This window comes from Strongylocentrotus purpuratus, unplaced genomic scaffold, assembly GCF_000002235.5.
Source record: "Strongylocentrotus purpuratus isolate Spur 01 unplaced genomic scaffold, Spur_5.0 spur5_scaffold_5, whole genome shotgun sequence".
In the NCBI taxonomy this organism is placed as follows: Eukaryota; Metazoa; Echinodermata; class Echinoidea; order Camarodonta; family Strongylocentrotidae; genus Strongylocentrotus; species Strongylocentrotus purpuratus.
Window position 1 is genome coordinate 35,411,957 of NW_022145611.1, and position 144,179 is coordinate 35,556,135.

General features: G+C 36.6%; 5 protein-coding genes across 7 annotated transcripts; 3 read left to right on the forward strand and 2 right to left on the reverse strand.

The window, feature by feature from the left end:
- The first annotated feature begins 790 nt into the window (after positions 1-790).
- LOC594205 (serine/arginine-rich splicing factor 6) lies at positions 791-16,710 on the forward strand. 3 transcript variants are annotated; one of them, XM_793653.5, is made up of 9 exons: positions 791-924; positions 2,026-2,154; positions 2,893-2,963; positions 3,165-3,242; positions 11,298-11,381; positions 12,333-12,402; positions 14,159-14,232; positions 14,735-14,857; positions 15,166-16,710. In XM_793653.5, the coding sequence occupies exons 2-9, from the start codon at positions 2,029-2,031 to the stop codon at positions 15,473-15,475; spliced, it is 936 nt and encodes a 311-aa protein (XP_798746.3). In that variant the 5' UTR covers positions 791-924; positions 2,026-2,028; the 3' UTR covers positions 15,476-16,710. The 3 variants fall into 3 exon arrangements, with proteins under 3 accessions (XP_798746.3, XP_003727843.1, XP_030855309.1); XM_003727795.3 differs by having other exon boundaries at positions 3,165-3,215; XM_030999449.1 differs by lacking the exon at positions 11,298-11,381 and having other exon boundaries at positions 3,165-3,215.
- A 4,041-nt stretch (positions 16,711-20,751) lies between these two features.
- On the reverse strand, positions 20,752-24,174 carry LOC754356 (small nuclear ribonucleoprotein Sm D2). Its single transcript, XM_001178435.4, has 3 exons — positions 24,043-24,174; positions 22,241-22,417; positions 20,752-21,728 (listed from the first exon to the last, which is right to left on the reverse strand). The coding sequence occupies exons 1-3, from the start codon at positions 24,045-24,047 to the stop codon at positions 21,554-21,556; spliced, it is 357 nt and encodes a 118-aa protein (XP_001178435.1). The 5' UTR covers positions 24,048-24,174; the 3' UTR covers positions 20,752-21,553.
- An 8,185-nt stretch (positions 24,175-32,359) lies between these two features.
- On the forward strand, positions 32,360-38,362 carry LOC580876 (peptidyl-prolyl cis-trans isomerase FKBP2). Its single transcript, XM_030999370.1, has 5 exons — positions 32,360-32,470; positions 35,016-35,187; positions 36,003-36,115; positions 37,132-37,214; positions 37,720-38,362. Exons 2-5 carry the CDS (start codon positions 35,023-35,025, stop codon positions 37,785-37,787), a joined length of 429 nt encoding a protein of 142 aa, XP_030855230.1. The 5' UTR covers positions 32,360-32,470; positions 35,016-35,022; the 3' UTR covers positions 37,788-38,362.
- A 2,545-nt stretch (positions 38,363-40,907) lies between these two features.
- On the forward strand, positions 40,908-44,302 carry LOC580808. The gene is made up of 2 exons (XM_795015.5): positions 40,908-41,511; positions 42,192-44,302. The coding sequence occupies exons 1-2, from the start codon at positions 41,021-41,023 to the stop codon at positions 42,238-42,240; spliced, it is 540 nt and encodes a 179-aa protein (XP_800108.3). The 5' UTR covers positions 40,908-41,020; the 3' UTR covers positions 42,241-44,302.
- A 1,755-nt stretch (positions 44,303-46,057) lies between these two features.
- Positions 46,058-101,900, reverse strand: LOC756224 (fasciculation and elongation protein zeta-2). The gene is made up of 8 exons (XM_011685007.2): positions 101,423-101,900; positions 77,997-78,105; positions 73,435-73,605; positions 73,042-73,168; positions 56,152-56,441; positions 54,582-54,654; positions 50,965-51,030; positions 46,058-50,554 (listed from the first exon to the last, which is right to left on the reverse strand). The coding sequence occupies exons 1-8, from the start codon at positions 101,725-101,727 to the stop codon at positions 50,493-50,495; spliced, it is 1,203 nt and encodes a 400-aa protein (XP_011683309.2). The 5' UTR covers positions 101,728-101,900; the 3' UTR covers positions 46,058-50,492.
- Positions 101,901-144,179: the final 42,279 nt, after the last annotated feature.

Here is a 144,179-nt window from a genome sequence, read left to right on the forward strand (position 1 = left end):
TGACTCAGCACAAATTTTCTTTTTAATTAAAAAAATGTCATTAGCACAGATTTTTTTTAAAAATGGAAGAAATTGGATGCCAATTTTATCTCACTTAGCCTACTTTTCATTTGACATTGGCCAGTCTCCCGCATCGCAATAACTTCATAAGTACTAAAATTCTCTGTCTCTCGCTCTCTTACTAGTCTTCCAACTCTCTCTCTCCCCCTCTCTCCCTAAAAACTCCATCCCCTCTCTCTCTCTCTCTCTCTCTCCACCCTCTATCTCTGTCTATCTCATCGAGAGGGCCTGCGGTCCTGAAATGCGATATTAAAGAACGAATTATTATTGTTATTATCATTATTATCTCTCTTTTTTTTAACGTACGTGTAAAAGAAGAATTGTAAATAAGCTTTTTTTATAGCTTATACGGGACATCATATGTCATTGTCATTTATCATTAACATTTGAAAAAAAATCTTCATTTTATTATGTCATTTTAATCTTAGAGTTCATGTTACATCATAATAATTAAAAAATATCAAATTTACAAAAATCAAATCAAACAGTCTCTCTTCTCTTTTCTCCCTCTCCTGTTCCTGTTTTGTATCACTTTTCTCTTTCTGTCCCCCTCTCTTTTCCCTCTTGTTCCTGTTTACCTTCTTGGCCACTGAAGGAGGCGGCGGCCGATTACCCCCCCCCCCCCCCCCCAGCCCTGCATGATCCACGACTGTGGATTTACCGGCGCGTCCCACGTGTGTACGTACATGTTTTCTTAGTTCTTTTTCTACGCATGCGCAAACCGCTTTTCAGTTCGCGTTCCAATCGAAAAAGGATCGTACCAAGCGGAAAAAGCTTACCGCGTGTGTTCCGCCATTTTGTGACGAGTTTAATCTACGTGAGTCTGAGAGAGGAGAGTTTACACCGTGTTCTGTTCCTCTATTTGTAAGTCTTAACATGTAAATCACATCTCATTTCATGTAATTTTGTTTTAAGAAGTATTTCACTCATCGATTAACCGTTTTTCAATCTGATGTTATGTAAAAATCGAAGTTTTTACGACTGCTGAGTGTGAGTGTGATGAGAATGAACGAGTATGAACGTGCGCGTGTACTAGTTGCGTTCCGCTAGATTTTGTTTTTTGGCTCGGATTGACACCAGTCCCAACAGTATATTTAAACAAGTTTGCATGTTTTATTTCATGAATCTCTAACATAAGTATTAGACAATATTATTAATGAAAAATGTACATTCTGGTGTGTGTTATTTAACATATTTTCAGTGAAATCCAACGGCAAACGTAAACGCTAACAATTGTTTTTTGTGTGATGTGATGAAGCTTGAATTTTGAAAGGGGGGGGGGGGGGGGGGGTACTACCTGTCCGGACGCTGAACAAAAATACAGCTGTCTCTTTTGCGTTTGGCCATAGGTCTAGGCCTTCATTGTAGAAAAGTATCCATTGATTTAGCACTAAAATGATTCAATTCAAACTGAGACTAGTATAATTCAGTTTCTCCTTCCTATTTTTCTGCTAGTGTTTTAAACAAATGAGGGCGCTAGTTCAGAAGTCTTTGACCCGTAACTCCAGCGTGGAGATACCCAACTAAAACATAGGTCTACGCCAAATGAAGTAAATATTCATCAAATGTCCAAATAAAGGTCATGATTTAAAAGTTGGATATAGATCTACAATTGATGTTGGGGTGCAGACGCGCGCGTGTGTTCAGTTAGCGAAAGCCAGAGTTTATTGGGTCAAAAATGGATACGAAAGTACACTAGCGCCACTTTAATTTTTGCAGACAGTGGAGTGTCATTGCTAGACATTATTAAAAAAAAATTTACAACTGAATTATGGTCTTTTTTCTGTGAAGGGGGATGATATAAATCACAATATTAGGATGTTTAGATTTATTAAGATCTTAGATTTTAGATAAGCAATAAACTGATCTTGCTGATGTGTTCATTTTATTTTTGGTCAATGCAATATATAAATTGTGTGTGCTATCCAGTTAACCTCGCTTTCATGATTTCCTTTGCCCTTCTAGATAATGTCAAGTGGAAGAGTCTATGTTGGAAGGTTGAGCTACCAAGCTCGAGAGAGAGATGTGGAAAGGTTTTTCAGAGGTTTTGGTAGAATACGTGAGATCAATCTAAAAAATGGCTTTGGGTTTGTGGTGAGTATAGCACTTTAGTACCAGTAATTTTTTCAACACTTATTAGTATGACTTATTAAAAGAAGAATAATAATTATAGGATCATTAAGTTGATTATTTTGATAAATAGGAAATGCTTTTACAATTGTTTTCATATATTTTTTTTCTTTCTGGACGACATATGATGTTACTCTTTTGTTCCTTCAGGACCCTTAATGAAAATTATTCCTTTCTTGTTTCAAATTCTCTTCCCTTCTCTGATATAAAAAAAGATCGGGGAAAATACACAAAAATCGACTTGACAAAACAAACTTAAAAATTTATAAATGATAGTAATGAAAGAAATAAAACTTGAAAGAACAGAACACTGACTTGTAAATCAAGCAATAAACACTTCATACTTTAAAACATGCACTTGGAAAACGTTGAAATGTAAATCTTACAAATTAAACACAAGTCATCTCGGTCCCGCCAAAGTTCACATATGGTTGACTTGATTCTTAAGTACATGTAGCTCCTCCTACTAAGACATATTTACAAAGTTTTGAAATTCTCTTCAAATTTTGAGTGTTTTTTTTCTCTCTCTGATTTTTGATTGGGTACAATAAGTCTTCCGGTTGTTTGTTTCAGAAGAAAGAAGTAGTCATTTTTAGTCCAAACAATTCTGAGGGAGGGATTGCTGTCTGTAGCATGTAAAGGGTTCATGAATTCAGTAAAAGAAAGTGAGATGAGTTTATCTGTCCTTTATTTCATTCGCAGGAATTTGAAGACTACAGAGATGCTGATGATGCTGTGTATGAACTGAATGGCAAAGAACTAGTTGGCGAAAGGTATGAAATCCATCACATAGAATTGATCTTTGTTTTGCTCTTCATGTTTCTATAGGGCCATATTTTATGCAACAAAAAAACAACATTGTAAAATAAGCTCTTTCAGTATATAAATCTATACTTCAATGATGTGTATTACATATATAACAAGTATACAGAACTGCCCAAGTATTTAATTTTTTTAATTTTTGCTCTTTGCAGGGTGATTATTGAACATGCGAGAGGACCAGCCAGAGGTCGTGATGAATACAGGTATGGATACCGAAGAAGGGGAGACAAGTGAGTATTCTTATGCTTGCTGTCTTCTTGCCTTGCCTTCGCTCTTCAATTTTATATTTTATTTTTTTAAGTCGAAACACAGATCTTAAATGGGTCTTCATCAGAATTAAATTAAGGTGCGCAATATTTGCCTTGAGGGGTTAAAATAATCATTAAGTTAAAAAAAAACTGCACCTCAGAGAGTCAATTAACACATTTAGTTTGTGATCTCAAAGTCAAACCTGCATTGACTAAGCCTTTATTAAATTTAATTATTTAGCTATTATTAGTACACTTCTTGTTGTTAAAGGTAAAAGACAGGTGAAGACACTATGTTAGATGACATTTTTACAACAATATCTAGAAAAAAATGATGAGTAAATAAAGATAGCCATGTGGGAAAAAAAATTTAGTTAAATATTTTGATTTGGTTAATTTCAGTTAGAAACATCTTGTCAGACATTTTACATTGCTTCCCCCATGTGTAAGGCAATATATATGCAAATGATAGCGTACCTCTAAGAATTAAAGAATTTATTGTAAATTCCAATGTAATTGAATATAATGGTTGAAGTCTCAGTGGCGCAAAGTGCTGTTAGGAAAAGCAAGATATGCGGTCATGGATCAAATAGCTCAACCTCTTTGGCTTCCTGTAAGTGTTTCAATTGATTTATTCAGTCAACTCTAGATCAAACATTCTTTTAATGAAATTCACTTCTCTCTGTAGTACAGTCAAAATATGAAAAAACCTAGAACTAATTGCAACAGAAATGATTCCACTTGCATATAATCTGGAATAGCCATAAAAACAACATACTCAAAGTTGACAAAAATTGAAGTGGTGGATCAGTGCCTAATTTGCATAAATTCAAAATGGCCGCCATGTCAGACCCTGGTAGACACACAAAACCTATTTTAGCCTATATCTCTAGATCTGATACACATAGAAAGCTAAACAAAGTGTCTTTACCCATGCTTGGGGGATCAAGAAACATGATAATAGCATTATCAGCAGCTAACAACTACTTCTTGACTCTTAATTTGCATAAATTTGCATATAATTAACCCTTTTTAAAGTCAAAATGGCTGCCATGTTGCATGTTTAAAACTATTTCTCATCTGATACTTATAGAAAGTTGATTTTAGTGCCCTTATCCATGTTTAGGGGGTCAAGGAACATAATTATAGCATTATCAGCAGCTTAGAACTACTCCTTGACTCTTAATTTGCATAAATATGCATATAAATAACCCTTTTTACAGTCAAAATGGCTGCCATGTTGCATGTTTAAAACTATTTCTCATCTGATACTTATAGAAAGTTGATTTTAGTGCCCTTATCCATGTTTAAGGGGTCAAGGAACATGATTATAGCATTATCAGCAGCTTACAACTACTCCTTGACTCTTAATTTGCATAAATTTGCATAAAATTAACCCTTTTTAAAGTCAAAATGGCTGCCATGTTGCATGTTTATAACTATTTCTCATCAAATACTTATAGAAAGTTGATTATAGTGCCCTTATCCATGTTGAGGAGGTCAAGGAACATGATTATAGCATTATCAGCAGCTTATAACTACTCCTTGACTCTTAATTTGCATAAATTTGCATATAATTAACCCTTTTTAAAGTCAAAATGGCTGCCATGTTGCATGTTTAAAACTATTTCTCATCAAATACTTATAGAAAGTTGATTATAGTGCCCTTATCCATGTTGAGGAGGTCAAGGAACATGATTATAGCATTATCAGCAGCTTATAACTACTCCTTGACTCTTAATTTGCATAAATTTGCATATAATTAACCCCTTTTAAATTCTAAATGGCTACCATTTTTTCATGTTTAAAACTATTTCTCATCTGATACTTATAGAAAGTTGATTTTAGTGCCCTTATCCATGTTTAAGGGGTCAAGGAACAAGATTATAGCATTATCAGCAGCTTATAACTACTCCTTGACTCTTAATTTGCATAAATTTGCATATAATTAACCCCTTTTAAATTCTAAATGGCTACCATTTTTTCATGTTTAAAACTATTTCTCATCTGATACTTATAGAAAGTTGATTTTAGTGCCCTTATCCATGTTTAAGGGGTCAAGGAACATAGTTATAGCATTATCAGCAGCTTAGAACTACTCCTTGACTCTTAATTTGCATAAATTTGCATATAATTAACCCCTTTTAAATTCTAAATGGCTACCATTTTTTCATGTTTAAAACTATTTCTCATCTGATACTTATAGAAAGTTGATTTTAGTGCCCTTATCCATGTTTAAGGGGTCAAGGAACATAGTTATAGCATTATCAGCAGCTTAGAACTACTCCTTGACTCTTAATTTGCATAAATTTGCATATAATTAACCCCTTTTAAATTCTAAATGGCTACCATTTTTTCATGTTTAAAACTATTTCTCATCTGATACTTATAGAAAGTTGATTTTAGTGCCCTTATCCATGTTTAAGGGGTCAAGGAACATGATTATAGCATTATCAGCAGCTTATAACTACTCCTTGACTCTTAATTTGCATAAATTTGCATATAATTAACCCCTTTTAAATTCTAAATGGCTACCATTTTTTCATGTTTAAAACTATATCTCTAGATCTGATACACATAGAAAGCTAAACGAAGTGTCTTTACTGATGTTTAGGGGGTCAAGAAACATGATTATAGCATTATCAGCAGGTTAGAACTACTCCTTGACTCTTAATTTGTATAAAAATAATTAACCCTTTTTTTAAAAGGTCAAATTGGCTGCGATATGTTGCATGTTTAAAACTATTTCTCATCCGATACTTATAGAACGTTAATTTTGGTGCCCTTATTCATGTTTAGGGGTCAAGGAAAATAGCTCGTTAGAACTTAGGAATGTTTTTGTCTAACATTTTATAACCATAGTTACAGTTAAACAGGAACAAACCACCGTTCTTTTAAAGATAAAATTGAAGAATTTGAAACCATCCTTGTTTATCGGCTTCTTTTATTCTTTGAATCCAACACAATTGTTGTGCTCTGGCAGATAACTGGTCCATTCCAAATAAATAATCCAGTGGTTGCAAAAACAATTTTCATTTTGTCGAGAAACAGCAACAGGGCCAGACGGAATCTCTGCCAGAATGTTGAAGGAAACCGCCGATTAGATCTCCCCTGCGATCACCCTGCTTTTCCAAGCCTCCCTTCATCAAGGATGCGTTCCATCAATGTGGAAGAAGGCACTTGTAGTTCCCATCTACCAGAAGGGCTGCAATTAGTCATCCCCGGTTAACTACAGGCCGATTTCACTGACTGCGATCTTATGCAAGCTGTGTGAGCATGTTGTTCACTGTGCAGTTATCCACCACCTCATACATCATGACATTCTATCTGACAATCAGCATGGCTTTCGGAAGCGCCGTTCTTGTGAGACACAACTGATCCTCACCATCCACGACCTTGCTAGAGGACTGGAAGACAAGGGTCAGTATGATGTAATCCTACTAGACTTTGCTAAGGCCTTTGACAAGGTCTCTCTCAAACGACTCCTTCTCAAAGCCAAACATTGTGGTATACACGGCCTATTACTCTTCAGTGGATCGAGAACTTCCTGACTGGCCGTACCCAACAAGTCATACTGGAGGAATCAGCTCTGAAGCCAAAGTCACATATGGCGTACCCCAGGGTAGCGTCCTGGGTCCATTGTTATTTTTGATCTACATCAATGACCTACAAGATTGCATTAGGCATTCAACCACACGCCTTTATGCTGACGACTGTCTGCTCTACAAACCAATCAGATCGACCCAGGACTGTGACAAACTGCAAGAACATCTAGACAGGCTCCAGGACTGGGAGAAGACGTGGAAGATGGAATTCCATCCCTCCAAGTGCCAGGTCTTGCGAGTGACCAACAAGAAGAAGCCACTCCTTGGCTTATACACCATCCATGGTCATCAGCTGGAGCAGGTCAACTCAGCCAAGTACCTCGGGGTCCACATTGATCAGAAGCTGAAATTCAATGCCCATGTAGATGCCGAAGTCAAGAAAGCAAACTCTGTATGTGCCTTCCTGCGCCGTAACTTTCGACACTGCAACCAAAAGATCAAGGAGGCTACGTATGTCACATACACTAGACCCATAGTGGAGTATGCTGCAACAGCGTGGGATCCACACACCCAAAGAAACATCAACAAAGGTCGAAATTGTTCAACGCAGGAGTGCGCGGTACGTCTTTGGCGACTACGATCGTACCAGCAGTGTTACATCTATGACGAACAAACTAAAATGGCCCTCGCTAGTTAGAAGACGTCTGCAAAGCCGTCTTGCAATGCTGTATCGCATCCGCTTTGGTCTTGTTGACGTTGAATGGCAACAAAACCCTAAGGCAGCAACATCTGTAACAAGAGGTCACGGATCCCGCTTCAGAGCGACACTGTGTACTAGCCAAGCCTACATCAGCTCCTTCTTCCCCAGAACTACCAAGGACTGGAACAACCTTCCAATAGATCCAGCCTGCTCACTCTCCCTTGAGGCATTTAAGTCCTCACTGGGAAAGAAGCACCCCTAACTGCCCCCACGGGATTAAAAGATTTTACTCGCACCCTGTACATATATGCACAAGGATCCTGGCCAGCAGGCTCACATAGGCTCCTCACATACACACACAGTGCGCAATCTTCAAGGCCTTGAAGCAGCACTTTTCTTGGAAGAAATATAAATGTAAATGGTAGATACTTTTGCAAAATGGTTGAGACATTAAGAAGCACAACTTCTAATTCTTATCTTTATCCACAGGTTGCCAGATAATCAAACATAAACATTTGCACCTTACATCCAATGATTGATAAATGCATCATATTCTAATATGGATGCTCATTTGTTCTCATGATTTTCTTTCTACTTTGCAAATTAGTGTCATCAAGTTGTATTTGGTATAAATGCATAGGTCCTTATTTTAATCAGAAAGCATTCCTAGCAAACTGTTAAGAACCATTCTAATTTTCTGAACACCAGGTGAGCCTTGTCATTTTGCTTAAGTTTAAAACAAAGTTTTGGAATGTTGATGATATTTGAAAAAGAACCCCGGTAAAACAGCAGGAAAAGTAGAACGATAACTATTTTTCTCAGAAATGATGTTTATCTTATAGTAATTTATGTGATCTTATCCTAGTTTATGGCAACTGGGTATGGAGGTCCCAATACTAACGGTTCCTTAACCATAGAAACAGGGAATCTGCTCAGTTCCATTAAAAAAAAAAAAATTCTCAGAACAAAAAAATAAAGAATTAATTACGCTCTGTGGAAACCTATTTAAGTTTAATGAACCTAATAATATAAATTGTATGCAATTATGCAAATATATGTAAATATGTAACTATTTATACATTATATGCAAACCATTTGTAAATATAATGTAGATTCGGTGATAGTTTAATTTGCTAATAATTCTATCATCAAGTTATATTACCATAAGGACTTGGGTAAGACACCAAGTAAATGTTCTCAATAATAGACATTAGCTATGAGTCAGATTATTCAGAGTTCTGGTGCTTCTTTGCCATTTTCTTGCCTTTTAACTGAATGTTAAATTTTCAATGTTTTATGTTATTTAAATATCTTAATAAATGCAATTTTTTTCTGTGTTCAATGCAATAATGTAATAATTGTTAATTAATCTATAAATACAGTTATTGTTAGTATTATTGATCTTATTATTTGAATATTATTCAAATTGTAATAGTCTATTCAGTGTAGCTGCAGTTTTTACTTAACAACAGTATTCCAAAGTTTATTCTGAAATCTCATCATTTAGGCGAAATATGATATATAGCTTACTAGGTTTTTTAATATTCGCAATTACACTATAGAATTTTTATTTATCCAATAATTCTAAGTAAGCCTATTGTAATATTGTAACTATGAAATCAGTATAACTGCAATTTTTTAATTAGTAATGATATTCAAAAAAATCATTTGTGTAATATACCCTATTAGTAAGCTGTGGAATATGGAATTTGCAACTTGAAATGACACAGTGATTCTCATATCATTGTGTATGTTTTTGCTTAAAATCCATCACGCCTTATGACTGAAGCTTATTTTTATATTTTTACATTGACGAATAATCAAAATTGAATTGAAGTAAATGGTACAGTCAAGTTTGTTAACCAAAGAAAATGGTTAAAACACCAAACTTTAAGGAGAATTCCACCCTGATTATAAGTTGGTTTTAACAGAAGCAAACAAATTAAAGAAACAGATCAGTGAAGGTTTGAGCAAAATACAAGAAGAAATATTTAAGAAAATTATGAATGTTTGAAGTTGTAATCAAGCAAACATAAATTGGCAACACCGTGACGTATATTGTGAGCTACTCTAAAGAAAATATTAAATCATGCATGCACCTTAATTATATAATCATTGTTCATATGTTCCTTGACCCCTAAACATGAATAGGGGCACTAAAATAAACTTCTTATACATGTAAGTATCAGATGAGAAATAGTTTTAAACATGCAACATGGCAGCCATTTTGACATTTAAAAGGGTTAATTATATGCAAATTTATGCAAATTAGGAGTCAAGGAGTAGTGGTAAGCTGCTTATAATGCTGTTATCATGTTCCTTGACCCCAAAAACATTGGTAAAGACACTTCGTTTATCGTTCTATGTGTATCAGATCTAGAGATATAGTTCTAAACATGAACAAATGGCAGCCATTTAGAATTTAAAAGGGGTTAATTATATGCAAATTTATGCAGATTAGGAGTCAAGGAGTAGTTCTAAGCTGCTGATAATGCTATAATTATGTTCCTTGACCCCCTAAACATGGATAAGGGCACTAAAATCAACTTTCTATAAGTATCAGATGAGAAATAGTTTCAAACATGCAACATGGCAGCCATTTTGACTTTAAAAAGGGTTAATTATATGCAAATTTATGCAAATTAAGAGTCAAGGAGTAATTGTAAGCTGCTTATAATGCTATAATCATGTTCCTTGACCCCCAAAACATTGGTAAAGACACTACGTTTAGCTTTCTATGTGTCTCAGATCTAGAGATATAGTTTTAAACATGAAAAAATGGCAGCCATTTAGAATTTAAAAGGGGTTAATTATATGCAAATTTATGCAAATTAGGAGTCAAGGAGTAGTTCTAAGCTGCTGATAATGCTATAATTATGTTCCTTGACCCCCTAAACATGGAAAAGCGCACTAAAATCAACTTTCTATGACTATCAGATGAGAAATAGTTTCAAACATGCAACATGGCAGCCATTTTGACTTTAAAAAGGGTTAATTTTATGCAAATTTATGCAAATAAAGAGTCAAGGAGTAATTGTAAGCTGCTTATAATGCTATAATCATGTTCCTTGACCCCAAAAACATTGGTAAAGACACTACGTTTAGCTTTCTATGTGTATCAGATCTAGAGATATAGGCTAAAATAGGTTTTGTGTGTCTACCAAGGTCTGACATGGCGGCCATTTTGAATTTATGCAAATTAGGCACTGATCCACCACTTCAATTTTTGTCAACTTTGAGTATGTTGTTTTTATGGCTATTCCAGATTATATGCAAGTGGAATCGTTTCTGTTGCAATTAGTTCTAGGTTGACCCCTTTTTTTTCATATCTTTACTGTACTACTGGAAACAAAAGTGATTGTGGCCATGTTGCACTATTCAAGTCTCTATTTCTTAGATAATTCTTATATATTTTTTAATATTTGTTTGCTAGTAACTCTCAACTTATCCAATAGTTTAATAACGCCCTAAATATATTATAATGCGTTTTATTTTGCCGCAAAATTCTATTAAATAATCCCAACTGAGAAGATTTTACATGTTCGAGTGCAATCAAAATTGCATATGCCATTTCATGGAAAATTGTGTGTACTAATGCTATGAATCTTGCACAGTGACTTGAGAAAGCCAATTCTTGCCTTGAATGGTCAAGTACCCCCTTATTTCTATTATATTTAGCTTTCTTGCAGGGAACCTTACATCTTAAACGATTTCTCGTCACCAAATAAACATATAATGGTCTGCAATTGTACAGAATCTACAGGATGAATATGCTTTACTCCAACATCACAGGTTTGGAGGAGAAGGAGGCGGCGGAGGCGGAGGAAGGGGAAGAGACGGAGGAGGAGGTGGGGGTGGAAGTAGGAGCTCACAAAGGCAAGATTTTTTTATTTTTTTTTAGCCAAAGTGAAAGGAAAAAAAAGGATAACTTGCAGATACACTTCAACTGAGCCACATCTAGCCACCTTGTTTATGATTATGTGCAGAATGTAATTCTGTTTTGGAAATGATGAATGTACAATCATGGAATGGATCGTACGTTAAATTCATGTGTCTTTGGACTAAATTTTTCATTGTTTACATAGCTACTATTAATGCAAGTGCATGTTAAGATGCTCGTTGGCGCAGTGTTTAAAGATGGTGGGCTTTAGCTCTGATAGTATATTCCTTGTTACTTCAAGCATTGCATCTTTGCCATGTATAATTCACATTGCGCTCGGTATAGTCATTCATGATTATGTTCATCAGAGACCAGAAGTCGTCAAAAATCCATGAAAATAATTTGTCAATATTAATGACCTCCTTAAATACGTGTTCAAGGTGATGTCTTACAAACTGATATTCTTATTTAGTTCAATCTAGGCACAACCATATTTGTGTGTTTTCTAGTATACTCTTTAAATGCCAGGCTGAATGTTAATTGCGAAATATTGATTACACCATTGTGTCTTAGGTTATTCTGAATATTCCATTTTCTCCCGTTTGTCTTGGTTCACCACTTTTTTTTTGTATATGAATGCTTTGTATTCCATGTCAGTTTAACTGATTTTCTGCTTATTTCCTTGTATGCATGCTTGTAAATTTTGTTTTTCCCCATTGACACAAGGTGCAGCTTGTATACAGCTATTGTATTTGACAGGTTCTTTATTCATGTGTATTGTTTCTGTTGAGGGCTGTTTGAGATGCTCTCTAAAATTGATACGAAAATGATAATTCAATTCAATTCAGTAAAAAGCAGTGAACAGACTTTTGTTGCCATAGTCCTGCTGCTGACAACCAAGTAGCAATGAGGCACTAATATATAATTTGTTTGTGTTTTCTTTACAGATATGGGCCCCCAGTCAGGACTGAATTTCGCATCGTTGTGGAGAATCTATCCAGCAGAGTTAGCTGGCAGGTAGGAACCTAGAGGGCTTAAAGAATATTGTAAAAAAAAGTTTTCACATTTTCACTATCAACAAACATGTAACATGTTAATTTTGTAATAATCTCTGTATCCATTGTCCAATTTTCTTATTTGAATTCAAACTATAATTATTTATATCTATTAAAGCCTTTTGGAAAACAGCGTGGGGGTGCTTTTATTTTCCATTTCATTACATACAAAATATCCTTGAATAAATAATTACTTTTTTTTTCAATTGAAGAGTTATTGATGTAAACTTAATTATGCTACCATGTTATCCTCTCTTCAGCACTCTTAATACTTTGGAGATGTCAGGGTTCTTATTACTGGCTAATGACTGTGGGCTAAGCTTTGCTGTGAGGTGCAGGCTCTCTCGCGAGGTCTGACTGAAGTGTGTCTCTAAAGAGAAAGGTTGAGCGAGACGAAGCACCCCACAACCCCTAGGGGACGTTCCCTCTTGGCCTACCATAATTCTGGCACTGCACACTCTTTGAGATGTACATGCTCCTGCCATCCCCTGTAGTCAGATGACGGCCACCTGTTAGCAAGCATTTAAAGCTTGCTTTTGGCTATTTGGAGGAGGAAAAAAGCTCTCATCAATTTTCTTAATCAAGTTCTGGATCTGGAATTTAAAAAAAATGGGAAAAAGTGGGAGGGATTTCGTAAAGCAGTGCTCTTTTTGAGCACTGTCTTACCACCGCTGTCATCTATGGCTGGTTCCTAGAGCGATAAAAGTATAGAAGTCTGGTTGAGATGGTCTGACAGCCGGTGGTCAAGTGATCGATCTATCTGGCTGGCTGGCTTGCTGCCCCGCCCCTCTGGTGGTGCTCCCCTCTCTGGTGGCGCTTCCCTCTCTATGGCTTGGATTACAGTGCTTAGTATAAAGAGGCCTTGTTTCGCGTTGAGCAATACCAGACACATGTGGTAGAAGGTATAGTAGTATGTCTTATGTGCAGCTACTGAATTACCCCTGTTACAAAGTGTGCGCCTTGCAAGAATGTCCAGATGTGTATGACCTCCCACATTGTGATGTATGGACTCACTAAAAGTAGTTCCCTGACAGAATGCCATTGAATTGAACTTTATCACTATACTTTTGTAAAAGAACCAAAGTATTGAGCAGAAAAGGTGATGATAACTGTTCAACTGTGACTTTCTAATCTTAAGAAAGAAAAAATAGCTATGTTTTGGGGAAGGTTTACTTCCTGATACTTCTTGCAAGGCACACTAATGCGTGTAGTGTTCCATATGTAAAAATTATGATCAATTTAGTGGAAGCAGTAGATATGTAAGATGCATATGTTCACCAGTTGTCCCTTCGAACAGACAAGAACAGGTGTGGTCTTCGATGGCATGACGGCAACAGGATGCTACTGATGCCCGGACTATGGCTGGATGACTCGTATCTGCTGAGATGATGTCTTATATTCCCCGTCTGGCTCCATCTGTTACTAATGAAACTCACATTCTCTCTTATCAATACATCTATCAACTAGGATCGGCCAGTTTATATTCCTTTTCATTAAGCTTTTAAGTACTAAGAGATGTGTTTTTGTTGTTGACTTGATAATTTGATAAGATGCATATGCTGTGCATGTCGATTATTACCCAACCCAACAAAAGACAATAGAAAGTGTATATTAATTTGTGCATGTTGTCCAGGATGCTGTGTGAAATATGACCAATAATTAATTGTGGATCATTATTGCTATACCTAATTTACCCATCCACTCTTTTACTTGACTAGGATTTGAAAGACTACATGAGACAGGCAGGAGAAGTCACCTTTGCTGATGCCCACAAGCAGCACAAGAATGAAGGGTAAGTGCAATGAATGCCCAAATTGTGTTCGAAATGGGGTAGAATTTCATTTTGACATAATAGCCTAGAAGCCACCAAATGTTGACTGCAGAAAAGAATAACTATATATTTAATTTTTTTAAACCATCTGTATCGCATCAAATCACTAATTGTAGAATATCACAAATTTGAGAAGCAATGAAATCATTGGTAAATTAAATTATATCCACTCAAGTATATGTTTTAAGAATACATCCTCTGAATTTGCCTAGGGTATGAACTACAGGAGTGTATCAAGAAATCCTTTTGCAATTTTTTTTCCCACATGGTAATACCAGCCTCCCCCAAAAAGGAGCTCACTAATAATCAATTTTGTCATGAATCAACAACCGTCTTTAAATCCTGCCCAGCCATTTGAAGTATAGAAAAGCAAAAGCAAATATTTTATTGTAAAATGATCAGCAAATGAGGGCTTTAATTTACAGAATGACAATACGTTCTTTGCTTGCTTGTCCATTGACAGAATTGTTGAGTTTGCTACATACAGTGACATGAAGAATGCAGTTGAGAAGCTTGATGGAACAGAAATCAACGGACGTCGCATCAAGTTGGTGGAGGACAGACCCTCATCATCATCTAGGAGAAGGTAAGATCTTCATGATCATCATTCTTTAGAACACCCCATGGGTCAGAACATTTGTCAACAGTAGAAGGAAAAGTTTCCAGACATCTTAATGTTTTATACCCTCTGTTTCCCAAGTAGTTTGTGATTTCAGCTTATTGTTTATCATCTTTTCTCCTTGCAAATTCAACCCGCTAGTTCTGAGTTATGACCAAATTTGTAGGATGACTTCATTTCTTTTCCAAGTATACATGGGATTTCTTGGATTCTGTGTTGAAAATTGCTTCATAATTTGTATTTTAATGATATTATGATTATTCATTTTTTCAAAGGTCAAGGAGCCACTCCAGGTCTCGCTCTCGATCTCGCCGTCGCTCCAGGTCTCCCCGAAGCAGATCCCGAAGCCACTCCCGCAGCCGGTCCCGATCACGATCCCGCTCTCGCAAGTCCAGGAGCCGAAGCAAGAGCCCTAGGAAGAGCCCAAAGAGGAGCAGGAGTAGGTCTCTCAGTCCAATGAAGCGTGATAGCCGCAGCTGTTCAAGAAGCAAGTCACCCAGGAATAGCCGTAGCCCTTCACCTATTGAGCAGAACAACAAGGGAATGTCAAGATCCAGATCTCCTAGCCCTCAAGATGATGATTAGACTGGGTTTGACGGAAGTCATGGTTTGGCCAAATGTAAATGTCTTATCTATCAATGCAGAGATTTGAAAGATGTACAGTTGTTTACTTTGTGAACTTTGTAAATTGACAATTCATATCAGTGACTGGAGTTCAAAACGCTTTGGCTCATTGCTTTTTACATCATATTAAATAATTCATTATAACATGTCGAAAATAAAAAGGTAGGTCTGTACTTCAATGTCAAACCTGTTGTCTGAACCATTGCTGCCAAATATCCTTTTGATGACTTGTCAGAAAATTGGTTAAAGAAGTCTAAAATTTTTAGTTGGTGGCTTTGGCCTGAACTTCTTTACTGCAGAAGACTATAATTAGAACAGGTCAGGAGTAAGCAACAGTACATTGGTACTCATTTATGTCAGCATGTTTGAAGTCAAACCTGAACAAAGAACACAAATCTAAATATTTTTACTATTTTAATGGTTGCCTTGCAGCATCCTTAGATTCGAGAAGGGATAACATACCACTGAGTCGAATTATCAGCTGCATGACATTTATGATGCCCTTTGTATATTGTATCTTTCCAAATTGTAGAAATTCTTGAAATTTGTTTGGAGTGGAGAGTTCTAGTACTATTGCTATGAAAGAGCTTTATATCTTTTCAAGCTAAACCTGAACAGTCCGCTCTCTGCAGAGACAGCATTTCCCTTCTTAGCCCCTTACTGTGTCATTCAAAGGTTCTGTAAGTCATATTTAGGCATTCCTTGATTCTATTTTTTGCTTTAATGTTAATGTGGAGTTCTAATTTGTGTATTTTTGTATGTGTCCTTTCATTCTGACAAGATACCTTTTTGGTGAATTTAAAATGTTTGTGATCTGGAGAGCTAATTGTTAACATTGCCCTCTTCAAATTTGTCTTTTTTTAGCTTTCTTGTACATGATTTTATTTGGGTAATTATGCTGAAGATTTTTATACATGTAATGTGTTGATGTAATATGCAGGATATGACACAGATTATATTCACGTGGAGACTGGAGCAAAACATCTCATTTACACATTCAAGGATGACAGGAGAGAACATTTGCAAGTCATAGGTCATTATCTGTACTCTGTGTGTACTTAACATCAGGTATAATTTGTGTCATGTTCTCCAGTAATATTTGAATAATGATTTATGAACAGGATTGTATTTTAGTAGATCAAGAATTTGTATGGTAACTTGTTTTTCACTTGGATTAAAAGAATGGAAGACAAAAACTTGTACCTTGTCAATTTGTTTCAAAGTACAGAAGCAGCTCTTTGTGAAAATACATGGTGCTGGATGACTGTGTGATTGATGTGAATGGAAGAGACATCATCTCTGCTCCTGTCTGTTTCTTTGTTAAATCTGGTACATGTATTTCCAGTAATGGCAAGTACTCATTGATTGAGATGTGGCAACCTAAACAATGAATAAAAATAGTTATTAATATAATGACTTCAAAACTTCTATCAATGGTCCAGACACATCTACTAATTCTCCCTCTCCTTTGTGACAATTATTTATTGAAGGTACCTTGCTGCCACTTGAATTAGTTTTGATTCAAATTTGTTTAATTTTTTGTGTGTACACGTTCAATCTGTCAATTTCAAAGAATTGGCATTTCATGGGTTACATGTAGATCAAGATGCCATGCATAACATTATGCTTCTTGCCATGAATATCATACATGGACTTGGTGACTGAATAGGCTATTTTCATAATGCATTCAAATTTATAAACTTGTATTTGCATAGTGATGAACTGCAACATTCACCTGTTCTGAGATTGAATTGAAGTTGACGACATGCAATCTTATCTCTGGTGATTTTTTAAATATATATTTGACAGGAAAAAAGCAAATCAATTTTAATATGAATGCATTATGAAGACTGCCTCGTTAATTAAGCATTGTGTGAGATGAGAAAGAGTATGAATCATGAAAGATAAGTGGCTTTATTATTAAAGGGCAATCCAACACCTGTAATAACTTATTGGTATGGAAGCAGAAAAATAGAGGAACAGAATAGCAAAAGTTTGAAATATATTAGTTATCGGACCAATACATGTACAGTGTATTATGAAAGTTTAGAATTTTTGAAATGTGAAATGACAACAATTTGCTCAGTGAATTGTGACAGAGACGTACAGTGTAGTACCAAACAACTCTGTTGGTGTACATACAAAACTCATTTATTTCTGATTTTCTTTTTTACCTTTGGGGCACTACTAAAACATATATTGGATAGTGATTACAACTTTCAAAATTCTAAACTTTTTCTGTAGAGTAAATTGCTATCAAGGTTGGATTTTCTTTTAAACTCCTTTAAGATTGCAAAAGTCGAAGATATTCCAAATTATCTACAATAACTAGAGGAGTAAAGCAGTGAAAGTTTGAGATTTGAAAAGAATATGAGCCCTAGTGATTGATAAAGGACAAAATGGCAACTTTATGATTGCCATAGTGAGTAGTCTTTATTTGGTTGTGTTGTAAACAAATTGCCGTAAGTTAATGTTTCTGAATCTCAGTTGTAGTTATTTGTGTTTTCCACAACATCCTGTACAATATAAATTTGTTCCTTAGTCGACTAAAACTACACATCAAGGGTTCAGTGACACAAAGACGTAACTACATATTTTGCCAAAATTAGTATTTGTTATAAAAATGTTCAGGAAAATGTGGGCTTTACAGGAAACACAAATACTTATAGGGATAGTCGAGTCTGGTTTTCAGATCGCAAATACCTTCAAAGTGCATGGTTGTTGCTCTTTTTCTTATCTTTAACATTTCTAGTGCCCTTTTAGAACCTAAAATTGCTAAGAAGGTAATTTTAGAACCCAAAATAAATTTAGCCAATACGATCATACCAATTCAGCTCCACTTTAAAAAAAATACAGTGACCGTTAATTAATTATTACAATACATGGGCCGGCTGATTGTGCGTAATATAACCAACATGAAAAAGGCAACATCGGCATTGGCTGAAATACAACGTAAAAGGCGCTTTTGTTTTTTTCAACGGCTGGTTTAAATTATCTAATATTTGTGGTGGTACACAAGTATTAGAAATTGTTATATTTATGAATATTTCAGCCGTCTCTAAACCGATTTTGATCTAAGAAAGATAATTTTTTTGTTTAAACTGTATGTTCTTTCAAATATGACGGTCAGTTTTTCATTATCTCACAAAAAATTATTTTGTGTAGCGCCCTCTGCAACAGAACTCAACTATCCCTTAAACTCCACCCGACGCCCCATTGAAGTCAATAGAGTGGTGAAGTGTGACGCCATTAAAAATCTATTTTTTAGAATTTCTTCCTTTTTTTCTTCATTTTCCGAAAGAGCATAAAAAATAAAGTCCAAATGTCGAAAACCAATTGAATATGCTAAGTATTGGCTGAGATATGACCATCTGAATAAAAAGATTTCCTATAAGAGTTCAGTGTTATTTTGCTCTGGTCCATAACTTTACAAGCCAGAGCACTATAACAACTGAGCTCCTTATAGGAAATCTTTTTATTCAGATGGTCATATCTCAGCCAATACTTAACATATTCAACTGGCTTTCGACATTTGGACATTATTTTTGATGCTCTTTCGGAAAATCAATTTTTTTCACAGAAATTCTAAAACTAGATTTTTATGATACACAGCTTCGGTACTCTATGGCTAGTGAAACATAGACTCGACTTCGGCCCAAGTGCTCAGTGACATATAAAACACTGTTTCTCAAAATGGGAGTCACGTCTTTGTGTCACTGACCCCTCGACATATATTTTAGTTCTTGCGAAATTCCATTCATTCCCTTATCTTTCATAAAATTTCCTCAGCTGTCAGCTGACATTACCAAGTTGATGCCTGGGAAGATTACCTAACTAGTAGTGGTATAACATTACAGCTACATCTCTCTGCCTGTCTCTCTTTCCCTCTCTCTCCTACCTCTTGGTATTTCTTTCATGGTGGTCCCAACCTAAAATTTCTAAAATTCAAACCTCTCATTCTTCCATGTTAAAACCCCTCGGAACCACACTATCCTCTCATCAAAACGTGCAAAACATGTAAAAAACACATTAGGCATACAGGGAATGTCGGGCATTTTGAACGAGTGTGCTGTAGTAGGAACCCCATGTCACTGATATTGATAACCCACAACTGGTATCATATGTTGATATATGAAACGTATTACGGTACAGCATACAGTGTGCTACAAAATGCAAGTTTTTTCTCTCACTTTTCTGCTGTTGTAACGAAGCCGATGTCTGTATGAATTACCATGTTTCAAAATACTTCAAATGGATTTAAGACATATAAGCCACATAAGATATTGGAAAAGCAATGTGCAAATGTTGTCTCTTCCTTACATTCTTTCTCTCTATCCTATACCCCCTCACATCCCTCTCTCCTGCCCCTCTTTTTAGCATACTGGGTGCTAAAATATTGTATGTTTCTGAATCATTGGCTCAATCTGGCCATACATTTCAGGTTGAAAAGACTTACTGAAAAGCATAAGAACTTAGTTTACTCAAAAAATCCTGATGTGTATCATCAGACACTTTTAGAGGCTTGCACAAAATTCTTCTAATCTGATACATGAATATTTAATTAAAATTTCAAAAATTGAACCCAGATTAGGACCACTACGACCAAGTGCTTTCCCATTTCCCCCCTAGAACTTCTATGTTGCACCCTGCATTGCAAATACTAGGTGTCTGAAGAAACGTTCGACATTTGTCATCATTAATAACCCCCAAAACTACATCTAGTTATCTAATATCAGATTGACGTTTGCTCTTGTAATTTTGAAGGACAGTTATTTTCACCCTACATGTATTTCTTTTGTTTTGAGTACTTAATTTTTAAAAATTCCACTATTTGAGATAAGAAGGTAATACAATCTTTGTATCCAAAATAAATTCAGAAAACAACAACATGCCTTGCACAGTAATTATCATTTAGGACAGTCGATCTCAAAATTAATTTCTCTGGATTACAAGAGGTGCTACGAAACCTAAGCTGGAATGCTGTGTTTGAAATTAATTGCTAATACTACACATAGATTTTATGGCACGTTTATCAAAAAGTAAAGCTCTGTTAAGAAATAGTGTTTCATATTTCATAAGACTTACTCCAAATCCTTTAACTTTACAAAGTGCAAAATTCAGTCTGATATGAATTCCAGCTTTTGTGTTACTACATTCAAAATATGTCACCTCACTCACCTACTACATGTGATATTAGAAATAAAATTGAAGAAGTATAGAATATTTTGGACAGAGTATGATTTACAGAATGTACAAATTGGCAATGCCGTTTATTGACAGTGTAACACCTACATACAGTGGATTGGTGTCTGTGCAGTGAACATGGTCTCCATAAAAGATGAAATATCAGAATGTCTTGACAATTATAAAAAAGAAAAGGATCAATACACGACATGTACTACTATTGGAGGACCACTCTACCACACAGCAAAGTTTCCAGAATTATCAGAACTGATTTAAACTTTGGTGGAACCAAAGTAAAAAAAAACATATCTAAAATAACAAAAATTTAGCATGATTATGTTTCGTTACTTCTGATTGAATTCTTTTACAATATATCAAAATGGGGGAATATCAGTTTAAACTTTTTGGAACTTTGATTTGTTGGTATTTTGTATGACCATACATTTTGCAATAAGTTTCATTGCAGTCACTTGTAAAACAATGCCTCTGTCAGCCTTCATGGCGGCCTTTGGGCAAAGACGAACAGGAAAAAAATCTTGCAAAACATTTAAATGAATATCTCAATTTTAAACAGTTACTAAACAAATCAATCAGAAAATAGAAGACACGGGGCACTTTAAGAAGCATTACAAAAGAAGTACAAAAATCCAAGAGCATGGACGAAGGTTTTGTTGGCTTCGGAATAGTAGATGATGTTTTCTGATCACAAAGTCCAAATGAACCATAGCAGCAGTAGTGACATGATCTACTGGCAACAATATTTACAAGGAACAACGACTAGTCTCCTGCTTCGCAATAGCCAGGGGGTTCCTGAAACCGAGGATAATCCTGTCACCACATGGTGATGTAACGATTCTACTTCGCAGTAGCTAGGGGGTTCCTGAGAACGAGGATAACGCTGTCACCGCGGAGAAACATCTTGGTGATGTAGCGATCTTTGTTGACAGGTTTTGACCTCTTCTTGCCTTTTCCTGCTTTGGGTGTTTCTGTCCACATCTCCTTCACATTCTCAAGGACCATATTGCAATGCCTGTTGAGAAGACAAATTCAAACAAAAATTGAGTATGTGATCAGATACAAAGAAGGGATCATGAAAAATTGCTTTAACCTCTCACTTAAAATCACAGATTTCAATTTTTGTCATACAAAATAATTAATCTTATAAAATGTTGTGAGCTACAGGTTGACGAATCCGCTAAGTTTTTTTTAAGTAGTCAAACTTACCATACCAAATAAAGTTCTTTTCTTGATTTCTGTCATTGTTTCAAATATCATGCTAAGCTTTTAAGATCGATTATTAATACATTCCTTATAAATAGTTTATTATAGAATAGATAAAGGTAGCAGGCAATCAGAGCACTATAACTGAATTGCACAATTTAACATAAATACTACACATCAACAAAATCATTTAGGAAATGTTTACATTTTAATTACGGTACAAATCAAAGTGATACCTAATACATTTTCTTCCTAAACCAATTAGACTATTCAAAAATATTTTTTTTCATGTCTAAACTGTGTTCTTGATCAGTACTGTACCTGTCAAATGCCTTGACACGTCCTAGTAATTTCTTGTTGTTTCTGCAGTTGATTAGAACCTGTGTGTTGTTCTTGACTGATTGAGTGAGTACAGAAAGTGGACCAGTGTTGAATTCTTCTTCTTCCCTCTTAGCCAGCTCCTCTTGGCTCATTTCTGTCTTGGGCTTTGTTAACAGCCTGAAGGAAAACAAAAAAAATAACAATCATGAGAAAAAGCACATGTGATGGGGAATTTGATAATTGGTTGGCATGCCAGCTTGTACTAACTTTGTAGGGCAGCATAATTGTACTCTATAATTCTACTACCGGTATACTTCTTTCACCGGTGTCATCGACATGGTCCTTGGTAGCTACTTGCGCCCTCTATATAACAAACAATGCATAATCGGTGACCATTGGTCCCCCATGATCCTCTTTTTCTTATGTTAACTGAGAGCTGAGTTGATGAGATAACCACCTGTCCAGTGACCTTGCAGAGCGGTCTAATCCCTCCTGTAAAGTATGGCAGATAAGCTTTAAAAGAAATTATGCCCCTTTGGTATTCTATTGCATTTTCTAAAAGGAGTACAACAGGTCTGCAACTATGCGGTAAGTCAGTTGGTAAGCGTTTTATAAGCACCGTTTTTATTATAATTATTTCCCCAATGAACTGGTTAGCACGCAAACATTTAACATCCTACATCCCAGTGTTGCACTGCATGCATTTCCGTCATATACAGCACATTTTACGGAAGCGTCATCAACACATTTCAGAGATCAACATCATTGTAATGCTGCTAATGCAGATCGTAAAGGAAGCAAAGCTGTATTGTTCTGATCAGAATTTTGCTAATTTTAGGTTATTTTACCAATTTTAAATTATAGATCTAGTGCATATCAATCGGAATAGGAGCGCAATATCGGGTAACCGAAGTCTACGTGGCGTGACCGAATACTGGGCAGAAAACTGCTTCTTCTTCTCTTGGAAATATTTTACTTAGCATCGACATTAGGTAGGTGTCTTCTACATGACAATCTGCGCGTCCATGGTGCATCCATTTTGGCACTGCGCGTGCGCTCTTAATTCACGATCAAGTGCACCGACAGGGCTCTATGCAAATCGCTGCTATTTTTAGCGCTTAAATCATGAATACGGTAATTGTTTGAGACGTGGGGAAATTTTACTTCGTATCGTTCTTTAATTTTTGTGTGCCATGATCAAAACTGGAGCTGCGAGCAACTGAATGAAGATTGACTAACTTAGATCTAGACCCTCATATTCGAAGCGTCGGATTTCAACAAAGGAACGTGACTTTACGCGAGACTGTTTTCACATATGATTTGTTTCGACAGAATATTAATTTATGGTCTACCTGCATATGAAATATCTAGTCCATGCATGTCGCAAAACTCGAAACTTTACAAAAAGTCAAAACAAAAGCCTGAATTAAAAATAAAAGTTGAAAGGAAGTCTTTCCCATTTTTGTAAACTCCAAAAGATATTTCTAATTCTACAGTACATGCCTCAAGACACCCAACTACGAAAAGGAAGAAACAAAAACTTGAGGTACCTGGAAGCCTGGCTGCTGAGATCACAGCATTATTCCAGAATCTCGGATAAGGTAAAGTACAACTTACAAGTAAAATAATGATTGCTGGTTTTACACGAAAGTCAACGGATGGGACTTCACTAATTTCTACCACCGATATAATTTTGATCTCAATAAAACATCTACTTTTCATGAATTACTGTAAAAATGCTTTACATAGTGAAGTCAAACTGTCTTACACTTGACAAAAAGCAAAATATAAGTATAACTTACGACATGATGATGAATTACAAGTACGATTCAATTTATGGCAATCCACTTCATATACGACATTCAATCGCCGAGCAACTTTCGCTGGTACCAAACAGTATTAGGTTTGAGTACGTACGAGTCTGTTGATCGAAGACGAGGTGCGGTCGGGTGGGCGCGGGCGGGCGGTGGTCGACCTGCTGAACAGCCTGGTTGATCGGGCTGGTATGGCCATCAGCTCCTGGGACCAGCAAACCTGTATCCTGCAATTCTAAAATTTGAAGAAAAAAAATTGAATTAGCTACTCATTTACAGTTATCTACACATATTACATATAAATTTTATTAAAATATTTCTATACAAATTATTTTTTGCATATTATACAGTAATGATAATATTTTAGTTTTAACGGTACCATTAAAATAAAATTGTACCTAAATTGTCAACTTTGTTTAGTTAGTAGCATAAATTGGTAGCGAGTTTAGTCCAATTGTAATGGTCAAATAGCAAAGATCAAATTCTATTTCTAAAGTAGAGCTTTTGGGACCTGTAAATCAGTGATCTGCTAGGACCACGAAGTTTTTTCCATAATTTGTGTATTTTGGGTCAAAAAAATTATATATTTATAAATAATAATCTTCATATATTTATATTTTTTAAGAGAAAGCAAAGAGGATCGAACCAACCCGCTCAGAGGCGGCGCTCCCGGGGGGCACAGTGCCCTCCCATTTTTTCAAGTAACCTAAAAGTGCCTCTTTTTACACAGGAAAAGTGCCCCTTTAACCTTGTAAGAAGTGCCCCTTTTTACAAAGGAAAAGTGCCCCTTTTACTTTGAAAAGTGCCCCTATTAATTTGTAAAAGTGCCCCTTCCCCTTTCCAACTCTGATAAGTCCCCCTTTCATTTTGACACGTACCCCTTTTCCTTCGACAAGTTCCCATTTTTTTTTGCAATAAGTGTCCTTTTTTTCATTTTCATAAGTGTCCTTTTGAATCTCTAGTAAGTGCCCCTTTTTAGGTACGAGAAGCACCCCTTTTCGCTTTTGATAAACGCCCCCTTCACCTCGATAATTGCCCTATTCACATCTGAGAGGTGCCCCTTTTGCTTTGACAAGTGCCCCTTTTCCTTTGTAGAAGTTCCCCTAAATTCCCCCTTTTAATAACTACCCCTTTTTAACTTGGATAAGCGCATCTTATAGGTTCACAAGATCATGTGCCCCCTTTCCTTTCTAATAAGTGCCCCCTTTTCCTTATGATAAGTGCCCCTTTTCCCCTCTTGTAAATGACCCTATTTAATCATGAGAGATAATCGTTTTACTTTGAAAAGTGCCTCTCCCCCTCCTGATAAGTGCTCTTTGTATCTCTAATAATTGCCCCTTTTATTTAGACACGTCCCCCCTTTTCCTCCCTAATGAATGCTTTTTTCCTTCTTGTAAGTGCCCCTTCCCCTTCGTCATAATTACCCCTTTTCATTTCTGATAAGTGCCCCGTTTATTCTAACATGTGCCTCTTTTTCTTTCTATTAAGAGCCACTTCACCCTTCTCATAAAAGCCCCCTTTCACCTTCCACCGATAAATGCCCCTATTAAATTCTGATCGGTGCCCCTTTTCTTTCAACAAATGCACATTTTCCCTTTATTATTAGTGCCCCTTTTTCATTCTCATAAGTGCCTCTTTTGATATAAGATCAGTGCCCATTTTCACCTCTGATAATTACCCTCTTAACAATGATTCATATACCCCTTTTCCGTTCTAATAAGGAACCTATCCTTTTTTCATAAATGCCCCTTTTCACTTCTTATAAATGCCCCTATCAAAATCCAATGGGTGCCTCTATTCCGTCCACAAATGCCCATTTCCCATTCTCATAAGTGTCTTTTTCATCCCTGGTGAGTGCCTCTTTCTTTAGGTGTAAGAAGTGCCCCATTTCCGCCTCTGATAATTAGCCTTTGTACTTTGACACTTGCTCCTTTTATTTTTTAATAAGTGTCTTGCAGGGCTCAAATTAATTTTTTGTCCACGGGGGCTCTTCCCCCGAAAAAAGAGCTCCCGTGAGCCTTCTCACGGGGGCTCTTTTAGTACTGACGGGGGCTCTTTTAGTACTGACGGGGGCTCTTTTTTATACAAATATCCATTGAATTGGTACTGTAACGTGTTTATTAACCGAGGGAACTTATAAACCAAAATCAATCATCGAACATGCTGCATCAAAAACAATCTAAACTCTCCAACAAAACTCAAGTAAACCAAGACAGTAGAAAACACAACCTCACACGAAGAAGGACGGAACAGAACTAACTTTAATACTCAATATTATAACATGGCTCTGAGTACAACTCAGGCATCATAACAAAATAAACCAATCAGGAGATAGTCATGTGATAAGAGAAACGAATGAGGTGAACAGGCTAGATAGATCAAAGGTGAGAGGCGAACGAATGAGAGAAGAGAAAGTGGCTGTAGTCCTGGGGGTGGTAGAGGTAGTCCCAGTGGCGGTGGAGGTAGTCCCGGGGGTGTTGGCAGAAGTCCAGCTGCATATGGTACCTGAATTGGCGATGGTGGAACAAGTAACCCAGGTGGTGGGTTATTTACTGGAAGAAGTGGGGTAGCATTCCCTGACTGGTCCCTAAATGGTAGGGAACCAGACAGAGGGGTGAAGTAAGGACGGTGTTCCTGACTGCATGTGAAGGTAGGGGGAACGTCCGTGTTAGATGATCGGACGTCGGCCCTGGTATGCGGACTCCACTCGGATCGGTAGGGTTTGAGTCTGTTCTTGTGTACGGCCAGCCGTTTCTGCTGGCCGTCCTGTAGGTTCACGATCTTATGGGTGTGGTTGGTGGCGGACGACAAGACCCGGTATGGTCCTTTCCAGTTTGGCGCCAACTTGATCCTAGATGTGGTGGGATCATTGAGCCAGACAAGATCACCAGGCTTGTAGACCAGACTTCTATCTTTCTTGTCGAAGATGAATTTCTGCCTCGCTCTTGCGTGATCGTTGCGGAACCCGGCATACAGGAAAGCTGTGTGTAGACGTTGACGGAGGTCATTGGTATATTGTAGGTGTGATGTAGGGGGGTCTGTATCCGGGGGAGTCACTGATGCTGGGAGCCTAGCTTCTCTCCCGTGTACCATGAAGAAAGGCGTGAGACCTGTCGATGAGTTTACGCTGGTGTTGTACGCTAACTCAAGCTGATGTAGGTACTGCATGGTCCCACTCTCCTCCTCCTTCAGCTAGGTATTTAGCCAGTTGGTCCTTTATGACTCGATTCGCCCTTTCCACAATACCTGCTCCCTGTGGGTGGTACGGCGAAGAGCGGGATTTCCTGATTCCCAGGGTCTTGCATAGTAATTGTTTGACGACATTCGCCTCAAATTGTCGTCCCTAGCTCTGGTACACCATGTTCTCGAATGTAGTCTTCGAAAAGAAGCTTAGCCACAGTGGCTGATGATTGGTCTTTCATGGCATACATATTGGCATACTTGGTGAAATGATCCACAATGACGAGGATATAACGATGCCCTTTGGATATAACGATGCCCGATGCCCAGTAGAAAACACAACCTCACACGAAGAAGGACGGAACAGAACTAACTTTAATACTCAATATTATAACATGGCTCTGAGTACAACTCAGGCATCATAACAAAATAAACCAATCAGGAGAAAGTCATGTGATAAGAGAAACGAATGAGGTGAACAGGCTAGATAGATCAAAGGTGAGAGGCAAAGAGAACGAATGAGAGAAGAGAAAGTGCATGTTGCTAGGGCAGGAAAAGGCAACCATGCATAGAGAATGAGAAGACAACAAAGGGAATGGGTTTGAAGGAGAGAGAGGAAAATAAGGTGTGGCAGTAGTGCAACTGAAAGACTGTGCTGTAAGAAGGTGAATGAAATGGGAACATGAGCAGGGAAAATGAATATGCAAATGAAGAATGCAAAATAAATGAATATGTAATAATGGATAAGGAAGAGATGAGAAATTTACTAACTGAAATATAAAGACAAATTCAAACTGTTACAGTACTTATGATACTCCTCAATTATTTGCTATTTCATCATTATCATTTCAATCAGCATTTTCCCTCTTACAAATTTACAAGCTACGTAGCTGTTACTGGCCTGTGTATATAATATATACGCATACAACACTGATCTTTATGATGTCTTTAACGTGACATATCTTCTCCTCCCCTTGCAAACGAGAAAGAAAACAAGGTCATTAAAAGGGATTAAGCGACAAATAATGATTGTGATTCAAATTGATGCGAATATTTGTTTGAATAAGCACTGGTATTCACCCGAATCTTCTTTGTAAAAACAACTTTTACAAATCTCAGCCATGCTTACTGAGTTGAGACGTTCCATTCAATGTAAAATACTCATTAAAGAATACACTTCTCCTAATCTGAAAGTGATCTTACAACACAGTGGCAGATTTGCATGGCTGTCGTTTAATAAAGTCGTTTTTACGAAGAAGATTCTGGTGAAAAGCATTGCTTATTAAAAAAAAATCCTTGCTTCAATTTGAATCACAATGATTATTTGTCGCATGATCCTTTCATTAAATAACCTTGTTTTCTTTTTTGTTTGCAGGGGGAGAAGAAGCTATTTCACGTTAAGAAATCATAAAGATCAGTTGTATTATGCGTAGATACCAGAACAAATGTTGATTATCAGAATGTCATTTTGGAATACCTCTATACAAATACCACATTGTCTTTAGCCAGTATCAGTATTAGTATGATCCAATATAAAGCTATTATTCTTTATTTAATTCAGTATAATGCTTTTCCTCAAAAATAGTTTTGCTATTTTTTTAGGGTTGAGACGCTAAGAAATGGTTTCAAATGTACATTACACGAACCCTGAACCATTGCAAAATGATGGTGGTTCTCTCTCTCTCTCTCTCTCACTCTTTATTTTAATCATGCATTATCAACTACATATAAAGCAGCAACCAAAAACTTAGGGTTATCTAAGATAATTATAGGTGAAAGTAAGAGTTAAAAAGAAAGTCATGCTAAAACGGCGCTTCACTCCCCCTCCCCCCCCCCCCTGAAAAAAATAAAATAGATTAGTAGTCCTCCTCTCCAGCATCCCCCCCCCCCCCGCTTTAATATCACATTTTCACTTGGCAGCCCGCAAGGGGGCCGGGGGGGGGGTGGGAGGAGGGGGTTAAACCCCTTAACAACCCCCCCCCCCCCGTAGATCTGCCCATGTCTTCCTCTTCTTCTCAATAGGGACTTTTAGATTTGCGTGGACGTGGACGTGTGACGTCCTTTTAAGCCCTGACACTTAAAGCCCTGACACCTTAAAAGGAGGTCACACGTTGCAGTCCACGTTCTCATCGTGCAAATCTAAAAGTCCCTAATATTGATTTACTGGTCGAGGTTCATTATTTGCTGGTCATTTGAAATCACCAGATTTCAGCGGGTTAACGCTTTCACAACGAAAAACTTCTCCATGACCATGTTTCTGTCCTTGCGCGATCGCCTCCAGCTCCAGCAGACATGGCGCGGCAGCGTGCATACGTACCGCTACTAACGGCGCAGTATAATTAGGCCTATAACCACTGCTGACGGCGGCACTGCAGTTGCGAGCTGAATCGGTAATAATAGGCCTACTCATAAAACGAGAAATCTTGCACGCTAATCTAAGTTCCATTTCATTGGTTTAAGGTTTGAAAATTGAAACTCAATATTGAAACTCAATATTGTGGTAAAGTTATAACAGAAAAGATTATCTTTATTTTATAATTCCACGGGGGCGATTTTTAATTTTGCAATCGCCCCCTTGAGCAACCTGACGGGGGCGATTATGTAGCTCACGGGGGCGAATCGCCCACCGCCCCCATGTATTTTGAGCGCTGGTGTCTTGTCCCTTTCGAAAAGTGTCCCCCTTTCCTCTCATCATTAAACGTGCCCCTAATTTCAAGCGATTAAGAGCAATTCCCCAAAGCTCGCTCGCATTTATAGATTTATAATTATGTATACTTAGCAAAGGTCTTTTCAGTCTTCCGTCATGAGAATGTGCTTATAACCCCATCAGGATTCGTTTTTTTTTCTCTCTCTAAGATGTAATTTTTCTCAATGCGACCTCACAACTCTTTAAATTTTCCTCACTCGCTTTGCTCGCTCGCAAATGAGTTTTCAGACCATCAAACCCAACTGCAAAGTATGATGCTTAAGCAATATCTTATATGATGTTTATAGAGAAACAAATATGGAAATCATCCCTGATAATGAAAATTATATATTTCCGCTTTGAGATTTCCCTTGGAAGGGGCCCTTTTTCCCCAGAAAGTGCCCTTTTTTGTTGGTGTCCTCCCACTTTGAAAGTCGCTCCGCCGCCTCTGAACCCGCTCGTTGGAAGAAAAAAAAAAACACTCAATAGAATATTTAGTTTGGAGTTTTACTTAGAAATATTGGGGGAGGGGACTAATTATTGTTTTGTCCAAATCCCTCCAGCCATTTGAAACGGGAAAGAGATTCATGCCCCCAAAACTTAACTTGTTCGAATTTCAATAACATGTCGGGACCTTTTAAAGGTATTCCCCTGGGGCAGCTAAGTGAGTTTTTCTAGTGAGTAGGGACTCAATAATTTTATTTTTCTTCACAAAATATGAAGAAGAAAAAAAAAACGATGACAATAATGAGGCTTGATGATGGCAAACTGTCTCACCATGTATGCACGGTTTACCAATTAAAGGCTCACTTTTGTGGAGAAAATTCTAGGGTCTATGAGTTATCAGGACAAGTCCGCTTTTCAAAGCATTTTTTTCTTTCTCGTCATTGTTTTGTTATACAGTATGTTCAAATTATCTATTTATTATTATTTTAATTCGTACACAAAAGAGGTTTCTACAAGGCATTTTGAAAACGAAATATAGGCCTACTACTGTTCTACAAACTTAATCCAAACTCCGGCCCTCTCAAGTTCTCTCTAGTTTCTCTCTCGGTCTCTCTCTCTCTCTCCCCCCCCCCTCTCTCTCTCTCTCTCTCAGTCACTAGCTCTGGAGCTTCAGATGCTTTTCCTTCCTTCAATACACTAGAAAGCTATATGTTTTCAACATAAAATCTGGGAAATATGTTACAATGAAAAACATAAGCCTACATGTTCCTGGACATGTTCCTGACAATTAAAAACATAACCTCACCATCGTTGATGTACTGTGAGTTGGGGCTGCTCAGACACCCACTAAAACAATTAACCTCACCATCGTTGATGTACTGTGAGTTGGGGCTGCTCAGACACCCACTAAAAACATAACCTCACCATCGTTGATGTACTGTGAGTTGGGGCTGCTTAGACACCCACTAAAAACATAACCTCACCATCGTTGATGTACTGTGAGTTGGGGCTGCTCAGACACCCACTAAAAACATAACCTCATCATCGTTGATGTACTGTGAGTTGGGGCTGCTCAGACACCCCCTAAAAACATAACCTCACCATCGTTGATGTACTGTGAGTTGGGGCTGCTCAGACACCCCCTAAAAACATAACCTCACCATCGTTGATGTACTGTGAGTTGGGGCTGCTCAGACCCCCCCCCCTAGAAACATAACCTTACCATCGTTAATGTACTGTGAGTTGGGGCTGCTCAGACACCCACTAAAAACTCTCACCAAGCGCCGAATATTTAGAAGGGATCGGATATATAAAGGGAAAGAAAATGAAAGAATAAAATTTAAAAAATAAATGAATAAAAAAAGGAAAGAAAGAAAGAGAATTAAAGGAAAAGAAAAGAAAAGGACAAACGAGGGACTTCATTTCCATGCACCCCTGCCACTTTCTCTTGTAATTATGATTCCGGTGTTTTCATCCGTTCCATCAGATATAGGGTTATAGGGTTATATAGGGTTACCGTTAAACCCTGAATTCAATAAGACCCTATATATATAATTGATGAGCCTGTCAGATGCGTCCTTCTTTTCCAAGCTCCCTATATAATGAGCCCGATTGTAATACTGAACTCTATACTTCCAGATTTAAGTTCCCGCAAGAACAGAGGTTGATATTCCTCTTTTTTTTTGGGGGGGGGGGGGCGGTCTTTTGTCATTATTCGGAAGCCAGCCTTTCATGAACTGGCATAAAAGATTCCTTTGGTTTGTATTTGTAACTCATTTGGGAAAATACAAACAAATATATGACAAAAATATACAAATGAATTGATATAAAACCGCTTAATGTTATTAAATCACTCTTATGAGTCCGTCTGCTAAAAATCTGCCAAAAATAAGTTGTGACGTGCATTTGAATAATAGAAATCGCAGAAATATAATCATCAGCTGATTCCAATTTGTTGTAAAATATAGTCTATAACTTCAGTATTTGATCAATAGCGCATGCAGCGCATACCTGTAGTCCCTAGATAGTTCTAGAGCCACGTATTACTTTTCCATTGGACTCCTTGGTGTACATCCCTCTTACTGAGTATTGTCGATCGAGAATGTACGTATTCTAATTTCTAGCGAAAGAATAACATATTTGTTAGATTGAGTGTATCATAAATGATATTTCCTATGTCCTATAAATGTTAAGCTTACACATATATACGCTTGCTTCTTTGACGAGCGTCAATGTCCAGGGCTAAGCCAAGTGCAGCTTAGCCTGAGCGCAGCCCAGGGCATAGGCCAAGGCAAGGGCAGCTGCACCGGACCCGAGACTGAGAGTGAGAGCTTGTGCGCGCTGCGCAGCTGTATACGAAGACGTTGTGTGTATGACTGTTATTTAAAACAGTAATTTGAAGAAGTTTACATGCAACATTTCAGACATCTTTTAAGACTTAACTAGGCAATCTAAAAAAGGACAAAGAACTGCTTTACATTTGGCTTTGTTGAGTGTCTGGAGTGGACACACAGTGACACCCCCGTCCGCAATAAATTGTAGGGGACCTAACGTCACATGTACTGATGTAGACAGCAATAACCATCTGATTTGGGTCATTTCTTTAATAAAACTGACATTTGTTGTCATTCCCCAATACAGATGGCAACCCAGAGATCTCGTACCGTGGGGGTAGCTATAGCCAACAATGGCAGCTTTTTATGTCAAAACATTTTCTCCCCGATTTTCTTTATTTAGATCTAATTTTCTGATTTCTAAATCAGATGTAAATTAGGTCGGTATGTCATTTGTCCTAATTACAGTTATCAAAATTTGATAACTTAATATTAAATGTATAATTTATGGACTTACTTATATGAATTATCCAATTTGTATTTCCGAACTGTGAAACGGTACGTTCATGCATTCAAAATATTACCCGGCGACCGATATATTTCCGGGTCCACCTACCAAAACATAGCCAAATGGCCAATCAGAGCACTCGTTTCGTGGGAGTTCGTTGGTCAAGCTGGGCCGACTCGTACGTAGCTACGGTAGCTATTGGACGTTCGAAAAGAAAAAATGAATATTCATCAACTAAAACCAAGACGGATAATGTTGACGACGAGACTTTCTCGGATTAATCATTAATTTAGGATCTAAATGAGCAAGCTATCGTAAGTCAAATAAGCTATATATATGTTATTTTTAATTTGTGTTATAATTGCAGCAGTTATGAGGATGTAAAGAGTGAAAATCTCGTTGCATATCTCATTCATCGCGGTCCGGTCGAACCGAACCATTTGTTCCGTACAGTGCCTCACAGAAAGAGGTCTCCAGACTTCAGTCTCTATAATCGGAGGTCTAGTGGAGCCAGACGTAGTCTCAGTGGAACAACCGACGATTAGAGAGACTGAAGCTTTCGGTCTAGTACTGATGTAGATAGATCTAGATCTACTTAAGAAATTTTCCCCAATTTTTTTTACTCTGTGTGTGAGCGGCCAGGAGATCCATGCTAATAATAGTAATAATCAGTCATCACTAGACCTAGATCTATACAAGGTTAACATGATCATGATTAAGAATAAGATAGGATTGAGACTTAATCAGGGCTCAAATTAACTTTTTGTCCACGGGGGCTCTTCCCCCCAAAAAGAGCCCCTGTGAGCCTTCTCTGTAATATAGCAGTAGAGAGCGACAAATCATTAGTTTTCACCATGATTACAAGGTTATATTATAACCTCATAAATTGGATGAGTGGCAAGCAGCGACATCCTTTAGGGGCTGAAAAGGGTTGGTCCGGTGTGTCTGATACACAAATTATAATGATAACTATGACTTAGTGGAGAATTTTTTTCACCCTCCTAATTGGCCTGTTTGTGTGGAGACTTCAGCTATATGGGAAACATATCTTCTAGTGTTGACTGTTGCAAATCATATTTCAGTTTCTGCGCCTATTTTCTCTGATTGATGATACATACCGGAGTGTTGGCTCAGTCAGTAGAGCGTCCGCCTCACAACCGGGAGGTCGTGGGTTCGAACCCCGGCCGCGTCATACCAAAAGACGTTAAAAGGTGGGAGTTGTTGCTACCTTGTTTGGCGTTCAACAATAAGGGGATAGAGCAACGTCGATCTGGCGCTGCTCAGTGGCTGCCGGGCTCACGATCAATTGGGCAAAAAGAATTTCCGTTTCGGTTTAATAAAATTTGGAGTGGACTATTAGATTATTATTATTATTATTATTATTATAATACCTTTTTTATTTTTTTCAATTGATACATAAAGATCAGGAGTTCAAGATAACAAGCCAGACTAAAGGGAAATCCATTTTATTGATAAAGATAACAATAACTATATGTAACCAATAACTCACTATTTAACAGGTATGCTGTATTGTTGCAAACATTCTCACTAAATATTGTTCCTGTCCAGAGTCATGAAATGGTTGTCACAAGCAAATAAAATTTGAAGGATGCAGAAATAAATGATGATGACAATCATTACATTAATCTAATCTCAGGTCAAAATAGATTAACATGTAAGATTAAGCCATTTTTATTGTATATTGTATCAATAACTATATTTTGGCTAATCTATTTTAATCCAAGATCAAAAGCAAAAATTATTGATATCAATGATTTTTCTCTATTTTATATGGTTTTCTCTACAGATTCAAGATGGTGTCTCTTAAAATAGTGCTTACACTTTGCTTGGCATCACTGTGCTGTCTTGGAAATGTTTCTGGAGAGAAAAGCAAGAAACTACAAATTGGTATAAAGAAGAAGGTGGAAGATTGCACCACTAGATCACGCACAGGAGATCGTCTTTCTATGCACTACACTGTAAGTAAAGGCAAATTATGGGAAAAGTTTATCATACACATACAGATCGAGGGGTCAATGACACAAAGGCGTAACTCCATTTTGGCCATTTTGAGAAAAAGTGGTTTGTGTGTCACTGAGCACTTCAGCCTGAAGAAGTTTTCACTAGCCATTGTTGGGTGGAGTTAGTTTTTAGTACCCATTGTTGGGTGGAGTTCAATCTTTGTGTTTCCTGGAAAACCCACATTTTTCTGAACATTTTGATATCCATACTCATTTTGGCAAAATATGGAGTTATGTCTTTGTGTCACTGAATCCTTGAGATGTACTAGGTTTACTTAGTTTATGCATTGTAACAAGAAGTTTATAAATTGGTTACCGATATCCATTGCAATTGACTACTGTAATTAGTAAACATCAGTAATATTGCTTCAGATAATCAAAGATCCTTGTATGAAAATTGAGAGAGAAGTGTTCAAATTAAATACAGATTTTTCAACATCAAACTTCCTCTTTTAGTTTCAGTTTTTCTTTCAGTGCTTACAGATTAAAGGATGTTCATAAAGGATTACACCCCCATCAGAGGAATATGAGGGAATGAGTAATTAATTACTTGGAATCATGAATTAAAGGGAAAAATTAATTTGTATTTGTATATATTATCTCATATGCTATGTATTTCTCCTGCATATTGCACCTGATATGGCATACCTCTTCTGCTCCCAGACCTGCTTGTTTACTTTGGTTAACTTATCTGTTAAGTACTGATATTCACGTTGCTGTTTCTTACCCCTCATTAGTCATTACCTACCTATCTGTCAATTGTGTTATTACAGGGCAAGTTAGAAGATGGAACAGAATTTGATAGCAGTATTCCCAGGAAACAAACCTTTGACTTTACACTAGGAGCTGGGCAAGTTATTAAAGGCTGGGATCAAGGTCTGCTCAAGTAAGTTCAATTCTAGACTGATTGAAAACGAGTAATAATGATCGACAGAGTACAGAGAACCATTTAGTCACAATAATTCTCATAAGTTGTTTCTTAATAAATGTTTTAATTGAATTGATTTGATTTGCATGAATATCTTATTCCATTGTCTAAGTTATGCAGTCTATGCCATGACTATTACAGTGATACAATGTGTGGGTCTTGGAACTTAAATGAGGAAGTTAGTTGTTCTGTGTCTGCTAAAACAGATGCCTAGTACTTAGTCAACACTGGACATACCGATGTCTGAAATCTATTGAAAATATAGGTTATGTGTGCAGTAAAGCTCTCTACATAAATATCTATAGGTATCCCAAAGTGTCCATTCAATGTTTTACAATGACTCACTATGAATATGACTGACAAAGAAAGCGGACAAAATATACAGTTCCTCAGGAAGACAAAGGAACATCCCTTCACTGCTATTATGTAAAAATGTGCAGAACAGGTGAATATGCATGTGACACCTGGGGGGTGTTTCACAAAGATCCTAAGTTGAACTTATCTCTAAGTTGGACTTAAAAATTATGGACAGCCATTGGAGCCTTAAAATGAAATATATTCAAAAGCAGAAATTCAAGTATTTTAGACTTTTTATAAATTCCACATCCAGAACATGAACTCTCCTTGATGATAGAAAATGTGAATGATTTGAATCAACATTTTATGCCTTTCAAAATAAACTTTTACAAAATATTTTCAAAGATGCTAATGGCTTTCCATAACTTTTAAGTCCAACTTAGAGATAAGTTCAACTTAGGATCTTTGTGAAACACCCTCCTGTTCTGCCATTTTTACATAATAGCAGTGAAGGGATGTTCCTTTGTCTACCTGAGGAACTGTATATTTTGTCCGCTTTCTTTGTCAGTCATATTCTTAGTGACTGTCTAGTGTAAAACATAATAGATCTCCTGATTCATCCACTTTGAATAAATATCTTATGATAATGCGAATGCAATTTTATTTTTGTTTGACAGTATGTGTGAAGGAGAGAAGAGGAAGCTAGTTATCCCCTCAAACCTTGGCTACGGTGATAGAGGATCACCCCCTAAGATTCCAGGTAAGCAGCATCACACTGATATTAGAATAATGCAAAAAGAGAGATATTCTGAACAAAATACAGAGCCCATTATTGGAATGATTTATGTTCATTTTCATTAAACTCTAAAGCTAACAGTATTGTCCTCAGTCGAAATAAATGGTTTTTCAATTATTTAAAATGTTGTTGATATTCGTACTTTCTTCACTTTTCTTACAGCACTTAGAAACATGCGTATGAAGTGCTATGTAAATATTATTTCCATGTGAAGTTGTGAATAATGTTGACCTTACCAATGTTTGTGTACTTGGGACATGCTTTATAATTCTCTAATGCACAACTTGACTGTAGTATTTTACAAGTTCTTGATTACTTTGGATTGGGGTGAAATAAACCATTTCTGGGATACAGTTGTTAGACTTTTTATTCTCCAGGTAGATGGATCCTCCTCATATTTGCAATTACAATGCTATGCCACGCCGTGAACTAATTTGTTCTGATTTCTTTCTCTCTTTCTTTCTGTTAGGTGGAGCCACTTTGATCTTTGAGGTAGAACTAATAAAGATTAACAGGAAAGAATCAGACGAACTATGATAACTTTCCATCTTATTTTCATTCATTTCTTTTATCATTTATCTCTTTTGTTAGATTTCATTTAATCATGTATTTAGGTAATAGATGTAGAAGTTTGAAAGAACACATTAAATGTGAGAAAATGAACAACTATCCAATCAACTTACCTAGAACATTTGGTCTTAAATAGGTACATTAAATATTGTCTACTGAGAAACCATAGGGCATTAACTCTTTTAAAACAGAATCAATGCCTTTCCGGCTCTCAGCAAGTGATATTTCTTAGTCACAGATATAGCTTTTGAGTACTTTTTTTAACCTTGGTATTCACAGTCACTTGTCATTTTTCTTTTAAATCTGTATTTTTTATATCATGCTATTGAACCTGCTTCATATTCTCAATTTTTTTACAACAAACAAGATAAATTTGTTAAATAAGCAAAGGGGAAGCAACAATAGAATGCCACTGCATGGCTCGGAATAACAACATTTCAGGTTAACCTTGTATTATCCCAACTTGCTTGTTAGTTGTTACACTATGGTAAATAAATCATGATTGAATAATTACAAATCGGCCTTCTGACCATCTCAAAGAAGATGTTGCTTTTCTTGTTTCTTGTCATTGAGTGCCCTCAAGTAGGCCATTACTGCCATTGACAATAGACAGCTCTGTAGACCTTCTTGGCAGCCAAAAATTTATTCTCACAACTTATTCAAGTACAAAGTATTAAAACCAACTTCAAGGAATGAATCTCAATCTGTACATGCATATCATTCGACATTTGTATACATTTAGTTTGAGATGCTCTTACTCCAATTTTTTGAACAAATTTTTGTTTATTTTAGATATCTGTCTCCCTTCCGTCTTGCCCTCACTTTCTTTCTCTACTACTTGTTTATCTCTCTTTCTCTCCCCCCTCTCTCTCTCTCTCTCTTTCTCTCTCTCTTTCTCTTTCTGCCTGTCTCTGTTTCTCCCTCTCTCTCCCTCTCTCTCTGTCTCTGTCTCTCTGTTCCTCTCTTTCTCTCATCATTAGATAGTAACAAAACTTCATATCCTCTGCAGATATATATTTTGAAATTTTGATTGATTGGTTGTACTTGCTGAAAGCAATGAACAATATTTATATACTTGTATTTCAGAAACAATTCTACTTTGGTGCCTACATGAATTATTTCATGACATTCTTGTTCCTGTGTATTGTATTTGATGTACTTTGTACTATGTCACAAATCCATGTCTATGTCTAGAGTGTAACTAGAATTGTTTGAAATGTTGGAAGTATTACATATGACTATATGTATATAATCTGTAGTACGTTCATTCTACTTAATACCCAAAAGAGACCAAAACAGTTCAGAAATGATATTTCTGCTAATATAAGTAAATTAAGATTTAAAGCTCATGTCTTGTCATCATTACTATATAGTAGCAGCTCAAAACTAATCTGCACTTCAATTCAACTGTTATAGGATATTTTAGCAGTTTGAGGAATTAATTATTTTTAACATTGAGATGGTCAAAGGATTTAATGTAATTCATAGTGTAAAGGAAGTTAATTGATATTGGGATATGAGTTTAACAATCTTATAACAATGATGTAGAACATCATCAGTTTATGATAGTAGAGACATCACTCCAATGTATTATTTTAGATGTTTTGTATGTACATGTAGATATATGTGGTAATATGGTTGTAATATGTTTTTTTTTTCATATTCACATCATATGAAGGTCATGTATTGTCTTTGTATGTCAGCATTTCAAAGTTTGACTTCGGAAGCAATAAGTAAAACTAGTACAAACAGTTGGAAAACAATTATGTCAGTAGTTGCCTCTTATGTTGTTTTAAAAGTTTGTGAAGTTTTAATGAGTATGTCCATGTCCTCTAGTAATTTGCAATTCCTACCCTGCATGTAAGTAGGAGGGGGATGACCCATAATGTTTGCATCAAATTTAGTTCATTTGTCACCATTGATAGAATGGCTATTATGGTCATGAGGAATCTTTTCTTATTAAGTAATAACCAAGAAAAATACTGCTTGCAATGATTGTACTTGATGAAGAGAGGATTTCCATCTTGGGGAAATTATGATGATGGTGAGGATGTTAAATGGTGAGGGTGTTGAAGAAAACAAATTGATAAATAGAAAATGGCAATGATGAGGAGGAGAATTACGGTGATGATGATGATGATGATGATATGAAAAATACTGGAATAAGTATTGGATATAGTGACAAAGAGGAAGATGATGGAAATGAGCATGATGAAAATGAGTAGGATGATAGTGATGTCAAATTGAAAAGAGTAACAAATCAGTTAAGATGACGGTGATGAATGAATGTTATTAGTGACTAAATGCCAAGACTAGTGGTAGTTAAAATGGAGATGATGGTGATAATGATGAGAGTAAATAAAGTTCAAGGACATTTATACTGCTAGCAGCATTCTCTAACACTCTCTGTGCACTAAGATTGTATAACGTTGGAAACGGACCACAACTCAACGGTGAAGAGATCGAGGGATAAATCTAGTACTTTGAACCTTGAATCACTTTCTTTCTGAATTTGACCAGTTAATGTTGATGAGAGTGGGTGATGTCTAGATTATTGGCTTGTAAGGAGTATACAATATTGTGAAGATAAAGAATTCTTCTTCCATTGAGTAGTCCTCTTTGTAGAGTAAAGTCTAACTTAAGGAATTTCATTGTCTAACTGCTCAGTCGATTATCTAAATACATAAAATCAGCAGAGAATAGTTTTAATCATTTTTGAATAACATGCAACCACTATTTAAATATAAAATATACACATTATTCTTTCTCCCTCTCTCTCTCTCTCTCTCTCTCTCTCTTTTTCCCTCTCTCTCTTTCTCTCTCTCTCTCTCTCTCTCTCTCTCTCTCTCTCTCTCTCTCTCTCTCTCTTATCTTTGTTCAACATAATGTATAACAGTTTCATGAATTTATTCCCATATAATATTTAGCTTAAGAATTTTAAGCTGACCGACACAAAGTTTCGATGGAAATAATGCTAAATCGCACCTGCGAAGAACACCCGGTACGCCCATTTATTATGTACACTATTAAAACGCACATGCGCCTATTGTTATACAGATTAGCGTACGCGTCACGTCACTATGGATACGCTCTGCACCAAGTACCGCTAGAGCTTTAGGACCAGCGCGAGCAACAGGTGCATTTCCCTACCAATCTCTCTTTTAGTTTTATGGCCTGGAATATCTAAAAATCGACTCAAAATGACTGCACAGTGTATGGGCAACTTTGGTGCTCATAAATGGCGCTATCCTGAGTTTATGGCAGACCGATATGGCCGTTCAAATGGATCTGTGGATCCCGAAAGTCGACATAAACAATATGATGCAGGGGTAAGCGACCAGACAGTGTGGGTCAACAAGCGGTACATCCCTACCGATCTCCGCAGCACTGCCCCGGTACCTCGCCGCAAGCTACTGGCTTCAGCCCGCCTGCCTCACGTGGAGAGGGATTGGGTGCCACTGGGAGAGGCTTCTTGCAGACAAATCTCAAGAGCCATGGAAGAGAGACAGCTCTACGTTTCACAACCTAGTACCAGGTCGGAAGATTGGTCTACTCTGAGACAAATACTCCCCTCAAAAGGACTACCACTAAGGGATAGCCCACCAAACTGGGGTACAGGCAATGCATATGCACCTCCTATGCTTGGAGCAAGACAAAGACGGTTCCCTCACATAAACAGTCCGATGACAAGGTATGCACAAAGTATTATATTTACATTGTTTTGGTTAACAAATAGGCTTAGGATGGATGAATGAATCAATTAATTGAATTTTATATTTAAATAGTTTTTTTGTTTACACAAAGCAACTTACAATGTCAGTATTTATGAGAAAAAATGGAAAGATAAAAAAATAAATAATAAAGATTCAACACCCATTTCTTGAATTGCTTTTGCATTTTGAATTCCCCAATTTAAATATGAATTTTAAGATTTACATTAATAATCTGATATCTCTAATATAAACTGAAGTAATGTTTTAGTTAAAACTTCTATGAGGAGTATTTTTGGAGGATCATCTCCCAAGTACCAAGTACATTAGATCATTGATGTGAATAAACTTTTATTTTCAGCAATGACTAAAAAAAAAAGTTGACTAAACTAATATCTTTTGGTGTGTTTTCATACTAGTTTTCAACCTTAAACTTTCAGAAAATGATTGGCATTTCAGAGAAAAATATTCATAGTAGTAATGCTCAAATTTGTATTTATTCAGTGATGGCTAAGTAAGAGGCATAATAAGATTGAATTTATGAGTCCTTAACAAAGTTATATTGCTCAACAATTTTACATAATTGTCAAGGGCTTTTTGATTTGTTGATGTTAATTTCAGTCATATATTTTGTCTTCTTCATGTTTTTCTCTCGTTTTAGATATACGGATAACATGCATACAACACACAAACTTTTCAAGCTTCATTAAGTTGCCAGAGCACCATCCAAAAGAGCTGTATCTCGAGATATTTCCAGGCTCTTCTCAAGAAAGTCTTTCCATGAGAGGCCAGTGTAATATTGTCTGCAATAGAAGGGAAAGACCTGTCTTGAAGAAGCATTTGTAGAATTGATGCCATTGTGACTAACTGAACTTTTTTTTACCAAGCCTTGTCAACTTTTTACTTTCAAGACCGGTATAACATTTCTTCCACGACAGAACAAAGACATTGATAAATGAAAAGCTGTCAGAATTTAAAAGCTGTATCAGAACAAAATTTTTGAGTGAAGTAAAAATTTACTTTAGTATCCAAAAGTGATAAATAAGAGAACAAAGCCATGTTTAAAATTAGTCATTACACAAGTATTTTGATATCTAAAACACATTTTGGTTGTACATAATTGTTTAGCAGTGATCATTCTGTAATTTCAAGGTATGATAACTTTAAAAGATTATATTGTTTATTTTATGAACAAAAAATTAGTATATATTGTTTATCTTGAAAAATATACAAATGATGTGTGTATTGATGGTTGGAGGGGCTTGATAAAGCTATACGATGCAATTTACAGCCTAGTGGCTTGTTAATTGCTGGTAGTAATTATAACATGCATTAAGCCTGAAAATATGCATACTTTAAATGGCTTAATCTGTTCTCAGTGCAAAATGAATTCCATTTGTTTTACTTGGCAATATAGGAACAGAACTGGATTTTATTAGTAAAAAGCTGGCTGTGCAAATTATCATTCCGTCCATACATGATTGATATCGTGTGTAGTGTGATTTAACAGTATTATTGGTTATTTATGTATAGTAATCTATGCAGTTTATATGCAAGCTTTGTGTTATTAACTTTTGAAGGACATATGTACATTGTTTTTTAGAAGCATTCTTTTCTTAGAAAGGAACAACATAGAATCTTTTAATTTTGTTTACTTAAGCATGATCAAAGAGGCATAATTCTCATTTTGGTAAAAAAAAAATTAAAATGCAAGAATAACGTTTCAATAATTATGATATAATGTGGAGGTGTCGTGAATGTCTTTTGGCAAGATATTAATCTACATTTGCCACACTTTATTAATTAATTCCTTGACGTGCTAAATAATGCCATAATGGCAGCCATGCTAAAGCCGGAGTAATAATTGTCGAGTGCCAGGAGTGTCAAGTCTAACATGAGCGCTATACAAAAAGTGACTGTCCATGTTCATCAGAAATATGATCCAGATTTTTCATTTTATGTAATCTGAGAAATTTACATTACATTCATCAAAATTACCACCTTTAAGTTAGGTGTATGTTTCAGGATTTCTGAATATTCTAAAAAATTTCTTTTTACAAGTTGGAATGTGAGAGTTGATTTATCTTGAGCAACTTTCTTTCAAGATTAGTCAAAGCATGTTTATACAAATAACTCCACTCCCTTGCAATTAATTGACTAGCTATGCAATTCATTTTTATTGACATTTTTATATTGTGTGTGCATTTGTAAACTTTTATTTTCAGTCCATTCTTTTTCATTTTCATTTAATTTTTTTAAATGGTTATTGCACATTTGCACACTGTACAGCAATTGATCTTTTTTCTAAGAAGTTTTTATCTTGTCCCATCGTTTTGTCTTGCCAAGTTACACCATTGTACTTTATCAACTTGGTTGTTTTTGTGTGTGCCATTACATGATCATAGAATTAGACAATTAACCCTAAAACAAAAATCAACTTGTTAAAGGGCATACAGCACCTCTAACATAAAACTTCAAATAATAAATTTAATGAGACAAGTTTTTGTTATATATAAAAAAATATCAAGAGATGAACACTCACCAAAATAAATGTTCTTATGACACAAAGCTTTGTGTGAGAGTGGTCTCCTTAAAATGTTCATATCAATGTATTAGCAATTCATCATCTGCCTACATGAAGGTTGTTAGTGCTTTGACAATACAAAGCTCTTACATCCTTCTTATTGGCAGACAATGAATCACGTCAACTGCCTTTTGTCTTCTTTTTTCCCCCCAAAAAACAAGAAAAATCAAGAATCAAAGAAAAAAAAACTTCTATGTATTTGTTGAGGAAATGCTGCACTTTGCTGCAGTACTTGTGCCAGTATTAAATATATGTGCTTTTAAGTCACCTCTAAATATCTTTTGAATTATTTTCATTTGTTTGTATCTAAATCACATCATCTATAGTAGATTTTAAGAAAAGGACAGTAATGGAATAGAATCGAGAAAAGAAAGAAGATAAGCATGAGAAAGGGAAAGGAAAAGGGAAGAGTAAATATGAAGATCAAGACGGTGATTGTTGAGAGCAAGACAGCATTGATGCTGTGTTAAATGAGTATGCCTTTATGCCTCTGAGCAGATGATGTCTTTAGGAAAGAGGAAGGAGAGATTAAATATCAACTTGAGGACTCCAATAAATCCACAGATTCAAACCAAACTTGAACACTTCACAAAACTTATTTCTTGCAAAAAAGATTTGGTGAAAAAATGTAAAACTCAAGTATTAGGCAAAGAAAGTCAAGAGGTCCAGATAGCAATAAAAAAAAAAGTCCTAGTCCTGGCTAGAAATCATTATATTCACACATCACAGACCACACACATGAATAAAGGGTGAAAATAAAAGACGGTTAAAGAACTTTTATTTCTGGATAGGACTTTTATTTCTTTAACTTGTTTCAACGATACAGATGTTTAGCCATAATATTATTCATAACTCACTTCACTAAACTGACTACACAATCAGACTGAAACCTGCAAAATTCTGAAGATTTGTATCCTGTAATTCTGCTCTTGTTTTCTTACTGTTTCAATATACTTGGATATCTAGCTACACGTCAATGAAACGTACACACACGACACATCCCTTTTTTTCTTCATGAGTAAATGCTTGTCAGTATAGTACAAACGCCTGTCATCGTCATTGCAAATTTGCATTTTTTCATAAATGACGGCTATTCATATGCGGTTTCATCCAAAAGCAATAACTTCTCACAGAACAATGGCAAGATGTACAAAATTCACAAGTTCATTGTTAAATATTGGTTGATGTATAGTTCACAAATAGTTTCATACTCTGTACAGTTCTATATACCTTGAAGGATACATTAATGAGTTTACATGTTTATTTTCTTTTGTAAAACAATCAAACAAACCCTGCAATGCTTACACATTCTGGTTATGTATTGAACATTACATGAAATTACAAAAGGTGATTAATAAAGTAGAAAAATCATTTGATTATTCAGATGTTCACAAGGAGAAAATTTAGCACACTGAGTTTACAGGAATGGCCTGCCACAAGCTAGAATTCCATGATTGTTTTACAATCATTTGTTTAGATTGTTTAGAGATGAGGTTGATTATGATGGTATCAGTCTTGTGTGTTGCACCATATCATCCCTACATCCAGACACTTCATGCATGTATTAAGGGTATGTTTGGTAAAGTTTTATTCAACACTGCTGCATGACAATGACCAACATACATAGCCGGTATTGTACCCTGTACCAGACACAAGCATGTCAGACCATAGGGGCGCTGAAACATACAGACATTGCACCATAGGGGAATTATAACATGTGTATAACATTGTGATGAATTACTGAGATGTATAATGCCCCTCGATATTACAATCCCACTTACATATCTTACTTACTATTATCTATAGTCTTTGAGTTGTACTTATTCCCATCAGAGAAGTGTGCAGCAAACATATCTACTTAATGAATATGGCACATTCATAGAATTAGGACATGGAGCTTAAGTACAATATTTTGTTTGTTGGCCATAGTGTGGTCATTTTTCCTTGACCAGTAAAATATCAAATTAGATGGGTGGGGAGGGATATTATGATTCTACTAACCTTAGGATCACTCATGACCACCTTCACTTGCCTTGAAAGGAATAGGTGTCCCAATTCTTGGAAATCAAATTTTAAGATGACACACATAGTGACAATATTTATAGCTTGAATTAAAATCAAGCAACATTTTTATCTTTGATCTAAAATCCTGCAAGGTTTATGAGTAATTAGTTTTATTTGCTGAGACAATGTTATTTATTAATGACACCTACCATTCAATCATTGTTTAACATGGAGAAGGGGAAAAACGCATCCAGAATCCCTATCTTAATTATTAAGTACAGATATAATCTGCTGCTACATAATCCAAATGTAGTATGAGTAAGTACTTGCAACAAAAATTTAACATTTTGGAAATTGAAAGTATTGGCATAAAGTTAGAGTACATTACCACCTAAAACATCATCCAATATTATAAATCACCATGTATCCAGTAAATGGTCATTACCAGGGCAACTCTTAAAGATTAAGTGTTATTACGGCTACTCAGACGTGGGTCCTGGGGCCCGTTTCATAAAACTTGTTATCTATAACAACTGCTAAATTTCTATGACAAATTTGCTCTCAGCCAATCAGATGCCATGATTTCAGTAGCTTATAACAGTAGCTTGTAACTTGTTATTGATAATAAGTTTTATGAAACAGGCCCCTGGAGTTTAGATTGATATGGATATATTATATATCCCCATATCAATCACAAATTTACAAACTCCTATCCTTATAGAACAGAGATGCTACTAGTATCATGTTGCAAACAATTTGAATCAAAAGCAACTATTTATTTAAGACAAGGCCCTGGATAATAACAATAACAATAACAAGAATACTACTCATTCCCATATTACTTACTAGCTTTTTATGTGGAAAATTGTTGCAGGTCCCATGTATTAATATGGTTTTATGCTGGTGAACCTGGTGTCAATCATATTTGATTTACAGCACCCCAAGGATTTTATAGTTGCTGAAATAATTCAGAAGGGACCACTATTATTGTTATCATTACATTATATATAGGCATATTGTTTACTATTATCATTACAGGTACGACTGGGGCTATAGGGACAGCACTGCAAACACCAATATGGTGGGCACACATTGAATTGAAATTCAAAGTGGCTGACCATCAAACCACTGTGATACTACACAAGCAGTACAGACATACATGTACATTTCATGTAGGGGTAATGTAGGTGAAATAAATTTACTAATGTTTACTTGCAGAATTTATACCAAGAATCCTTTTATTTATCCGACCCTGTACCTGCAACCAAGTACATGACGCTCTTTTACTGCCCATATTTGTCTATTTCATAAATACGTTCATTTAGTGAAAAATACAAGAGGGGCAAAATATCATTGCAAAACACATGGCCATTTACATATCATATAGAGTTGAAATATCACAACACTGATTGAATTTATATTTGTACAATAATTGGCAAAAAAGAAAAACATAGAAATCAATCAATTTTTAGAAATCTTATTTACATACAAAATTGCACATGATTTTGAGTAGGAAAACCGTAGCTATTTTTCATCTTCTAAGTCTAACATCATGCTATTCATTCTGTCCTTTTATAATGCCTATCTAAAAAGGGCATGCTTACATTGAAAAACACACCCTAGGGGATAAAACAAATCCCTGGATATCATTTTGGATTTGAAAGATTAGCATAAGCATTTGCAGGCAGCATGTAAATAAATTGATCTAAAGAAAACAAATCACATTTTATTGAAGCATCATAATTTGGAGATGACATAACAAACTTGTAAAAAAAGAAAGCAGCCTTCAATATGTATTTCCTTATCACACTCTGCTGAGGTTTGATTATGTTTCTCAGATTAACATGAGTTAAAGATAACTTTGATTCAATCAGAAACAATGCTACTTGAAGTAAACATACCCTGACACAAATCAAAATAATTGTTTAAAAACAAAAAATCAATATTGGCACCAAAGGAATTGCAAATAAAACACATAGGTGAGTTCATGGAAAGTCATCCATTGAAGAGAGTGGATATTCGTAGAAAAATAATATTAACAACATTAAGCACACACAATTGTACAAAATACATAGTAAAAAGGTGGAACTAAACACATCAGCATAAGAGATGGCCTAATGCATAGCAATTGAAACAACAATAATACACTTAAAGTAAAGCTAATCGACAACTCATATATGCGAACATTCTACAACTTATAAAAAATAGCTTTTCTGACTAAAAAATCTGACTGGTTTCGATCTTTTGCATCTTATTATGATGCTCTAAGCTGAGATTTACCAGAATAAAGAGTATTTCGTTACACTTTTATACCCTTAAAGATAAATAATTTATCCATAATTAGCAAAGGTGATTAAAACACTGTGTTATGGGTTTCGTGGGTTGTTTTTCTGTACTTGTTAAAATAATGAACAGCTCGAAAAATTTTGTCATAGAGATAGAATATGCTGAACCCTCTGATTCATACAATAAATTTTGCCTGGTTTCTTGTGGTATTCTTCAGATTTTTTTTGCACTTATCCTTCTTTCTCTCCAGATTTTTGTTCCTTCTTTTTCTGTAAACCTCCCTATTTATGTGTTTTACCCAATAAGCATGATCAGTTACAATTAGGCTTTGGTTTTCCTTCACACTCGAACGGCATACAATGCAGAATAATATTTTTGGTACACATAGTCGGCAGAAAAAAGCATTGCTCTTAATATCTAACAATAAATACTTTTTGAAGAATTCTTCAGACTTGAAAAAACTCTACAGATATAGATAATTTTTAAAGATTTATATACAGCTACATATTCAATTTGTTTGATAATGAAAAGGATTTTTCTATACTAGCAACCACATCCTATACTTACAGGTACACCTCATAATCTACATTCTGCATTTGAGAATCTAACTTGAATTTGTAATCCATTTTTAATCTATATATGCTTGTATATGAAGTAATCATCGACATCACCACTATTCACCACATCACATATTCAATATCCTTTGCTTATTCAACATGACATGTTTTACCAGAAGTATGAGAAATTTGTTCTTTAAAAACTATGAGAGATAACCAGATAACAGTTATACTCCACAAATGTATGTTTCTTAAAATACGATTCCATTAAAGTTCAAAAGTTCATGTGTTATAAATTCATTTTCTGATGATGAAGATGGAGATAATATAATAGCCAGCAGGATGTAAAATACCGGTAGGCTACAAAAGTTGTTTTTTGTGACTTGATATTTCCCCCACAATTTCTTCGATTCTTTTCTCAAAACACCATACACCTATTTTCCAGTCATAACACAAACTATCGTACTTCCAAACATCTAATCTTTCTCTAGCCTCTGTCTACTAGCTAATACCTGTGTGCATTTCTATGTACAAGGGTCTGCATAAACTATACAAACAGGGCGGGAGGGGAAGTCTTCAATAGTTTGAAAGTGGAATGAATGCATATCAATTTAACTTATATAGTACATTCTAAAAAAAGTTGATTTTGTAGACCAACCACAGCGAAAAATATGACATAATTCACTGGAATGCTCACTCTTACAATAATGTAACTGACGAATCAGTCATACTACTGTAATAAGAGAATGTCTATGACCCCCTCCCCCTCTTCTCTAAAAAGATCACTCCAATTTTTTTGGTGTTTTTTTTGGATAAGAGAGCAATCATTTGTTAATTCTTTATTTACAATGTTGTTCCTAAGTTGTTTGATTCTGCATGCATTGCGGTTTTTTTGAGAGATGTGAAATAAATGAATTTGAATAATATCTCATTACTAGTGTTGAACCACTTTTAGTTCCTGTGAGTTGATCAAGGTTTTCTTTCCATTTGAGTTGTTTTAAACTTGTTATTGTTACATGACAATATATGAAATAGTAACATTTAGTGTTGAAACCCACTGTTTCATGAGATATAAATATTTCAGCAAACATAAGGATTGTATTCGACTATCCCGCTAACTATCTCTTGAGACTATATTCAGTCATTCCCCAGAGAGATCTACGTCTGTCTCTGTGTCATTACTCCACTGAACTAGGACTAAGCATTCTAGTGATTTAAACATATCCAACAAAAACATGGACATTAATCAAATATATTTCCTGCATTCATAAGACATATGCATTAAGTAGCATCACTCTTTAAACATTAGAAAAAAATGCACCTACGTAAGAACTTTTGGCCCTTGATGGGTGGAAGTTATTATATACAACAAATGTCAAACGCTTCAACTTCCTTCCTCCCTTTCTCTCTTATCTCTTATCTGTCGGAGCTTTGTAGAATGTAGATGTCAATGATGTACTCTCCCTCAAGGGTTGCAGCAAATATTAGTCTCACGGTTGTGTCGTTGTCGTTGCCTGCCTCCATTTTGTCTTTATCTTTGAGCAACGAAGAGTGACGATGCCTGGCTTGGGTCCGCTCCAGCTGGAAACAGAACTGCATGGGCGATAAACGAGTTCAAATGACTTGATGAATACTAAGCTCAAGATAACTTGAACTGTGGTCTATCGGATTAGAATTACTGTATTAAGATCAAACATTATTATGGGTTAAAGGAAAAGATAGAGTGTGATTGAAATATATTGCTCACATCCAGAGGCTGTATAAAGCAGTCATTGTTTAATTTGGGAGGGATAAAATATGAGTTATTGCTGATCCCTTGCGACCCTGTTTGATGACGATTCTCTAGCAACAGATACAGTTGTAGGGTATTTCATAAGTATTTCATAAGCTTGTGCATGATCATGACTTGAGGAACACTGAATTGCTACCGACAAATGTTAGTCACTTATCCTTAAGCTTAGGGATGTATAAAACATATGTTACTCTGGAGAGATGGACTCTACCTTTCAAGATGTAGTTTGTCAGCAAGTCAGGCACTTCTTTGCTGTCCACATCAATTGCTTTCAAAACTGAAAAGAAAAAAGAAAATAATTCATCAAATGATTGTAAATTGACACATTTCAGATTTGTACAAAACAACTCTTTTATTACACATGCCATAAACTGGATGTACAGGAAATCTATAACTGAAAAAAGGCTACAAGAGTGTAAGGACACATTGCAAAAGGAAAGGGTCTTGAAACTACTCATTTATTATCATACTGTCTTTTTTTATTTCAGGAAATATCATGACACATAGAGATCGACCTGAAGATAATTCATGACAAAGAATCTTAACACTGAAGAATTTACACAATCGCATAATCCAATTTACTCCCACACTAATCAAAACAACACATGTCATTCATCACGGTACTAAGAAAAAGGGTTATGTAAGATCCAATCTCAACACAGTGCTATTACCTATACTCTTTTCACACTGGTTTTGCTTAACCCCGTACTTTGCTTAGCCCCGTACTATCCTTAACCCCAGACTTTTTTTTTGGCTTTTCACACACGCTGTTTTTAGTCCCGTACTAGCGCCTATTCCAGAATAAAAAATTCGCGCTGTTCTCACAGCAATTCGTTAGCCCCGGATATCGTGATATCGTGAATGTTATGATTGGTCAGTGGGCTCCTTACTTCGCATCTGGCCAGCTGCGATACGCTCCATTGCATAGTACCGGACTATTTTTCGTATCTGTTCTCATTCATTTCAATTGCGGAGTTAGCCCTGCGATTTTGCAGGGTTAGTTAACCCCGTACTATAGGTGGGGTTAGCCAACTTTAGCCCACTTTGGTAAAAGCCAGTCTGAACAGAAAGTGGAATAGGCTTAACCCTGGACTGTAGGTGGGGCTAAGACCCCCCCCCTTAACCCCACCTATAGTACGGGGTTAAGCAAAATATTGCCAGTGTGAAAACAGTATAAAAGAGTTATGTATCACTTGATCCATTCTGTTTTTGTTTTCTTCATTTCAATGAAACAAAACAAGAATCAACTGATACATAAAAACGTCAAAGATTTTTTTTTAAATGATTATAAAAAAAAATTAACAAAAATAAAAATAAAAATTAGAAAAGAACAAGAAAGACCCTAAAAACAGAACAGAAACATACAACCATCATCACAGTGCTTTATGCCAATCAATATCAGACTTTGTCTTGAGGGGAAAATACATCTATATGCATCCATCCATGCACATTGGATTTTTTGTCAAATATTTATGATATTAAATAACAAGAGCTGTGTAGAATGCAGAGTGACATTTTCTGTTTGCTAATTGCAGAACGGCAAGGCAGGAGACTACACAAATCAATAGCGTCTGTCTGCACTCCTCAAATTTCCTTCCTCAAATTTGATGATTGATTATTTACAGTAGGTTGAGGCTTAAGCAGAACAAAACTAGGACAAAATAAAGCTGAAGTCTGTTAGTGGCTGTGCCATTTTGATTTTTCAAGTGAGACTAGAATCATCATACTGTGATGAGGTAGAATATTTTACTCAAGAAAGAAAAGGACGGCAACAAAATGGCTAAAAATGATAATTACCATAGTCATATGGATAAAAGCAATAAGCTACGTTGCTGAAAGCTAACCAAATCAGCTAAGAATTCATAAATGCTTAAAAAAAAACCTTTATACAATTAAGCTTTTGAAAGTAATTGATATATTTAATTTGATTGTGAGTAAGCCAAGCTTAAGACTGCGATATATTTCAGGCTTTTTTGAGAAACCAAAAGCGATGTGTAAAAATCTGACATGGAACCTGCTATTCTATTCAGGAAGAGGAGGCTTTCATTAATATAAATATATGTTTTTTAATGCTTTTTTTTTTATATGATTGTATGTTTGATGGAAACTTGCATTTTTAATCTTTGGACTTTTTGACAAGTCTTGAATAAAACCTCATTTGAATCTTGAATCTTGAATCTCGAATCTTTGAATATGTGGGGACCTAAAGTCACTACACAGGTATCATTTATTCTATATCACAAGAAAAAGTCTACCTCCTTTTCCTAATAATTGGCTGGATGAAAATTCTAAGATGCATGTCATATGATTCACTGTGGCATTGGATGGCAGAAAATTGCACAGCCTTCTTTTAACACTACATTGGTATCTTTTAAAACTTCCGTTCTCAGAATTTAGAGGTGTGTGCATGGCCAAATTAAAACTATTTCAATACGGAAATTTACTGATCCCTCCTGTTAAAACCACTTAAATTCAACATATTTATGTGGCTGGTATCCATCATCTAGTTCTAAATTCTACCAAAAAATAACTTTCGCTACTTGGTTTCCAGCTGATCTACTTACTCCAACTCTCCCTAAGTAGAGTGACGATGGGAGTTGTCAGTATTTTATGTAACAACAACAAAAATAAAGGAGAGTACAGAATGCTGAAAGCCCATATAAAGTTTTTGTTAGCCTCTCCCCATAAAATGTGTTTAACCTTTTATCTAAATTGATGAATAGTAAGACAATCACAGTTTCAAGCTTTATCTTTAAATGGTTGATATCAAGTATATTTTAGAAAAGTGGCTTTGCTGGATTCGTACATGTAACTAGACATACATTGTCTTTCTATAGTTACAACCAACCTTACCACAACCAATCAATAGTTCTCTTAGGTTCCACATGTGAGTCGCATTATTGTGCAGACATTCAACATTACACCCCAAGAGAGGTTTTAGATTGGTGTATCAACCTTACATAATAACCCTTATTGGTAAGCTCCGCACTGTGATTATAGCCAGGGAGAAAACGAGATAATCCTCTCATGATGCATATCAGAAGCATGGGTATCAGGTGTTAAAATCAATACCAGCTATGTTCACATTGTAACGCCGTAGTCCTACCGAAACATTGACGTTTTAAACCACAAGCTAAACTTAATGTTTTCAGACTCTTGTGTGAACCTTACGGATGTCTCCAATATCACCTGATTTGAATTAAGTCTGCTAGTAGCAGTTACCTTATGAAGAATGTGGAAACATCATCCTTCTCGCAGGAATTCACATTATCTAATGACAAACAAAATTCCTAATAAATTGGCTGATATAAGGTTCATCTGAACCATATTAGTCTACACCACATAGTGGTACCACAAACATGTAGTGATGGAAGTGTTGTCGATCCAACAAAAATTAAAGCCTGCCATAATACAAAGTGTAATCTTTCCTGTTGCTTACAATTCAGTCAACAACAAAAAAGACAGTCTGATGACAACCTGATAAAATTTCACATGTTTAGGCATTGTGAACAGAAACTACAGATTATTTACCCCCAAAATAATTTTAAAAAATCCTCAACCAAACCATTGGTATTTTCTGTTGGCTTTGAACAATTCATCATGGGAATTAGCAGTGTGAAAGTGAAGTATTGCTCTATGTTATACGCTTGGACATAGGGTGATCTTCATTGAAAAAAGCAATTGAAGTAGGCAAGCAAAAAAATTATGGGAAATGTCCCAATATCTATGTCACGCAGGTGTGAAAGTACCAAAACTTTGTCAGGACTTGGGATCTGCAAAAACTTACCTGTAAACTACAAGTAATTTTCATGATTGCTGCATACTCACTTTTTGTGATTATTCTCAAAGTTTCCAAGTCTGGTGGGGCATCTTTGTGATATGGTATTCTCGTTGTCAGATACTGTTTCAGGGAAGAAAAAACAAATCAATTCAATTAACAAGACATACGATGCCTCAATTCAATCAAGTTTCATCCTAAGTTTTTCTATTGTAATTTGAACATCCTAGAAAATCCTGATGGTTCAGGAATTTACAGACAACCCATTATTGTGTTTATATTAAAGATTTTTCATTCTGATGGTATAACTCTATTATCAAATAAACATTTACTTTACTTGTATTAAAGAGAACTTTTGCTGGGCTAGCGCCATAAGCGTCCTTGGATGGTGTGTGCACCTTATAAGTTTACACTTTTATTATTGTTATTATTAACATTAAATAAGGTATACAAATTCCCTCCCCACTTGCTTTAATTTCTATGATTAAAACCATATCTAATATTTTTGGTTAAATAGCAATACAAAGAATAATGAATTTGTGGATTCCAATATAGTTGTGGTATTATTCTGCATTTAACATGATAAAGACATATGATAATTTCATTATAAAATGATTAGATAATTGCAGGGGCTTGGTGGGGATAGTGGTGGAAATACTACCATGGGGTCAATCCCAAACAGCATAGAAACTAACCATTTCCTCTGAAAGCTCATTTTAGATTCCACTTTTCAATAGAATCATTTCCTAGCCTGCATAATTTTTTTGGGGTATTTAAATATATAAAATATCTATTCCCCACAGTAGTTTTCAAACCTTTATCTGAGCATTTTGACAAATGCATTTCCAGAGTTGATTCACTCTCAGCTCCTAAAGAATAATTGATTGCTGATCCTGAGGTTTACATCATAGACAGCTAGCACAGGTATGGGAGTTACCTCGCTATCACACACATGACATGACAAAACCTATGCCTCAGACACATGCCTGCAGAAATTGAATATTGCATGGGAAGAATATTCATGTTTTGATGGCTTGACATTTAAGTACAACCTTAAGATTCAGGTCATAAGGATAAAATGTCTCCCCTTAGGATGCTGGCAAGCAACTCTCAACTACCGGCATTGGGCGTGATCAGGATGTAGTCAGCATAATATTAACTTGCAGAAAAAAAAGAAAAAGGAAGACATTTTGCCAGCGGATATTCCTTCACTTCCGCTATCTTGTCTTGCTCGATATATCGACTATATAAATAATGAGAGAAAGGGATCTTGGATATATGTTAATTTTCACACTGCTGAAATAGCATCTTTTTAACATAGGAGCATTTGGATAAAAAGGGAAGTGTGCCTCGGATCAAAAAAGAAAACTTTACAAAAAAAGTGAACTCGTAAGTGAGTTTGCTAGTTTTTCATGCTTTCTTTTGAGTGGAAATTGATAATTCCATTAAACCAGTCCATACATTAACTCTCCCCATTTCTTTCAATATTTCAGAAAGAGCAACTGCACTGGATATTTCATATGTACAGAGAAAAACCTCTTAGGCTTATGTATTATTGTGCAGCTGGAAAAGCAACTTATTTGAGTTTCAAATCTCATGGGGTCACTGGAGACCACTTACCATGCCTGGTTCAATGCCATTCTTGAGTTTCAGTTTATTGCTGAGTAGAGAGAGAGGGTCCTGCTTTACTTTCTGCTTGGTTGCCCCGTTGTTTCCTGTTCCGCTTCGTCCCTTGACCTTATTCTGAACGCTGAGTAGAGCCGAGATGAACGAGTTCTTGGTCTCCTTCTCGTAGTCCAGGTCCTCTCTCAGGGCTAGTTGCTGGACCAAGACCTCTGAGTACTCTTTGACAGTCTGGTCCAATTCCTCCAGGACTTCATTGAGCTGTACCAATGTCATGTTCTTCAGTTCTGTATATAAAGAAAGACAAACAGAAGATACAAATGTAGGCTTGATTAAAATATCCACTACAATTTACAATAGTTTATTTTTAATTGAGCCCCTCTCTCCTGGGTCCTGTTTCATCAAACTTGTTATCAATAACAACTTACAATAACTGTTATAAGCTACTGAAATCACGTTATTTGATTGGCAGAGAGCAAATTTTTAATAGAAATTTAGCATATGTTAGTGGTAATAACTTTTATAAAACAGAGCCCTCGATCTGCTCCTGCATCAACAAATCATAGTCAAATAATATTACATGTACAATTGATTCATTGCAAAGGTAAAAAAAACAAACACATGTCACCATCATTACCAGCACTGAGTTGCTTTCCCACATCATCATTATCATATTCCATCTTTCTTTTCAGTTGTGTTTCCTATGCAGTGCATGCAGTCATCCAACAGTCATTGCACTTAAAAGTAATGAAACCATAATCAATGGAGCACCCATCATCACATCCATCTTCATCTCAAACAAAATGCCATCTTCTCACCTAACACACTAAATACATGCATATGTCATACCAGCTTGCATCAATCAATACAAAGCAATGTACAATACCATTTCTCCTCTCTTTCTCTATACCCTCGCTCTTATTTCTCCTATTGTGTTTTGTTTCTACTGTGTCTCTCTTCTGGTTTTGTCTTTATTTACTCTTACTTTCTCTCTCCCTCTTCCTTTCTCACTCGCACCCACTTTCTCTTGTTTTCTCTTTTGTTCCCCCATGCATTTTTTGAAATCTGTAACTCTCTCTCTCTCTCTCTCTCTCTCTCTCTCTCTCTCTCTCTCTCTCTCTCTCTCTCTCTCTCTCACTTATATGTCAATACTTAATACCTGTAACTTAACCTACTAACATGACTGTAAATGAAAAAACACATTCTTACAGAATGTATGTACAGTATGATGAAACAAAATTAAAGATTTGAAGTAATATTTACTTTGTTAGATATGATATAATTTTGTTAAACAGGTAATAGGTGTCCTATTTCACAGACAAATCTCTTGTTCTATCTGTTTGTAATATTCTGCTTCCATATCTCTCTTCCATCTTCCATTCTTTCACCCTGCATCATCTGCTGATAACCACAAGGAGGTTAACTCCTATACTGTTACACATGCCTTACAAGTGCCCTTCTGGCTCTCAACAGACCATACCTCTATCTTCCACTCACTCTCACTTCCCTGCATGTCCCTGCATGGCAATCACTTTGTATATTAATATAAGTTCAGGAAATGAAAACAAACTGAAACATCAGCTAAATAAACTCTGGATTCATGACGATCCATACCTCCAGCGGAGAGCTAGAACCCAGCTAATGGAACATGTACTGTAATGCACCCTTTTCAACACTTTAATATCCAAGCCAGGGAGATCTCTTACATTGCATGGTTGTTTATACACCATGCATGCTCTCTCTCTCTCTGATTGTTATTTGGTGAAAGCTAGCTTTCTCAATGCTGTACGTGCAGGCACACCAGATAGCACATAGAGCCATCTCTAGACATGTACTGTTATTAATTACCACAAGTACACTGACCCAGGCCATGAGTACAGACAGAGATTACTTTTATCTTAATTAGTGAATGATATATCAATATCTTGCTAATGATGGCAAGAAAAGGTGAATATTTAAATTACTAATACAGAGCGGAGGCGAAGCACGGTTGAATTACAGTATAGAAATCCATTTGTGAGCCCTGCAAATGTTTTTGATGAAACGAGAATTCGTGGAATATTATGTAAATCTAATTAGCTTCTTGTTAATATTTAAGTAATTTTTGTGACCGTAACATCAGAACAATCTATAATCTATAACTTTATATGTAGAACTCAATGTAACTCAATAGCATCTTCATCTTCATTATTTAGGGTGTGGTAAATGATTTTAATACAACTTTCGAAGTCATGTTCTTAAACGACCACTCTATTTGCCATTTGTTTACATTCAGATTTCTATCATTTCATATTGAATGTCAAGATTTCCCAGGGATGTATTTTCCAAAAAGTGATTTGACTAGCATTGCAACTGACAAGAGTGTTGATAAATTCCAATTACATGGCAACCAGTTGGCAGATATAACGACTGAAGGTCTTTGTATTCTCCCCACTGCCATGACATTTGAGCAAAACCTTCAACGCAGAGTTTAATTGAAAAAGGATCGACTCTCCCAAAACCATAATTTTGACCCTCAACCCTCAAATTAAAAGGAAACACCATTGACTTTGGTTTGAACTATAAAACTGGAAAAAGAAAACATGGTGTGTTGTTGGACATGGTAGGACAGCCATGAGATAGATTCTATGTTCTACAGTGCATCTGCAATTTGGTCTAGACACTCCTGAGACTTTGTATGTGGTGAGTTGGATGAATAATTGCTTCTATGGAAATGTGCTCCAATCCTATAAATAAGGTAGTTATCTAAGAGGTTAAAAGGAGAGAGGAAGAGAGGGAAGGAGGAGGAAGAGGGGGAAGAGGGGGAAGGAGGGGGAGAGAGAGAGAGAGAGAGAGAGAAGGGGGGAGAAGAGAAGAGGAAAGTAGGGAGAAATTGATTGCCATCTATTACACATAGAGCAAATGTGTTTGACACAGTTGGAGACATTCAATACTCGATAATTTGTGAAATCATTTCTTATCACTGTATACCGGTATATGAAGATTCCCTACACCTCATCCCCATCTGAAATTCAAAGCAGAGTTTAATCCATGTAGTCATTAGAAGATGATTGTTCTCTTGGAGGAGGCACACACGCAATATACTTTAACAGCCCTGATACCTGTTATAAATAGTAAGGCCTCCCTTCTAAATTCCCAAATTCTTCTGCACAAACCTCATTGAATAATACAACCTCGTTGAGAGAATTGTCTCAAGCAGTATCTACTAGGCAAGCTCACAAACTGAGATCTCCTGACTATGGAACGTCCTATCAAAAGCATGAACCTAATACTGTCAAAAGTCACATCTTTTATCAAATATTCTGCTCCCAAATCATTAGTGATGCAATATCTTTATTCATTGCACTATATATAGGCAAACATTGTATTAACAAATATCCATATAATTTGTCTAGACTATTCTTTTAAAAAAGAAACTCTAATTGTATAGTAATCATTTACCTGTGAACTTTCTATTCCAATTCATTATCATTGTTGGCAACAAGGCAGGTGGATTGTGGTATTCGTTTGACAGGTGGATATGGTTTTAGGGACAGTACAGGGGTATTAAGAGGGAAGGTGAGTCATTTGAGGTGTACATTGATATTTATAAATACAGCAAGGAGGAGATTGACAGGAAAAGACTGCAAAGGTCTTCTGGATTAGGTGAGGATGGAAGACGCACAGGGAGAAAATTTCCTGCGGGACGGGGTATAGAAGGGGTAGGTGTATAAATAAATAGAGAGAGAGAGAGAGAGAAAGAGAGAAAGAGAGAGAGAGAGAGAGAGAGAGAGAGAGAGAGAGAGAGGGAAGGAGGGAGGGGGAGGGGAGTCATCATATCTTCCACCTCGAGATACCAAAGTAATACTTTTGTCTTTCAGCTTCAATGCTATATATGAAAATGTTTTAAGGAATGAAGAAATAAATATCTATCAAGTAAGGGTGGAAAAGCAAAACAAAATGAAACTAAAGATACAATATGTAGACATTTGCAGGAGATTTATCCCTGAATAAGATCAAAACATCAGAAGGTGGTCAAGAGAGCTCCAATACTGGATGACACACAAGAGCTGATTATCATACATCTCACTGTGATTCACACATTCCTGAGGCCTCAAACAGGTGTATCCATCTCACAGTGTACATGTAGGAAGGTACTGGCTCGTCTTGTATGCAGTCATCACCAACTATGTCCTCTCCATCTTTAAATGGCAGTATACTACCAAATAGTACCCATGGCTCTAGAAGGTCTGTAAATCTGTCTAATTTCTATTATATCCCTTATCAATGGCCCTTGGGAGAATAGTACTAGTTGATGTTCCTTCGATTGCGAATAGTTTCAGCTAGATCCTCAATTGTCATTTTATATTTGTATACTATTTCCCATGTATTTAAAGTATCTGAACTCTGAACATCACTTAATGTCACAAAGCTTTATCAAGTGCCCCAGCCATATATGTTAATAAGTTTTGTTTCTTTTAATGATATTCATTCTTCATTATGTCTGTATCTTCATGGTCTTGTATCAAACATAACTGCCCATAATCTGTTCTACTTTTGTTTATAAAAATTAACAAAATATGCTAAAATATCAATCTTTAAGAAATTATCTCATAGCACATTTCATTTTTTTTAATACCCTGAGGATGCAAGTGTCTCTGAGATCATTATTCCCTATCTCTTTTATTTCATTTTGGTTCATCTATAAAGGATAAATGACTAGTCTCTAGTTCAAGAAACAATAAAGAAATCACTGGAAACAAAGAAAATGACCTGGATGAAAGTCTAGGGGAGTTAGACGATTCTGTCCACAATTTAAAGTATCACGGTGTCAGATACACACAATGAACAGTAAACATAAAAGATAAAACCCCTTTATCTATGATTCATATTCTCCTTTTACATAATTCCTATTTTCATTATTGGGAATGTTCAATGAGAGTATGATGATGGTCTCCTACCCCCTTCATGTGTTGGTTTGGTACTGTTCAAATAATAAAACGGGTTGGCTTAACCACTCATCTCTACACAAACAAAATTGGATCTTGTCTCAAATTACTAGCTCATAAGAAACGCCTAAATGAGATTGGTGGGGCCCTGACAGGGAAGGAACCCTCATCTGAAGCATTGACTTGCCTTGAGGCTCTGAGGCAGGCAAGTCTGCTGTGGTTGTACAGACTATCTTCTTTAGATATGAAGTAATTTGATGGAATTAAAATATAGGACATGGTCCTGTGTCTTAATTAGAATTTGGCACATACATGTCTCTCATAGTGTTTTTCTTTTGTGATGTCTTAATTTATTACAGCATTTACAAGTAGGGCCAATGTTGTGAAATCAGATTTAGTTGATTGCTATGATTTTAGAAATACATGTAAGTTGGCTTATGGAAAAAATCATAATGACGGATAATGAACGTAATTCAGGTGGTAAACTATGTTTTCATGAATGTTTCATCCAAAACAGGGCTCTTTTGAATGTAATAATATATATTCTACTACTCAGTCATGATCAGAATGTATCATACATAGACTACATCAATATCAATCTATCTCATTTTGCTTGCCAGGTTCTAGGAAATACACATTTATGATTTACTAAAAGAAATAATCAAAGCAGATCTAAAAAGAAATATCAAGAACTATATTAATAGGGAAAAAATGCCCCCCAATAAAAAAAAAAGAAGATTGCCCTAAGATCAACACTTAAACAAAATTACAGAAGTCCATTTTCACAGAACTGGATTATGGGATTCATCTCCACACCAATGACCCCATTTCCATTAGAAGAAACCCATCCATTAGAGGGGGGAAAAAACCCTTACTAATGGAACTACTTAACGAAAAGGTCTCTGAAATACGATAAACCACTTTTACCATCAAATGATCTATTTTCTGTACTGCTTTTTGTTATCACTTTGCTTCATCCTTATGGTAATGCGCGTTTGTCCTATAAAAATAGAAACTTGCTCTTCAAAATGTCTTTGATACACAATGCTGATCTGTTTTCGAAATCAAGTCATAAGTATGCAAAACTACAAAGCAAAATTGCATTGCTTTCCACTTCAGACACAAGTATATTGCCTCTATAGTATACAATGGAAAGAATCGTCCCCCAATATCTAGAGAGAAGTGTTTTCATGTGAGGGAGATTATGTTGCTATTTCCATCTGAGTATTTACAACATCAAGTCTTAAATAGCATGCTCATATGACGTCTACAAAATGAGAGACACATTATGAATGATATCACATCTCAAAAGATATATGGAGAGATACGTAGGATGCATGGTATGATGCATGCAAGGATCAAACACAACATTTATATGCCAGTTCTAAATCTCCTGGTTTTATACGAGCGAGAGGAAGGAGGCGATTTCAGGAGCTCAGACAACAAACTAGAAGGGCTTTAATGTAGTTTGCTGATTCATGTACCAGATTGACCAAATTCATGATTCAAAAGAAGACAAAGCAGAGCTGGTATAGAACAAATATGTTTCAATGTTGACGAGATGGAAGTTATCCATAGCAATAAAAACCAAAAGAGCACACCAATGAGATGAATTCAACATGTCTGTACCCCCCGCCCCCCCCCCCCCCCACCAACACACACTCCTGGTACAGGCAGACAATATACTAGATAAGGGAGATGAAAGGGGGAGTGTGATTGAGAAGTGGGATGTATTATACTGGCGTACAGATGCACAGACAGAGGGAATAACATGTGAGTCATAAATGCAATACTTTCCATTAGTGAAATGGTCTCATGTAGACAGGTAGGAAGGAAAAGGAGGAAAGTGGCTGAAATTCATTGCCAGATTCTACACACAGATGTTGTGTATTTAGATGATACTAAAATTCTTAACATGCAACGTGTCCATAGAATACTCTTTATATTTGTGACTTACACTTCTTTCTTTGGGGATGGAGAAATAACATTCCAACCAGAAAATAGATATTTCAAAACCTGCTCAATTCATAGAATAGTTAATTATTTATATTCTGATTATATATTTGAATGCTTTACAAAATCTAGTGATGCATTTCATCACTGCTCTACATAACTCCTAACTAGCCTTATCCAAAGTATAACGAACCATGATAATACTGCACACAGAACCAGATACCCTTACAGAAACTCATGTTGTTCTCGTTGGTAATTGAATAATTCCCTGACATTAAATTATAAATCAATCTTCAAGGAATTCTAGACATTATGCCACAAGGGCTCCCCCTATTATCAATAATTTCTCTCCTGCTATAATGACATCAACCATCGAGGCACTACACGGGAGAGGATCGCTTTGGACTTTTTATCCTTTCGCTCTGGAGTATGTCTAATGTGGTAATATAATTATTTAAATCAAAATTAAAATTCTAGGCTAGAAAGAGTATTACAATTTGCAGGATGGATATCTAAAAATAAACATATGCCAATCAGAAATTACTAATTTACAGAGCAAGCAATGTAAGCATTAGAGATGATGCAACAGTGCATTCACCACAATAACATTGTAAATGATTCAATATTGTCTCATTTCACCCTTGAAATCAATTAAAAATTAATTACCAACCAGTATACCAGTGAATACTATTTGCAACTGTTGGTTTATCCCTCTCTGAATTCTAATGAGAGAATATCCTACCTTGACTAGTATACTGAACTATATTGTGAATATGAAATAACAATTATCTAAATATATATAGAGGCCATATCTGTTATTAGATTTATGTAGAATGCATACATGTAGGCCTATCCATTAATTACTTGTGTACAAAGCACCCCTTAAAACCCATCAGCCCCTCTCAAATAGAATTAATTCATTATACGAGTCAGACTAAGATGTACTTGATGTGTGAAGGTTTAGGGGAGGGAACATATCATTATGCAGAGCTCAGGGACCCATCTCATCAGAGTATGTTTTTAATGTGTTGGTAGAGAAGCCTGAGGTGCAAACCAGTCAGCTCAGACAGCATAGTCTACTAGCCAAGACTTCAATGTGAGCTCAGGATCATGGTATGTGTTGGTAGTGAACAAACCAGTAAGCTCAGACAACATAGTCTATCTGCACAAACTTCATTGTAATATCTATAAGACTGTAGGGCTAATAAAATTGAAATTGTTTTCAAATTGTTCGGAGTATAACTACAGAATCAGTTCTCCATTTTTTATAATCACAGTGCACATTTTACCCTCCCTTTTAGTTCCTAAAAGGATGCAATCTTTGTGTCCCTTTTTGTATTTCAGGAGCACTTATTCAGTTCTTGTGAGCTCTTTGGGAAATTTCCAAAGCTTAAAAACTTGGCCAATGCAATTTATGTTTTTAATGGATATTTGGTTATCGATGTAATGTTAGGTAATAGATTTTGCCTAAATAAAAGGTGAGCTGAATAATTCCTGGTCTTGCAACACAGTTGACCTTTTTCTCCCAATGGTATCTCAATTATACATATCTTACTGCTACTATCATTTTGTGAATGATAAGGCTCATCTTGACTATCCTCTTTAATATCTTCTTACAATAATAAAGTAGGACTTTATTTGTGAATGTAAAGTGCATGCCTAGTGGAATCCTGGCGCACTTGCACGGCCCTGTTTGATAGCCGGTTATATTATTGGAATAGATTGGGGGACACTCCTTGAATACTGCATGAGATGGGGGAGATAGTTACTACCGGTATGTGCATAAACATCAAACAGCTAAGGGATCGAGAGACTGACATGTGAGGGTACATGAGCAGGGTGGAAATCGACATGTCGCGTATAACTAATGTGCTATGGCAAATGGAAGTGACTTATGTATCTGATTAATGCACCTACACATACTAGGTGTGACAAACAACAACCATCACTCAATGCCTTGGATTGTTAGTTACTTAAAGTATGCTTCTGAATAGTACTTCTGAAACATAAATAGCAGGTTTAAACTATGGTAATACAATACCAAGGTTTATGATTTGCTTGGGAGTATTTGTTAGAGAATACGTTCGGAACTGGACCAAAATAAAATACTTTGAATTTGTCAAATCAAAAGTGCACAGTTCTGAATTTTTAGTTTGAACAGACAACTCTCTTTGTTTGATGAAAAAATACAGCTCTAAATTTTCCCTCACTAACTTCACAAAAATGATTTGTTACTGACCATTTCAACCATGTGTACATTCAAGATTTAATACAAATTTTGTGTGGATGTATTTATGGTATCCCGACTGGATTTATGCTATATCTTGCATCTAAATCATATATTTAGCCTCTCACAACTCCACCACTCTAAAATGATCATTTCACAAAAAGCCAGAATGTTTTCAAAATCTTTGCCTCAGTCACAGCCCTACTGATGTGATATGCATGTCAAATGCTGTTCATAGCTCTCTTTAAAAGTAATTAGATCTTGGATGATCAGACACCCTTTACAACGACCATTCATCATGACTGTTTGTGTATGAGTGAGTTCTAAGAGGATAGGAGGGTGATGGTGAATGCCCAGTCATGTCGAAGAACATGAAGGAATGCTTATCCTCAACTAGGAGGGGCATCGCTAGACCATTCTGAATGGGAGAAGGTCCATTAGACCACACTTGCTAACCCATGAGCTGACAATTTCTAATAAGCAAAAAATGGAGACAGAGAATAAAAGGGTCCTGAGCCATAATTTCAAACTAACTGACAAACCGAATTGTTAATTGCTAATATAAATTTGTTAATGAGGGTGGGCAAGATGTCACACCCCCTCTTGTAATGCCTCTGTTGATTAGGATATAAAAGGAAGAGGTAAGGGGTAAAGAAAAGAATATTAGGATGATAAGGGGCAAAGGGGAATGAGAATGGTGTGTAGACGGGAGGAGAGGAGAGGAGAGGAGAGACTGAGAGACCGAGAGAGTGTGAGGAGATACGGAGGCAGATTAACATGATGGTCAAGCAATATGGCAGTCGAAACAAACATCATTTTAAAATAGTATAGGCCCTAAATCTTGAGGCAGAACAGGGCAAGTATCACCTGTTAACTTAATTGATCTAAATTTGTATCAATGAGCTTTGAGCAGATGGTATTATCCCCTTCATTTTCCTCTTTTCAAAACTACGAACAAATCATTGATGGTTTATTTTTATCCATCCAAACTGCATTTCATGGATTATGAATCTCTTTTTGCCAGCATACGTGCCCATTGCTCATTCCAGAACAACATTTACGTCAAGAGATTTCAGCTAAGTTTGAAATATATCCTCCATATTGGATTTTGTTTCAGTCCATTCATCATCAGATTTCAGCTGTCCCAAAGTTTTAAGGTCATCCGGTGTAGTGGTTGGAACATACCTTTTATGTAATAATGGATGTTCTTTACATGAGATTAGGCAGGCTAATGATAGAACTGCACATATTTAACATTTAGGAGGTAATGATTTAAATGTTGTGAACTGCAAGATGTCCAATATAAGCAAATGACAAGTGAATTATTTCTTATGAAAATTAAATCTGTTTATATGGCTATAAACATTATAAACGTGTTTTTGTGCATTAGCCATACAATTTTGAAATAAAACAGAAAAGGGGATATTTATCTTTTAATTCTAATATTGTTCAACATTTTGCTTGTTCAAGGACTAAGGTAAATGTGTAAAATAGTTTTATATACACTTAAATAACATGTACTGTCATCTCTTTAGATTTAATCATTTTTATGAATTTATAAATAATTAGAATACTAATTACCTAAATATGAATGCCTTTACAAAAATCAATTATTTTTGGAAAAAAACAGAGTGAACATAGTATCATGAAGTACATGTAGTATCATGAACAGCAAATAATCTCTATTCTCAAGTCAAGAATACAACTTGTTGCTTATAAATTAGGGCAATATTACATGTACATTTAGTTTGATTAATGGCATCCGCATTTAGATCACAAATGCTTTCTAATGGAACCAGAAAAAACGGCCTGGAATAACATATAAAACATGATACTTAATCATGTTGATAATCACAATCCACTTCTAACATATATCCCAACATAATAGAGAAAAAAAATACCATCTAGGGAAGAAAAGACGTCAAAGAAACCATATCTTTGAATTCTATACTTAGAATTAGATTTCTTTATGATATTCCTTTTTGAGCAAACACCATAAAAAGCGCATCCTTATCTGTTCGTTAAAAGCCCCTCCATCCATAGATGATCTAATTTATCAACAGTGAGAGTTATGAGACACACTGCGTCTGGAAAATAATCTTAATTTAATGCTTCTGGGAGCAAGATATTTTTAGATTATCTAGGTTTCATGCCACTACAGACAGAAGCAAATGTATCATTGAAAACCCAAGTTTCCCTGGATGTGCATGTCACCTCCTGATAACAATTTTTTTATCCAGGGAGGGTAGTTATTATATGACATGATCTATCGCAAGATTTGGTATAAACACACACAACAACAAAATCATGAGCATAAAACTCTTGCTGTTATCCACTAAACTCTTGGGAACAGGTATTGAATATCAATACCTATCCATACCTTCATTTTGGAAGATTGCTGATATATTTTTTATAATGTGCACTTTATCCCATGTAATATTTAAGAAAATGGTTGGAAAGTAATTTCTGATCTAAAATAGACCACACCAAGTTCTTGTTAATTTATAATTTTGTATGCACTAGTATATCTTTTGGGTATGTGAAAAACGGAAGTTTGCACATCCAAAATGCTATTTAAAAATTAACTTTCACCTTTCTAGACTACTTATACTCTTTTCACACTGGTTTTGCTTAACCCCGTACTTTGCTTAGCCCCGTACTATCCTTTACCCCGGACTATTTTTTTGGCTTTTCACACTCGCTGTTTTTAGTCCCGTACTAGCGCCTATTCCGGAATAAGAAAATTCCCGCTGTTCTCACTGCATTTCGTTAACCCCGGATATCATGTATGTTATGATTGGACATACTTCGCATCTGGCCAGCTGCGATACGCTCCATTGCGTAGTACCGGACTATTTTTCGTTTCTGTTCTCATTCATTTGCTTAGCACCGCAATTGCGGGGTTAGCAGGAGTTAGCACCACAATTGCGGAGTTAGCCCTGCTATTTTGCAGGGTTAGTTAACCCCGTACTATAGGTGGGGTTAGCCAACTTTAGCCCACTTTGGTAAAAACCAGTCTGAACAGAAAGTGGAATAGGCTTAACCCCGTACTATAGGTGGGGCTAAGACCCCCCTTAACCCCACCTATAGTACGGGGTTAAGCAAAATATTGCCAGTGTGAAAACAGTAAAAGCATATTTCACAAACTTTTAAACAACATTTCTGATCATGAATTTCCATGGCAACACTTTCTTTATATAATCATGAATGGCATAATGAGATAAGACACAGCATGAGAGAGAGCAAGAAAATGACAATAAAGAGAGAAAAAGGGACTTAAAAAAAATGACACAAATAAATAATTTTTGTATTCTCTGAATGCACATCAATCATGTAATGCACTATTCCATCTTTGCATTGTTTGTCTCGCTGTAATTAAAGTTAAAAATTTATGGGTGTAATTTCATCCTGGTCAAGTTTGACCTAAGGCTATGATATCACACCAAATTGAAAAAAAAAAATAATTGCAAATCTTCAGTTGCAAACTTAAAAATGGCCTCTTGGGTATTCCAGCCAGTAGGCGTTATTTGGAAGAGTGATAAACAACAAATTTTTCCCCTGAGTAATGATCTAAATCATCTAGTCTTACAAAGATCTAACATCTATATGCCGTGCCAATCATGCACAGAAATAACTCCTATAATTGTGTTTCAATATTTTCTTGTCATAAGAACATGGGGTGATTAACGTTTTCATTTATTTATTTGAATATAAGAAAATATTTTTCCCCTTTTATTTGTTTTGCAATAACATGAGAGTGTACAAAAAGCCTCAAGTGCCTTTCAATACATGTACATAGTATTTTGTCTGCTGACAGAGTTTACACTCATCTGGCTAACAGCAGATAATAAGCTTGCTCTATAGACGGTTACTGTCAGAAGGATTCAATGTACAGTCGCAAGTTAACAGAATGTGAAGAAAAGAAATTGACAATAATTTCAAACATGTTGTAATTTTCATAGCCTAGGTTAATTGTCGCAAGAAAAACACCTGACAAAAAGGTTGTCTCTGTCCTTCCAAAAATATTGGCTTACGCAGGATAAGTTAATTCCCATTGTACCACTGATGTATTGTGTATGGTAGACAGGTAGACACATGATTAATGAGTTGCGACGATGGTTTAACCGAACATTCATGTGATATGAAGATGAACAATAAACCATGAGATGCATACATCTAGGGGCTGATTAATGGGTGTGGATTTAGTGGCAGATACATATCTTAACAACCCATTATGAACCTATACTTAGAACTGTAATCCAGCAGAAATAAGTGCAAAGGATGATACTAACTAACTGAATAAATACATTATCCTTTGAGAAAAGGAAAAGACAAAAGAATAAATGTTCAACACTAACACTTATTAAATAAATAAAGCGAGATACATATATTCCTACTACTGTCATTTTGTTGCTGTTGCTGTGTTGCTGCAGCTACTCCTATTGCTACTGTAAACCCTTTACCTATGGGAACCAGGGAGTTCATGTATTAAGCCTATGGGAATACAATTATTAAGTAGAGAACATGCAAAGCACTTATGCTGATAGCTCATTACCCTACATTTGATACATTGATAAATGTGAAACATTAAAGTAATGATACCCAAATTTAGAAGGCTACAATTTGTGAAAGGCTGCCGATATCAAACTGATTAGAATAAAAGAGGCCTGTACTTTGAAGAGAAGAGAAGGTTTAATTATATCAACAACGGCATGAAAGACCTTCACGCAGCTGGGTTTACACCTCTTAGAATGCAGATGTGTAGAGCAATCAACAACTCCTACTAAAGCTCATTAATGTCAAGCACCTGAGCATACCAGCACCACCTATCCCTTCCCTCACTCTCTCGTACGGAAACATCAACTCAAATAAGAAATGTTGTTCCCTTATTTTTTTTTACTGCATGAAATAAAATTGAGTAGGAAGAGAATACATGTATGCATGTAACTACTGGTATGTATTACCCTAGGATATCAATGGTATACAGTAATGTCATAATACAGGGCTCCACACTAACGCTGGTCTATTTTCCTGGATGTCTAGAGTTAAATGCTGGGGGCCTTGAGCAACAGGCCCTTGTTCCCATTGGAAAGCTTTAGATCGGGGGCCAAGAGCCCTGTTTAATAAAAAGTTGTGATAGATCGAAAGTGAAAGAAAGTCCTTAAATCAATCGTAGACTTAGAAACTCATCTCTGAACTACACAGTTGCGAGTGATTTCACATCGAGATTGATGGTGTATTAATCACAACTGCTCATGAGATGGGACCCTGGAGTAAATTTGTGAGCACAGGACTCATAAGAAGACCAAATTTTTAATGAATTTAACAGGATACCAGAGAAATTATTCTATATGATCAAGGAGATGAAGCAACTCTTGATATTGAAGCGGTTGAGATGGATACCAGGGATGTGTGCCTGAGGTTGTGCCAGGGACCATGCAGGAGGGATGTCTCCTAGGAGCTAACCCATACCAGCAGACCAATCAAACCATGTCAATATAGATGGATCAAATGACCTAGAAACATCACCTGCCTGGGAATCATCCTACAGGGGTTCATATCCTGACCCATCTAGTAAATTATTGTATACAGAGAGTGTTTTACAATTCAAATCATTTTGAGATATAAGTACTAACTAGATAACTATTATAATATATTAGAGTATGCTTGGCTTGACACACTGTTATTGATAAAATAGGCAAAATAGAAAGAGAGAGATGGAGAGAGGAAGTAAGAGAGGGGAGGGAGGGAGAGAGAATGAGAGGGGTGAGAGAGAGGAGATGAAGGAAGAGAGAGAGAGAGAGAGAAGGAAGAGAGAGAGAGAGGGATAGAGGAAGAGAGAAAGAGAGGGAGAGAGGGAGGGAAGGAGGTAGAGGGACGGAGGGAGGGAAAGGTTGGAAAAGACAGGCCGATAGGTGGGAGAGAGAGAGAACTCTTGTAAACAACATATTATTAAATAATGCTCTATCGGTGGCCAGAAATAGAGCTTTGATCTAATTTAGGGATCTGGAGTCTGGTCTACCTGGTCTGATTTAAGAGCATTTGGATACATTACCAGGCAGGGTAATGGGTGATTAGTACATGTAGTCACATGGAGGCGTTCAATATGATTTCTTGTAAACACATTTATTACTCTGTAAAAAACAGCACTAGCTTGTTTGGTAGTTTAGAATCCCTACATGATTTCTCAGGATATAAGAGGAATAATTTACAGTCAAACCTAGGAAATGAATCTGTCGATAAAAACCCAATTCTTGCATCCCCTCAGTAGCATTTCCTTCTTCTACTTGTATTAAAGGAAACACATGTACACATATTGAGACTAACTGCCCCCCCCCCAAATACCACTTTTCTTGTTCCTTTAGAATGGATGGCCTTCAAAAAAAGATTCCAGTATTAATATTTGATTTTTTTTTCTTCATTTGTATTCACTGCAAAGAAAAATCAAAAAAGTTAAAGCACAGTAAAATCATCCTGAGCTCTCAGCCCGATGAAGGAAGATGAGAGAGTTGGACAGTGCTATAATTTGAGGGTGGAGACGTATACTTCAGTTATATCTAATGGCAAAATGCACTTCACGAGTCACTGCACACGGCATAAAGATACATGTCGTTTATTTTCTTTAGAAGAGGGACACTTTCAGGGGTAAATCCTACAAATAAACAAGAAACAAACCTCACGAACATCTCTCTCCTTTCCACTAGTTGGAATTGAGCTCACCCGCATTAAATTTGTAACGGCCTTGTATCACTGATAGAAGTAACGGCTTTATTGCAGATGGGCAGCAAAGTCATCTTTCTCAGGACTATAAAACCTAATTAATGAGAGTCAGACTTCTTGACTCAGTAGCTAATATGGGATTGGAATGAAATCAGACACCTTGATCCAAATGTCATACATATCTTAGTACTGAGTGGAATATTGTTTGCTGCTAAACCTGACAATAGAGAGATCAAAAGAGCACCACAAAGTTGGAAGTGTGGATCATATTACTTTAAAATATATGTACTAGTTTTTAAATTATAATTGAGGGAAGAGTGTGTTGCAAGGAAAAATAATCCTCAAATGAGATGAATACAGCATATCTAATCATGAACTGATAAATAAGTAATTTTCTTTTTCTCTCCCACATATATTGTTCCATCTCATGCACTCTGGCTCTCTCGACCACAAACTCATATACATACATGTATTTTAGTAATTTAAATTGGGAGATTAAAAACAGGTAAGGTGATGTTAGTGGTGGTGGTGGTGGTGGTGGTGGTGGTGGTGGTGGTGGTGGTGGTGGTGGTGGTGGTGGTGGTGGTGGTGGTGGTGGTGGTGGCGGCGGTGGTGGGTGGTGGTGGTGGTGGAGGTGATGGTAGTGGTGGTGGTGGAGGTAGTGGTTGTGGTTACAGTGGTAGTGGTAGTACTGGTGATGTGCTGGTGATGAAATGGATTGGGGAGTGAAAAAGTGTGAAACCTACCCTGGGCAACTCTCTAGATAGCGACTGGTTGTCATAGACGGATTAATTAAAGCATGGGGGAGGGGAGGGGAGGGGAGGGGAGGGGAGGGGAGGGGAGGGGAGAAGGGAGAGGGGAGAAAGAAGGGAGAGAGGAGAGGGATAGGTATGGCTGAAACCTACCCTGGGCAACTTTAATTTATTCATAGCTACTGGCTGTCATGGAGCTACCATGTAAATCCTTGGAGCTTGGGGAGGGGGGGGGGGGGAGGGGAATGGAGAGGGGAATGGAGAGGGGGGGGGGGAGAGGAGCAAGATATGTGTGCATGAAACCTACCCTGGGCAACTTTACTCTCTTCATAGCTACTGGTTGTCATAGACCTATTCCTCAAAGCTTGAAGCTCCCTTGATATGTTGGACAGTCTGTCCTCTTCTATGACCTCATCTGGCGTTGTATCTGTCGACTGAAAAACAGACGAAATACCGTTAGGGTTATATTCTTACAAACATCCTTGCAATGCAGAATAAAGGTTAGTAAAAAGTAGGAGATTGTTTCTGTTATTCATATTATCTATATATTATATTATATACATAATCAGACTATTGTATACAGCATAAAATGTACATGTACCCTTATGTAAACCCTTTGCAACAAACAGAGGGAATAATCAAAAGTTCTAAAGTTAATACTTAAAATACCTTCCCTGCTAATTTTCCTTCTTTGACTCACCTGGAACATTTCATCAAGTTCTTCAATTACTTCATCTGCAGTGACCACGGGCGTGTCCATGTCATCGACGTCGTGATGAGATCGAGAGGAGAGGATCATGGAATGCAGGTCCAAACTCTGAAGAAGCTCTTCATCTTCAGAGAGTTCAAGGTCAAGGTCATCAGTACGAGGCTGCATGTCAAAATAAGAAAACAAAAATCATCATTTATTTGACATCTTTGTCAACAACTTCAGGTCTACTTCTTGTAAATAATTTTTTCAGAAGTTGGGTTTTTCAATGCAAAAGTCTGATGAAAGTCACAAGTTAATATTATCATCATACCTCTGCAATTGATATTTTTAGTGTCAAAATTATAAATTATCTGTTAAGAGCCATAATGGCATTATCTTGCATTCTTAAGCACAAACTTAACATCATTCTATCTCTCAGCACATGGAGTGGTAAATTCAACAGTTTGTTTAATGCTAAATACATTTAATGATAATACAAGCTTCATATCTTCTTTAGATCTATGCCACTATAGGGAATATCCCTTCACTCCAAACGCCTTTCTCCAAATGTCAAGTGCTTTGAAACTGCCTAAAAACATTTCAAATGTTTATAATTTAAAAGTAAGGTGGAAAAAAAAAAGGTTCTAGAGGCAGCGAAGGCACCTACGCATACCTTTTATAGTGTGTGTTATGAGATATGTTTGTTTTTAGGTGCTTTAATGCATCATGTATCGATGAGGCTCTCTGATCTGTATCTATCTCAACCTACATGTACTGTACCTATGAATACAACATGTGGGTTTATAAAAAGTCATGGTCACTCTTGCTTAATAGAGGGAAGTAGTGGCTTAGAATACGATAGAGCTATGGAACATTAAAAGCTCTTAGATCAAACATTTCTTACATAAATGTAGCATATAATCATTTCTTGATGCTTCATGGATAAAGTGGTCGGATTAATAAAAGATGGATAAAAATGGAAAATTACATAGCATTGAAATTACTTTTGGACAATCATTTATTTTACATTTTTCTTCATGTCTATGTACATATACAATACATGTAGAATTAGAACTTCATATGTACTACTACAGTACATGAATGCAAATACATTTTAGTTGTATTAGGCAGAGTCAAGCTATCTTTTCATACAAGACCAGTGATGTATCTCAAATGAATTTCATTCTGACATGTTTGATTCCAGAAGCAATCAGCATTAATGCATGCCCCCTCATTGCTATGCAGACACAGAATCCTAAGGGCAGACTCAACTTATTGGAGCAACACGCGCAGGGCAGGGCATATAAAACCCCACATCCTCTGCAAACATGCCAGGGCCGCTGCTGTGTGACGAGGGAGCACAATGTGGGTACACAACCCACATGCATAAAATCTTACATCACATTCATCCATATAAATCATTCTCTTATTTGTACAAGAAGGCTGGGATAAATCAAAACCATCCTCTTCTGCTTTGACTTCAATTACCCAAGCGACATCGATCTCTCAAAGCTAGTCACATTAAAGTAGGCCTACATGTACATGATTTTTCCAAGGAAGCAGGAATACAGTCAAAAACATGTCCATAAATCTTTTATTGAACTATGGAAAATTGCCTTCAGAAATTTGTGGTATACAGGCTTTTGCTGTCTTATCTTAGGCTGTTTTTCAAACTTTGCAAGTAGGCAGCTTAAAATATTTTGCCTGTTTGGAGCCAGAAGGGCGTTTGTTTGACCTAATATATTAAAAAATTACATTCTGAGTTGTGGAAACTGTCCGAAAAATGGCTTCTTTACTGTATCTTTTGAATCCTGTAAATGCGTCATCATGTAGTTTTACACTACTAACAAACACCAATCAAATATACTATTGCATCAAGCAAAAGAAGACTCTAATACTGTTTTCACACTGGCAATATTTTGCTTGACCCCGTACTATAGGTGGGGTTAAGGGGGTCTTAGCCCCACATATAGTACGGGGTTAAGCCTATTCCACTTTCTGTTCAGACTGGTTTTTACCAAAGTGGGCTAAAGTTGGCTAACCCCACCTATAGTACGGGGTTAACTAACCCTGCAAAATAGCAGGGCTAACTCCGCAATTGTGGTGCTAACTCCTGCTAACCCGCAATTGCGGTGCTAAGCAAATGAATGAGAACAGAAAAGAAAAATAGTCCGGTACTACGCAACGGAGCGTATCGCAGCTGGCCAGATGCGAAGTATGTCCAATCATAACATACACGATATCCGGGGTTAACGAAATGCAGTGAGAACAGCGGGAATTTTCTTATTCCGGAATAGGCGCTAGTACGGGACTAAAAACAGCGTGTGTGAAAAGCCAAAAAAATAGTCCGGGGTTAAGGATAGTACGGGGCTAAGCAAAGTACGGGTTAAGCAAAACCAGTGTGAAAAGAGTAATAGTGTAAGTGTCCTTCACTATCATACTCCAATTATCTAAATGCAAATTTCATGGTCACATCCATTATATGCCACTCATTTACACTGAATAGACTCAATTCAAAACATTTGCTCAATCGAAAACCACAAGTCGCAAAATGTAGCCTTCAATATATCCAAACAGCCTTTCTCAAGCATACACACATGATCATATATACCTCACTGACACTCATGATACCAAGATCACTCACATATTCTTAACAAATCCAGGAACTTTTCATTTCAAACTACACTCACACTTGTCACTCCAACACCATTTCAATATTCTTTAAAAGTCTAAGAAATCTGATATCTTGGGCAAATATGTGAAAAAAAAGGTGTGAAAATTGGAGAGCTTCAGGGCAGTAGAAGTGCAATCACATGTTCCCATCCAACTCAACACTCCGGGGGAAAGGTACACACTTTCTCCACTTTCTTCAATCTCACACATTTTCAGTGAGAAATGCCATGGTTCACAGCTCTTCTACACACCCTAGGGTGTACAATACCAAGATTCCTAGAAGAAAAAAAAGGTATCTGCAAGATTGGAATGGTGGATATTCTGTGTCAGAATTCAATCGAAAAAGGGCTATGTTTAGCAAAGAACTACATGCACTCCACAAAAACCTACAAAATTGTCAATTTATTTTCACCAGGCGTTTCACTATCAGTTACAAGCGGTTCAGTTTTCTCAAATCTTTGCCAGCATGATGTGCATTCACTCATTCGAAAATGAATAATTGTAAGGCTATTGTTTTGTCTGCTGAAAGCCAGAAGGGCATTAACTCATTTACTTTTTACATAGCGGTAATGCATTTCTGGCTCTAAAAGGAAACTTTGATCAACTTTTCTTCATCAAACTGGCTACACTGGATTAAATGGTTTTTAATTGCCCCATATCAATTTATACAACTCTATTAAACATTTATTTTTATTTCTTTATTCATTTATATCAAAGAAATGAAATGGATATAAACATTAAAATGTCAGAGTACACAAATAGCTCCAATAGGCATTGATCAGAGACAGGCCTAAGTGTGCAGCATTTGATAAACATCAACAAAATATTGCATTAACCCACAAAAACAGAGTTAAATTTTTATTATTCATTATATTGCCGATAAACACAGCCTCTCTCAGACTCTGTGGCACCAAGACACAGTTAAAGGGAAGGTTGAGTTTTGGCAAAGGTGAAACATATTTTGTGAGCTTTATCATTATTTTTTGTATCAAAAATTTTACAGCAGCAGCGTCAAATAAAAGTGATTGTTCTTGAAATACCCTCATTCAAATCTTGCATAAGAATAGTTCATAAATAAATCTGTTCACAAAATTTGATGTCATATGCATCTGTATTCCTGGAAACACATATCTCTGTCCAGTGTTCTCACCGAGTCTGATTGTGTATTTCCTATCACTTGGTATTTTTAAAATCTCTCAATATGCAATTATAATTCTCATCAACCTTTCCAAATATCTTCTAAAATGTTTCTTTCAAAATGCAACTGAACTACATGTACCAACACTCCAACTTCTCTTTAAAAGCCAGGAATGAGAAAGTCAAGCACACTGCAGCATTTCAAATGTTTGATGCGACTTATAAATCAGCAGACATACAGTCAAGACAGACAGCAAACAATGCCTTGAGAAGCCAGGCAATCAATCTTTTAAAGTGGGCTTTTATGGTTAATACAATTATCTGATTCATGCCATGGTGAATATTTTTGAGATTGCTTTGTTTTCATACTATCCTGCAAGTTCATTTAATAAAAAGAACTTGCCATCTGCTCAGAGACAGAGGGGCACAGCAACTGTCTTATGTAAGTATTAAGAGTAAAGCCCTTCTGGCTCTCAATAGGTAGTGTATGATTAAAAATGGGGAAATCATTTCATCAAAATAATAAGGGAGAGGCATTCATCTGCTCAAAGCCAGAAGAGCATTTGTGAATATCATTTAGCGCACAGTTCATGCCCTTTTGGATGTCAACTGAGTTTAAGGTTGATAGATAGAAACATACCGGTACATATCATCTGGTGAGAGCCCTAAGGGTGTTAAATCTGATCTTTTACCATGGTTAAATGCCCTTCTGGCTCTTAACAAACGATGTCCAAGTTTTCTGTATTTCTGAATCTACTCACCCTCTTTTCTACAAGTCTGAGAGTAGGCATGTGCTTCCGTCTTGTGTGTGAGTTCTGCCAGTCTAGTGGCATGACCTGTCCTAGCTGATCCGTTACTTGCTTCCATAATCTGAGAAAGAGAGGAGGGAAAAAATAGATGAAAACAAATTAATATCTAGAAATACACAAATTCAAATGAAATTCACATAAGTATGGAAAGATTACACAACTTTATTACTATTAAAAAACAGTGAACATGTGAAAGAAATGTACTTCCAATAAGATGACAGCCTACATGTTTATCTGCACTTGACAACTATGTCTTGCTATAAGCTTTCATCATACCTACAGTACATTTTTCACACATGGTCAATTTTTTTTTTTTTTTTTTTTTTACCTCAAACTAGTTCAAGTGTCCATTTTCTCCATTATAAAGTTCATAACAGCCTCTAAATTTTCTGTCCAATTTTCAGTCATTTAAAAAGAAATTAAAAACATTGGAATGCTCTTCATTAATCCAATGATTTCAAGATTTGTTAAATTTGTCTTTGCTGATCAAGAACAAGCATGAAAGAGGTACAACAATGGGTCTCCGCTGAAGCATGAGGAACCTCTAGAGGTAGGATGTCAAATGCCTTCAGGCCATTCAACATTCAGAGATTACAGGTAAATGCGATATAAAATGATGAGCTGTACTTTTCGACCCCATTGAGAAAACACATGTTTATTCATGTCAGTCTCTAATACCTGATGACCTTTTACCAGCCGTTTGGGACCGATAAACTTCTATGTGATTATGTATCATACATTTTTGATAAAACTGGGAAAGAGAATGCACACCCAGTTGTACATTTAAAAATATACACTCTTTGTAGTAAATGTTCCATATTTAAAAAGGAAAGGAAAGCACTGAAATAAAAATATTTCACAAGGGATAGTAGTCAGCAAAGTCAGGATACTATTCTATGAATTAGCTTTCCATCTCGTAGACTTTCATCTTAACATCTTCTTCCTTCTTCTTTTAAAATGACGAGAGATTGTGTTTTTCGTCATCAGCATCATTATCTTCATCATCATAATCATTATCACCATCACCATCATCATCATCACCATCATCATTACCAGTACAACCACAAATGTCAACACTTTCAACATCCTCCTCCTCCTCCTCCTCCTCCTCCTCATCTTCATTACTAACTTGTTGGTCGCTTCTTGGGTTAAGCAGGTGTTTGGCTGGAGCGTAATGAAATCAGATTTTGCTGTTGAATGATGTGGTTTTTCACTGTAGCACAAAGATTTTGATAATCTTCTGGTTATTAAAAATGGCTTGCGTGGTTAAGAACATTGTTCAGATAATGATCATTAGTTTTTTAATGACATACATTTGTATGCACAATCAAACCACAGCACGTCATTGTTACAAATATGTATATTTCCATACTCTCACATCCAATATTTATCTAAATCTTTATTTTTATAATCAATTCATTTACAAAGTCACCTCAGACTACCAAGAGACTGTTTTGGGGAGTCCTAATATCTCAACTCAGTTCAGTCTGCATGCCACAACGCGAATATGTGATATGACTATACTAATACCATGAATTATTCAATTGTACTGGTATACACCTTCCTTTCCCAGGGGACAACACTAGCAGGATGATATTCAGAATATGACAATGGCCATCAGAATCCATCACCACTAAGCATCCGAGGATGTGGAAGGACCCCCTATAGCTCATTACCGATTAATGTTCCTCCAAGATTAGGAAGGACTCTACAGGGACTGCATGCTGGGAAGAGTTAAGACCCCATCAACGGATTTCAAGATCAACATCAGTGCTTTATAGCCTACTGCTCTACTTTGCCTGACATTTACAGGGTAAAATGCCTCCAAGGCATCTAGGCATTCTGTGAAAGCTGCTCTCAATAGGAAACCAAGAGTATTTGTCACTAAAATAAAAAAAAAGAACACCAAGTCACCATTGATAAAAAATGGATGAGAAATACAAAAATAGAAAAGATGTGAAGCACGTATAAAGGAGAGAGAGAGAGATGACAAAAATATATAATGAGAGAGTCTATCACTGCAGTTTTTATGGATTTGACATTCCAAATAATTATTAAAATCATATTACCATATTAAAAGCATTTACTACTGCATCTCTCTTTAATGTCACCAATATGCATTATCTCTCATTACTTTTCAGAGATAGAGGGGTGTCAAATATATAAAATTATATTTGATTTAATGCCCTTCTAGCTCTGAGAGGACTACTGTAACTACAACAACCAGGCCTACATCTACAATAATTGTTAGCAGTTCCAACATGCATCTCAGGACAGTAGATTACACAGAAATCAGCAGCTACTGACTTTGTTTGTCCGCAACCCCACACACATATAGCGAATGTATAACTTTTTCACAGCATCTCAATGCAATCTGTATATATAAGAGGAAAATAAATCATGTTAAATCAATCAGGGTATCTGATTATCAATAAATTCATAATTTTTTATGATTTATTCCTAGAATTTATTCTATAAAATAATTTAAAGGCAGGATTCATACAGGCAGCAGATAGAGTTTGTTACTGGTTAACACACACAGAAACTCAAGATTGGAAAGTGAGAGAAGAAGAAGAAGTCCTCGCGTAATCGGAATGACCGCAGCCGTTGCATTAACAAAGATAACAGCGAGGAGTACACACACAGTGCCCCTAGACATTCTTTCCATTTATTGATTTTTACACTATGAGGGTCAGCGCTGATACAGAACACCGTATCCAGGCCTATGGCATCACCACTTGTAATAATGTAATTTATGCAAGATCCCACCCCTCTCACTCTCTCTCTACTGTCAATTTTCCGTTGGTGTCCCTACATGTACACATATCTACATACAGGTTTTTTTTCTTTATTCTTCTATTTTCTGTCTTTTTATTTTTAACCATGCACACGTGAGCATGTAGGCCTAAATCTTTGGCAATACTCCTCATAATGCTTTATGCCCTCCTCTAATTTCTTCCTTCTTTTCTGAAAGTTCATTGGCTAATAGATTTATCTATGGGCCTACCCATCTATCATCCCTCTCATATCCCCCCTCCCCCCTCTCTTTCTCATTCTCTCTCTCTTAGTCTCTTTTCTTCTTACTCGCACAGATACAGAACCACCATAAATGAAATTAACACCGTTTCCAGAAAAATCTGAAAAATCTAGTTCACCCTTTCTCTCTTTTCTAGGTTAATCTAATTTGAACCTGTATTTCTCTCTATCCCATTACAAATTCTATTTCAAGTGATAATAACCATGAAGATTAGAACTACATCAGGGTGAAAAAAGTATATCATTCATTCAAAGATTCTCCCTAAAGAAAAAAAAAGGAGAAGACTACATTAAATTCATTTATTAATGGTGCAAAAAATAGATCTGAATCATTGCCTCCCTAACTGCACATGCGAAGAAACTAGTTTTAATATTAGTGACAAATAGAATTAAGAATTTGGGCATAGTAAAAAATAAAAAAGACGTGACATATGTGATTTTGTTTATATCTGTGCAAATATACTTAGCTATGCAATTAAAATGCCCACATCAAATACATTTGTGTATTGGTGATAAACACTAGATTTTTGTTCTTTTCATTCATCTCCTCTTCATTCTCTTGTCTCAAACATATACCTGTACACTGGAGTGTAGGCTCATGAAGGGTCTTATAACATATGTTCCGACAACAATTACTCTGTGGTCAATTTCTTACACTACCGAATTCCTAACTTCATATCCTAGACTCAGCACTATACCAAAATCCTAACGCTAACCCTAAATCTAACCTAAATGTAACATCTAATCACATCCCTAACTCTAACTATATTCTTGATGAAATGAACCCCAAGATCAAATGTCACCATAGCACATTCGGATCACCTCATAAAGAGGTCGTGATAATCATGAGCAGTGTGGGAGGAGGGAGGTAAGTGTGCTAATGGCAATCTCAGGTTGGTTGATAAGTACAGTGCATTAGCTACGTGACTCTCTCAACTTGTCTCGGCTCAGTCTTTCCAACCAGTAGCAAGGTTTTCATCTGGTTTCACTCTGCTCTGTAGAAGCCTTGTGTACATAGTAACTACCTCCTCAACACTTTCTACTATTCCATTACACCCTGTGTGAGAGTGGTTATCAATGACATAGACAGAGTTAGCAGATACATGTACTCTGTAATTGAATTTTCCTTGTAAGAAAAACGTAAGCAGTATGTCAAAAAGAAGGAAAAAAAAGGGGAAGAAATCTTCCAAGCAAAAAGTGCCAGGGTCATAGAAACATAATAAGTTATCTGCTGACATTCTAATGGACATTAAGTGAAAGACACAAGTTCAAATCTTTCTGGCTCACAGCTGATACCTCAGACATGAGAATGATGCTACAACAAAAATGCATTACCCCCAACTTTAGGTCAAGTTTTCAGGAACTTACAAGTTATGCCATGTAATTTATTTGATTGATTGATTGATTGATTGATTGGATAAAGGCATAAATCTGCATAAGAACTCTGAAAAGGGGCGAGTGAGCTCCATAAGAGTGAACAAGTAACAATTGGTTTTAGAGTTGGCTTGGAGTATGTATGGTCAGTCTGAATTAAGTACAAAAATGAACAATTTTTTTTCTCAAAACAATTCAGGATATAAGAACAAGTGTCTAAATAAGAAATTATCTACGTTAGAGAAAGGGGATGTGTGCTTTAAGCATGCCTACATGCTACCCAAGGTTACAGATGGAGCATGTAATACGGAAAAGCATCTCAAGTTGTGTGTTCTGCACAATTTGAGACAGAATCCATTAGACGGAGATCATTCAAGAAGATTACATTTACAGGTGGATTACATAGCCACATGTGAAAATGACAAGACCATGTGATCAATGAACAGCCAAAATGCTGATGTGAGCAAAGAGTTAGCAGAGAGAGGCAGAAAACATTGCTACTAATCTGAATGAAAATGTTGTCCGTGAGTGAAAATCTATGCATCAATTAAATATTGTATTACTTGGAAATACACTTTTGGAACTTGATGCAGTTATAGATACAGTAATGTTCTCCAATGGGATTTCAATTTCGACTAGGAAATCGCAAATTCCCTCCTGGAATATTTGCTTGACTCCTCTGCAAATCACATTCTGGATTTAAATAGGCCTACATGTACGTCTCTTCTCTCTTTCTCTAATATATTTTCTCTAAAATATCAATAGTCAAAGCATAATTAAAATGAGCAGAGAGAGAAATTTTGAAGGAGAAAAACAATATCAATGCCAAATGGTTCATGTCAAGCTAATGAACAATATCCACAGCTCGTAACTAAACATTTGAAGTGTATTTCAGTACACAGTGACTCACTATGCAGTGTAACATATGCTCCATAGGTATTGGTTTCCTAGCCAATTAATATTACACAACACCAGTTATTCTCCACTGGTCTTCAATGCATTCTGTATTCTGGAACTATCAGCAGTAGATGTAGAAAGAGTGAAAATATGTCATGGTTAAAATAAACATTTGTTAGGGATAAATATTTCACTATACATCATGACTCACAATAGAGTGTGACACACGTTCTGGTGATATAAATACATTTCAAAGCTTGTTCTGTGCAAGGTGCTGAGTATTCTTAAAGGTTCTTTAGAAATGCATTCAATGCAAATCCTTCATCAGCAGTATATGTAGAAAGACTGAAATCATTGTTGTGTCATTTCTGATTCTTTACTGTCTCAGTTAAAAATGTGCACACATACAGAAACTACAATAGTAATCTATGTATGAATCAAGATGATATAAATAAAATTGACTTGAACTAATCTACTCCAATCAACAGTTGTAAATGTTTTCCCTTTGCTGCACAAATTTATATTATATTCACAATCCTTAATCAGACATGTCAGTCTAGGTTTGTCATATTATTATCATTAGATGATGTTGAACAAGATCAGATAGTTTTACATGGTGTTAAATTTATGAAGCTAAAGAAATTGGAAGTGACATAAGTTAGGCAATCATGATAATTTAAAGCTGAACAGAGTGACTGTCATATTTCCCTTTAACCAGTTGCATATATTGTACATTTTAAGCTAAACAGATTAACCCTTATGTGAATCAGTGCTTTTAAGTATAAATGCATGAAGCATGATGGTTTGGAATATACATAAACCATTTCTAAAGTGATGTATAAAGCAAAGACTTTTGAGACAAAAATAAATTGCAGACGGCAGATTCCTTAATTTTACATACTCATCCATTTTCATAATTGCTACACATAAGGGAACAAAAACAATGAGTAGAATGGTACATGAACAACTATAAATGTATGCACTAGTATGATTGTAAAATCAAATAATATGAATGCCACAAGATCTACATGTACATGTAGACCTCATAGTAGCCTACCTCATCGTGCCTTACAAATTATATATATTCAAAATATTGCTAATTGACATCATCTTATAGCACGGGCTTACTGTATATTTTCATGTCAATGTTCAAAAGGTGTAGACTAGAGAATGCATACTTTGCATAGAAAAAAGTAAATTATCAATAATTGAAAAATAAGATTCAACCAGATGTGTATTGGATGTTGTAATCGCATACCACTCTAATTTCATGGACAATTTCCTAGGTCTGGATTCAGCATCGGATCTGACGTACATGTACTAATGCATGACAGACAGCTGAAGGTGGGATGAAAGTACAAGCCACCCTCAAAGCTGGCTTTCATATTATTAACGAGATACTGTAGATCATGTATAAACCAAGGTCAATTTTGTTTTTGGTTACAGGTTGTATGGGAATTCTAGCGAATGTCAACACATTATGCAGGTAAGCTGATGCTTGCCTAGGGATAGATGCTCATTTTCTCATGCATAATTAAATTTCTTCTGACAATGTATTTTAAGGCTCACAAACTTGGATGAATGTATAAAGCTACATTTATACTGCGCTACAGAGATGATAACATCAACCTGTATGTTGTACCAGTATACAGAGTTCATATTCTTCATTGTTCATGTGAAGTCTTTTTTCTAAAGGAGGATTGAAAAGAAAAAGAAAAAGAAAAAGAAAAAGAAAAAGAAAATGAAAAAAGGAAAAAAAGGGATGGAGGGTGAAAATGCAAAGTTGAAGAATGGCGGCATCTATTTCATCTAGCACTCATTAGAGTAGAATCAGTAGATCGCAAGGATAAACAATTTCACTGGATGAATGAATCAAAATTTAAACTGCTTTACCTAGGCTTCTGCTTCAATCTTTACATACTGGTACATTACATGTAAGTAACAAAGCAAATAAATGCCTAAAAGAAACAAAAAACAGATTTTTGCTTGTATTATATTTTTCATATAGAATTATGAGAAGAAGACTGAACAATGATGGCACCCAGATTAAAAGGCGAACGTAAACGGGAAAGGAGAGCATCAGTTTGAATATAAAATGAAAAAGGATGCAATGAGAGATTGAGTTGAGTGATGCAGAACCCTCCTCATTCCCTAATTAGAATGCCAGCAGATATAAACACATCATAATGCAGTCATGCAAGGCTATAGCTAAGGGATTCATTTCATGAGGCATATACGCTGTCACAAAGAATCGTCTCAATCCAATATTCACTGTTCTGACGTTAATGGAGGATGTTTAAGATATCGGCTGTCTAGACAATGTGTGGGATGACACTGCTGCTTATCATAAACTCCTCTCTCATGTACATGTACATGTATATCAATTCTTGATCTCCATTCCCGAGTAAAAAACAATCCTAAAGGCTTTTTATTGTTGTTCTAAATGCACTCTCTCATCATATGCAAGAACATACATCATGTATATGGATAATTTGTTGTATTATATGTTGTTTAGTATGTAATTTCTGCAACAGTTCATTTGACTTGTAAATGAATTATATTGATGTTGATAACTTGATACACAGAAGAAACAGATTAATAAATAAATATAAACATTACATTGTATGAACACTATTAGATGTATATGGTTTCAATACATTAGGGGAGTGGGTGTGTAAATAATACTTAAATATCATTTAAAAGAGAAGACAAGACAAGACAAGACAAGACAAAGAAAAGAAGAGAAGAGAGAGAAAAGAAATGTTGTCACCACAAAATGGCTTGATTTATTGATGTTTGATCAACATACCTTTATCTAAAAGGCCCAAACTGCATTTCTAAGAAATCAATACCATTTTGTGTGATTCATGGATTCTCTGACTCACTAGGTAAAACATATATGGTTCATTTAATGCTGTATTGAGCCATGAGCATCTTCTGAACTGGTTATTTTACAGACTGTTATAAAAGTAATGTTGAAAATAATTTCCACAATATTCTTAGAACACTGTTTAGCCCATGATACAAGGGTTATTTGCAGACTGTATTCTGTATTTTAGCAAAACAATATCAAAAAATTAAAATACATATTTAGAAACTTGTACCCATGACAATAGCCCCCAAAACAGGAAATGATTTAATGTACATGTAACTGTAAACTAATATCAAGGTTCACTACATAGAAAATTATTTCATGTAAAAGTGCACGCAAGTACATGTAAATCATAAGTGTTACGAAATGTTGTAGATTTCTCCTCACACCTTTCTCTCTCTCTCTCTCTCTCTCTCTCTCTCTCTCTCTCTCTCTCTCTCTCTCTCATTCTCTTTGTAACTGGAGGGTGTCTGTTCCTAATCATGATTGGATGAATATGATGAATTATCAACATTTCTAATAAGATCACCAAGGTAGCACATGCATATTGTTTGCAAGAAGGGCCAAAAGATGAATTCCTCCTTCGCAAGTTCCTGGCAGAATACGTCCTGAGTAAAGTTAAGGTCTCTTTGTCTATACCTCTTGTTTAGGGAGCTCTTTGTATTTGTATGGTCTGTTTATGCAAAAGTGAGATTTTCAGGGGGAAATTGTCATCTATTTGTTTTGTAGTACAGCCCCTTATTATTTATTTCTTCCAGAGCTCAAGAGCCTAATCACTTGCTACACCAATTTGTTTCACTGCCCCCCCCCCCCCACTTAAAAAAAAGTAACACATAAATCAATAATTAACACAAGTCATCTAACAATTTAAATACATTTTGCAGATACAATTCTTCTATCTTTAAAGTAAATATTACATAATGTATACAAAAAAAATACTATTTAATTTTATACAAGAAATGGAATCAGCATGGATTGTTACATGGTGTCTGAAGACTAAGGAACGAACATAGGGAGGAGAAAAACCGACTGAATAACTGCATATTCTACCAGCATTTAGTCATGGCAGCCAAGCAGTCTACTCTTCTCTAGCCTGTAAGTCCTTAGTGGCCCTACTTGTCTGAATTCATTTGCCATCTCCCTTCAAATTTATTACCACTTTATGTAAAGGCACCACACTTAAAACCAAGAAGCATGGAGAATTTGGCACACAAATCAATGACAGAAACATTTTGCCCTTTCTTCAATTTCTATCAATCTAACATTCCCCCTACAAACAACCTTATAACAGGTACGATTGTCTCCGCTGACAGCGCGGATCTCAAGTTCACCTCTAATAAAGTGAGAGCGATGTGTATAGAATATAATTCATTTGTCCCCTGGCTTCCCAACATGCATTTTAACATTAGTTCTGCACCAAATACATTCCAGACAGTGTCTGCAAATATGCTGTATGCACAAGTCAATACATGTATGTACAAGCTCATTTAAGACATAATTCATCCTTCATAAATGCTGTACTAGGTTAGTGTGTATCTGTGCTCTGTTGCTGTTAGGCCTGAGTCATCACGGGTTTTGCCGAACCCGGGTTTGACTTGAAAATTTCGGGCGGGGACCGGGTACCCGAAATTTTCACCACTGCACTGACACTAAAAATCGTGTGCATGCAGCGGCGGGAGTTAGACTAAGTTGCTGTTCTAATAATGCGACGGAAAAGACAGTTACTGCTTTCAAAACAATAAAATAATCAATGGAATTAAATTAAGATGCTTTAAAAAATAAATGGATATCGTTTCAGTTGACGGTAGGTGTTTTTATCGCTCTAAAATTGAGGCTGCAAGAAAGGAATCACGCTTCGTGGTACCGATCGGGTGCGTTCAGAAACGGAAGTGGAAATAGATCTATGACCCACTGAAGACAGAGCAAGAAAATGCCACACACAAGACTAAAATGTTGATCAGACTATTGCAATTAAATCGTAATACTAAAGGCATTAATTTAATTGTCAAAATATATCCACAACATAATGGTTTACCCTTGATAGTTTGATGAAGGAAAATAAATTAAAGCTCTTGAAATAACATCGAAGTGCCTTTCGTTCGTTCTAAAAATGCGTGTATAACGGCAAGCAGAAGTTACGAGTCAAGCTTGATATGCACGTTTACATCCCTATACCGTCATCCGACCTGATCGGAACAATAAGCATTAAACCAATTAAAAAACATTACGGAAGACTTTAAGGGACTCCAATTCAACAAAATTACCGTAAAATAATTATTTGCTTTGACAAATAATACTATAGATATTCATAATATCTTACAGAAATAATGATATTTCATGAGCTACGTACTCGATATCGAGTTCAGCTAGCCATCATTTTGAAATGAGACGTAGTTGTCATGCAGTAGACTGTAGAGGGCAGTATGCAGAAGAGAGAGGAAAAAGCGCGGGCCTAAGATCACGTGATATTCACGTGACTATTACGTGATTTTTTTTTCCCCTCTCTAGCTGCGAGCTGCCGCATTCTGCGCTGCATGCATGACAACTATGCCTCATTTCAAAATGATGGCTAGCTGAACTCGATATCGAGTACGTAGCTCATGAAATATCATTATTTCTGTAAGATATTATGAATATCTATAGTATTATTTGTCAAAGCAAATAATTATTTTACGGTAATTTTGTTGAATTGGAGTCCCTTAAAGTCTTACGTGATGTTTTTTAATTGGTTTAATGCTTATTGTTCCGATCAGGTCGGATGACGGTGTAGGGATTTAAACGTGCATATCAAGCTTGACTCGTAACTTCTGCTTGCCGTTATACACGCATTTTTAGAACGAACGAAAGGCACTTCGATGTTATTTCAAGAGCTCTAATTTATTTTCCTTCATCAAACTATCAAGGATAAACCATTATGTTGTGGATATATTTTGACAATTAAATTAATGCCCTTAGTATTACGATTTAATTGCAATAGTCTGATCAATATTTTAGTCTTGTGTGTGGCATTTTCTTGCTCTGTCTTCAGTGCAGGTCATAGATCTATTTCCACTTCCATTTCTGAACGCACTCGATCGGTACCACGAAGCGTGATTCCTTTCTTGCAGCCTCAATTTTAGAGCGATAAAAACACCTACCGTCAACTGAAACAATATCCATTTATTTCTAAAGCATATTTATTTGATTATATTGAAATATAAGTTTGTGAATTCCATATTTTTAGTTCTATATTTCAAAATATCAGTGTGAAATTTAATTTTGAAAAACCCGAAACCCGAAAACCAAAACCGGGTTTCAGCTCGACGGTCGGGGCCCGGGCGGGGACCCGTTTCGACTCAGGCCTAGTTGCTGTAGTAGTGAAGTTTAATTTAGAAAGTCGAGCAATAAAGATTCAAATTAAATTTAAATCAATGATTAAAATGAGAAGTCTTAAATAACATTTCCATTTTTGCAATGCTTCAAACATCACATATTTTAACAGTGCAAATTATTGAGACTATCTGCTCTATTAAACCTGTACTGCACATTTAACATCACACTTTATTTTATACAATGTGTTTATCCTACTCTACAATTCTCCTTTTTATTTGACATTGATGTGACTTGTTGAATGCTTGTCTGATACAGCATTGTCAACAACAAAAATTGCTTCTAATTCTGGAAATTTATGTTAATACTGGTGACACATTTGGATGAAAAACAAGTAGCTCATCGACACCCACTCTCAATAACAGTGATCTATCAACAGCCTACTGCTTGAAGTCACGATACTGTTTGTAAACTTCTTGAATTTATGATACTGTTTGTAATACGTTGTTTACATTTGTTCTCCTCACTGCTCGGTTCCATCAGCTGTATATCATGAAACAAGGGAAGAATTGTAATGATCTAATGCTTCTGGCACATGATTCATCCAACCTTGAACAAATTCAGAGATCTCATCAATAATTAATCATCTAACTCTCGCTAATGCCGTGTCCATAGCAATACGTCCATGCCGCTCAGGGGATTAGGCTGCACATTTGCCAAATTAGCTTTCACACTTTCTAGTGTCCTTTGCAACTAACTCTGCATGCTATTAAATCAAAAGAATATATCATATTTCAAGCACTGATAGCTTAGGCCAACTCACAATCAGACAGTTTGATTTATTACTAGGTTTCATTTTACAGACTGCCCTGATTGCTTAGACCAAGTAAAAAAATAACATGTTTAGCGTCCCCGCCCGCTTCCTTTTTGGGGGCCGCCTCCTATTTTTTTTTTTTAATGAAAAAAAACATGAAAAACACTGCTAAAATGGATCTATTTCTGACTTTAAAAAAAAAAAAAAAAAATGTCGGCGGCCATCTTGAAAAATAGCCCGACTGTCAGGGAAAATGTACAGAGCGGCCATTTTGAAAGGAAAAAAAAAAAAAAAAAAGGGCCTCCTCTTTCCTATTTTTTGAAAAAACAGGACGCTAAACATGTTTTTTTTTTTATTTGGCCTTATTCCTAGCACCCTAATTTTTTACTCTCAGCAATGCCAACATTTTCTTAAATTTGTTGCATTAAATTTCTGAAGTAGGTTAATAGTATGATGCAGTGATACACACTTTGGCTTCAGTTCTTGATATGCTTTTCATCTTCTTCTAATGATATTCAACTGCATTTCCTTTTTTCTTTTAATCTTTTTCTCAACTTATTCATATTTTTCTATTTGCATTCTACATGCCTGTTTTAAGATTTATGAAAGGGGGTGTATTTTCACTCATTGAAATATCATATGTGTGCATGAGCAAAAATCTATCTTCAAAGTTCAAACGTGAGGGGGACACATCCACATTTCTCTCACCAAAAAAAAAGTTTTTTGCTGAATGTTTTATAGGAACTTGGTAAAATTGTTCAGATGAGAGAAAATGGTGCTAAGGAATCAACTTCAGAGCTACATGTAGATGTACAAATAAAGATAATCTGAAAGTTTGAGTGAAAAACAGACCATTATTAATGATAAATATTGGGGAAAACTGATCTGATCGATTCCTAAATTATCCTAACTATATTATTTTAGGTGAATGTTAATTTTCACAAAGCAATGAATTGGCTCTATACCATTCCAAACATTAAAGTGTTAAAAAACCTGTTTTATTCTCATGGAAAAACAGATGAGAACATTCAAAAATTGGTTGGGAGAATTTACTGATAGAGGGGGTTGACCATTGATGCCTTCAGAGAAAACCATAAATATCTTTGTGGTTTGAGAAATTTTTCAGGATTTTTTGCTTATTACAGGAAAAGTATAGTAGAAGGAATATAAGTAACATTTCATACAAAAATTACACAGTTTTTTCATCAACCTTCAACAATGTTATCGGTTCACTTAAAAAAAAATCTTTCAGGTAAGTTACAAAAAGATATTTCATGCATAGACAGGAATTTACATTCTGGCTAAACCCTAAATTTCACTTCCATACATACTCTCGTACAGTATTTAAAAGGCAGGATGTTGCAACTACATTTATTCTCATAAATATGCCATACAATTTATTGTCATCTTTTAATCAACACAAAATAATATGTGTTGAAATGAGAGATGGGTAAGGAATAGAAAGAGATGAGGAGAGGGACAAAGGAATGGAGCAAAGGAGAAATATAGAAGATGATAGAGATTAGGAATAGAGATGAAAGAGAAGAGATGAAAGAGAAAAGATGATAGAGATGAAAGAGAAAAGGAGATAGAGATGAAAGAGAAAAGATGATAGAGATGAAAGAGAAAAGATGATAGAGATGAAAGAGAAAAGGAGATAGAGATGAAAGAGAAAAGGAGATAGAGATGAAAGAGAAAAGATGATAGAGATGAAAGAGAAAAGATGATAGAGATGAAAGAGAAAAGATGATAGAGATGAAAGAGAAAAGATGATAGAGATGAAAGAGAAAAGATGATAGAGATGAAAGAGAAAAGGAGATAGAGATGAAAGAGAAAAGATGATAGAGATGAAAGAGAAAAGATGATAGAGATGAAAGAGAAAAGATGATAGAGATGAAAGAGAAAAGATGATAGAGATGAAAGAGAAAAGATGATAGAGATGAAAGAGAAAAGGAGATAGAGATGAAAGAGAAAAGATGATAGAGATGAAAGAGAAAAGATGATAGAGATGAAAGAGAAAAGATGATAGAGATGAAAGAGAAAAGATGATAGAGATGAAAGAGAAAAGGAGATAGAGAAGCAGGGGAAGGGCGAGAGGGAGGGAGGGAGAGATAAAAAGAAGGTCCCAGACTGATTTGATCAATACTTTTTTGCCCTGGTCCTCCTATCCCTCATGGATGAGTTGAGCAATTTTCAGCCTCAATCTCTAGCCTTGGCCTACACACTCTCAGGGTCAAGGATTATACATCAGACAAGACTTCAAAAACCAAAAAGATTCAGCTCTTCTGAAATACAATCTATGTCATGTACATCTGAGGTAAGATTGATAATCTTCATGTAGTTGTTGTATTTTTAAAACTTTTTTTGTTTACAGACTTGAACCTGGAACAAACTACAAGCATCCAATGGATGCATGAAGAGTTCTGTCTGAAAATCATCTTTAGATAATTGAAACATGTTAATATCAAAAGCCTACTATCTGTCTCTTAATGTTAGTCTTTCATATAAAAAGAAGAATAATGTTCTTTATGGAAATGGTTACTTTTAAACCATTTAAAAATTATCGAAGAATCAATCAGCTGTACCCTAAGCTAAATCTTGTTTACAATTGCTGTTGTGATGTTGTGGTTAATTTGTATTATTATTATCACAATCTTTATAAATGTACACATATCGTCCCTGTTTTCACAAGTGACGGTAGTGAGGAAAATCGTAACGCAAAGTGTATGCGATTTTCATTCACTACCGTCACTTCGTGAAAATAGGGAAGATATATTACATTATTATAATATTTTATTAATCTCCATTCACATCTGAAGGAGCTCTACCTACACTACAGGCAAGTAATGCCTCAGTCACACATTTGCTTATTTGGCTTGCGTATTGCTGCTTATTTATGGCAAGCTGTTGTAACTTTTATTCCTATTTCTTGATATCAAGATTACCATTGCTTTACAACAGAAAATCATTTCTTGATATTGAGAAATAGGAATAAATGTTGAAACAGCTTGCCATACGCAATTACGCAAAGGTGTGACTGAGGCATAAGCCAAGTTCCAATTTTAGAAAACAGTCTGATTATGCTCTTGAAAAGAAGAGAGAGAGAGAGAGAGAGAGAGAGAGAGAGAGAGAGACATAGAGACAGACAGAGAGAGACAGACAGAGAGAGAGAGACAGGAGAGAGACAGACAGAGAATATGTGGAGAGGGGAAGGGGAGATTATCAAAGGAAAGTGGACACTAAACAGTCCTTAATGAAATAAATGTTAACATGTCTCATCACAAATACAGAGGTGTTTTTTTTTTAGTGGCAGTAGTTACAGTACATACTTTTACTTGGCTGTTAATTTTCAGTAGGGGTGGGGCTTGGGAAATTTTTGACTAGAAGTGAAACTACATATTCTCTTACATTTCCACTGCTACATTATACAAAAATTATTCCCCCAAGCAAAGTATGATTACAATGTAAGTCATATCTATTCCTTTGAGCCCTAAACATCTGTCAGTTGAGACTTGTTTGTGTTTCACAGATCTTACTTTTTCTTGAGGCTTCTTTCCCACTGTATCCTCTGTATAGCGTATACCTGTATACCTAATAGTAATAAAATTTATGATACCGATTGCTATCCCAAAATTCTAAGTGTATGAGCAGGAATATAATTTCAAATGCTTCTGGTATACTTCTGATCAAAGTTCTACAACAGGTCATGTTCTCCCCACCAAATATGTCCACATAAGCGTATATAAAGAGTTCAGTTGTAGAACGAGTTCAGTTGTAGAACAAGATATATTTTATACAAGGAAGAAGGAAGAAAGAGGAGAACATTTCTTTATTTTTCAGGAGGTAAAAAGTACAGCTCACAAAGCTAATCAAATATCACTTAAAAATAGGGCAATTAGTGGAAGGCAATAAAAGAAGCATTCTAGCAGCCTCCATTGTTGAGAAGGCATCACCTTAGAATTCATCATCATTTCCATCTTCTCATCTTGAGGATGACTCACAGGTCTACATGTAAGCCACCATGAGCATAGGCCGCACCCTGACCAATCGACTAAGAAACTACGTCAGCATCCATCCTCCAAGCACTGAGATGAGATGCATCCCTCCCTCCCTCCCTACCCTCCTCACACAGGCAGAGATGGAGTCTTGCATAGGGCCCTCCAGGCTTGGAGGCCCCTGCCTTCAAATGCTCACTAGCCAAAGCCCAACGTCATAAGCCACCACCTGACCGAGAAGAGGAGTATGACAATGGCCGCTAGAGCATCCAACGCATCGCCCCGCATCTTCCTCCGAGGGGCAGGATGGAGACGGGTGCAGGCTTGGCTTGGGGAGCTAATGCAGGCACTGATATTCATGCACTCGTGATGGAGTAGCTTGTTTACGCACGCACCATGCTTCGTGCATGCCGCTGCTGCGACAGTGTGTTATCAGCGATGCCCTACTCTTGACAGACATCACCTGATCTCATGGCTGGCTACGAGATGGGTACATGGATTGAAATAAAAGGGAAGGGTCTTATATTGCTCTATGGGTGGTGTTCCTTCCTAGACTCCCATTGAGTCCATTGGTTGGGGTCTTTACAAATGTAGGTCATGTCATATCTCAGATGTAATCTCAGAAGTAGTAATCACTCACAAATCAATTCCTTTAACCTCTGACCTTATGCAAAATCAATACCATGGCTCAATGTGAGTAATAACACCTTTGCGTTCCAAGAGTGTAAGAATGAATTATTACGATACGTCAGGTGAATGTGATTGGATCATAAGGGAAGTCATGCTACAGTACAAAGTCAAGCGAGATATAACCAAAAAAAAAACATGTAGTAGAGGAAAAGAGACATACATTATCAAAGGGAATGTCCACCCTGAATAAGTTGGTTTCAATGAGAGGAACAACTCAATGAAAGTTTGAGAAAATTCGGATTAAAAATTAGAGTGCAATAAATAAAACACAAATTGGCAACTATGTGACACGTGTTACAAGAGGTACCCTCTCATTGGCTCTGTATCGAGAAGGAACAACAAAATCAGAAATTGCTATTTTCTCTCAAGAAATCATCATACATGCATCCTTAACATAAGTATTGCACATATGTTTCTATGCAACCCCTACAGTATATGGAAAGAAACTATTCTGTTATCAATAATAAAGAAAAATGAAGTTTATGAATTTCATGTACAGAGCAAATGGGAGAGGACCTCGCAAGATATGTCAGTGTTGCCAATTTGTTTTTTGATTGATCGCATCTTTTAAGTTCATAACTTTTTTATTTTCAACATGGGTACCGGTATATACATGAATAATAGTAATACACATGCACTTTATTTTTACATTACAATTCAATGAAAGTAAGGGCATTGTCTTTAGATTAGAAAGTAGGGAAAATATCTTGGATCTATAATCTTTACTAATGATGGAAGAATGAGAAGGGTGTAAAGGCAATCTAATGAATCTATCATATATCAACTATGATTAGAATAACTGGAATATAATTATTCACCATAGCAACCTTCCATGCATGGATGGAAATTTACAATCAGATAATGATCAGTGTCACATTAATTATGCTAATTCTCTTTACTAAACAATGAGCAGTATTCCCCTTATCAAAGTGGGTCACCTTCACTTATCAGGATTGAACTATTATAAAATACACAGGAGAACAGGAATCAGAATCAGATTATCTTCAAATATGTAAGCACAAATAGTCATGGATCCTCTTTAACATAAGTTTAGTATACAAAATAAATTTAACTTTTGTATTTTGGATAACATTAATTTCATTGAACGAAAAGTGAGAGTAAGGTCTTAGTAAAAATAAGTTTTGAAATAACCCAGATTGAAAGTACATGTATTTTAGACATTGTGGATATGTATTTTTTGTTTTTTATCATGGTGAACAAATTTTGAGAACTACTGACATTATTCTCATATCAAAATTCTAACTGAATACAATATTATGAGAAACATAATCATCACCTACATGTATATTTAACAAATAGACAATTGCATACAGCTGCAAAAATCAACTATATATATAATATCATGTAGAGTGAATTGCAGCCTTTTCTCTTCTTTTCACTTTGAAATAACACCATAATATTCATAGTCCTATATGATATACAGTGTTTTGATGGATTGGAGGATTTATGTTAACAATAGTACTAATATTGTCATATATACAAAACAGGCAAATTAATTTCTTTGTCAGCCGAGAGGCAGAAGGGCCTAAGTTGTGTCATTTTACATAGAGTTACCCGGTTCGATGACAGTGTACTGTTGACTAGAACAATCAATAGGTCCTGTGTGCACTTACAGGTTGTTTACATGTACATAATTCATATCACAAAAATGGAATTACATCTACACGCAGACACTGGGGCAAACTTACAGTATACATGTACCTAGGTGAAAAATGTATTACATAAATTATGTATACAGGATTACAGACATATATATGCATGCCAATTTGTTGAATACATGGATAAGATGAAGTTGTACTATGATAGGAAAGAAAAAGGGAGAGATAAACAAAGACAGATAAACATACATGTAGACGAGAGTGAGAGTGTGTGTGAGAGAGAGAGAGAGAGAGAGAGAGAGACAGACAGACAGAGAGACAGAGAGAGCGAGAGAGAATGACAGAAATGAAAGGAGAGAGTGTACATGTGTGAGAGATAGGTGGTGTGGGTAGATTTGTTGTGGGTGAGGGTTGTGTGGGAGCGGTGTAATAGAAATGTATGAAAAATAAACATGTACAGGTAAGATTATGGATTATCAGCTGGGGAAAGTGAGGGGGGGCGGCAGAATTTCAAGTGGGTGAGAGACAAAAAAGAGGTAACAAAATACATCCATTACCGATAGGAATGAAAGAGAGACATTACACAGTGAAAAGCAGACATCTAGAGCATCCAGACTAATGAAACTTTATAGTGCAAATACAGACACCAAATACATGTAATTAGTGGGAATTGTAGATGTTTGTCTTCAGCAGGCAATATATCTGTATGCACGCTCACAAACCTCGTACATGTGCCTGAGAGTAATAGTGTGGGAAATAGGGTTAAAGTGACGCTCACAGCTAAATGCATTTTTGGAGGATGAACATGTATCTGAGTATCTGCACGTTTTATTTACATTCTGGGAATATGTAAATTATGACCTTTAATTCTTTTTTATAGAGATCACAAGTCTGGGAATAAGAAAGGAACTTTGACAGCATGTTTTAATCACGTTGCTCCTTGTATGATTTTGCCTTTAATCTGTCTCTCATTTCCATCTCTGATAAAAGACAAAGAGATGAGGTTTCAGTCTACCAATATTGTGAGTTTGTGGTACATGATTGATGACTCACGTAATTAAGAGCAGTAGTTACAGGTACACGCAGTAACAATACAAACAAGAGCCTAAGACGTTATATCGATGATATCACACAAAGTTAAATAGAATTAATAAAACTGTAAATTAACATACATGTACCAGTAATATGTACACATTGTATATCAGCTTCCTGTCAGTAACATTAAACATTTACTATTCAACTCCAGGTGGAATTTAGATGAGGTTTTCTGGCTCACCGTAGGGCGACGTGAATGCTCTCATAGTGCAATCAATAAATAATTAATTAGATTGTTCATCTGAGACCTCCAAAATAAATGTCAGAAAGGCAAGCCTGTAGGCTGCTGCAAACTTCAACAAAGACTGGTGTATGCATTGGCGTCACTTCGCTTTCAAGAGAAAAATCACTCAACAAACTAATCTTCTTTCTCAAATGCACTGATGAGTTTTATTTCTTTTGAAACTTGTGACTTTTCTCCCTTTTCTCTATTCAGATGTTGAACAAAATAAAAGTCATGTTACTTTTTTTCTATGATGCAAATAAAATGAAATATTATAAATCACTTAAAAGTCTCCTTTCTTAATGAAAAAATTTAATATCCAGAAAAAATTTAATATCCAGAGAAAATATTTTGTTCCTATTCCTTTCTTTGTTTCTTATCACCCCATTTTTTAAAACTTCTGCAAAGATCTCACATGAATTTAAAATAAAAACAGGTAAATTTATCAATTTAAGATTTCTGCTGAATATTTATTTTAGTTCAGCTCAAGAATTACCCTGTAATGCCTGTATAGCCTCTTAAACAAGTGTTTTTCTCAGGGAGCAAGTGTTTGTTCCTGATCTTTTACTTTAAAATGCCTTTTTTGGTTATTTTTGTCATTTTCAATGATCACACTTGCATCTTAATTCTGCACTCAAGGACAGTGCCACACAATTTTGTTCTCAATAAAATACACCCATGAGCAATTTTTTCTGCAACAGGATTTCATATTCATTCTTTCTTTCTTATTTACTTGAATGTGATTGTGCACATTCAAAACTATTGATCAAGAATACAGAATGCCTTTCCAGTCTCCAATTGCTATGGTTTAGATATTTTCTCTTAAAATCATCCTGTGTTGTACACATAAACAAGAAAAACGCGACTGCGTATCCTATATGCCTCCGTCCTCCGCCCTAAATTCAATTAAGGAAATGAATAACATTATTCTTTAAATAAATTTATATCATTATGAAAACAAAAAGCCTATAATTACATGTCCTGACTATGATCTTTGACCTTTAACCTACTTACTAACAAATCTAATTGGATCGTCTTCCTATAGTATAACCATGTTTAAAGCTCACACCTCAAGAAGTACTTGACATACTGTAAACGCTGTTATTTTCACGTGATTAAGTTTTTGCGCTGAGCGACCCCAAAACATATTCGAATGTACCGCGAATATATTTCTACTTGTACAGTATTTTGAGAACAATGCTAATAGCTCTATTTTCACAAATTGCCCTCTAAGAAACTAAGACTTTGGACATTTTGACCCTTCTTACCCTAGACCTAAAATCTGAACAGGTCGTCTTTATATGGTGATACAAACTAGTGTCTTGTTTGAAGCTTACACCTCTAGTTGTTTTTGCGATACCGCAATACAAAGGCTATTACTTGCAGTTTCAGAAATTTACCTCTATGACCTTTGACCTAGGTCCTCCAAAACCTATTCTGATCATCTTCCTCATTCCTATGGTGATCCATATTGAGATATCGTGATATCGGCAGAGGCATTAACAGGGGGGGGGGGTAACCATCTGAAAAATAACTGTCGGCATCTAAACTAGTTCCGATTGCATCAGGTTTCAGTTAGCGGTAATATTTTTGTGGTGTGAATACTTGCATTGTGAGATTAGCAAGATTATGTTTATTTGCAATCTCACAAACTTCTAAAAGTTCCAATTTAATGTGCATAATCACTGCTTTTCTAAAACTGGTCACAGTGACTATACTGCAAAGAAAAGAATTATAATCCATATCAAGGGTATAAATACAGCGTATTGCTACTTGATGCAAAAGTTCTTGAGAAATGGAATATATTAATAGGATAGTAAATTGAAAGTAAAGTTTGGGATTTGACCAGTTCAGGATATTGACAATACCCCCCTCTCATTCAATTCTCTTTCTCCGTACATTGCCCCTCTCCGAGGACAAAAGTCCAAAGTATTACTTCAAATATATTCTCATTTTCTCCCACATGGCAAACCAATTCTTTTCTACATTAGAAAGTGAGAAGCTACATGTTCTGTCTACTGCGCCAGAAGCGCCTTACACTCTGTTCAAGTATATTTTAGAGTATAGAGTTTAACACATGTTCTAGATGATACCGGATGATACTAATTAAAGACGCTGTGAATTCACTACACCTCTGTTAATGTACATGTAGATATGAATCCCTCTACCTGTTTTGGTGCGATCCCCTTGATAATTTGTTGCTGGTTTCAGGGAGAAAAAAAGGTTGGAGGGTTATGATTATGTCCAACATGTATTGATCTTGCCTACAGGGGTAATGCAGAGTGGGTGTGGTCGATATCCACCCCCACCACACCATTCATAATGTTGTTGGTAACTTTGAAAGTTACTTTCAACCCTGTGCGCAAGATAATTTGAAGATCCTCCTTCTTCTGGGGGAGAACGAGGGGGGGGGGGGGTTCATCCATCCTTGTGGTGGGTCCATCCATATCCCTCTTGCCAGTTAACCTTTTTGTTTAATGCCCCTTGTTGCCCATCAGTATATGGTATGTTTTCTGACAAGTCTGATACTTTTATAGCTTGTCTTTAACAACTGTCATGATATCATCCGTTTCTTTAATATTTTGTCTGCAACTTTAGCCAAAGGTAATATATTATCATCTGTTTGGAGCCAGAAGGGCGATCATAACGCATGCTCATAAAACAGTGTTAAAGCCCTTCTGATTCTGAACAGATCACTTCTAATGTTACAACTATGTTGCAACACTCTAGCAGCAGAAATTATCAAATTCGATCTTAAATATCAGACGTATTCCAACTAACCAAATACAACCACATGCATGTATACCTACAAACACACACATTCTATCCACTTATACGTAGTCCCAGCCCCCCCACTCAGGGGTCGGAATGACCGCATGCGTGTTGCCAAAATGTCCGGTAAAGGGGTACTTTTCGTGCGACAAAGTCCGGGCCGAGAATTGTAAAAAAAGGGGTGTATTTGACTTTTCACCCGGAGATTTCTTTAAAAAGGGGGTGTTTTTCCTTTTTTTTCTCTAATCTCTTTGGACTCCTGAGAAGTTATTCCGAATTTAGGGGGGTACATTGAGCATTTTTCCTGATTTAGGGGGGTCCCCAAGGCAGGAAAAGCCCGCGAAAAGCCCGCGAAAAGCCCGCGAAAGGGGGGTTCAGAAATGTTGGCAGTCCTCAGATAGGGGGTGCTTTCAAAAAGAGGGAACAAGCATATGCGTACCCTAAAAAACACTGAGTGGGGGGGGGGGGGGCAGGGTACGTAGTTTAATAGATTGAAGGATGCCATTTAAGTACAAGAAATATGAGACTATGATTTATGATCCACTCATTCCCAGTCTACAGTCTAGTCACATACATTTCCCCATTTCCAAGCACAACAACCATCAAATCATACACAAATATTTTTTTAGAACTGACAGAACCCCCTAAAATCTCAATGTTATATGTTATCATCTTGACTTACTTGCAATTTTTCATCATCTCCTCTTGCGAGAGTATTTTAACGGGTGCTAGTGGCTCCGTATTCATGTTGTAATTACGGAAGCATACGGCCAGCTTGTCATCGAAATTGTTGACCAAGTCTTCGATGGATGATGAACGCATTTCGTTGAAGTTATCCGGGCTAATTTCCTCTCTCTGTGACAAAACTGGTAAAGCTTCTCCATTGGAATTTATGACGTCTGCTGAACTACGAAAATCTATGAATTCAGGCCATTCGTCGCTTCCCGCGTCGCCGTTTTCTTCGAACACAGCGAGTGGGGCTGCCATTTTGGTTAGAATTATTCACTTCAACAGCAGTACACTTTATATTATACACTGTCGATGGGTGAACTCTGTCCGGTGGGCGCTGGCGCAGGTCACCGAGAAGGCCCCGCTAGTTTGTATGTAAATATGCACGTCTTTGACGTACGGTGCATGTGTACGTTTGTGTGTTGGTTGTACGTTGTCGAAGTCAGCATTTCCGACTCGACTTCTTGCTTTCCCATTTCTGGAAGTACGCCATCTTGAGTCTATTTACATCACATTTCGCAAACTTTGGCTGTTACCAAGAAGAAAAAAGGTATACAAATAATAGAAAATAATGTAATAAAAATAACGCAGTGCAGTCGGCTTGAGGGAGATAAGGAGTATACAAAGGAACAGTTCCCCCAATGGCGTATCCAGAAGTTGTATTTTATATTTTGTTTCTCCTAGGTTACCTCATGGGGGATGGGGGGGGGGGGGGGGGGTTGTGTGCACCCAATGACAATGACAATGCATTTTATTTCTTGAACGCTCATGGGCATGAAATGAATAAAAACATATGATGTAATGGAAAGATGAATGCAAATATTATTACAGTTTAAAGACAACCAAATCTTCACGAAAAAAGAGAAAAAGAATTTTTTTTAAAAATCAGATATGCCTTGCTCAAAAAATAAAACAAAGGGCACAATTTTTAAGGGACATGATCTCACCTGAATGGCGCATTGTTTTAAATATTGGATTTGCCGTTTAATCAGGCAACTGGGTTACAAGAAAAACAATCAAACAACAACAACAACAACCAAAACAAACAAAAACAACTGCCGAGTGATATTTTTGTATTAGTTACACTGTCGCTCATATAGTTGGAATATATATATATATTTTTTCTTTACCTCAAGCGGGGGCTAGGGTAGGGGGCAGTTCCCACAATAAAAAAAGAAAAAAGAAAATGCAATCAATTATTTTTTTATGTCGATGTGCTATATTAGTGTCCTTTTGTGGGGGTATTAGTCCACATTACTGCTATTTATGACATAAGGGCGTAGGTCCCCTCGTTGATAAGCATATGCTTTAGCAGTCACGCAAAACAAAAACTGGCAAATTATTATTCAATAAAATCTGAGAATGTATACTATTATTGTCAAAATAATTCCATAAATTAGGGTTAACACAAAATATTCCAACTATATGAGCGACAGTGTATATAGCTTGGCCGCCGAGCGACCTTTTCATTTAATTGAAGAGAAATGCACATTTCATAAGCATAATTGACTCTTCATTACAGTCAGCGTATCCATAAAAGTATAAACGATGAATCCAATGTATCCCACACCCACACACCACCCCCTCCCTCCCCTCCGTGGCCAAGAGATTCAAACTTTTTATAAATAAAGATAAAAATTGCAATGTAGTTAGTCCAGGGCACAAAGGCTTAAGGGCAAGGGACTAGGTAAATGGGACATGAGGACTATACGAAAAGGCCCCTCTCTTAGTCGCTTTGGTTCCTCGAAGTTATTCTATCCTTATAGATCCGTGCCCCTTCACTCTCAATGAGGGCAATGCCTCCGTTCATGGGCAAATTACAGACAAAGGGTCGAATACGTTTTTCTTTCATTGACGAAAATTTTGAAGAAAAGAATTTTTCTTCCACAGGCAAAATTCAATTTTGTAACCCATTTTTACCTTTCCTTTTTCACGCTCTCTCTTTCGCTCTCTCTCGCTATCTCTCTATCTCTCTCTCTCTCTCTCTCTCTCTCTCTCTCTCTTCTCTACTATTTTTTAATTTATACGAAACTCACTTTTGTTGGTTCTCCTCCTGTGATTAGATGATGTATCTGCTTCATTTATCACGTAAGTTTTTTATTGAGTGAAGGGCGCTCTGCATAAAAAGTGTTGAAGTAATGAACTCAACAAATTACGTGATTTCGATTGGCTGAAAGCGATGGCTGTTCCAAGTTGTGTTTAATCGCAAACTTTCTATTGAACGAAGCTCCAGAAACTGAGTTAGGAATTGGTTTCTTTTGTCCTTTTTGCGTTGAACTTTTCAAAAGTATATTAAATTGATATCCGACTTTATAACTTCTCCTACACTGGGTTTGAAACTAAGCCTACTTGTAGCGAGGCCCCAGCAGCAGATCCAGGATTCTTTTGCAGGATGGGAGGGTTTTCATTTTCGGTGGATAGTATTCACAGGTACAGTCAAACGTGTCTATAGCGACTGCCCGAGGGAAACACAAAAATGAGGTCTTTGTAGACAGGTGGTCACTAAAGCAGGTTTGACTATATATGCCACATTTTGGTTTTTATGGGGGGATACGTGCCCTGTGCCCCCTATAACTGCTTCAGCCACTGTGCTGAAGCTTTTAGTTAAATCAATTTGCTTTTACTTTGATTATAGCGTCATACAATTTTGACTTTTTACTTTCACATTTCTCCCTTCATCCGCCCGTTCATTCATCATTTTTCTCATTCTGAATGTGGTTATCCTTCCCTTCCCCTCACTTTCTCTGCTCCATTCATTCACGCAATTTTTACAAATTTCTTAAAAATTATCATCTTCTCTCAAAGTCGGATTGTTTGCTAAATGCCTTTTTCATTGTATGTTTCTGAGACGAATTTCTATGCAACTGAGCGTGTATAGGGGGCTGCAAAAAAATATTTACCGGTAGTAACAATCAATGCATAGAACATTTACCATGAAAAAGTATGAAAAAGCTTTCCGACGTATAAATTTTCTACACTTAACGGACCAAGCAATTTGAATGGGCTTGACCTATAGATCTTTACTTTAAAAAGGAATTATGTTCACTTTAAAATATTAACCTCACTAAAAGACTCTCCTTCTCTCTTTACCTCTCTTTCTCTTTTTCTCAGTCTATCATTTCGATTGTAGACCACACATAATTTTTCTTTCAATCTAGATTCTAGTTTCATATTCTATTACGATCGATATTTTATACAATGTGGAAAACCGAAAAAAAAAGAGAAAATGTTATTATGAGATCGTCGATCAGTATGGTGAAAGTCCTGCACAACTGAAAAACCCAAATCTCCTGTAATGGATCAGTTGATAGAACGATATGTTTGATTGTCTATATAAGGAACGAAATGATCCAGGATCATAACAAAATTGGTGCACTTAGTGACCTTGCTGGGTAAAGTTTCATCCTCAAAGCAAATGTTATCTAAAGAGGCTAAAAGTAGTAGCATATTTCAATTAAAAAAACAAAAAGATTAATAAAAAGAAAAGAAAAACATGAGAAAAATTATTTTACCTTTTAAGTATTTGGTTTATGTTCAATTTGATTTATGCGATACTTGTACCAGGGGATCATTTTGAACAACAATTCTCACATAAACACGTTAGGTGTGTATACTCTTTGATCATTAGTATGCTATATAATTCATTGAAACGTTGATTATAACCTTCCAAGACCTGTTATGAATAAACGTATGAATAAAGAGTGGCTTATTGGGGATACTGACTAAACACTGTTTTGTATACAAACATTTTCAAGGCTCCGACTCGCAGGCCCAGGTTTAAAACCAGCTCGCTGATCTCACATTCATATTGTCCGAACCTCGCGAGTCTTCTCATTCTATTATATCCCAAGTTGGCCACTTTTTATCTTTATATATCAAATTGAAATCCAACTACCACATACATCTGTGAATCTTGATGTGCATCCTCTCTTTCTTCTTTTTTTCTTTTTTCTATCTTTTTTCCCTTTTACCAATATTTTTTTCCTCCATATTTGTATTATTATGTATCCTTTGAGGGTAGTCATGCTATCAAGCTATGCTTACTTTGTCAACCCTCCTGTTTGATGTTTTCGATTAGTTACAGCCAGCCTTACGTTATTCTACATATATCCTTTTGTCATGTGTAAATTTGCAATGTTTGTTTGTTATATATTTGTAAAAATGCAAAGGAAAAAGAAAATCAAACAGAAATAAATAAATCAAATCAAATCAAATTATTAACGGTAGGTTCTGATATCAGTTTAATGATGTTCTAGAATACAATAATCCGGAATGACAAATAATAATTATCTCAGGCGCTGCTCTTTTATTCCAGATTTATCATATGAAGTGAATAAATGTATGAATGACGAAATTTAATCACATTTAGTAATATATGCCTACAATGAATATACACATTTGGTTCAAAAGACTAACGGCAAGAGAAAAATGGTAATTTTGGTAGGCCTCGATTTACTTGACGTTCACGCGTTTTAATATATTTGTACGTATATGTCTATGAAGAACTTTGAGTTCAACATTAAACTTGCAAATCACATCAATATTACAGATATTGTTTAATTTGAGGGAGAAAAAAATTACCTGATGAATAACGTTTTTTTCTTTTAAAGGTATATAATTATACAATTCAAAGTAAGTTGAGGGAAAAAAATTAGCTGATTTATAACTTTTTTTTCTATATACATATATACGTATATACAAATATTTATTGTCGTAATTTATTGTAATTTTGATCATTAGAGTTTACATGCAAAGTCGTCGATTCCTCTACAGGTTTGTTTGGGTATTTGTTAATTTTTTTTTTTTTTTTAGTGGAGAGGTGGGGGGGGGGGGGGGGGGGGGGGGGGGGGGGGGGGGGGGGGGGGGGGGGGGGGGAGGGGCAAACGCATTAATATCATAATATTATTTTCCGTTTTAAACCCTCGCTAAAAAAGAAGAACAATTAATGCTCTTCTGATTTTGTCTGTTCAATTATCTCATTCACACCATTTTTCATTTATTTATTTATTTATTACCTAAATTTAAGTTACATTGTTTGTCAGCTGACATAATTTATACAATCGGTAAATGGAGCCAACAAGTAGAAATAGCTAGTCTAGGTTGACCCCATTCAATACACTATCATTTATGACAAGCAATTAAGAATAAACGTTGAATCATAAACAAGTAACGGTTTGCACTAACATTAAAACAATTTTGTTAATTTGAAATATATACACGAAACAATAATATCACTCAAAAATATATGTACACTAATATATATTTCAAATATTTACACAATATCGTTAAAATATTTCATGGTAATTCTTTTCGTATTATACAATATTTACATTAAATGTGCCAATAAGAATTAATCAAATTTCGTTCTTCAAGAAGGTCTGTATTTTGTCCAAAGCATTTTCGCGATGAACATTTTTCTAATTTCATTGGACAGAGCATTTTAAGTACATGCACCAAAATATCATACAGACTGTTTTCCTTTGTTTGTTTTTACTTTTATAAGATTTTATAAGATTATGATATTCATAGGTTCTTGTTTCATCAGCATGTTGTACACAATGTAAAATAATCTATAAAACATATGATATTTTAAACTCATAAAAACAAGGGAGATATATGGTGATAGTAATATTATTTTAAATGAGATAACATGTTTGATTTTTGTTTGTATCATCAAAGTGAAAACGTCATCACTAGCTACCGTAAAAAAGAAATAGGCACCCAAATATGAGAATATTCAGGCATGTCGCTGCCCAAATGTGAGTTCATCTGGTCATGGTTGCTCGAATATTGGATCTCTGAAAATGCTCGGGGAGCAAGCACCCAGCCCCTCCCCCGCCCCGTACGCCTATGACTGCAACAGGGCAGTGGTGTTGCGAGTTTTGAACATAATCGACTCTCTATTCAATTCCTCTTCAAATGGGGCTTGAAATTAACGAACTTTCTAGAGCCAAAGAATTTAGCAAGGTAACAGAAACCTAAGACTTCTTTAACTTGCTGAACCTCCCCAAATATAATTTTTACACTGCATTAAAATGATAATAATTTTAGACTTGTAGCGCAGATATCTGTCTAAAATGGCAACCGAGGCGCATAAAGAAGTCAGTAAATATATTACAAGGCAATAAAAAAAGTTAATAAAAATAAAAAACACGGCAAAATTGTAACAATTGCAATAGAATAATCTGATACAATAATAAAATACAACATTTGCGACACAGTAAGGAGCAACCGAAAACAAATAATCAAACCCTTTTCAAACGCCATTTAGGAACTATAATTGAAATAGGGGCACTGAATTACGAAATCTTGACGCAAAACGTGTGAGTGAGCAAAGCGACCGAGCTTTAGAAAATTTCGCAACTTTAACCCCCCAAAACTCTATTTCTAATACGACTTACTCTTCATATTGAAGGGGGAACGCATCAGCCTATAATGATCATGAATTCTCTTCCTTTTCTACTCTTCCTCTTTCCATTTCACTACCGAAATTAACACCCGTTCTATTGGCCAATTAACCCACTCCAATGCTAATCATCTTAAGCCATAGTGGTACAGTATGGTCTCTTGTATCAAAGGCCTTTGCAAAATCAGAAGAAGAAAAAATCTCCCTTATCAGTGAATTGCGTTAAATGATGTAACACATTTAGAAATGAACGTTTGGTGCTATAGCCATGGCAGAAACCCTAATGTTTACCAAGAATTGTGTTTGCATTCAGAAACTTGTTCATTTTGTGCTTTTTTTTCGCACCGGACGTTTTTCAATTATTTTGATCGACATCGAAATAGTCTCACGAAATTTCGCCTAAATTGGACATTCGTGAAAGCATAAAGGATTGGATTTATCCCAGAGTTAGCCCATACGGTATTCTCACTGATATCCCAAACCAGGTTACTGATGCATGTTTCTTCGCAGAAAGCATTCGCAATGGTGCAGATTTCATATGGAAGACAACACACGCCAAACACCATGACAACGAGGGCTAGCTTTTTAGCAAGTATTGTATTCTTTTGCAGTCTCACGCTGGTAAAGTGATCAAATTTTGTATTTGGTGTCGCATTCATGTGGATTGCTTGTGAAACAGTTTGGATACTCATAGATGTATTGGCTCGCTGTGAAGTAGAAGACGGACGAAAAGATTTTGTTTTATGATTATTACCATCCTTCACTCCTTTTACAGCATCCATGTTTGTGCGACATTCTTGATTCACACGGTAATCTGTTGTTTCATCAAAGTTTCGGTTGATTGTGATAACTTGAAATTGATCAAACTGCCTCTTAATGTTAACAAAAATAAGAACATTTAATAGAACAACATTCGAAAATGGTATGAAGAATCCAATAAGACTAAGAGCCGATGTTACGAACGGATTCACAAGGAACTCCATGGCACACTCGTGCGAATAATCCATCGTCTCCTTTCGTCCGCCAAAAGTTGACCATCCGAAAGAAAGTAGGACGAAAACTGTGAAGTTGATTATCCAAGCTGATATGATTGCATATCGAACACGTTTTCGTGTCACGAATGATCGGTGTTTGATGGGCTTCGTAACTAGCAAATATCTATCGATACTGATGAACACGATCATCACGCACGATACATAGACGGCTACGTAGTCGATAACGCTGTATAATCTACAGATGTACTCGCCGAACAACCAACGCCCACTTACAATAGTCGTCAAATTGACCGTTAGCGATACGAGTCCGACGATCAAATCGGCAAAGGCAAGATTGAGAATGATCAGGTTAGCCGGTCGTTGACGTAAGTTTCTGTCTTGAAAGTATGAAATGATGACGAGAAGATTTCCGATGACAGTGGTCGCAATGAAGATACCGTAGATAGCTACGACTGGAATCAATGCCGATAGTGGTAGGTTACTATCCTCTGAAGATAAGACAGGTGTCCTGTTGTTGTTGTTGTTGTTGTTGAAGTGGGTAGACTCTTCAGGATCCATAATCTGCAGACAGGTCGTGAGAATTTTTATAGATTAGAATGACATCTCAATTTGTTATAAAAGACAAAAGTAACAAAAAGATCCCGAACTATTCCCCGTGAATGAGAAAGCGATCCAAATACTTGTGCCCAGGAGGGAAGCGCAGAATATTATCCATAAAATTCCGAACATAGAAGAAAGAAAGGAGGTGGGCTGGCAGAGGTAATCAAAATTGCACAAGCCTTGTTAGTCTAAAAATCTCTCAGTATGACAAGGGACTGATCCGTCTACCCCTCCCCCCCTTCTGGGTGGGGTCCGGGAGTCGAGCTCTTGGCGTCGAATGGAGAAAACTCCATCTGAAGATGAGGATTGCTGCAGGGTCCTCGCTCGTTGTCTACGGACAACCGTGTAGTCTATTATGTAGTCTGCTGGAACAACGTTATCTCAAGTCCGGATATGGTCTAAGAATTGCTTGTGAAAGCCGGTGGTATATCTGCGGAGAGCCCCAGTATCAAAAGTCGGCAGACCCGCTTGGATACAAATCGGGAAACTGTCTGGAAACCATTAGAAAACCGATTGTTAGACGGTCGGCTAGAAGGAAATATAAATATCGAAACATAATTATGAACAAAAACTGCCTGTGAATATGTATATAAGTATAATATCATGGCACAATCTTGTCTCAAATGCAGGAATAATTACCTTCCTCAAAACTTCGCATTGATCATTAACTATAAGAGAAGCATGACAATTCTCTTTCATAAGACAAGTCTTGACAGTATATAGGAATATTAATAAGCATTTACATCACTGACTTAAAGCCAATGAGAGGAAATAATGCTTACATCTTTGATAATTATCACATTGACTGTTTATAAGCAAAAATGGGAGAACATTCCTTTCTCTCTTTTTAAAACCAACTATTAAAACGCAATTTCACATCAGTTCGAGGTCAATTATGATCTTCAAAATACACAATAAAAAACTGAAATAACCAGGTTTACTATCAAAATATCAAATAACAAACTTACTATCTAATCTGAAGATGGAAACCTCCGGTAAAAAGGGACGGGCTTTGACATTGCCAATAATAACGGACGCGGCTGCTTCATACCCGAGATGCATCAGCTATAGGTAAAACCTGTCTTTGCTCTTTAGAAGCTAGCTGCAATCTGCTGAAACATGGCTGAACTGCACTGTATGCATGGCACTAAAACATAATTTATGCAAAGGCTGCTCAAAAAAAAAAAAGGCTTCACTGCCACTCACAGTAAATAATTCAGACCCAACTATTGTTCATCTTAATAAATTCATGACTCTGGAATTAACTCATGGAAAATTTACCAGAGTATTAAAAAGCTTTCCGACATAAAAATTGCTACACTTATGGACCAAGCAATTTTTTACCAATATTTACCTATATAGATCTTTATGAAAAAGGGAAAAAATATGTTTACTATAACATTTTAACGTCACTAAAAGACTTTCCTTCTTTCTCTCTCGCTTTCTCTCTTTCTCTATTTCTCAGTCTATCATTTCGATTGTAGACCAAACAATTTGTTTTCATTAAATGTAGATAAAACGTTTTATATTCTGTTACGGTCGATATTCTATACAATTTGGAAAACCGAAGAATAGTAAGCAAATTTAAGCAAAATCTCCTGTAATAGATCAGTTGATAAAAGGGTTTGATGGTCTATAATAAGGAACGGAACGATCCAGGATCAAGACAAAACTAGTACATTTAGTGACCTTTGGTAAAGTATGCATCCTCAAAGCAAATGTTATCAAATGAGGCTAAAATTAGTAGCATATTTTAATTTAAAATAATACGATTAATTGAGACAAAGAGGGGAAAAAAAAGAAATTTAAAAGAACGAGAAAAAAGAAGAAAAAGAAAAGACAAGGGAACAGGAAAGAAAAAATGTATACAAATATACCTTAAATAGTTTATCTTCAGTTAATTTCTTTTCCATCGTCTATTGTTCATCAATGATGTATTTGCATTAACATGATTAAAGCATTGGTGAATGCTTTCAATTGGAATGGTGCAGACTTTCTTTTGCCTTTTAATCTTTTGGTTTAGATTCAATTTAAATGTATGCGATACTTGTGCCATGGTATCATTTTAAAGAAGAAATGTATCATAACCAAGTAAATTCTATATTTATCCTATGAAGTGAAGTGAGTCAACCAATCTATGAATCATGAAATTTCGATCAGAAATTTAATCACATTTAGTATAAATATAGGCCTACAAACAATGAATATACACATTAGGTTAAAAGGACGTTCACGCGTATACTAATATATTTATATGTATGTCTATGAACATTTTGAACATTAAACTTGCATATCACATCAGTATTATAGATATCTTTACAATTGAACAACCAATTTGAGGTAAAAATGAGCTGATGAATAACTTTTTTTTTTCCAAAGGTACATATAAAATATTGTCTTAATTTACTGTAATGTTGATAATTAGAGTCTAAATGCAACGTCGTCGATTCGTCTACAGATTTTTTTTTGGTTTTCTTTTTTTGGGGGGAAGAGGGTTAAACGCATTAATATGATTTTTTTCGTAGAAAGCTCTCGCAATGAAAAAATAACAATTATTGATCTTTTGATGTTATCTGTTCAATTTTCTCACACAAACCATTTTTTCATTTGTTCATTAATTCATTAACCTAAACCATGTTACATTATTTTTCAGCATGAAAATATTTATATAATTGGTAAACGGAGCCAACAAAAAGCAAGAGCAAGTCAAGCTTGGCCCCGTTCAATACACCATAATTTGATATTGAATCATAAAAAAGTAACGGTTTGCACTAACATTCAAACAATTTTGTTGTTTTGAAATATATACACGAAATAATAATATCACTCAAACATATATGTACACTAATACATATTTTAAATATTTACAAAATATCGTTGAAATAGCCACTGACTTACTTCTCCTTGGTGGGTTCTGTTTTCCCCCTTTGTTAAATGTGCGAAACTAGATTTAAATCGTCAGCAATAGTCGACATATGAAATATTATGAAAAGTTCGGTGAATCTTTTATATATACAGTGCGTCCAAGAAAAAACGAAGCCAAGAATCATCGATGTTTTATCATAACTTGATCACAATAACAATTAATAAATGACACATATTTGTTAAGCTGAGATCCTCTTCTTTCATGCAACTCGTATGATGGATATTTCATGCATGAGTGATTACAATTAATTTGAAGAGAGGGAACCAAAAAGTCATTTGGCGGACGGTATCTGAATTTCAAAGAGAAAATCACATTTCTAGAAAGTTCAGTTCCTGCCCTTTCATATGACACCTCAATCAGAAAGAATGAGCTAGGAACAGGAAAGTTCTGTGTGTCTAAAGTAGTGCTTGCATTTCCATGATTTCATTAAAGCTATTGTCACAACTCAGAGCGGCGACCGACCGATTAGTAGCCTGCTCGGTCGCCGCTGGAATTTAGGCATCGCCCAACGATTTTTGGAGAAGTCGAGCAGGCTGTAGAGCCCCAGTGATGCCTGGGCGATGCCCTGTCGATTTCCCGTCGGTCGCCGGTCGATTTTAGGTCAATCCTGGGCGAAATCGGGGAGCTTCTCTGGGCTGCATCCCGGCAGTGACCGATTGATGACCCACCGATTCCCGAACAGTCTCCCACCGGCCAGCGGCTGATTGCCCGGCGGGGCTCCAAAATACGCTCGGTGCCCAAGCGTTCGCTGCCCGGGCGTTCGTCCCCCGGGCACCGACTTATCGAGCGTTCGCCGTCGAGCGATTTAGGTCAAAAATCGAAGCCGCAAAAGGCCGCCGACCGATTTGGACTCGCCGCCCAGTGACCGACTGATCTCCCAGCAGCGACCGGGCGGCGACTACTTGGCAGCCTTTGACCTAGCGGCTTCAATTTTGACCTAAATCGCTCGACGGCGAACGCTCGATTAGGTAGGTTCCCTGGCGGTGACCGCCCGGGCACCGAGCATTATTTTGGCGGCGCTTGAAAGTGAGCAGGCGCCGCCCGAATTTTAACTCCGCGCTAAACCTTCATCAGGAACCGAGCGATGCCCTAAAACCAAGCGGTGCCCGGGCGGCCGCCGCTCGGTGCCCGGGCGAAGTTGGCTCAAAACTCACCGCCCGGCCGCCGAGCAGCCTACTTTTAGGTGTTGTGACCATAGCTTAAACGAATTCGTTTTCACTGGATGCCTGCCGTAGCAACAATCAGACTTAATAAAAGACTTAAATCCGTTTCGTTGACAATCAGCCATAGAAGAAAGACTTCATGCATTTTTGGCTAACCCCGCAGTTCAATATTTTTCTTCCTCAGATTCACTTCCGAAATTAATACCCGTTGTATGGGTCATTTTAACCCAATCTCAATTGTAATCATCTTAAGCCATATTGGTGCACTATTGTTAATTCTGTCAAAGGCCTCAAAAATCTCCCTCATCAGTAAATTGCGTTAATTGATGTAACAAATATAGAAATGAACGTTTGGTGCTATAGACATGTCAGAAACCTTAATGTCCGACAAGAATTGTGTTTGCATTCAGAAACTTTTCCAATTGAAATGATCGTTGATTTCGTGCTTTTTTCACACCGGACATTTTTCAATTAGTTTGATCGACATCGAAATAGTCTCACAAAATTTCGCCTAAATTGGACATTCGTGAAAGCATAAAGGATTGGATTTATCCCAGAGTTAGCCCATACGGTATTCTCAGTTATATTACCATCCTTCACTCCTTTTACAGCATCCATGTTTGTGCGACATTCTTGATTCACACGGTAATCTGTTGTTTCATCAAAGTTTCGGTTGATTGTGATGACTTGAAATTGATCAAACTGCCTCTTAATGTTAACAAAAATAAGAACATTAATAGAACAACACTCGAAAATGGTATGAAGAATCCAATAAGACTAAGAGCCAATGTTACGAACGGATTCACAAGGAACTCCATGGAACACTCGTGCGAATAATCCATCGTCTCCTTTCGTCCGCCAAAAGTTGACCATCCGAAAGAAAGTAGGACGAAAACTGTGAAGTAGATTATCCAAGCTGATATGATTGCATATCGAACACGTTTTCGTGTCACGAATGATCGGTGTTTGATGGGCTTCGTAACTAGCAAATATCTATCGATACTGATGAACACGATCATCACGCACGATACATAGACGGCTACGTAGTCGATAACGCTGTATAATCTACATATGTACTCGCCGAACAACCAACGCCCACTTACAATGGTCGTCAGATTGACCGTTAGCGATACGAGTCCGACGATCAAATCTGCAAAGGCATGAAATGATGACGAGAAGATTTCCGATAACAGTGATCGCAATGAGAATACCGTAGATAGCTACGACTGGAATCGATGCCGATAGTGGTAGGTTACTATCTTCTGAAGATAAGACAGAGGTCCTGTTGTTGTTGAATTGGGTAGACTCTTCAGGATCCATAATCTGCAGACAGGTCATGAGAATTTTATAGATTAGAATGACATCTCATTTTAGTATAAAAGACAAAAGGAGGGCACATATTATCTTTAAAATTCCGATCATAGAAGAAAAAAAAGTGATGGGGTGAGAGAGAGAGATAATCAAACTTCCACAAGCGTTGTCAGTCTAAAAATCTCCATAATATGACACGGGACTGATCCGTCTATCACAGGCCCCCTCCCCTTTTGGGTAGGGTCCAGGAGTGGATCCTTTGGCGTCGAATGGAGAAATCTTCCACTGAAGATGAGGATTGCTGCTGCAGGGTCCTTGCTCGCTGTCTGCCTAAACATGGCTGAATTGCCCTGCATGCATGGCACTAAAACATATTTATGCAAAGGCTGCTCTAAAAAAAAAAAAAAAAAAGCAAGCTTCCCTGCCACACACAGTAAAATAATGAATTCAGACACAACCATTGTTAATCTTAATGGATTCAGGACTCTAGAGTTAACGTATGGACAATTTACCAGAGTATGAAAAAGCTTTGCGACATAAAAATTTGCTACACTTAATGGACCAAGCAAATTCTTAATAAGATTGACCTATATGAAAAAGGGAAAAAATATGTTTAATGTAAAATGTTAACCCCACTAACAGACTCTCTTCCTTTCTCTCTCGCTTTCTTTCTTTCTCTATTTCTCCGTCTATCATTTCGATTGTAGACCATACGAATTTTTAATATTTCATAAAATCTAGATATTTTTTAAAATTTGTATTACGGTCGATATTTTATAAAATGTGGAAAACCGAAGAATAGAGAGAAAATTTATTTTGAGATCGTCGATCAGCATGGTGAAAGTCCTACATGACTGAAAAACTCGAATCTCCTGTAATGGATCACTGTTGATAGAAATATTTGAGGGTTCGTTTGAAGGAACAGAATGATCCAGGATCAAGACAAAATCAGTGCATTTAGTGACCTTGGGTAAAGTATGTATCCTCAAAGCAAATGTTATCTAATGGGGCTAAAAGTAGTTGCATATTTTAATTTGAAATAAAACGATTAATCGAGAAGAAAAGGGAGAAAAAAGAGAAATTTGAAAGAACGGGGAAAAAAGAAAAAAAGAAGAAGAAAAGAGAAGGGAACAGGAAAGAAAAATGTATTAAAATATACCTTGAAGAATTTACCTTCAGGTAGATTCTTTTTCATCGTCCATTGTTCATCAATGTTTTTTTTGTATCAACATGACTAAAGCATTGATGGATGTTTTCAATTGGAATGGTACAATAACTTGAGGTGATGATTTGAGGTTTGTTTGATGGTCTATAAGGAACGGAATGATCCAGGATCAAGACAAAATCAGTGCACTTAGTGACCTTGCTGGGTAAAGTTTCATCCTCAAAGCAAATATTATCTAATGGGGCCAAAAGTAGTATAATATTTTAATTTAAAAATAAAACAATAACAATTGAGAAAAAAGGGAGTATAAAGGGAAATTTAAAAGAACGGAAAAGAAAGAAAAAAAAAAGATGAAGAAAAGACAAGGGAACAAGAAAGAAAAAATGTATTCAAATATACCTTAAAGAATTTACCTTCAGGTAGTTTCTTTTCCAAATTCCATCGCTCATCAATGCTTTATTTTTATCAACATGATTAAAGCATTGATGACAGCTTTCAATGGGAATGATACAATACATTTTTTTTGCCTTTCAAGCATTTGGTTTATATTTAATTTAAATATATGCGATACTTGTGCCACGGTATCACTTTGAAGAAGAAATCTACCATAACCAAGTAAAATCAACATCAAACATTTTCACACAAACACATTGGATGTGTATACTCCTCGATCATTATTAACGGTATAAGTTCTGATGTGAGTTTAATGATATTCTCGAATACAATAATTCGGAATGAAAAATAATAATTAACTCGGGCGTTGCTCTCTAATTCCATATTTATCCTATAAAGTGAGTTAAACAATCTATGAATGACGTAATATCTATCTGGAATTTAATAACATTTAGTATAAATATAGGCCTACAATGAATACACATTTAGTTCAAAGGACTAACGGCAAGAGAAATGTTTAAATGTAGGTTAACCCCGATTTACTTGACGTTAACGGGTACTAATCTACAGTATATAAATATACGTATGTCTATGAAAAATGTGAACATTAAACTTGCATACATCACATCAATTTTATAGATATTTTTACAACTGAACAACCAATTTGAGGAAAAAATAAGCTGATGAATAACTTGTTTTTTCTTCTGAAGGTATATAAAGAATATTGTCTTAATTTACTGTAATGTTGATATTTAGAGTCTAAATGAAACGTCGTCGATTCGTCTACAGGTTTTTTTTTTATATGGGGGGGGGGGGAGAGGGGCAAACGTATTAATGTGATTTTTGAAAGCCTCCCAATAAACAAATTGACGTGAAAATTACGTCAATATCAAGGTATCGACTTGAGGAGAGTTACGTTCTTCAAACACCTGACATTTACGTAAATGTGTTAATACGTTTATTGCACTAGGTAACTTAAAACACACGTACACTAAATCACGCAATTGTCACTGCAATATCACCATTATAATAACGTGATTATCCCTACCTTGGAGACCATGGTTTGTAAACCTAATACTCCCGTGTTTGTATGGTTATGAAATTACATCTTCATAAACGAAATTATCGCGTCACAGAAACACGTGAAGCGTTAGTGATTGTCAAAATATCTGCGTGAAATTCACGTGAATATTACGAGGCTAACTTGAGATGAATCATGTTCTTCATTCACGTGAAATTTACGTCGAAGAGGAAGTATGTTACTGTAACCCGCGTTCAACCCAATAATTACGCAAATGTTACACACTCCAAAATAATAATAATCATCCCGTTTCTGAACATCGTGTCTTGGATCTTCGCTAATTACGTCCAGGCGTGCCGGAAGCAGTTTGGGGTTAGAGGGGGTTGGGGGAGGGGCAGGGGGGGGGGGGGTGCAAACATCCCAGAAGAGAAAGCTAGTTGCAACTGGTCCAGTTGATGAACCATTTAATGCCAACTGGTAACCCTGGAAATTGAAATGGGCTAAATGATCCAGTTGATCCAGGCCAGTTATAATTCAACTGGTCTAGTTGAGCCACTAGAACCATTTGGTTAACTTCCAACCAGTTGAACAGCAACAATACTTCAATACTGGTACGTCTGTATTTCCAATGTAAAGGCATTAGTAATAAGTAGACTTACATAATTGAAGTAGTCGAAAAAAGTTCGTATACTTGTACTTTATTGAAATTATTTTAGTTCATAGTTAATGTTTCCCTTATTCATGTTTAACTAAATGTAATTTATACGAAGTAGCCAAATGTCCTAATAACTGGTAATTTATATTTGTAGTATTTTCGAAATGAATTGCATGTAACTAAATCATCAGTAATTAAGACATATGCTGTAAATTCAGATAAATTGTTTAAAAAACATAGATCTGCACGCATCCCATATTCAATATGCAAATTAATTGGTGTCAGCTGGTTCAACTCAAAATATGCCAACACTCAGTCATCAACCGGTGCAACTGGAAATATGCACACTCCAGTTATAAACTGGTGCAATGAAAATATGCCAACAGTCAGTTATCAACTGGTGAACATAGAATTGTACCAACAGTCACGGTATTATCACCACGGAACTTAAATGGTAACCGTGAAACCATCAAGACACCCAAGAATAACTCATTTTTGACACCTGGAAAACACGGAATACTCAGCTTATATAAATAATCACGAGATCATCACCGCGGAACTGCTGGCAACGTTGACTACCATTTAAATAGGTGTTTTAAGACACCTAATCATGACTAATTATTCACACCTAAAAGTCACGTATGCCCAGCTTAGATTAATATTCCGTTTGAGTCACGAGATAATCACCGCGGAACTGCTGGCAACTTTGACTACCATTTAAATAGGTGCTTTAAGACACCTAATCATGACTAATTTTTCACACCTAAAAGTCACGTATGCCCAGCTTAGATTAATATTCCGTTTGAGTCACGAGATCATCACCGCGGAACTGCTGGCAACTTTGAATACCATTTAAATAGGTGTTTTAAGACACCTAATAATTACTAATTTTTCACACCTACATATCACGCATTCACAGCTTAGATTAGTAATCAGCTTGTGCCACGTGATCATAACCAAGAAATTTATGGTAACTTTAAAACCATTTAAAGAGGTGTGTAAGACACCTCCGAATTACTAATTTAATATAACCAGAGATTCACGGACAGAACAATAAAACGATTAGAACCAGAGATTCACGGACAGAACAATAAAACGATTAGCCGGTGTAAGTAACGTGATTATTACCATCAACCTTGGATAACCTGTGAAACCAATCGATAAAGGTGCTTACAAGACCAAATAATTACGTATTTATCGCCACCATCGGTTAACGGACAAAAAACTCGTTGCTTGGTCAAGTGGTTATTTGGTCATAAACACTTGATTTACAGAGGTAGGTGGAATCACGTTACTCCAGTCGCGAGATAAACTGGTGTTTTTTAGGTTAGATGAAAACGTGAACAGGAATACGTTTTTTGTTTAAATGAAGGCACGTGTCGATAACGTTTAAATCTAGTACAAAAGGCACTATACTTTAAAATCACTTAAAATACACTCCCAAAAGAGGTTACTTTTTTAGTGTTCTGTTTATTGGGCTCGCAATGAAGGAATAACAATTATTGCTCTTTTGATGTTATCTGTTCAATTATCTCACGCAAACCATTTTTTCCATTTGTTTGTTCATTAATTCATTAACCTAAATCATGTTACATTGTTTTTTAGCATGAAAATAATTATACAGTTGGTAAAGCTATGGTCTCAACTCAGAGCGGCGACCGACCGAGTTGTAGCATGCTCGGTCGCGTTGGAATTTAGGCATCGCCCAACGATTTTTGGAGAAGTTGAGCAGGCTGTTGAGCCCAAGCGATGCCCTGTCGATTTCCCGTCGGTCGCCGGTCGATTTTAGGTTAAAAATGGGCGAAATCGGGAAGCTTATTCGCGCGGCGTTCCGGCAGTGACCGACTGATGACTCACCAATTCCCGGGCGGTCTCCCATCGGTCACCGGCTGATTTTAAAGAAATTGCCCAGCGGTCGGCCGGTGATAGGCGGGGCACCAAAATATGCCCGGTGCCCGGGCGGTCGCCGCCAGGGCACCCACCTAATCGAGCGTTCGCCGTCGAGCGATTTAGGTCAAAAATCGAAGCCGCTAGGTCAAAGACTGCCGACCTATTTTGAACTCGCCGCCCAGTGACCGATTGATCTCCCACCGGCGAAAGGGCGGCGAACGGGCGGCGACCGCTCGCCAGCCTTTGACCTAGCGGCTTCGATTTAATCTTAATCGCTCGACGGCGAACGCTCGATAAGGTAGGTGCCCGGGCGGCGACCGCCCGATCACCGAGCGTAGTTTTAGAGGCGAGTGAAATGTGAGCAGGCGCCTCCGAATTTTAACTCCGCGCTAAAACTTCAGCGGCGATCGAGCGATGCCCTAAAAAAAAGCGGTGCCCGGGCGGCCCCCGCTCGATGCCCGGGCGAAATTGGCCTAAAACTCGCCGCTCGGCCGCCGAGCAGGCTACTTTTTTAGGGTTGTGACCATAGCCTAAGCGGAGCTAACAAAGAGCTAGTCAAGCTTGGCCCCGTTCAATACACCATAATTCGATATTGAATCATAAAGAATTAACGGTTTGCACTGACATTAAAACAATTTTGTTGTTTTGAAATATATACAACAATAATCTTACGCAAACATATATGTACACTAATATAGATTTAAGATATTTTCACAATATCGTCGAAATATTTAATGGTAATTCTTTTCGTATTGTACAATATTTACATTAAATGTGCCAATAAGAATTAATTGAATATTTATTCTTCAAATCGGTCTGTTTTGAATATTTGTCCATAGCGTTTTCGCGATAAATATTTTTCTAATTTCATTGGACAGAGCATTTCAAATACATGCACCAAAATATAATACAGACTGTTTTCCTTTGTTTGTTTTTACGTTAATAAGATTGATAGTATGATATTCATAGTTTCTTGTTTCATCAGCATGTTGTACAAAATGATTGTAAACTTATCTATAAAACAACATAATATTTTGAACTCATAAAACAGAGGAGCTGAATGGTGGTTGTAACATTATTTTAAATGAGATAAAATGTGTGATTTTTTTTATCATCAAAGTGAATACGTCATCACTAGCTTACGTACAGAAGAAATCGTATAAATATAATAATATTCAGGCACTCAAATAATATATCCGGGCATGTCGCTGCCAGAACGTGAGTTCATCAGGTCACAGTTGCTCGAATATTGGATCTCTAAAACTGCTCGTGGAGCACCCAGCCCCTCTCCGCTCAGTTCGGCTATGACTACAACAGAGCATTGGTGTTGCGAATTTCGAACATAACAGACTTTCTATTCAATTCCTCTTCAAATGGGACTTAAAATTAACGAACTTTCTAGAGTCAAAGAATTTACAAGGTAACAGAAGCTAAAAATTTCTTTTAAATGCTGAACCTCCCCAAATATAATTTTTACACTGCAGTAAAATGATAATAGTTTTAGACTTGTAGCACACATATCTGTCTAGAATGGCTCCCAAGGCTCAAAAAGAAATCAACAAATATATTACAAGAAAATACAAAAGTTCGTAAAAAAAGAAAACCCGGTAAAATTATAACAATGGCAATAAAATAATCTGATACAATAAATTCAGATAAAATATTCAAATACAAAATTTGCGACACAGTGAGGAGCAAAGCAACGAGAATTATACATTTTCCAACCCTTTTAAAGCGTCATTTATGAACTATAATTGAAATTAGGGCACTGAATTAAGAAATCCTGACGCAACACGTGTGAGCAAGGCGACCGAGCTTTAGAAAATTTCGCAACTTTAACCCCCCCCCCCCTAAACTCTATTTCGAATACAAATTACTCTTCATATTGGAGGGGGAACACATAAGCCTATAATGATCATGAATTCTATTCCTTTTCTACTCTTCCTCTTTCCATTTTTTTGCCCCCATAAAAGTGCCGCATGGCGCACGGGCCCCCTGCCCCATGACGCACGTGCCCCCCTGCCCCTTAGATGGCCACTTACTTACTTCTCCTAGGCGTAGTCTGTTTCCCCCCTTTGTTAAATGTGCAAAACAAGCTTAATTCGTCAGCAATAGACGATATTTGAAATATTATGAAAAGTTCGGTGAACCATTTATATATATATATACATATCAGGAAAAGGATCGGTCCTAAAACGGATCCCTTGGTTACCCCACAGTTTAAACGTTTTCTTCTTCAGATTCACTACCGAAATTGATACCCATTCTATGGGTCATTTTAACCCAGTCCAATGCTAATCCTCTTCAGCCATAGGGGTACAGTATGGTCGCTTGTGTCAAAGGACTTTGCAAAATCTGAAGAAGAAAAAAATCCGACAGTGACTCTTTACCCTCATCCGTGAAATGCGTTCATTGATGAATTGAATTTAGATATGAAAATTTGGTGCTATAGTCATGTCAGAAACCTTAATGTCCACCAAGAATTTTGTTTGCATTCAATGTAATGACCGTTAATTTTCGTGCTTTTTTCACTCCAGACATTTTTCAATTATTTTGATCGACATCGAAATAGTCTCCCGAAATTTCGCCTAAATTGGACATTCGTGAAAGCATAAAGGATTGGATTTATCCCAGAATTAGCCCATTGAATATTCTCCGTTATATCCCAAGCCAGGTTACTGATGCATGTTTCTTCGCAGAAAGCATTCGCAATGGTGCAGATTCCAAATGGAAAACAACACACGCCAAACACCACGACAACGAGGGCTAGCTTCTTGGCAATTATTATATTCTTTTGCAGTCTCACGCTGGTAAACTGATCAAATTTGGTATTTGGTGTCGCATTCATGTGGATTGCTTGTGAAACAGTTTGGATACTCATAGATGTATTGGCTCGCTGTGAATTAGAAGACAGACGAAAAGATTTCGTTTGATGATTATTACCATTCTTGTCACCTTGTACTGCATATATGTTTGTACGACATTCTTGATTCACACGGTATTCTGATGTTTCATCGAATTTTTGGTTGATTGTGATAACTTGAAATTTATCAAACTGCCTCTTGATGTTAACAAAAATAAGAGCATTTAAAACAGCAACACTCGAAAATGGTATGAAGAATCCAATAAAAATAAGAGTCAATGTTACGAGCGGATTCACAAGGAACTCCATGAGACACTCGTGCGAATAATCCAACGTCTCCTTTCGTCCACCAAAAGTCGACCATCCGAAAGAAAGTAGGACAAAAATTGTGAAGTAGATTATCCAAGCTGATATGATTGCATATCGAACACGTTTTCGTGTCACGAATGATCGGTGTTTGATGGGCTTCGTAACTAACAAATATCTATCGATACTGATGAACACGATCATCACGCACGATACGAAGACGGCTACAGTGTCGATAACGCCGTATAATCTACAGACGTACTCGCCGAACAACCAACGCCCACTTACAATGGTCGTCAAATTGACCGTTAACGACACGAGTCCGACGATCAAATCGGCAAAGGCAAGATTGAGAATGATTAGATTAGCCGGTCGTTGACGCAACTTTCTTTCTTGAAAGTATGAAATGATGACGAAAACATTTCCAATGACAGTGATCGCAATGAGGATACCGTAGGTAGCTACGACTGGAATCAATGCCGATAGTCGTAGGCTACTATCTTCTGAAGATAAGACATGTGTCCTGTTGTTGTTGAATTGGGTAGACTCTTCAGGATCCATAATCTGCAGGCAGGTCATGAGAATTTGTATAGATTAGAATGACATCTCAATTTGGTATACAAGAAAAATAGTAACACAAAGATCCCGAACTATTCCCCGTGAATGAGAAAGGATCCAAATACTTGCGCCCAGGAGGGAAGCGCATAATATTATCTTTAAAATTCCGAACATAGAAGAAAGAAAGGAGGTGGGCTGGGAGAGGTAATCAAACTTCTACAAGCCTTGTTAGTCTAAAAATCTCTCAGTATGACAAGGGACTGATCCGTCTACCACCCCTTCTGGGTGGGGTCCAGGAGTCGAGCCCTTGGCGTCGAATGGAGAAAACTCCAACTGAAGATGGGCATTGCTGCAGGGTCCTCACTCGCTGTCTACGGACAACCGTGTAGTCTATTATGTAGTCTGCTGGAACAACGTTATCTCAAGTCCGGATATGGTCTAAGAATTGCTTGTGAAAGCCGGTGGTATATTTGCGGAAAGCCCCAGTATCGAAAGTCGGCAGACCCGCTTGGATACAAATCGGGAAACTGTCTGGAAACCATCAGAAAACCGATTGGTAAACGGTCGGCTAGAAGGAAATATAAATATCGAAACATAACTACGAACAAAAACTGCCTGTGAATATGTATATAAGTATAATATCATGGCACAATCTTGTCTCAAATGCAGGAATATTAATAAGCATTTACATCACTGACTTAGAGCCGATGACAGGGAGATAATGCTTACATCTTTGAAAATTATAACATTTACTGTTTATAAGCAAAAATGGGAGAACATTCCTTTCTCTCTTTTTATAATCAACTATTAAAATGCAATTTCACATCAGTTCGAGGTCAATTATGATCTTTAAAATACACAATAAAAAACTGAAATAACCAGGTTTACTATCAAAATATCAAATAACAAACTTACTGTCTAATCTGAAGATGGAAACCTCCTGTGTAAAGGAACAGGCTATGACATTGCCAATAATAACGGACGCTGCTGCTTCATACCCGAGATGCATCAGCTATAGGCAAAACCTGTCTTCGCTCTTTGGAAGCTAGCTGCAATCTGCCGAATCATGGCTGAACTGCACTGCATGCATGGCACTAAAATATAATTTATGCAAAGGCTGCTAAAAAAAAGGGGGGCAGGCTTCACTGCCACTCACAGTAATCAATTCAGACCCAACTAGTGGTAACCTTGATGAATTCAAGGTTAAGATGAATTCAAGGTTAACGCATGGAAAGAATTAACGCATGGAAAATTTAACCAGAGTATGAAAAAGCTTTCCGACATAAAAATTGCTACACTTATGGACCAAGCAATTTTTTACCAATATTTACCTATATAGATCTTTATGAAAAAGGGAAAAAATATGTTTACTATAACATTTTAACGTCACTAAAAGACTTTCCTTCTTTCTCTCTCGCTTTCTCTCTTTCTCTATTTCTCAGTCTATCATTTCGATTGTACACCAAACAATTTGTTTTCATTAGATGTAGATAAAACGTTTTATATTCTATTACGGTCGATATTCTATACAATTTGGAAAACCGAAGAATAGTAAGCAAATTTATTATGAGATCATCGATCACCATGGGGAAAGTCCTACTCAACCGAAAAACCAAAATGTCCTGTAATGGATCAGTTGATAAAAGGGTTTGATGGTCTATAATAAGGAACGGAATGATCCAGGATCAAGACAAAACTAGTACATTTAGTGACCTTTGGTAAAGTATGCATCCTCAAAGCAAATGTTATCAAATGAGGCTAAAATTAGTAGCATATTTTAATTTAAAATAATACGATTAATTGAGACAAAGAGGGGGAAAAAAAAGAAATTTAAAAGAACGAGAAAAAAGAAGAAAAAGAAAAGACAAGGGAACAGGAAAGAAAAAATGTATACAAATTTACCTTAAAGAATTTATCTTCAGTTAATTTCTTTTCCATCGTCTATTGTTCATCAATGATGTATTTGTATTAACATGATTAAAGCATTGATGAATGCTTTCAATTGGAATGTTGCAGATTTTCTTTTGCCTTTTAATCTTTTGGTTTAGATTCAATTTAAATGTATGCGATACTTGTGCCATGGTATCATTTTGAAGAAGAAATGTATCATAACCAAGTAAATTCTATATTTATCCTATGAAGTGAGTCAACCAATCTATGAATCATGAAATTTCGATCAGAAATTTAATCACATTTAGTATCAATATAGGCCTACAATCAATGAATATACACATTAGGTTAAAAGGACGGCAGTAGAATTGTGTGAATTAAGGTTAACCTTAATTTACTTGACGTTCACGCGTATACTAATATATTTATATGTATGTCTATGAACATTTTGAACATTAAACTTGCATATCACATCAGTATTATAGATATCTTTACAATTGAACAACCAATTTGAGGTAAAAATGAGCTGATGAATAACTTTTTTTTCCAAAGGTACATACAAAATATTGTCTTAATTTACTGTAATGTTGATAATTAGAGTCTAAATGCAACGTCGTCGATTCGTCTACAGATTATTTTTGGTTTTCTTTTTTTGGGGGGAAGAGGGACAAACGAATTAATATGATTTTTTTCGTAGAAAGCCCTCGCAATGAAAAAATAACAATTATTGATCTTTTGATGTTATCTGTTCAATTTTCTCACACAAACCATTTTTTCATTTGTTCATTTATTCATTAACCTAAACCATGTTACATTATTTTTCAGCATTAAAATATTTATATAATTGGTAAACGGAGCCAACAAATAGCAAGAGCAAGTCAAGCTTGGCCCCGTTCAATACACCATAATTTGATATTGAATCATGAAGAAGTAACGGTTTGCACTAACATTAAAACAATTTTGTTGTTTTGAAATATATACACGAAATAATAATATCACTCAAACATATATGTACACTAATACATATTTTAAATATTTACAAAATATCGTTGAAATAGCCACTGACTTACTTCTCCTTGGTGGATTCTGTTTTCCCCCTTTGTTAAATATGCGAAACTAGCTTTAAATCGTCAGCAATAGTCGACATATGAAATATTATGAAAAGTTCGGTGAATCTTTTATATATACAGTGCGTCCCAGAAAAAACGAAGCCAAGAATCATCGATGTTTTATCATAACTTGATCACAATAACAATTAGTAAATGACACATATTTGTTAAGCTGAGATCCTCTTCTTTCATTTGATGCAACTCGTATGATGGATATTTCATGCATGAGTGATTACGATTAATTTGAAGAGAGGGAACCAAAAAGTCATTTGGCGGACGGTATCTGAATTTCAAAGAGAAAATCACATTTCTAGAAAGTTCAGTTCCTGCCCTTTCATATGACACCTCAATCAGGAAGAATCAGCTAGGAACAGGAAAGTTCTGTGTGTCTAAAGTAGTGCTTGCATTTCCATGATTTCATTAAAGCTATTGTCACAACTCAGAGCGGCGACCGACCGATTAGTAGCCTGCTCGGTCGCCGCTGGAATTTAGGCATCGCCCAACGATTTTTGGAGAAGTCGAGCAGGCTGTAGAGCCCTAGTGATGCCTGGGCGATGCATTGTCAATTTCCCGTCGGTCGCCGGTCGATTTTAGGTCAATCCTGGGCGAAATCGGGGAGCTTCTCTGGGCGGCATCCCGGCAGTGACCGATTGATGACCCACCGATTCCCGAACGGTCTCCCACCGGCCAGCGGCTGATTGCCCGGTGGGGCTCCAAAATACGCTCGGTGCCCAAGCGTTCGCCGCCTGGGCGTTCGTCCCCCGGGCACCGACCTTATCGAGCGTTCGCCGTCGAGCGATTTAGGTCAAAAATCGAAGCCGCAAAAGGCCGCCGACCGATTTGGACTCGCCGCCCAGTGACCGACTGATCTCCCAGCAGCGACCGGGCGGCGACTACTCGGCAGCCTTTGACCTAGCGGCTTCAATTTTGACCAAATCGCTCGACGGCGAACGCTCGATTAGGTAGGTTCCCTGGCGGTGACCGCCCGGGCACCGAGCATTATTTTGGCGGCGATTAAAAGTGAGCAGGCGCCGCCCGAATTTTAACTCCGCGCTAAAACTTCATCAGGAACCGAGCGATGCCCTAAAACCAAGCGGTGCCCGGGCGGACGCCGCTCGGTGCCCGGGCGAAGTTGGCTCAAAACTCACCGCCCGGCCGCCGAGCAGCCTACTTTTAGGTGTTGTGACCATAGCTTAAACGAATTCGTTTTCACTGGATGCCTGCCGTAGCAACAATCAGACTTAATAAAAGACTTAAATCCGTTTCATTGACAATCAGCCATAGACGAAAAACTTCATGCATTTCTGGCTAACCCCGCAGTTCAATATTTTTCTTCCTTAGATTCACTACCGAAATTAATACCCGTTGTATGGGTCATTTTAACCCAATCTCAATTGTAATCATCTTAAGCCATATTGGTGCACTATTGTTAATTCTGTCAAAGGCCTTGCAAAATCTGAAGAAAAAAATCTCCCTCATCAGTGAATTGCGTTAATTGATGTAACAAATATAGAAATGAACGTTTGGTACGTATAGACATGTCAGAAACCTTAATGTCCGACAAGAATTGTGTTTGCATTCAGAAACTTTTCCAATTGAAATGATCGTTAATTTCGTGCTTTTTTCACACCGGACATTTTTCAATTAGTTTGATCGACATCGAAATAGTCTCACGAAATTTCGCCTAAATTGGACATTCGTGAAAGCATACAGGATTGGATTTATCCCAGAGTTAGCCCATACGGTATTCTCACTTATATCCCAAACCAGGTTACTGATGCATGTTTCTTCGCAGAAAGCATTCGCAATGGTGCAGATTTCATATGGAAGACAACACACGCCAAACACCATGACAACGAGGGCTAGCTTCTGGGCAATTCTTTTGTTCTTTTGCAGTCTCACGCTGGTAAACTGATCCAATTTAGTATTTGGTATCGTGTGCATGTAGATTGCTTGTGAAACAGTTTGGATACTCATAGATGTATTGGCTCGCTGTGAAGTAGAAGACGGACGAAAAGATTTCGTTTTATGATTATTACCATCCTTCACTCCTTTTACAGCATCCATGTTTGTGCGACATTCTTGATTCACACGGTAATCTGTTGTTTCATCAAAGTTTCGGTTGATTGTGATAACTTGAAATTTATCAAACTGCCTCTTAATGTTAACAAAAATAAGAACATTTAATAGAACAACACTCGAAAATGGTATGAAGAATCCAATAAGACTAAGAGCCAATGTTACGAACGGATTCACAAGGAACTCCATGGAACACTCGTGCGAATAATCCATCGTCTCCTTTCGTCCGCCAAAAGTTGACCATCCGAAAGAAAGTAGGACGAAAACTGTGAAGTAGATTATCCAAGCTGATATGATTGCATATCGAACACGTTTCCGTGTCACGAATGATCGGTGTTTGATGGGCTTCGTAACTAGCAAATATCTATCGATACTGATGAACACGATCATCACGCACGATACGTAGACGGCTACGTAGTCGATCTACAGATGTACTCGCCGAACAACCAACGCCCACTTACACTAGTCGTCAGATTGACCGTTAGCGATACGAGTCCGACGATCAAATCTGCAAAGGCAAGATTGAGAATGATCAGGTTAGCCGGTCGTTGACGTAACTTTCTGTCTTGAAAGTATGAAATGATGACGAGAAGATTTCCGATGACAGTGGTCGCAATGAAGATACCGTAGATAGCTACGACTGGAATCAATGCCGATAGTGGTAGGTTACTATCCTCTGAAGATAAGACAGGTGTCCTGTTGTTGTTGTTGTTGAAGTGGGTAGACTCTTCAGGATCCATAATCTGCAGACAGGTCGTGAGAATTTTTATAGATTAGAATGACATCTCAATTTGTTATAAAAGACAAAAGTAACAAAAAGATCCCGAACTATTCCCCGTGAATTAGAACGGATCCAAATTCTCGCGCCCAGGAGGGGGACACATATATATTTTAAATTCCGAACATAGAAGAACAAAAGGAGGTAGGGTAAGCGTTGTCAGTCTAAAAATCTCCATAGTATGACACGGGACTGATCCGTCTGTCACACACACCCCACTCTTTCTGGGTGGGGTCCAGGAGTGGAGCCTTTGGCGTCGAATGAAGAAAGCTCCCACTGAAGATGAGGATTGCTGCAGGGTCGTCGCTTGCTGTCTACGGACAAACGTGTAGTCTATTCCGTAGTCTCCTGGAACAACGTTATCTCAAGTCCAGGTTTTAGGCTTAGAACATCAGCTAACATGGACATTGCTCATAACAAGCTGATTTTTCAGGTTAGGTCCGGGAATATATGTAAAATAACATACTAAAAGTCCTCATAAATCCTCCTTGAGCGTTTTCCGAAATCCAAGATGGCGTCCAAAATGGCCGCCATTTCCTGAAATTCTCATTACTTAGGAACTAGATAACCCAAATACAAAATTTAAATGTCTAAATACATGTTTTTTTAGCATAAGGAACTCATTAAAATAATTTTGATACATTTTTTTAAAACACAAGTAGCAGTAAACCCACCTGAGTCCTCTCCGAAATCCAAAAAGGCCACCATTTCCAATTTTATCTCATTGTTTTAAAGTAGATACGTTATGAATGTAATCAAATGAAACCGCTTAATCGTTTCATACATCATGACTGTAGATAGGTGCGATATGAATGTTGCTTTGCTGCAGCAATAGTTGGAGGTAGTCTTTCTAGCTGAAAGGATGAACTCAGAGAACTGCGACCGATTGCCCGTTTGTATGCAATGTGACGGTAGTCATCAAGAGATTCAAAACTGCTGGCCCACGAAGCTTTAGAATGAAGGCTTCCTCAGCTCTTTTTACCTCGTCATGGGTGCTTCCACTGTCTGCGAAGGTATCAAGCAAGTCATAGTCCTATTTCTTGTGGACTATATTGAAAGCTTTACGCTTGCCCTGACGGTAGATTGCAGAGACCGTATCACATCTTGTCACAGCATGAAGAGACATCAGGTGAATTTTAGTGTCCCCTATGGCATGCCGAATTTCATGAATGTTGAACACCGTGACAGGATAACTGCGGCATAGCATGTGCAAATCTGTAGAATCGGTTACCCGAGCAACTAGCATGACCAGTAATTCTACGTCCGTACCAACGACAACAACTTGCACCTTCTGACTCTGCTACTGCTAGTGATGTGGAGACACTCAAGGTGCCGGCATCTGCTTCTGCCTGCTTGGTATGTATACCAGCCATGAAAATTTTGTCACATAGAGTTTGTATAAGTCTCATCTTATTGTTACTGTACGTTGGCTAGAAAAGCTACTTCGGTTGTGGTTGTTGGCATATTACCATCAAATAAGATGTCATAAGAGGTAAATTTCTGGGCTATTCGTCTCTGCTCAGCTACGGTACCTCTGTTAAAGTTGCACTTGAGGATGCTTAAGGATGTATGAAATATGACTGAACAACATCAGCATAGGTTAACGGTTGTGGCCAAACAACTGATTGCAGTAGGTGACCACCATCTAACAAAGAGACCATTTTCTGGCAGGTTGGATTGCTTGGTGAACGACTTCAGCAGGAGGCCCAGAGAACTCTTTGTTGGCTTCCGCATCACCACAACTTTGAAAGGGAAAATTGGCTGGGGATAAAGTTCATAAGCAAAGAACGATTCCTCGAGATGTTTTCAGCTGCCGCATCGGGAACTGTTCAATAGCCTGAAAAGAGAAGTTTCCACCACAGAATGAATCCACACGGCGGATGGTGAAGTATCCCTTTTCTGCGAATTGTGTATATTTCCTGGCATGGTTTGCTCTAGAGCTTCCCTCTGTTGTAAATACAACCTGGCAGATTTTGCATAGGGAAAATGTCCGGCAGGATGGAAATATGGTATCCTTTCCCTCACACAGCTGAGATGGAGCTTCCAGTCCCCTGTACTTTCAGCTCGAATGAAACATTGCAGAAGAGACACTTAATTGTCGGATATACTGCAACCAAAGCTTCCCTGTCCTACTTTTTCCTGCTGCCCGGTCAAGAAGTAAATTGTGAAATGATCTGACTCAACTGTTTGACACACTCCTCCTCAGCTACATCAGAAGTGCTCCATACAGATTCGCTAAGTGGTCCTTATCTATGCTGTCTTACATGCCAGGTTTATCCATCAATATGCCAATGAGGGAGGCTACAGAAAGAATGTGAGTATGCACGAAGAGAACGGAAACATCACCAGATTGCATACGTATGACAGACCCTTTGGCGTACATTGTCTTCCATAGCTCTGAAAGCCTACTTCCGTCCATGATGTGGCCTATGCTGCCGAGATATGACATGAGGAGGCTGCCTTGATGTACAAGGGCTGGTCAAATGTTACTTCACGTATTCTCAAGTTATGCTTTTCACATTATGACTATGCAAAGCATAGTGCTGTGTAGATGGTACTCGGATTGGAGGGGTCCAAATTGTTGAAGGCCAGAATTTCAATTCTCGTCCTCTCGAACTGGTGCACTCTGCATGGCCACTTTCATGAAACCATTCCGTGAAGGACACAAGTCTAGTTCTAGAACATAGTCAAGTTTCTTGAGGGGATCTATTACAACAGAACGCAAGCAAGGAACAGCAGGTTTGCTGTTTGGCTTTATCAGAATATGTCCAAATGCTCTTACTTTGTCAGCCGATTGCAATTTTACTCAACGTTTAATGGGTAAGTATCCACAACCCCAGGCGGAGTAACACAAGCAATTCCTCCCATGTTGTGGAAATTGTTGTGACCAGTTACTGTCGCTACGTTGAAGTCGGCATTGTCAAACACAAATTGGTTAAAAACCGCCCAGGTGATAGGATGGTTCATCATTTGACATGAACGCTTGTTCAAACCGCTGTTACTTCTTTATAATCATCAGCAAAGCTCATGCTGCTCAAGATGTCCTATCTATTAATGTGAGCCATAATACTTCCGTTGTATATACACAGCTATTCCCAACAATATTGGCGACACAAATGACCTGGGTCTACTAGCAGAGATGATGGCATGTGCTATTGGGGTGCAATTCCTGTCTGAAGCCGTGTGACTTTTTCCTTTGCTGTCCACTAAATTATGTATGAAACGCTTTAACGACCTCGGTACTAATGCGTCTACATTTTTAGTTCCATCTAAATATTGAGTACTCTTCACGGTTGTACACTGTCAGTCTCATATTGTTGAGGATGATAGAAGCAGCCATATGTGTGTGCGCGTGCGTGTGGTTTTCAATGGTGCTATTCTAGTCTAAACATTATATTCATAACGCATCTACTTTAATAGAAATAATGGCCATTTTGGATTCAGGAAGGGCTCAAGTGGTTGTACTGCTACTTGTGTGTTTCAAAATGTATTAATTAGTATTTTGTTGAGTTACTAATGCTAAAATAACATATATTTAGACATTTAAATTTTGTATTTGGGTTATCTAGTTGCAAATTTATAAGAAATTCAGGTTACGGCGGCCATTTTTGACGCCATCTTGGATTGCAGAAAACGCTCAAGGAGGATTCATGAGGACTTTTAGTATTTTATTCTAGACATATTCCTGGACCTATCCTGAAAAATCAGCTTGTTATGAAAAATGTCGAGGTTTATGCCTATTTTGACCCAATGCTCTTGTCCTATATGTTCTTCGAGTTGCTTTTGAAAGTCGGTAGTATATCTGGGGAGAGCCCCAGTATCAAAAGTCGGTAGACCCGCTTGGAAACAAGTCGGGAAATTGTATGGAAACCATTAGAAAACCGATTGGTAAACGGTCGGCTAGGATGAAATATAAATATCCAAAACATAATTATAAACAATAACTGCCTATGAATATTTATATAAGTATAATATTATGGAACAATCTTGTCTCACATGAAGAAATAATTACCTTTCTCAAGACTTAGCATTTGTCATTAACTATAAGATAAGCATGATAATTATCTTTTATGAGACAAGTCTTCACAATATATATTAATAAGAATTTACATCACCGACTGAAATCCAAGGACAAGGAGATAATGCTTACATCTTTAATAATAATCACATCGACTGTTTATAAGCAAAAGTGGGGCGAACATTCCTTTCTCTCATTTTATAATCAACTATTAAAAAGCAATTTCACTTCAGTTAAAGGTCGAATATAAAATTCAATATATACAATAAGAAACTGAAAAAGCCAGGTTTACTATCAAAATATCAAAAAAAAAACTTACTGTCTAATCTGAAGATGGAAACCTTCTGTGTAAAGGAACTGGCTATGACATTGTCAATAATAACGGGCGCGGCTGCTTCATACCCGAGATGCATGAGCTATAGGCAAAACCTGTCTTTGCTCCTTGGAAACTAGCTGCAATCTGCCTAAACATGGCTGAATTGCCCTGCATGCATGGCACTAAAACATATTTATGCAAAGGCTGCTCTAAAAAAAAAAAAAAAAGCAAGCTTCCCTGCCACACACAGTAAAATAATGAATTCAGACACAACCATTGTTAATCTTAATGGATTCAGGATCTAGAGTTAACGTATGGACAATAATATTTACCAGAGTATGAAAAAGTTTTGCGACATAAAAATTTGCTACACTTAATGGACCAAGCAAATTTTTAATAAGATTGACCTATATAGATCTTTATGAAAAAGGGAAAAAATATGTTTAATGTAAAATTTTAACCTCACTAACAGACTCTCTTCCTTTCTCTCTCGCTTTCTTTCTTTCTCTATTTCTCCGTCTATCATTTCGATTGTAGACCATACGAATTTTTATTATTTCATACAATTTAGATAATTTTTTAAAATTTGTATTACTGTCGATATTTTATACAATGTGGAAAACCGAAGAATAGAAAGAATTTTTTTTTTGAGATCGTCGATCAGCATGGTGAAAGTCCTACATGACTGAAAAACTCTAATCTCCTGTAATGGATCACTGTTGATAGAAATATTTGAAGGTTCGTTTGAAGGAACGGAATGATCCAGGATCAAGACAAAATCAGTGCATTTAGTGACCTTGGATAAAGTATGTATCCTCAAAGCAAATGTTATCTAATGGGGCTAAAAGTAGTTGCATATTTTAATTTGAAATAAAACGATTAATCGAGAAGAAAAGGGAGAAAAAAGAGAAATTTGAAAGAACGGGGAAAAAGAAAAAAGAAGAAGAAAAGACAAGGGAACAGGAAAGAAAAATGTATTAAAATATACCTTGAAGAATTTACCTTCAGGTAGATTCTTTTTCATCGTCCATTGTTCTTCAATGTTTTTTTTTTTGTATTAACATGACTAAAGCATTGATGGATGTTTTCAGTTGGAATGGTACAATAACTTCAGGTGATGATTTGAGGTTTGTTTGATGGTCTACAAGGAACGGAATGATCCAGGATCAAGACAAAATCAGTGCACTTAGTGACCTTGCTGGGTAAAGTTTCATCCTCAAAGCAAATATTATCTAATGGGGCCAAAAGTAGTATAATATTTTAATTTAAAAAATAAAACAATAACAATTGAGAAAAAAAGGGAGTAAAAAGGGAAATTTAAAAGAACGGAAAAGAAAGAAAAAAAAGAAGAAGAAAAGACAAGGGAACAAGAAAGAAAAAATGTATTAAAATATAACTTAAAGAATTTAACTTCAGGTAGTTTCTTTTCCAAATTCCATCGCTCATCAATGCTTTATTTTTATCACCATTATTAAAGCATTGATGACAGCTTTCAATGGGAATGATACAATAACTTTCTTTTGCCTTTCAAGCATTTGGTTTATATTTAATTTAAATGAGTGCGATACTTGTGCCACGGTATCACTTTGAAGAAGAAATATACCATAACCAAGTAAAATCAACACCAAACATTTTCACAGAAACACATTGGATGTCTATACTCCTCGATCATTATTAACGGTATAAGTTCTGATGTGAGTTTAATGATATTCTCGAATACAATAATTCGGAATGAAAAATAATAATTAACTCAGGCGTTGCTCTCTAATTCCATATTTATCCTATAAAGTGAGTTAAACAATCTATGAATGACGTAATTTCGATCTGGAATTTAATAACATTTAGTATAAATATAGGCCTACTATGAATATACACATTTAGTTCAAAGGACTAACGGCAAGAGAAATGTTTAAATGTAGGTTAACCCCGATTTACTTGACGTTCACGGGTACTAATATATATATATATATATACGTATGTCTATGAAAAATGTGAACATTAAACTTGCATATATCACATCAATATTATAAATATTTTTACAATCGAACGACCAATTTGAGGAAAAAATAAGCTAATGAATAACTTGTTTTTTCTTCTGAAGGTATATAAAAAATATTGTCTTAATTTACTGTAATGTTGATAATTAGAGTCTAAATGAAACGTCGTCGATTCGTCTACAGGTTTTTTTTTTATTGGGGGGGGGGGGTGGGGGAGAGGGGCAAACGCATTAATGTGATTTTTTGAAAGCCTCGCAATGAAGGAATAACAATTATTGCTCTTTTGATGTTATCTGTTAAATTATCTCACGCAAACCATTTTTTTCATTTTCATTAACCTAAATCATGTTACATTGTTTTTTAGCATGAAAATAATTATACAGTTGGTAAAGCTATGGTCTCAACTCAGAGCGGCGACCGACCGAGTTGTAGCATGCTCGGTCGCGTTGGAATTTAGGCATCGCCCAACGATTTCTGGACAAGTTGAGCAGGCTGTTGAGCCCAAGCGATGCCCTGTCGATTTCCCGTCGGTCGCCGGTCGATGTTAGGTTTAAAAATGGGCGAAATCGGGAAGTTTATTCGCGCGGCGTTCCGGCAGTGACCGACTGATGACTCACCAATTCCCGGGTGGTCTCCCATCGGTCACCGGCTGATTTTAAGGAAATTGCCCAGCGGTCGGCCGGTGATAGGCGGGGCACCAAAATATGCCCGGTGCCCGGGCGGTCACCGCCAGGGCACCCACCTAATCGAGCGTTCGCCGTCGAGCGATTTAGGTCAAAAATCGAAGCCGCTAGGTCAAAGACTGCCGACCTATTTTGAACTCGCCGCCCAGTGACCGATTGATCTCCCACCGGCGAAAGGGCGGCGAACGGGCGGCGACCGCTCGCCAGCCTTTGACCTAGCAGCTTCGATTTTTTACCTTAATCGCTCGACGGCGAACGCTCGATAAGGTAGGTGCCCGGGCGGTGACCGCCCGATCACCGAGCGTAGTTTTGGAGGCGAGTGAAATGTGAGCAGGCGCCGCCGACTTTTAACTCCGCGCTAAAACTTCAGCGGCGATCGAGCGATGCCCTAAAAACAAGCGGTGCCCGGGCGGCCCCCGCTCGATGCCCGGGCGAAATTGGCCTAAAACTCGCCGCCCGGCCGCCGAGCAGGCTACTTTTTTAGGGTTGTGACCATAGCCTAAGCGGAGCTAACAAAGAGCTAGTCAAGCTTGGCCCCGTTCAATACACCATAATTCGATATTGAATCATAAAGAATTAACGGTTTGCACTGAAATTAAAACAATTTTGTTGTTTTGAAATATATACAACAATAATCTCACGCAAACACATATGTACACTAATATAGATTTTAGATATTTTCACAATATCGTCGAAATATTTAATGGTAATTCTTTTCGTATTGTACAATATTTACATTAAATGTGCCAATAAGAATTAATTGAATATTTATTCTTCAAATCGGTCTGTTTTGAATATTTGTCCATAGCGTTTTCGCGATAAATATTTTTCTAATTTCATTGGACAGAGCATTTCAAATACATGCACCAAAATATGATACAGACTATTTTCCTTTGTTTGTTTTTACGTTAATAAGATTGATAGTATGATATTCATAGTTTCTTGTTTCATCAGCATGTTGTACAAAATGATTGTAAACTTATTTATAAAACAACATAATATTTTGAACTCATAAAACAGAGGAGCTGAATGGTGGTTGTAACATTATTTTAAATGAGATAAAATGTGTGATTTTTTTTTTATCATCAAAGTGATTACGTCATCACTAGCTTACGTACAGAAGAAATCGTATAAATATAATAATATTCAGGCACTCAAATAATATATCCGGGCATGTCGCTGCCAGAACGTGAGTTCATCAGGTCATAGTTGCTCGAATATTGGATCTCTAAAACTGCTCGTGGAGCACCCAGCCCCTCTCCGCTCAGTTCGTCTATGACTACAACAGAGCATTGGTGTTGCGAATTTCGAACATAACAGACTTTCTATTCAATTCCTCTTCAAATGGGACTTAAAATTAACGAACTTTCTAGAGTCAAAGAATTTACAATTTAACAGAAGCTAAAAATTTCTTTTAAATGTTGAACCTCCCCAAATATAATTTTTACACTGCAGTAAAATGATAATAGTTTTAGACTTGTAGCACACATATCTGTCTAGAATGGCTCCCAAGGCTCAAAAAGAAATCAACAAATATATTACAAGAAAATACAAAAGTTCGTAAAAAAAGAAAACCCGGTAAAATTATAACAATGGCAATAAAATAATCTGATACAATAAATTCAGATAAAATATTCAAATACAAAATTTGCGACACAGTGAGGAGCAAAGCAACGAGAATTATACATTTTCCAACCCTTTTAAAGCGTCATTTATGAACTATAATTGAAATTAGGGCACTGAATTAAGAAATCCTGACGCAACACGTGTGAGCAAGGCGACCGAGCTTTAGAAAATTTCGCAACTTTAACCCCCCCCCCTAAACTCTATTTCTAATACAAATTACTCTTCATATTGGAGGGGGAACGCATAAGCCTATAATGATCATGAATTCTCTTCCTTTTTTACTCTTCCTCTTTCCATTTTTGTGCCCCTATAAAAGTGCCGCATGGCGCACGGGCCCCCTGCCCCATGACGCACGTGCCCCCCTGCCCCTTAGATGGCCACTTACTTACTTCTCCTAGGCGTAGTCTGTTTTCCCCCTTTGTTAAATGTGCAAAACAAGCTTAATTCGTCAGCAATAGACGATATTTGAAATATTATGAAAAGTTCGGTGAACCATTTATATATATATATACATATCAGGAAAAGGATCGGTCCTAAAACGGATCCCTGGGTTATCCCACAGTTTAAACGTTTTCTTCTTCAGATTCACTACCGAAATTGATACCCGTTCTATGGGTCATTTTAACCCAGTCCAATGCTAATCCTCTTCAGCTATAGGGGTACAGTATGGTCGCTTGTGTCAAAGGACTTTGCAAAATCTGAAGAAGAAAAAAATCCGACAGTGACTCTTTACCCTCATCCGTGAAATGCGTTAATTGATGAATTGAATTTAGATATGAAAATTTGGTGCTATAGTCATGTCAGAAACCTTAATGTACACCAGGAATTTTGTTTGCATTCAATGTAATGACCGTTAATTTTCGTGCTTTTTTCACTCCAGACATTTTTCAATTATTTTGATCGACATCGAAATAGTCTCCCGAAATTTCGCCTAAATTGGACATTCGTGAAAGCATAAAGGATTGGATTTATCCCAGAATTAGCCCATTGAATATTCTCCGTTATATCCCAAGCCAGGTTACTGATGCATGTTTCTTCGCAGAAAGCATTCGCAACGGTGCAGATTCCAAATGGAAAACAACACACGCCAAACACCACGACAACGAGTGCTAGCTTCTTGGCAATTATTATATTCTTTTGCAGTCTCACGCTGGTAAACTGATCAAATTTGGTATTTGGTGTCGCGTTCATGTGGATTGCTTGTGAAACAGTTTGGATACTCATAGATGTATTGGCTCGCTGTGAATTAGAAGACAGGCGAACAGATTTCGTTTGATGATTATTACCATCCTTGTCACCTTGTACAGCATATATGTTTGTACGACATTCTTGATTCACACGGTATTCTGATGTTTCATCCAATTTTTGGTTGATTGTGATAACTTGAAATTTATCAAACTGCCTCTTGATGTTAACAAAAATAAGAGCATTTAAAACAGCAACACTCGAAAATGGTATGAAGAATCCAATAAAACTAAGAGTCAATGTTACGAGCGGATTCACAAGGAACTCCATGAGACACTCGTGCGAATAATCCAACGTCTCCTTTCGTCCACTAAAAGTCGACCATCCGAAAGAAAGTAGGACAAAAACTGTGAAGTAGATTATCCAAGCTGATATGATTGCATATCGAACACGTTTTCGTGTCACGAATGATCGGTGTTTGATGGGCTTCGTAACTAACAAATATCTATCGATACTGATGAACACGATCATCACGCACGATACGAAGACGGCTGCAGAGTCGATAACGCTGTATAATCTACAGACGTACTCGCCGAACAACCAACGCCCACTTACAATGTTCGTCAAATTGACCGTTAACGACACGAGTCCGACGATCAAATCGGCAAAGGCAAGATTGAGAATGATTAGATTAGCCGGTCGTTGACGCAACTTTCTTTCTTGAAAGTATGAAATGATGACGAAAACATTTCCAATGACAGTGATCGCAATGAGGATACCGTAGGTAGCTACGACTGGAATCAATGCCGATAGTCGTAGGCTACTATCCTCTGAAGATAAGACATGTGTCCTGTTGTTGTTGAATTGGGTAGACTCTTCAGGATCCATAATCTGCAGGCAGGTCATGAGAATTTGTATAGATTAGAATGACATCTCAATTTGGTATACAAGAAAAATAGTAACACAAAGATCCCGAACTATTCCCCGTGAATGAGAAAGGATCCAAATACTTGCGCCCAGGAGGGAAGCGCATTATTATCTTTAAAATTCCGAACATAGAAGAAAGAAAGGAGGTGGGCTGGGAGAGGTAATCAAACTTCTACAAGCCTTGTTAGTCTAAAAATCTCTCAGTATGACAAGGGACTGATCCGTCTACCACCCCTTCTGGGTGGGGTCCAGGAGTCAAGCCCTTGGCGTGGAATGGAGAAAACTCCAACTGAAGATGGGCATTGCTGCAGGGTCCTCACTCGCTGTCTACGGACAACCGTGCAGTCTATTATGTAGTCTGCTGGAACAACGTTATCTCAAGTCCGGGTATGGTCTAAGAATTGCTTGTGAAAGCCGGTGGTATATATGCGGAAAGCCCCAGTATCGAAAGTCGGCAGACCCGCTTGGATACAAATCGGGAAACTGTCTGGAAACCATCAGAAAACTGATTGGTAAATGGTCAGCTAGAAGGAAATATAAATATCGAAACATAATTACGAACAAAAACTGCCTGTGAATATGTATATAAGTATAATATCATGGCACAATCTTGTCTCAAATGCAGGAATAATTAACTTCCTCAAAACTTAGCATTTATCATTAATTATAAGAGAAGCATGACAATTCACTTTCATAAGACAAGTCTTGACAATATATAGCAATATTAATAAGCATTTACATCACTGACTTAAAGCCAATGACAGGGAGATAATGCTTACATCTTTGATAATTATAACATTGACTGTTTATAAGCAAAAATTGGAGAACATTCCTTTCTCTCTTTTTATAATCAACTATTAAAATGCAATTTCACATCAGTTCGAGGTCAATTATGATCTTTAAAATACACAATAAGAAACTGAAATAACCAGGTTTACTATCAAAATATCAAATAACAAACTTACTGTCTAATCTGAAGTAGGAAACCTCCTGTGTAAAGGAACAGGCTATGACATTGCCAATAATAACGGACGCTGCTGCTTCATTCCCGAGATGCATCAGCTATAGGTAAAACCTGTCTTCGCTCTTTGGAAGCTAGCTGCAATCTGCCGAATCATGGCTGAACTGCACTGCATGCATGGCACTAAAATATAATTTATGCAAAGGCTGCTCCAAAAAAAAGGGGCATAGGCTTCACTGCCACACACAGTAATCAATTCAGACCCAACTAGTGGTAACCTTGATGAATTCAAGGTTAACGCATGGAAAGAATTAACGCATGGAAAATTTAACCAGAGTATGAAAAAGCTTTCCGACATAATCATTTGCTACACTTAATTGACCAAGCAATTTTTACCAATATTTACCTATATAGATCTTTATGAAAAAGGGAAAAAATATGTTTACTATAAAATTTAACCTCACTAAAAGACTCTCCTTCTTTCTCTCTCGCTTTCTCTCTTTCTCTATTTCTCAGTCTATCATTTCGATTGTAGACCAAACGATTTTTTTTTTTAAATTTCATTAAATCTAGATAAAACGTTTTATATTCTATTACGGTCGATATTTATACAATGTGGAAAACCGAAGAAAAGTAAGCAAATTTATTATGAGATCGTCGATCAGCATGGGGAAAGTCCTACTCAACCGGAAAACCAAAATGTCCTGTAATGGATCAGTTGATAAAAGGGTTTGATTGATGGTGTAAGGAACGGAATGATCCAGGAGTAAAGCAATATCAGTGCACTTAGTGACCTTGGGTAAAGTATTCATCCTCAAAGTAAATTTTATCTAATGGATCTAAAAGTAGTAGCATATTTTGATTTAAAATAATACGATTAATTGAGAAGAAAGGGGCAAGAAGAAAAAAGAAATTTAAAAGAACGTGAAAAAAAAAGAAGAAGAAAAGACTAGGGAACAGGAAAGAAAAAAATGTATAAAAATATACCTTAAAGAATTTACCTTCAGGTAATTTCTTTTCCATCGTCCATTGTTCATCAATGATTTATTTTTATTAACACGATGAAAGCATTAAAGAAAACTTTCAATTGGAATGATACAAGGACTTTCTTTTGTCTTTTAAGCATTTGGTTTAGATCCAATTTAAATTCATGCGATACTTGTGCATTGGGACCATTTTGAAGAACAAAGCCCGAGTTAAATATTATTTGTCATTTCGAATTATTGTATTCGAGAATATCATTCAACTGACATCAGAACTTAAACCGTTAATAATGATCGAGGAGTATACACATCGAATGTGTTTGTGAAAATGTTTGATGTTGATTTTACTTGGTTATAATAGATTTGTTCTTCAAAATGATCCCATGGCAAAAAAAATCGTATAAAATCTAAATTGGATCTAAACCAAATGCTTAAAGTAGATATTCATTGAATTTAATAACTAATTTTATGTTCATTATTGCAAAGTTGAAACTTTGATTCGACAAGGTTATCAAAATTCAATGCTTGGAAACATTCGAGGTAATAATTATTATAAATTACAAAACGATAAAATACAGCCCCGGCATAGCACCTGAAGAGCTCTCCGAACGCTGCTGAGATGTGTGAGATCACAGTATGGACATGATTTGCACAAGCAGACGATGTCCCATGACATCTCACACATTTTCAGTGCCTGTGTTTTCATCTTCTATTGAGTTCTTTTTCTTACTTCACTACCGTCAGGCTAAATGTATAATCTATTGCCTCACTCTAAATCCCGCGCATAGTTTTATTTTGATGACAAATGCAGCGATACAAAAATAAAGGAATCTGTCGCTTGTAAACAAAATAAGACGCCAATGTATATTCATCTGCACACACCGCGGTATGTTAGGCGTTCCAAGAGGGAACAAATGCCGTCCTTAAGGGGCTTTCACACCGGGCCTTGCGTAGAGTTGCGTAGAGTTGCGTAGAGTCGCGTAGCGACTACGCCGATCGTACGCAACCCTACGCCGATCGTACGCAACCCTACGCAACTGTACGCGGAGGGACGCGAATGGGTACGCGGGATGAACGCAAAAAATTAAACATGTTTAATTTTTTTCGCGTACCTTCGGCGTAGACTTTACTACGCAACTGTACGCCAAGCCTACGCAACTGTACGCCAAGCCTACGCAACTGTACGCCAAGCCTACGCAACAATACGCTACCCTACGCCAGTCCGACGAAGCATTAAAAACGTATGGTATAAAGATTTTTTTGGGGGACCTGGATGTAAACTTGGCAGGTATTGATCATTGATCATTCTTGCTTGTTATTCTGTTTGTACTACTACAAGGTATTTCAGACTGACATGTTTTGTTTTTTTATGGTTTATTCAATTTGTGATAATTGACATCTCAGGCTGTTGATATAATAAACAGAGATAAGATTCATAAACTGACACCTCATGCGAACATTTTATTATGTTTTGTGGAAATCTGTATGTATTTGTGTCGGTTTGTTTGCTTGTGTGTACGTTTGTGGTCCTGTTTGTATGTTTGTAATATAATTTTGTTTAATTGAAATGAGCAAAGAAATAATTTTTTCTCACTCTGTTAGTGAGACTGAGTGAGTGTGTATGTCAGAAGTATTTCTTTAAATTTAATAAATGACTATCATTTATATCATTACATTGTCATACACAAATACGCTAAGGACCAAGGACAACAGATATCGTCTTCAAACTTTCACGAAACTGTTATGGAATGATATTTTACAAATGAGGGAAAAAAAGAGATATGGTCAACAAATATCAGACTTCTGTCCACATTTATTCACAAATCAAAATAAGCGCTCTCTTTTGTTGGCGTTTTGAGGTATCAAATCACATCACGTGACCTTGCAATGTTCATCAAAAGAAAGT

Excerpts from the sequence above, each read along its gene's own strand:
- LOC594205 (XM_793653.5), top strand. The coding sequence starts at position 2,029 with ATGTCAAGTGGAAGAGTCTATGTTGGAAGGTTGAGCTACCAAGCTCGA. Across the intron at positions 2,155-2,892 it reads AAAATGGCTTTGGGTTTGTG|GAATTTGAAGACTACAGAGA; the intron begins GTGAGTATAGCA and ends TTTCATTCGCAG. Across the intron at positions 14,858-15,165 it reads TCATCATCATCTAGGAGAAG|GTCAAGGAGCCACTCCAGGT; the intron begins GTAAGATCTTCA and ends ATTTTTTCAAAG.
- LOC754356 (XM_001178435.4), bottom strand. Across the intron at positions 21,729-22,240 it reads CGTGTCAAGGCATTTGACAG|GCATTGCAATATGGTCCTTG; the intron begins GTACAGTACTGA and ends TCTTCTCAACAG.
- LOC580876 (XM_030999370.1), top strand. The coding sequence starts at position 35,023 with ATGGTGTCTCTTAAAATAGTGCTTACACTTTGCTTGGCATCACTGTGC. Across the intron at positions 35,188-36,002 it reads GTCTTTCTATGCACTACACT|GGCAAGTTAGAAGATGGAAC; the intron begins GTAAGTAAAGGC and ends GTGTTATTACAG. Across the intron at positions 36,116-37,131 it reads TGGGATCAAGGTCTGCTCAA|TATGTGTGAAGGAGAGAAGA; the intron begins GTAAGTTCAATT and ends TTTGTTTGACAG.
- LOC580808 (XM_795015.5), top strand. The coding sequence starts at position 41,021 with ATGACTGCACAGTGTATGGGCAACTTTGGTGCTCATAAATGGCGCTAT. Across the intron at positions 41,512-42,191 it reads ATAAACAGTCCGATGACAAG|ATATACGGATAACATGCATA; the intron begins GTATGCACAAAG and ends CTCTCGTTTTAG.
- LOC756224 (XM_011685007.2), bottom strand. The coding sequence starts at position 101,727 with ATGGCAGCCCCACTCGCTGTGTTCGAAGAAAACGGCGACGCGGGAAGC. Across the intron at positions 54,655-56,151 it reads ATGGCATTGAACCAGGCATG|TATCTGACAACGAGAATACC; the intron begins GTAAGTGGTCTC and ends TCCCTGAAACAG. Across the intron at positions 51,031-54,581 it reads TTTGAGAATAATCACAAAAA|TTTTGAAAGCAATTGATGTG; the intron begins GTGAGTATGCAG and ends TTTTCTTTTCAG.